At 40.1% G+C, this 138,868-nt stretch overlaps 14 protein-coding genes across 25 annotated transcripts; 7 read left to right on the top strand and 7 right to left on the bottom strand.

The window, feature by feature from the left end:
* Positions 1-6,954: 6,954 nt before the first annotated feature.
* Positions 6,955-11,102, top strand: LOC115797077 (uncharacterized). The gene is made up of 7 exons (XM_030753553.1): positions 6,955-6,960; positions 8,476-8,549; positions 9,337-9,429; positions 9,723-9,817; positions 10,026-10,126; positions 10,267-10,416; positions 10,508-11,102. The coding sequence occupies exons 1-7, from the start codon at positions 6,955-6,957 to the stop codon at positions 10,931-10,933; spliced, it is 945 nt and encodes a 314-aa protein (XP_030609413.1). The 3' UTR covers positions 10,934-11,102.
* A 3,264-nt stretch (positions 11,103-14,366) lies between these two features.
* LOC115797075 (probable E3 ubiquitin-protein ligase ARI5) lies at positions 14,367-18,226 on the top strand. The gene is made up of 6 exons (XM_030753552.1): positions 14,367-14,642; positions 15,891-16,045; positions 16,325-16,419; positions 16,658-16,758; positions 17,489-17,644; positions 17,732-18,226. Exons 2-6 carry the CDS (start codon positions 16,017-16,019, stop codon positions 18,224-18,226), a joined length of 876 nt encoding a protein of 291 aa, XP_030609412.1. The 5' UTR covers positions 14,367-14,642; positions 15,891-16,016.
* Positions 18,227-23,780: 5,554 nt separating this feature from the next.
* Positions 23,781-27,181, bottom strand: LOC115796854 (diamine acetyltransferase 2-like). The gene is made up of 6 exons (XM_030753320.1): positions 26,946-27,181; positions 26,629-26,680; positions 25,413-25,496; positions 24,815-24,916; positions 24,683-24,723; positions 23,781-24,504 (listed from the first exon to the last, which is right to left on the bottom strand). The coding sequence occupies exons 1-6, from the start codon at positions 27,006-27,008 to the stop codon at positions 24,337-24,339; spliced, it is 510 nt and encodes a 169-aa protein (XP_030609180.1). The 5' UTR covers positions 27,009-27,181; the 3' UTR covers positions 23,781-24,336.
* Positions 27,182-37,274: 10,093 nt separating this feature from the next.
* Positions 37,275-43,804, top strand: LOC115796851 (diamine acetyltransferase 2-like). 3 transcript variants are annotated; one of them, XM_030753315.1, is made up of 6 exons: positions 37,275-37,455; positions 38,123-38,174; positions 39,551-39,634; positions 41,997-42,098; positions 42,183-42,223; positions 42,407-42,574. In XM_030753315.1, the coding sequence occupies exons 1-6, from the start codon at positions 37,393-37,395 to the stop codon at positions 42,572-42,574; spliced, it is 510 nt and encodes a 169-aa protein (XP_030609175.1). In that variant the 5' UTR covers positions 37,275-37,392. The 3 variants fall into 3 exon arrangements, with proteins under 3 accessions (XP_030609175.1, XP_030609176.1, XP_030609174.1); XM_030753316.1 differs by lacking the exon at positions 39,551-39,634 and having other exon boundaries at positions 42,407-43,804; XM_030753314.1 differs by lacking the exons at positions 37,275-37,455; positions 38,123-38,174 and having other exon boundaries at positions 39,145-39,634; positions 42,407-43,804.
* Positions 43,805-46,305: 2,501 nt separating this feature from the next.
* On the top strand, positions 46,306-55,055 carry LOC115796855 (diamine acetyltransferase 2-like). The gene is made up of 6 exons (XM_030753321.1): positions 46,306-46,368; positions 47,977-48,028; positions 52,943-53,026; positions 54,448-54,549; positions 54,641-54,681; positions 54,797-55,055. The coding sequence occupies exons 1-6, from the start codon at positions 46,306-46,308 to the stop codon at positions 54,962-54,964; spliced, it is 510 nt and encodes a 169-aa protein (XP_030609181.1). The 3' UTR covers positions 54,965-55,055.
* A 7,603-nt stretch (positions 55,056-62,658) lies between these two features.
* LOC115796844 (probable E3 ubiquitin-protein ligase ARI8) lies at positions 62,659-67,026 on the bottom strand. 2 transcript variants are annotated; one of them, XM_030753306.1, is made up of 5 exons: positions 66,864-67,026; positions 66,239-66,342; positions 65,939-66,027; positions 64,096-64,266; positions 62,659-63,323 (listed from the first exon to the last, which is right to left on the bottom strand). In XM_030753306.1, exons 2-5 carry the CDS (start codon positions 66,333-66,335, stop codon positions 62,868-62,870), a joined length of 813 nt encoding a protein of 270 aa, XP_030609166.1. In that variant the 5' UTR covers positions 66,336-66,342; positions 66,864-67,026; the 3' UTR covers positions 62,659-62,867. The 2 variants fall into 2 exon arrangements, with proteins under 2 accessions (XP_030609166.1, XP_030609167.1); XM_030753307.1 differs by lacking the exon at positions 66,864-67,026 and adding an exon at positions 66,530-66,612.
* A 2,620-nt stretch (positions 67,027-69,646) lies between these two features.
* Positions 69,647-84,883, bottom strand: LOC115796843 (probable E3 ubiquitin-protein ligase ARI5). Of its 2 annotated transcripts, XM_030753305.1 has the most exons (5): positions 84,502-84,883; positions 84,207-84,304; positions 83,619-83,792; positions 70,694-71,157; positions 69,647-70,212 (listed from the first exon to the last, which is right to left on the bottom strand). In XM_030753305.1, the coding sequence occupies exons 1-4, from the start codon at positions 84,590-84,592 to the stop codon at positions 70,702-70,704; spliced, it is 819 nt and encodes a 272-aa protein (XP_030609165.1). In that variant the 5' UTR covers positions 84,593-84,883; the 3' UTR covers positions 69,647-70,212; positions 70,694-70,701. The 2 variants fall into 2 exon arrangements, with proteins under 2 accessions (XP_030609165.1, XP_030609164.1); XM_030753304.1 differs by having other exon boundaries at positions 69,647-71,157.
* LOC115796861 (polyubiquitin-like) lies at positions 84,756-85,992 on the top strand. The gene is made up of 2 exons (XM_030753326.1): positions 84,756-85,323; positions 85,697-85,992. Exons 1-2 carry the CDS (start codon positions 85,179-85,181, stop codon positions 85,828-85,830), a joined length of 279 nt encoding a protein of 92 aa, XP_030609186.1. The 5' UTR covers positions 84,756-85,178; the 3' UTR covers positions 85,831-85,992.
* Positions 85,993-87,848: 1,856 nt separating this feature from the next.
* LOC115796810 (probable ubiquitin carboxyl-terminal hydrolase creB) lies at positions 87,849-95,845 on the bottom strand. 4 transcript variants are annotated; one of them, XM_030753257.1, is made up of 13 exons: positions 95,589-95,845; positions 94,349-94,531; positions 94,014-94,100; positions 93,418-93,523; positions 93,204-93,325; positions 92,978-93,048; positions 92,763-92,888; positions 91,130-91,225; positions 90,922-91,053; positions 90,701-90,832; positions 90,532-90,569; positions 90,071-90,111; positions 87,849-89,966 (listed from the first exon to the last, which is right to left on the bottom strand). In XM_030753257.1, the coding sequence occupies exons 3-13, from the start codon at positions 94,060-94,062 to the stop codon at positions 88,294-88,296; spliced, it is 2,586 nt and encodes an 861-aa protein (XP_030609117.1). In that variant the 5' UTR covers positions 94,063-94,100; positions 94,349-94,531; positions 95,589-95,845; the 3' UTR covers positions 87,849-88,293. The 4 variants fall into 4 exon arrangements, with proteins under 4 accessions (XP_030609117.1, XP_030609118.1, XP_030609120.1 ...); XM_030753258.1 differs by lacking the exon at positions 94,349-94,531; XM_030753260.1 differs by lacking the exon at positions 94,349-94,531 and having other exon boundaries at positions 93,418-93,520.
* A 692-nt stretch (positions 95,846-96,537) lies between these two features.
* LOC115796832 (ubiquitin carboxyl-terminal hydrolase 47-like) lies at positions 96,538-101,475 on the bottom strand. The gene is made up of 11 exons (XM_030753289.1): positions 101,204-101,475; positions 100,759-100,910; positions 100,122-100,230; positions 99,907-100,028; positions 99,682-99,752; positions 99,468-99,593; positions 98,284-98,379; positions 98,073-98,204; positions 97,853-97,987; positions 97,721-97,752; positions 96,538-97,197 (listed from the first exon to the last, which is right to left on the bottom strand). The coding sequence occupies exons 2-11, from the start codon at positions 100,877-100,879 to the stop codon at positions 97,026-97,028; spliced, it is 1,116 nt and encodes a 371-aa protein (XP_030609149.1). The 5' UTR covers positions 100,880-100,910; positions 101,204-101,475; the 3' UTR covers positions 96,538-97,025.
* Positions 101,476-101,561: 86 nt separating this feature from the next.
* LOC115796839 (uncharacterized) lies at positions 101,562-105,497 on the bottom strand. The gene is made up of 7 exons (XM_030753300.1): positions 105,480-105,497; positions 105,198-105,270; positions 104,869-104,946; positions 102,996-103,099; positions 102,738-102,826; positions 102,294-102,464; positions 101,562-102,120 (listed from the first exon to the last, which is right to left on the bottom strand). The coding sequence occupies exons 2-7, from the start codon at positions 105,218-105,220 to the stop codon at positions 101,665-101,667; spliced, it is 921 nt and encodes a 306-aa protein (XP_030609160.1). The 5' UTR covers positions 105,221-105,270; positions 105,480-105,497; the 3' UTR covers positions 101,562-101,664.
* A 7,495-nt stretch (positions 105,498-112,992) lies between these two features.
* Positions 112,993-116,128, top strand: LOC115796862 (polyubiquitin-like). Its single transcript, XM_030753327.1, has 2 exons — positions 112,993-113,198; positions 114,886-116,128. Exons 1-2 carry the CDS (start codon positions 113,054-113,056, stop codon positions 115,017-115,019), a joined length of 279 nt encoding a protein of 92 aa, XP_030609187.1. The 5' UTR covers positions 112,993-113,053; the 3' UTR covers positions 115,020-116,128.
* Positions 116,129-116,262: 134 nt separating this feature from the next.
* LOC115796812 (ubiquitin carboxyl-terminal hydrolase 3-like) lies at positions 116,263-124,178 on the bottom strand. Of its 5 annotated transcripts, none has more exons than XM_030753263.1 (12): positions 124,081-124,178; positions 123,895-123,981; positions 123,075-123,180; positions 122,864-122,985; positions 122,611-122,681; positions 122,318-122,443; positions 120,741-120,836; positions 120,500-120,631; positions 120,278-120,409; positions 120,113-120,141; positions 118,725-118,765; positions 116,263-118,605 (listed from the first exon to the last, which is right to left on the bottom strand). In XM_030753263.1, the coding sequence occupies exons 2-12, from the start codon at positions 123,947-123,949 to the stop codon at positions 117,029-117,031; spliced, it is 2,487 nt and encodes an 828-aa protein (XP_030609123.1). In that variant the 5' UTR covers positions 123,950-123,981; positions 124,081-124,178; the 3' UTR covers positions 116,263-117,028. The 5 variants fall into 5 exon arrangements, with proteins under 5 accessions (XP_030609123.1, XP_030609125.1, XP_030609124.1 ...); XM_030753265.1 differs by having other exon boundaries at positions 123,075-123,177; XM_030753264.1 differs by having other exon boundaries at positions 123,895-123,978; positions 124,081-124,173.
* Positions 124,179-126,770: 2,592 nt separating this feature from the next.
* LOC115796847 (probable E3 ubiquitin-protein ligase ARI5) lies at positions 126,771-130,358 on the top strand. The gene is made up of 4 exons (XM_030753310.1): positions 126,771-126,975; positions 127,213-127,313; positions 128,315-128,488; positions 129,433-130,358. Exons 1-4 carry the CDS (start codon positions 126,897-126,899, stop codon positions 129,886-129,888), a joined length of 810 nt encoding a protein of 269 aa, XP_030609170.1. The 5' UTR covers positions 126,771-126,896; the 3' UTR covers positions 129,889-130,358.
* Positions 130,359-138,868: the final 8,510 nt, after the last annotated feature.

Here is a 138,868-nt window from a genome sequence, read left to right as displayed (position 1 = left end):
TTCACCACTTAAATCCAAGTCTTTAATGACTGGTGCACAATCTTCAGGGCAGAAGGCCTGCATGACTGCCTGTGAGTTAGAAACAAACTTATGCAGGCGCAGGTTGGATTCAGCGAGTGAGGCTTGTGTTCTCTGAAGCAAGTCTATAGCCTCGGCGGGAGAGGGAACGGAGATCAAGCCATCGTCAACGTAAAAGTGCCTCTCCACAAACTTGACAGTATCTGCTCCATAGTCCTTTGCACCTGCTCTGATGGCCCTGCGTAGTCCGTAAACAGCAACAGCAGGAGACGGTGAGTTGCCAAATACATGGACTTTCATGCGATAGTCGATAACTTCCTTATTTATATCATTGTCCCTGTGCCAGAGAAAACGGAGGAAGTTACGATGGTCCTCACGCACCACGAAGCAGTGAAACATTTGCTTTATATCTGCCATGATCGCAACACTTTCTGTCTGGAAGCGGAGAAGAACTCCAAGGAGTGTGTTATTTAGATCAGGGCCAGTAAGGAGGACGTTGTTAAGTGAGACACCAGAGTACTGGGCACTGGAGTCGAAAACAACCCTGATCTGATTGGGTTTCCTTGGGTGGTAAACTCCAAAGGTTGGAAGGTACCAGCACTCCTCTTCCTGTTTTAGTGGGGGTGCCACCTCAGCGTGACCATTAGAGAAAATCTCTCCCATGAAAGCCACATATTGCTCCTGCATTTTGGGCTTCCTGTTTAGGTTGCGTTTTAAGGACAAGAATCTCGTGATTGCCCGCTCTCTGTTGTTTGGCAGTTGCTGGCGAGGTTCTTTAAACGGAAGTGGGGCGACCCAACTGTTGTCCTCGTCTCTGAACATAGCACTGTCCATCATTTCGATAAAGAGAGCATCCTGTACTGAGGGAGCTGGTTTATTGTCATTTTCTGTCTGGTTAAAGACCGTTTGTCCTAGAGTTTGCTCGGGTGCTTTACTTGGCCTAATTGTGTGTGGCGTTTCCTTGAATCGCAGAAGGCTGTCACATGGTTTGAAAACTGTAGGGCGACCATTTTCCAGGACAACTGTTTTGAGAGTGCTGACTGTCGGCCTATGAACATTACCCAGACAAACCTCCCCAACTACAACCCACCCCAGGTCTAAGCACTGGGCGAAGGGCGCATTATGGGGGCCATTCACTCTCTGCCTGACCTTGTGCACCCGTAGAACATCTCGCCCTAGTAACAGGAGTATTTCAGCTTTAGGATCTAGTTCTGGGATGTACTTTGCTATGGATTGGAGGTGTGGCTGGTGTAGCACCGCACTAGGGGTTGGGATTTCACTCCTGTTGTTGGGAATGTCTTGACACTCAATGAGTGGGGGTAGGGGAATAACCACTGATCTATCTAGTGACTCAATTTCAAATCCTTCAGCTATTTTACCCCAGGTTTCAACCACACCAGAGCATGTTCTGAGATTGTAGGCGAGAGGTTCATTTTTAATGTTGAAAAGTTCAAAGAACTCAGGCCTGGCTAAGGAACGATTGCTCTGATCATCTAATATTACATAAGCTTTGATAGCTCTGTCTTTGTAACCCTTTGGGTACACCCATGCAAGACATATCTTGGAACATGAACGACCCCACTGACCTGGACTGCACACATCCGTGCAGGTTGTTGTGACATTGACTGCGTCTGGACCGCTTTCTCCCTCCCCGCCATCCTCCAGTGCTGGTGAGGGAGCCTTGTAGATCTGTGGTGGAGGACCTCGGTGCATGACTGTGTCGTGACTCGTGCTATTACATTCAGAACAAGTTACTGCAGATTTACAGCCCTTTGCAAGATGACTGTCTGAAGAGCAGCATCTGAAGCATATTCCTTTCTCTTTGAGGAAGGCCTTCCTTTCGTCGAGTGGTTTATTTCTAAACGTTCTGCATTTTTTGAGTGGATGTGGCTTATTATGCAGTGGGCAGTTCCTGTTAAAGTCCTTGATAGGCGGAAAGATATTGGTTTTGTGTACAGTAATCGGTTTCCTAGAGTCAAAGTTCTTTGCATAAGGTTTTTCTGGTTTTGAGTGTATCGGGCTGTTTTGTTGGTGGAAACTCGGATCATTGCGTTTCTTTGCCTCTTTGCATATGAATTTGCAGAAATACTCAAAAGGTGGGAAACAGCCTTGATTTTCCTCTTTGTATTGAGAGCCATGTGACATCCACCTCTCCTGAAGTCCATACGGGAGTTTTTCTATGATTGGGCCAATTGCACGAGAAGTGTCCAGATATTGTAGGCCAGGGAGATATCCGTCTTCTTTGGCGCTTTGAATCTCTTGTAGCAGGTCCCCTAATTCACGCAGCTTGATGTTATCTTTTACAGTTATTCTTGGAAAACTGTCCAGTCGTTGGAAGAGTGACTTTTCGATTATTTCGGGTGCTGCATAACATTCGTTTAGTCTCTCCCATGCCTTGTGAAGCGCCAATGTGGGGTTGTTGACGTGTACTGAGCGTATGCGTTTCACCTGATCGCTTGACTCTTTTCCTAACCACTTTGTCATGAGATCTAGCTCTTGAATGGGACTTAGTTGGACCTCACCTGTTGCACTGGTGAATGAAGAGTACCATGCTCTATAATTCTCTGGTTTGTCGTCGAACTGGTAAAGGCCTGAAGTGATTAGATCTCGTCGTGCCATGTATTGGGCAAATGGCTCAACTGGATGTGAGATGCTGGATGGGATGTTAGGGCGAGGCGTGAATGGTGAGCAGATCGGGTTGAGAGAGGTGTTTGGTTTCTCCAACTTAAATTTGGTTTCATCTCTGGGTTGATTGGGCATATTTAGGGCAGCAACATTATCTTTAGTAAGCTTTCGTTCACAGATGATGGGCTGTGGCTCTAAATTGCTATCGTCGGGTGGATGCCACGTTACAAATGTGTTAGGTGAGCTAACTTGTAGACGAGGGGTGTTTAGTAATTCTTGAGGATGTGGAGATTGAACGAGGTCCATCTGAGACTGTACGTATTCACTTGTACGTTCTAATTTAGCTTCTTCTGATGAAGGTTTTTTGCTCTCAGACTCCTCTTGCATTGCCTCAGCTTCCTCTAGTACTTGTGCTTCAGCTACCGCAGCATCGGCTTCTTTTTGTAATGTTAACACTTCTAACTTTGCCTCTATTTTAGCCTTTTCCAGTTCGCTTTGCGCTTTCTCAACTTTCAATTGTGCTTCCTTAGTTGCATAGGATGCTCTGACCTTAGCAGCCTCCGCTTTAGCTCGAGCATGGGCGGCACTTACCGCTGATCCAGATGAGCGACTGGTCCTAAGGCTGCGTGCCGACTTGCTGGTGGATGCCATTTTGACCGTGATGAATCGTCAGTTGGCGCCTTTTCACTCTAGTCTCTGGAGCTTGAAAAAGGCGACTGGACTTCTTTTTGTTTCTTGAAGACGTTTCACCTCTCATCCGAAAGGCTTCTTCAGTTCTCAACCAAATGGTGGAGAGACCCAGGTATTTAAACCCCTGTGGGCGTAGTCCCCTGGAGGTGGTTATGACCCTCTATTGATCATGTGCTTGAACACATGTGCCCAGGTGTGAAGGGGGCGTGGGTCATATTTAATCAGTGGTTTCAGTTGAAACCAATTTAGGACTCCGCTCCATTGTTTCCTGTGGCCTATTGAGGTCACTGGAACAAAGGTGTGAATGGGGGTTGAGACGTCTGGGAAGGGAGCTCAGGACAGCACTGTAAGCGGGGGAAAGTTGGTGACGTAATCCACCTCCTCTGTTCAATGATGGTTGTTCACAGTGGACATAGATGGCTTCTTTCACTCCTCTTTCAAACCATCTGTTTTCCCTGTCCAAAATGTGGACATTGGCATCCTCAAAAGAGTGCCCTTTTTCCTTCAGATGCAGATGTACTGCTGAATCTTGTCCTGTCGAAGTGGCTCTTCTATGTTGTGCCATTCGTTTGTGAAGAGGCTGTTTGGTTTCACCAATGTAGAGGTCCGAGCACTCTTCACTGCACTGAACAGCATACACTACATCGCTGATCTTGTGTTTGGCGGGTTTGTCCTTGGGATGAACCAGTTTTTGTCTTAGGGTGTGACTTGGTTTGAAGTATACTGAGATGTCATGCTTGGAGAAAATTCTTCTGAGTTTCTCTGACAAGCCTGACACATATGGGATGACAATGTTGTTCCTCTTGTCCTTCCCATTCTCTGTAGTTTGTGTTTGGCCTTCATTCCTGTGCATCTTAGCTGATTTGATGAAGGCCCAATTGGGGTAACCGCATGTTTTGAGGGCTTTCTTAATGTGTGTGTGTTCCTTATGCTTCCCTTCTGCCTTAGAGGGAACACTTTCCGCACGGTGTTGTAGGGTCCTGATCACCCCAAGTTTGTGTTCCAGAGGGTGGTGGGAGTCAAAGAGGAGATACTGGTCTGTGTGTGTGGGCTTCCGGTAAACTTCAATGTTGAGGCTTCCATCTTCCTCGATAAGCACCGCACAGTCCAGGAATGGTAACTTGTTATCTCTGGTGTCCTCCCTGGTAAAACGTATGTATTTATCCACTGAGTTAATGTGACGAGTGAAGGCTTCTACTTCTCGGGTTTTGATTTTGACCCAGGTGTCATCTACATATCTGTACCAGTGGCTAGGTGCCGTCCCTTTGAAAGAACCAAGAGCTTTACTTTCCACTTCCTCCATGTAAAGGTTGGCTACAATGGGAGACCCAGGTTTAAATACCTGGGTCTCTCCACCATTTGGTTGAGAACTGAAGAAGCCTTTCGGATGAGAGGTGAAACGTCTTCAAGAAACAAAAAAGAAGTCCAGTCGCCTTTTTCAAGCTCCAGAGGCCATTCAATCTCTGTACAACCACAGTGAGAGCTTGGTCCGTATAGCCGGTAATAAGTCGGATTTGTTTCCTGTGGGTGTTGGACTCTGTCAGGGCTGCCCTTTGTCACCGATTCTGTTCATAATTTTTATGGACAGAATTTCTAGGTGTAGCCAGGTGGCGGAAGGCTTCTTCCTTGGTGGCCTCAGAGTCTCATCTCTGCTCTTTGCAGATGATGTGGTCCTGCTGGCTTCATCAGGGGGTGGCCTCCAGCTCACAGTGGAATGGTTTGCAGCCGAGTGTGAAGCGGCCGGCATGAGAATCAGCACCTCTAAGTCTGAGGCCGTTGTCCTCAGCTGGAAAAGGGTGAAGTGCCATCTCCAGCTCAGGAACGAGTTCTTGCCCCAAGTGGAGGAGTTCAAGTATCTCGGGGTCTTGTTCACGAGTGATGGGAGAAGGGAGCGGGAGATCGACAGACGGATCGGGGCTGCTTCTGCAGTGATGCGGACGCTGCACCGGTCTGTCGTGGTGAAGAGGGAGCTTAGTGTAAAAGCGAAGCTCTCGATTTACCGGTCGATCTACGTTCCTACCCTCACCTATGGTCACGAGCTTTGGGTAGTGACTGAAAGAATAAGATCGCGAATACAAGCGGCAAAAATGAGCTTCCTTCGAAGGGTGGCTGGCCTCTCCCTTAGAGATAAGGTGAGGAGTGCAGCCATCCGGGAGGGGCTCAGAGTAGAGCCGCTGCGCCTCCACATTGAAAGGAGCCAGTTGAGGTGGCTCAGGCATCTGATTAGGATGCCTCCTGGCTGCCTCTTGGGTGAGGTGTTCCGGGCGTGTCCCACCGGGAGGAGGCCCCGTGGTAGACCCAGGACACGCTGGGGAGATTAAATCTCTCAGCTGGCCTGGGAACGCCTTGGGGTCCCTCCAGATGAGCTGGAGAAGGTGGCTGGGGAGAGGGAAGCCTGGGCTTCTCTGCTTAGGCTCCTGCCCCCGCGACCCGGCTCCGGATAAGCGGAAGAGAATGGATGGATGGATGGAAATGAAACCGAAAGTGATCTTTCTGATTTGTTTGTTGTTATTTTGCAGTGTGATTTTTTTTTCTCTATTCTAGCACATGTTCATGCCTCAGTCAAAGGTTGATTTTTGAAACATGTTTTTTTTCTGTTTGCATACTCAGCATTAAGAAGTATCTGGTAAATGAACTGGTTCTTATATAATACGTTTCTACTAGAGCACTTAAAGCACTTTATACAACATATTTCATTCACACAAGCAGTTTTTTCTATGTGCGAGTGCTTTTCTGTCTAACATTCACACTCTGATTAACACAGCAGAGAGCAGCTTGGAGTTCAGTATCCTGCCCAAGGATGCTTTAGTGTCCAGACTGGACCAGCCAGGAATCCAACCACCAACCTTCTGACTAGTAGGTGAGCTGCTCCACCCCAATCTATATGTTTCTATACAGTTAAAAGTGGACCTCAAAACTGTGTGTATACAATGTTTGATTTATAAGTTTTAATGTATGTGAGCATCAAAGTTTGTGATATAATTGTCAGTGACACATTAAGCTATGGGGAACTGGCAGAGTCATGATGTGCAACCTCACTTAATATGGAGGTGATGTTACAGATCTCTCTCTCTCTGACACATGCACATGCACACATACACACGCAAACACACACTAGCTAGCTAGATTTAGAAATAACCAGTGCTGCTCTTCTATCTGGTAAACGACCTGTTTCACCACCTCTGAGCACAGAGAGGGAGAAAATGAAGACAATGCTATAACTTTAAAATGCTGCCCTCTTGGATTTCAGGTAAGTTTTGATAAACTGGAAGTGTGTACACGGTCCAAATATGGGAATCTAACATTCACACTCTGATTAACACAGCAGAGAGCAGCTTGGAGTTCAGTATCCTGCCCAAGGATGCTTTAGTGTCCAGACTGGACCAGCCAGGAATCCAACCACCAACCTTCTGACTAGTAGGTGAGCTGCTCCACCCCAATCTATATGTTTCTATACAGTTAAAGGAGGACCTCAAAACTGTGTGTGTGTGTGTGTGTGTGTGTACGATGTTTGATTTATAAGTTTTAATGTATATAAACATCAGAGTGTGTGATATAATTGTCAGTGACACAATAAGCTATGGGGAACTGGCAGAGTCATGAAGTGCAACCTCACTTAATATGGAGGTGATGTTACAGATCTCTCTCTCTCTGACACACACACATGCACGCACCCGCGCGTGCACACACACACACACACACACACACAGAGGATTTGACTGAGTATTTTTGCTCTTTGAAATGAAACCCCCCGGGGTATCCTTTGGGAGGTCCTGCGGGAGTATGGGGTGTCTGGCCTGTTGTTGTGGGCCATTCAATCTCTGTACAACCACAGTGAGAGCTTGGTCCGTATAGCCGGTAATAAGTCGGATTTGTTTCCTGTGGGTGTTGGACTCTGTCAGGGCTGCCCTTTGTCACCGATTCTGTTCATAATTTTTATGGACAGAATTTCTAGGTGTAGCCAGGTGGCGGAAGGCTTCTTCCTTGGTGGCCTCAGAGTCTCATCTCTGCTCTTTGCAGATGATGTGGTCCTGCTGGCTTCATCAGGGGGTGGCCTCCAGCTCACAGTGGAATGGTTTGCAGCCGAGTGTGAAGCGGCCGGCATGAGAATCAGCACCTCTAAGTCTGAGGCCGTTGTCCTCAGCTGGAAAAGGGTGAAGTGCCATCTCCAGCTCAGGAACGAGTTCTTGCCCCAAGTGGAGGAGTTCAAGTATCTCGGGGTCTTGTTCACGAGTGATGGGAGAAGGGAGCGGGAGATCGACAGACGGATCGGGGCTGCTTCTGCAGTGATGCGGACGCTGCACCGGTCTGTCGTGGTGAAGAGGGAGCTTAGTGTAAAAGCGAAGCTCTCGATTTACCGGTCGATCTACGTTCCTACCCTCACCTATGGTCACGAGCTTTGGGTAGTGACTGAAAGAATAAGATCGCGAATACAAGCGGCAAAAATGAGCTTCCTTCGAAGGGTGGCTGGCCTCTCCCTTAGAGATAAGGTGAGGAGTGCAGCCATCTGGGAGGGGCTCAGAGTAGAGCCGCTGCGCCTCCACATTGAAAGGAGCCAGTTGAGGTGGCTCAGGCATCTGATTAGGATGCCTCCTGGCTGCCTCTTGGGTGAGGTGTTCCGGGCGTGTCCCACCGGGAGGAGGCCCCGTGGTAGACCCAGGACACGCTGGGGAGATTAAATCTCTCAGCTGGCCTGGGAACGCCTTGGGGTCCCTCCAGATGAGCTGGAGAAGGTGGCTGGGGAGAGGGAAGCCTGGGCTTCTCTGCTTAGGCTCCTGCCCCCGCGACCCGGCTCCGGATAAGCGGAAGAGAATGGATGGATGGATGGAAATGAAACCGAAAGTGATCTTTCTGATTTGTTTGTTGTTATTTTGCAGTGTGATTTTTTTTTCTCTATTCCAGCACATGTTCATGCCTCAGTCAAAGGTTGATTTTTGAAACATGTTTTTTCTGTTTGCATACTCAGCATTAGGAAGTATCTGGTAAATGAACTGGTTCTTATATAATACATTTCTACTAGAGCACTTAAAGCACTTTATACAACATATTTCATTCACACAAGCAGTTTTTTCTATGTGCGAGTGCTTTTCTGTCTAACATTCACACTCTGATTAACACAGCAGAGAGCAGCTTGGAGTTCAGTATCCTGCCCAAGGATGCTTTAGTGTCCAGACTGGACCAGCCAGGAATCCAACCACCAACCTTCTGACTAGTAGGTGAGCTGCTCCACCCCAATCTATATGTTTCTATACAGTTAAAAGTGGACCTCAAAACTGTGTGTATACAATGTTTGATTTATAAGTTTTAATGAATGTGAGCATCAAAGTTTGTGATATAATTGTCAGTGACACATTAAGCTATGGGGAACTGGCAGAGTCATGATGTGCAACCTCACTTAATATGGAGGTGATGTTACAGATCTCTCTCTCTCTCTGACACATGCACATGCACACACACACACGCAAACACACACTAGCTAGCTAGATTTAGAAATAACCAGTGCTGCTCTTCTATCTGGTAAACGACCTGTTTCACCACCTCTGAGCACAGAGAGGGAGAAAATGAAGACAATGCTATAACTTTAAAATGCTGCCCTCTTGGATTTCAGGTAAGTTTTGATAAACTGGAAGTGTGTACACGGTCCAAATATGGGAATACTGAAAGCAAAGTGCAGTTTCAGTGCTTACAACATATTCATATGATTGGAGTTGGTGCTGAAATGGGTCTCCAGATCCGCAGAGCTATCTCAAGACATAAAAATGCATCTGTACAACCAAATTTTTGTCTCGCCTCAGCATGATTTTGATCATTATTGAAACATGTTTTTTTTCTGTTTGCATACTCAGCATTAGGAAGTATCTGGTAAATGAACTGGTTCTTATATAGTGTGTTTCTACTAGAGCACTCAAAGCACTTTATACAACATATTTCATTCACACAAGCAGTTTTTTCTATGTGCGAGTGCTTTTCTGTCTAACATTCACACTCTGATTAACACATCAGAGAGCAGCTTGGAGTTCAGTATCCTGCCCAAGGATGCTTTAGTGTCCAGACTGGACCAGCCAGGAATCCAACCACCAACCTTCTGACTAGTAGGTGAGCTGCTCCACCCCAATCTATATGTTTCTATACAGTTAAAGGAGGACAGCAAAACTCTGTGTGTGTGTGTGTGTGTGTGTGTGTCTGTGTGTGTGTGTGTGTGTGTAGGTGTGTGTGTGTGTGTGTGTGTATATACAATATTTGATTTATAAGTTTTAAATGTGTGTGAGCATTAAAGTTTGTGATATAATTGTCAGTGACACATTAGGCTATGAGGAACTGGCAGAGTCATGATGTGCAACCTGACTTAATATGGAGGTGATGTTACAGATCTCTCTCTTGTTTTGCAGTGTGAAGGCTTCAAATACGACCACCAAACAGGAGAAATGTTACAAACCACAAGACAAAAGATTTAAATTTGTGGACAGAGACGATGATCTTGATTGTGAGTATCAGTTGTCCACTTTTCAAAATTACATATAAAATGCACTAATGTAGATAAATACTATAATACTTTTTAATAACAATAAAATAAAAAATAATAATAACAAAACTCAAAAATCAGCGTGTTCACATCAGCTAACATCAGAAAACATATTAGCATTTATTCTTGTTTTACATGTGTTTTTTTGCGTGTGTGTTTTTATTGCCAGTTTTGTATGAAGGCTTCAAATCTCCAAGAGCTCTGATGTCCTGCGGTCATGCTGTGACTCCAACCTCTCTCACCAACTGGTGTCTCAGGTTGTTGGAGCAGGTAGGTCATGATGGGCTGACTTCATTAAAATAAAATAAAACAAATTTTAATAAAATAAAAGTCATCAATAAATAACACGAGGTATTTGTTTCCAACCCGTGAGTCAAATGAATAATTTCTCTTTTCTTATTTTAATGAAGGGTGAAAGCAGGTTTACTTGTGGTGTTTGTGATGCTGAGTGGCCTTTTAAAGAGGTTCGTAAAATGGCTCTTCTGACCCATCAAGAAGTGAACAATTTTGAAAACACTTTGGCTTTCAATGCTGCCAGGCAGACGCTTACTATCAAATCAGTAAGTATATCAGCAAATTAATCTAAATAGAAATTCATTATTTCTTATAAAACTGTGCATTGAAGGGTGTCTCTCTTCTGTGTCCATGTAGTGTCCTGGGTGCAGATCCTTTGTGGAGGGAGAGAATGGATCAGATTTGAATGTCCTCTGCAAAGTGTGCACAGCACAGAAAGGACGGCCCTATGAATTCTGCTGGCAGTGTTTGAGGGAGTGGAAGGGTGCACGACCTCGCAAAGACCGCTGTGACAATGATGGCTGCTGCAACCACTCAGTAAAAACTCTAGAAACCTGCCCAGAGATCACTGTGGACGAATTCGATGTGTGCCCCTCCGTCCGTGCCTGTCCCACCTGTGGCTTACTGTTGGAACACACCACGAAGATGTGTAAATGTGTCGTTTGTCCTCGATGTAAGGTGGAGTTTTGTTTTGTGTGCCTGACGAGCATGTATGCTGGAGAATGTTGCTCCAGTGGTGTGGCCCCCAGACAGACCTCTATACCTGTTTGGAAGAAGAAATAATGGGAACACCACGAGGCTGAGCTGTGATAACACGCCATGCTGATATTATCATTCTCTGTCCTGATATCATCATAAATAAACCGTTTTGTGTTGTGTTGGTGAGAAATTTGCTACCTAATGTGATCTTTACAGCTGGATTACAGCTGAATCATAATGAAGACACATTTGAAATGGTGTGTACACGTTCTCAGCATTTAGTAAATTTATGATAACCTGTCATTGTCTGCTGCTTCTTTATTGTTACATATTTATCCCTTTTTTTGTAAAACCTGAGCCACTGTCACTTCTTGCACTGGCTGATGTTTGGAGTTCATGTTAATTGACTCCAACCGACCTTCAGGTGAGACAACAGAGAATAGATAATTACACATCGCCTTTACTTTGTGTACAAAATGAAGCTATGATGCTTACAGGTTGTCCATCTAAAGGTCATAAAAACTAAAACGCCTAAAACTCCAGCTCAGAGACAGGTTAGTCATTATATGCTCATCATCAACTATTACGGTTTTAAAATACAAAGTGAAAGCATTTGTCTTTGTTTTTTTCGTTTGTTTTGTCCAGACAAAAATAGTTTATCTGGAAATAAAGCCTGGGTAGTAGGTATAGGCCAAGAATGAAAGAAAGAAAGATTTGTGTTTAATTTTTTTATGCGTTAATAGGCTTTTATTTGAATTTGAACCCATGTATCAACCTGTGCTGACTATGATGAACCCCCTGCAGGTACATTTCATTCAGGTTTATAAAGGGTTGTGAGTCACAGTGGTTCAAGCTTCATTAACACCAAAAGCTCAAAAGTCACCAACAAACTCGAAGCACCACAAATAGGTTTCTTATGGCTACTTGAGTTGTCACACAGAGACACACACACACACACACACACACACACACACACACACACACACACACACACACACACACACACACACACACACACACACACACACACACACACACACACACATATATAAAAGCATTAGAAATATTAGAAATATCAGAATCATGCAACAATAAATGTAGGAAAAGTCCGGTCATTTCAAGGTTGTCAAGTAAACATGACAAAAGTGTTTGGCGTGCCAGGGGGTGTTTAATGCAGTTTCACTATTATTTTAGATGATGTCTCATTACATAATACTGTTTTCACACTGTGGGATCAGTAGGTTTTGGCAAGCAGTCAGAGAAGCGCATGGAGAGAAGCAGGAAGCAATACCTGGCTAGTGTGTGCCATTATTATTTGACTATCTATGTGTAACTTCTGTTGCATCATTCATGTTGTTTTATTGACTACTTAATTTTATTTGAATATTTTTATTTGAAAATGTTCAAATAAAGCTGAAACATGTAAAGAAGGCTCATGATATTCCCAACAATTAAGTGTAAAAATTCTTATCTACACATGACTTCCAACATTGTCACTGACATAAAACAGGAAAGTACCTAATATGGCCACACTGGAGTTTGGTATGTCACCACAACAAGGTTTGTTTTGATATTTTTTTTTTGCTGCTCCACATCCTGTTTGTTGTGCCAAATAATGGCCATGATTGAATTCAATCCTGTTGTAAAAAACATATTAACATTAAATATTTTAATATCCATTTGGATGTAAACACAGAACAGTGCAATGGCAAAAGTAACACAAGAATTCCCCAAAACTCCCCAAATAAGATTATAAATCCAGGTCAACCACGAGTCAGTAGGTCAGGTACTTTCCTCAACTTTGACTACATGCTGCAATGTTCCAAAAGTATTGTAATTAAACCCATAAATCATAAAATAGGGGAAGTAACCTGGACTTTCAGCAGCAGTAACACTGATAAAACATGAATATAGATAATAATCTCAACTCTTAATCTGTAGTCTAAAATCAAACTGTTGGAGACAAACTGAAAGTAAAGACATAGATTTTAGAAATCTTGGGGCATTCCCTGGTGTGTACCAAGGGCAGTTTCAGTATTTGCTGCCAAGAATAACAAGTGAGATCCATACAAACCGAGTGATGATAATCCTGGAAAAATGAAAGGACGGATGAAGGAGAGGGAAAAGAAAGGGAGTGGAAATCTGCTGACAGCCCAGTGAAGGGAGGTTGAGGGAGATGGAGCTGCTGTAGGTGTGGAGAAAGAGTGTGGCAGGCTGACCGCCTAATGCAACATGAGCAGAGCCGGGAGAAGGGATGTGACACCCATGCCAGCAAACATGGAAACTAAACTACAGACAGAAAAATGTGTGAAGGGAAAACTCATACAAGATTAAGGAGTCTGTTGAAGAGAACAGAACCGAAATAACTGCCCAGTGGCCAGAAATATGACCTTGAATTTTGAGATTATGTTGTTTCACTATGAAAGCCATAAAAATGTGATCTCCAAATCACACTAGGTTGCTCATATTTGTTCTTTATATTTGTGCAGGTAATGAATGGCTTTAGTGTGATGTGAGGCATGGATCAGTTACACAGTTTGACCAGTTAAAGAAAGCCCAGGAAGTTTAAGATCCTCCCACAGATTTCAGTTCTGTCACTTTATGTCTTTGAGTAGTTCATAGTGAAGTTTGATATCGACTTTGGGTCAGTGTTCGGTTGTAGACGTCATCCCAAACTCAGTTTTACTGTTACGGACTGCAAAACAACCCTAGAGCAAAAAAAGCTGGAAAATGTTCTTTCCTGAGGAGCTGCTTCATCTTTTCCCCATTCCTTTGACAACTGTGGTCAAATTTTAACTCTGTGCATTTGTTTTCATAACTTTTGTAAGGTAAGATTTCCCTTTAAGCTTCATTGTGCATCGGAGCTGCACATGAAGAGGTTTGTTCTACCCACACTGCTTTACCGGGCAGTGGAGGTTCTATTCATTATTTCACAGCTTCTTTTACTGTTCTGATTTAAAACATTTTAGGCTACAAGCTCTTCCCAAAGATCTACATTAGAAAAGCAATTTAACCTTGTTTTTAATTACTGTGTTTCTCTTTCTGATGGATATTCTTTTGAGGAACTTTTTTTTTTCTGTTTCTGACAATAAAAAGGGAGAGAGATGACTTAAAGTGCAACCTCTCTTATAATATCAATAACCAGCATTTATCCACCAGATAACAATTTAAAAACAATCAGTTAATGTGAAACTGGTCTCTGTTAGTGAGGAACCTGCAGCAGTCACAGGAATCTGCATTTTAAGTAATCATTGCTGAAATCTAAGCAGGAACTCTTCATAGGTACACGTGAGGTGAGTCTTAAAATGTAAAGCAGGTCTCTTCAACTCCAGGCCTTGAGGTCCGGTGTCCTGCAGGGTTTAGATGTGTCTCTGCTTCAACACACCTGAGTCAAATATAGAAGTCATTAACAGGACTCTGGAGAACTTGACTGCATACTGAGGAGGTAATTCAGCCATTTGATTCAGGTGTTTTGGATCAGGGACACCGGACCTCGAGGCCTGGAGTTGAAGAGCCCTGATGTAGAGGAAGTGTGAAGAAGAACCAGAGCCCAGAGATGACACAGTTCAACCACAGTTAGGAAGGGAATGATTTTTTTGTCCTTCAGGTGTTTCATGTTTCAGTCCTGCTGTGAGTTTCTGGGTGCAGTCAGCTGCATGATGATGGTCTCCGTCAGCCTCCGTGGACCATCACCACCATCTGCACAACAGACGAGGGTTTGAGTCCATATTCAGACAGCGATGGAGAGTCATCGTCCAGCAGCTTTCCTCCAACAATCAGCTGGACTTCAGCTGTAAGATATCCTACAAACACAACACAGGAGCGAGAGGACTCTTACTAAATATACACATATGTCATAACTAATTATAGCACGTTCCCTGAACACCATTAAAGTTTGTTGTTAAGTTGCACTCACACAACTTTGGCCACAGCTTCACTAAAACTAAGAGTGAAAAACATTTAATTCAACTGAAATAAAACAATAACTAGGCTTTAGAAACCAAACAAAAACCAACTAAACAAAAGAGTGCACTCACAAGTTGTGCAACTCACTAAAATAAAAGCACACAGGAAACGTGTTTGTCATTGTGGTCACATTTGTCAACACAGTCTGTTTGCTCAGACTGAGATGTGTACTTGAATGTGTGTTTGAAACTAAAGAAAAGAAAACATTTTAACAATTACAGTTAAACATTTGATATATTTTAAATATAATTTTGAAGATGAAAAAGCTCTGTTAGGACATGTGAATCTAGGCTTCTAACAGCATGCCTGGATGGCGTGTGAGGCTGAGGTGCTGCTTCAGGATCTGTGAAGGTCAGATGAGGTGAAGGTTCAATAATCTCAGTGATTATTGATGGGCTGTTCCAAAGTGACAGGCTTTATCAACAAACCAAACAAGTGCTTCAGGAAGGTTTGGGGAGTTCCATATTTAGATTGTTTTCCACTATCATTTTCTCAGACGAGGCTTAAAAGAAATCACATGGTTTATGTTCACACTGTCAGTTGGATAGTTGATGTCGGCCAATCAGACGTGGCCAGTATGTCATTATTATTCATCCACGTAAACTCTGTTCACCTTTTCATGTGTTACTGATTACTAAAGACTTTCATATTTGAGATTTAGGGCTGTCGCCATATCAAGCTTTCACTTTTTCTGATTCAAATAATTTACTTAATGATATCATTGGATGGATAATATAGAAAATCAAAAGTGGCGTGTTTTGTCTTTTTTTTTTTTTTTTTGACAAAAATACATGAATGATGAAGAAAGAAGGAAAGAGTCTGTAACATACCTTTACTAAACATATAAAAAAGAATTATTGAACTGTTTCTAGAATATCGTGTTAAAAGTAAATTTAATTTGTAATATCATGTCTATCTTTGATAACAGTAGTTATGGGTGACTCCTTTATTTTAAAGGAGAAATTTGTCTACAGCCGATCAGCCAATCAAAGCGCAGCAAAGACCGTCTGATTATAAACACAGGTGATGAGATGGGGTGAACTTTAAACTTTAAAAATAATGTTTCTTGATTTAGACATCAAACGAAAGGGGAGGGAGAGAGAGAGAGCGCGCTTGTGTTCACGTCATCCAGAGTCAGCAGTTGCTAGGCTCACCACCGCTGCAGACGTCTTGCGGCTACATCCAGCGCTAAACACCAACGATGACCTCATTCCCGGGTCTACTGCACAGGTAACACTCAGCGTGCTTCACTCTCTGATGTAGGTGTTACATTTGGTGTTCATTGATCTAATTTCATTAGTAACAAATTGTTTAATCGGACTAATTGTTACGGCACCGCAGAGCTCCACCTGCTCACTCCCACAGTCTGACATTACAGTGATACCGAAACACGACTGAACGCTGAAAGTGACGAAGAGACTCGAACCGTTTAGAAGTGTTGGTTTCTGCATTCTCCGCAACACTGAAACCGAAACTGATCTTTCTGATTTGTTTGTTGTTGTTCTGCAGCGCGATGGCTTCAAATGTGAGCACAAAACAGGAGAAATGTTACAACCCTCAAGACCCAACACTTAGATTTGTGGATGGAGACGATGATCTGGATTGTGAGTATCAGTTGGGCACAAACATATTAAACACTAATTTGGTTTGTAATTATAATAATAGTAATGATAATAATAATAAGAACAACAAAAAAGTCATTGTTGAAAGTCATTGTAATTATTTGTGGTCACATCAACCAACATAAGAAACAAAAAAGAAAACACATTAGCATTTATTCTTGTTTAACACTGGTGTGTGTGTGTGTGTGTGTGTGTGTGTGTGTGTGTGTGTGTGTTCTAGTTTTGTGTGAAGGCTTCAAGTCTTCAAGAGCTCTGATGTCCTGCGGTCATGCTGTGACTCCGACCTCTCTCACCAACTGGTGTCTCAGGTTGTTGGAGCAGGTAGGCCTCGTTGGCTTCATTTAAATAAATAAATGAATGAATAAATAAAAGCTGAGCCTTGTAATTACAGAAGTTAATGTTTTAATCCACTTCCATTTATTACAAGCAGGAACACAGGTATGAATAAATTAAGAAAATAATTCCTGATCTATCATCATGTTTGCTGTGGATTGTGAAGACCAACATAACAGGATATCTATTCACTTAAACACAGAGATCCACAATGTAGTTAAATATTATCCTATTTGAAAGCGACATATTAAAGATGAGAGTGAAACAGGCTGCTGGGTGAGCGACACTGACTGAGATCAACAAAGAGAGAGAGGCACTGTAACATAAAATAAATAAATCAGCCTCTGCCTTCTGTGAGACCTCAGTGCAGTTTTTAATGACACCTGTGCTCCTGCTGTGACCATTTGGATGTTTTCAGTGTAAATGACTTTTTTCATAAATGGCTTTCAGACAGAAATAAACAGCAAAAATAGTTTTAGTGTTGCATCAAATAATTTTGCAAAGCAGTTCTGAGATGTTTGATGGAATGTTTAGTTTAGGATATGATTGGTTTCATTAGCTGTCACAGTCAGTCTTACCCATAATGCAGTGTTTACAGTTTTAATAATGTAGTTTAACTTAAAAAAACAGGCAAAGCCACAATTCATCAGGTTGTTTTGTAGATTGCCTCCAAAAACTGAGTCTAATATTTCTCTCACCTCTCAATATTTCAATGAAGGGTGAGAGCAGGTTTGTTTGTGGCCAGTTTGGTTGTGATGTCGAGTGGCCTTTTGGAGAGGTTTGGAAAATGGCTCTTCTGACCCCTCAAGAAATGAAGTACTTTAAAAGAACCATCGCCTTCAATGCTGCCAGACAAACACTCAAGATCAAATTAGTAAGTGTCTCATTAATATGTTACCATATACTGTATTTAAACATTTAACTGTGCATTGAATGGTGTCTCTCTTCTGTGTCCATGTAGTGTCCTGGATGCAGATCCTCTGTGGAGAGAGAGAATGGATCAGATTTGAATGTCCTCTGCAAAGTGTGCACAGCACAGAAAGGACGGCCCTACGAATTCTGCTGGCAGTGTTTGAGGGAGTGGAAGGGTGCACGACCTCGCAAAGACCGCTGTGACAATGATGGCTGCTGCAACCAGTCACTAAAAGCTCTAGAAACCTGCCCAGAGATCACTTTTGAGTCTATGAAGGGTATCCACGGGTGCCCCTCCGTCCGCGCCTGTCCCACCTGTGGCTTACTGGTGGAGCACACCAAGAGGAATTGTAAATCTCTTGTTTGTCCTCAGTGTAAGGTGAAGTTTTGTTTTGTGTGCCTGAAGATCTTTACTGACTGTTTGAAAACAAGTGGCCCTTATGCACCATGCCCCAGTGGTGTGGCCCCCAGACAGAAATCTATACCTGTGTGGCAGAAGAAACCAGCTGCGTGTTTTACACTGCAATCAAAAGTTAATGTGTAAGTTAAAGTGTAAAACATGCACTCAGTTAAAGAAATCAAATCATTTTCAGGATTTTGAGTACAGTTACTATAAGCCTGTGGAATTTTCCTTCTTCCTGTCAGTTTAAATGATTTTCAAACAATAATTTATTTGCATGAAATTCCCAAATTGAATCTTTACATTGTATAATGAGCCTTTATGTGTAGTTGTACATAATGATATGCATGACAGTGTGACTCCTGTGAGAGAGTCTTCTCCTTTTATCAAAGTTTAAACAATACAGATCAGTTTTTTTAACCTCTTCTTTCCCTGATTGCTGCTCACTAAGTTGAATAAACTGATCTGGAATCCAACATTGTGTGTAATCCAAAAAGTTCAAAAAAACCTCAGAAAATGCTCACAATGCTTGGCAGCAAAGTGTAGGAACACATTTCATTAATCATGATTTTGAATGCTGTCATTGACATGAAAACACAAAACTTTGCAACACAGCTGTTTGGTGTGTGGCCGGAAGAATAGTATTTGTTTTTATTTATGTACATTATTAAAATGAATGCATTTTCTCAGTATTTTCTTTCTGGAGTTTCTCTGTGTGCCTTTACATTTAGTCTGATGTCTGAGCAGAGTGGTGGACGTCACACTGTGCTGTACTGAGCTGGTTTTGGATTTCAAAGTTTTGAGATTGCTTATGTGACCTATTGTTTCCTCTTAATTCAGGGTGCTATTAAATGGACTGGCACTTAAGTATAGCTCCTTTCTACTAAAGGTGAGGACTCAAAGTGTGTCCTACCATCAGCCTCATTCACCCACTCACACACACATTACAGCAGTTTTGTTTATGAATAAGCTCTTTCTAACATTCCTGCAGTGTGGGCAATATTTATTTGATCCCTGCTGAATTTGCAAGTTTGCTCACTTTGTCATTCATCACTTGATAACTCAGAACTTTTATGAATGTGTTTTTTCTGGATTTTTTGGGGGTGATATTGTGTCTCTCTCCATTAAAATGAAACAACCATAAAATTAGAGACAGTTCATTTCTTTGGAGGTGAGCAAAATAAATTCAGCAGGGATCAACTGTATATCTAACTTTTATGGACATGGGGAGTGCAGTGGGAGATTGACAGTTTGGTGCAAATGGTATACCGGTCTGCTGTGGTCAAAAGAGAGCTAAGTGTAAAAGTGAAGCTGTTGATTTACAGGTTGATCTACATTCCTGCCCTCCTCTATGGTCACAGGTGGGTAGTGACTGAAAGAATAAGACTGTGGATACAAGCAGTGGAAATGAGTTTCATCTTAAAGGGTGTGGGGCTCATCCTTAGTGTTTCTGTTGTTGTTTGTGCATGTTTAGAAATATCATCTCTTTAGAGTTCTGTTACAGTCGCACAACAATAATGTGGGAAAGTCCTGTTGTTTTGTTTAAGGGCACTAAAGGCTGTCAAATCAACATGACCAAGGTGTTTGGAGTGCCAGGGGAGTCCCACGTTCAATGCTTTCACTATCATTTTTTCATGAGAACGTAGAAGAAATCATGTGACTTATAAGATAAAAATGTGCAAAAACTGGTGAACATTATAGCCAGGATATGTCATTATTATTCAATTTATCCACATGTAAAGTCTGTTGCAACTTTTAATACTCAGTGGAGTTCCATGTGCCTGATTTACATATTGCTCAATTTCATGTTTAATAATGTTTGAGTGTTTGTTTAATCAAACATGCGGTTAATTTAAATAAAGTTTTTTTTTTTTTTATTTTAAATAAAATTTTTATCCCTGGAGCTGAACAAGTCAGTATCATCACATGTAACATGAGTCTGTGGACTTTTTTTTCCTTCCTGCCTCGTTATTGCTTAGAGAACGAGCAGTGTCACAGAGAAAAAATTATTAGTTTTAAAAAGGAATCCAAGCTCATCAGTGAACCAGAACATTCAACATTTTAAAGTTTAAAGATGGAACACACTTGGCAGCTCAGTAGAGAAATAATTTATTAAGCATAGTCTTAAATGTTGTCGCTGACAAACATGGGAACATTCAGTGGACTGTGATCAGAACAATATTTGATTTGTTTTTGTTCACGTACATAAAAGGACAATTTTGTGCAAAGTAGTAAAGTGAAAATAGATATTTCTCACTATTTACCTTGTGGATGTTTCTCTGTGTACTGTTACATTTGTACATTTTTTGCTATCTTCTATTGATATAAAAGAATGAATATTAGGCTACACACACACACACACACACACACACACACACACACACACACACACACACACACACACACACACACACACACACACTTACTTTAAAAAAGGCCAACAATTTTCCTTATCAGTCATATAAAGTATCAATGGTGGATGCTCTCTGTAACCATAGCTAAAGTTCCAAATTAAGAGGTTATGCTCAAGTGAACGCTGGATCAGACAGTAGGTTTGTATGACATCAGTGATAATAATAACGGTAATAATATCTCAGGCACACAGCTTGTTGTACCAAACCACTTGTAAGAAAAACAAGCACCCTAATTAATCATTCTTTACACCATGCGACAATGAATTAGCGCTGAGCTCTAAATACAAATACAAAAGCATGATAGGCGCTGTAAAATGTAAAGAAAGCACAGAGGAGAATAAAAGCCGAAGATTGCTTCAATTAAATGTGAACAATAATGAAAATAATTATTTTCTCTCCCTGTGTCAATTATTCAATCCGCCTTTGACTTCGTCGGATGCAGTCAGATGAATTCATGACGGTGTCCCTCATCCTCCGTTAACCTTCCTCACCATCTGCACTGCTGTCCCGGGGGTGATTTTGTAATCGGACAGTGGCGCAGAGTTATTCAGTGGCTTGTCTCCAATGATCAGCCGAATATTCTCTTTTGAGTATTCTGAAAACACGCAACACAGGGAAGAACGGACTTTACTTTGCAGCCTTTAGGCTAAAAAATAGCTACAAATAAATCATTTTTCCTCCCTGCATTAAAGTGAGCTGCGAGCTGCATATATTAAGTTGTAACTTAATATATCTTGTAACTTAATATATATATAATATACAGCGAGTTAGCCGTTGAACAGCTGTATTAATATTATACAGGTCTAGAACAACCGTACATGTATATGTTATTTACCTGAGAAGGCACAGAATACAACAAATAGTTTCAACAATTCCTCAATGAAGCACCCCACGGTAATTTTCAGTAGTTCCTGTGTCATCATCATCTTCATCTGATAACCTTCAGGCGAGGTAACAGCGACTTCACACATTATTTTGTATTTGATCAAAGCTGCGATCCTTTCAGGTTCTCTGAAGCTTATGCGAGGAGCTGGTGTGCTTCCGCTATTTATCTCATCCGCCTCACAGATGGGTGGTTCATATTAACAAGGAAATAAATAAATCTAATCATGAGAGTCATCATAATAGTCAGCTGTTTTCGATGAGAATATAATATCGCGGGTAACTCTTCAAAAATAAAAAGTTATTTTTGTGTTATTTCACATGAAGTTTCTTAAAAAATAAAGACATAAAGTTTCAGTTTCGGTTGTATACACGAACTTAAATTCATTAGATCGCCTCTCATAAAAACAAGAAAAAACAAAATATTTCAGAAATCTTTCCCTTTTTAAAAAAAAGTCCTTAATAAAAAGTGCTTTATTTTTTCTTTCTTTTTAAATTTGTAAAACAGTAAATTAAAAATTCTGAAAAAATACTGAAACCCGCATTGCTTCCAATTATCTACTTTCTGGATGCGGTGCACAACTTTTCTTTTCTGGCTCTTCATCTTCAGCCTTTCCAGCTTTGTCTTTTATTATTTTTCTCTTTGCATTTCTTATCTCTGTTTATATCAGCTTTCCTGTGCCGATACTCGGCGTCAACTTCAGCTGATTCTGACGCGTGCTCCACAGCTGTGTACTCACACACTTTGACGAAATCAAACATCTTTGTCTTCACTTTCCTTTTATTATTTGGTGACCGACAACAGGTAGCTCTCGTCTCTATCACTGAACAGCATATGCAGCCTAACTAAACAGTGAAAATGCCGGAATACCTGATTAACATGTTGCACGGTCAAAAACTGTTATACTTCCACCATTGACGCCCACCAAAAGAGAAATACAACTCATAAACTAAGTGCCCCCTAGTGTCCAAACACATAACACAAAACAAAAGAAAAAAATCTGAACAAACAAACACTGTTTGTTTGTTCAGATGATCACACGCTGCAGGGAATTCACTGATTTCAGGAGACTATCTGGTCTTCTCTTTCCCTTATGTATTTTAATTAACTTTGACACTTTAAATTTGTGATCTAGGTCATTATTTCCTGTTTTTCCTAAAATCTCCTCACTGTCCAGATAATCTACTTTACAACAGAGGTCAGGTGATACCTCCCCTCATACAGCCTCAGCAGTGTCATTGTTGACTTGTGCTGTCTGTGCAGAGCATCCAGATGGTAAACAATTACATTTTAAAATATGGGTGAACATCAGGGAGACAGAGAATATAGTAAATATTTGCATGGATTATGTTTTTTCTCATGTGTGACTTTTGACCTAAATATACTTCCATAGCATGTCTCTCATTAAACTTTATCTCTATCATGTTTTGACTTCAGCTGAGGGATTTACTGCTCCTCTGTGAGTGGAGGGAATTTATGCATCCCATGAAGCCCTTTTAAAAATCAGTGGATGAGGTCGAAAATGCACGGTGCTACTGAAACTTTTGAATTCACCAGGTTTCCAACCAACTTTATTTTTCAACCATTTCGCAGACATCAGAAATATGGAGACATTAAAGACACCAATCTGACCAGAAAAACTGAATATGAGCTCTTATGACACAGAACACACAGTGAGGTCCTTTCTGACAGTAAAATAGCAGCAGAGCAGTGGGAATGAATACACATCATGAAAACACATCACCTCTACTGTAAACAGTGTTGTAATTACATACACATCCAACAAAAACTGAGAAGGAAACAGTGAAAATAACCAACATTGTGCTTCACAGCAGCTTTACAGCAGCTTTACAGCAGCTTTACAGCAGCTTTACAGTGCTCCTCATCTGGGAAACAGTCAAAATGATACCTTTTTGCTGTTGCTTCTGCTGTTGTTATAGGCTACATTAAAAATAATAAAAAGAAGCATTTAAAAAATAATATGTATTAAAAGTTGAAAGTAAAGTAGCTCTCCAACCATTTTTATGCAGTGGCTGAACCTCCACCTGCCATATTAATATCATAACATAAAGTTAATACAAGGAAATAGAAACTACATTTCAACTTAAATTCAAATTCTGTCTCAGCCTGAACATCTGTTATGTAGAATCAGAGGAAAAACAAATTGCATTAAAAAAAGAACTGCTGCTCTTTTTTGCTGTTGCCTACAGTGTGTGTTGGTGACTTTGCCTCAACAGCTACACAGAAAAATGAGTAAAGTCAGAGGCTGAAGTGGGATTTGGCAGGTGGGGGAACCCTAAGATCAGTTGTGGTGATGCAGCGTTGAGGAAGAGAATCCCTTAGAAATAAATCACACCCTGCCTCTCGCTCGGTGTCAGCTGGGAAAGGCTCCAGCCCCCCTGCGACCCTGGACAGGATAAGTGGAAGAGAATGGATGAATGAAATTTCTATTGTGAGCTCCAGCAGACTTTCTGGGTGCAGGCTGTGATCAGCTGAGTTGTGCTGCTGCTGCTCTCAAGTAAAGATACCAGAAAATTTTACTCAAGTGCAATAATGAGGTTTTTGTCCTCTGACAGCTGCCTAATGTGGAAGACATTGTCTAAAATATGAATGATATTGAGAACTAAAGTAAAAATGCTTAGTAGGAATGCATATAATTAGCTGCTTTATTCTGTGGTGTTACACACTTTGTTTGAACAATCCTCCTCTCAGGATTGAAACATCCACTGAGAGCCAAAATTTTACTGTAACTAAATTAGAAAATCAAGTTTATGGCATTTTTGTATATATAATGGTTCAGCCTGTGTGCACAGACCTTCAGACAGCCAATGTAACAGTTGTCCCTCTGAAATGTAACGCTGTGGTAGGAGTGTCAAATTGTAAAGAGGCCGCTGAGTGGCGTCCATCCCTGCAGTGTCTCAGCTGATCTCATGGCTGCAAAGGTCACGAGGCTTGGGTTAAAGCTGAGCCAGGTGCTCTAGCGCCTCCCCCTCACAGCGCATGCAGTGGTAGCCCAGGCTGGAGGTGACATCGAAGCAGCCCTGGCTGAGGTAGAAGTCCATAGATGGTTTGTTCCAGTCCAGGACGGTGAAGTTGAGCTGGTGGCAGCCGGCAGCCAGAGCCAGCTACAGGAGAGAGGAACCAAGGAGGAAGACAGGAATGACTGCTGTGCTCAGATGTAGGATGGAAATTTCCACTGTATGCTACCTCTGAGACACTAATTAGCAGTTTTTTGCTAACAAATACTGAAAATAGGAAAAGCCTCGAGGTTTAACTTCTACAGTTTGTACCTGTTTTACTCACCTGAGCCACCTTGCTCATCAGTGCTTTACCAACGCCCTTTCCTGAAACACAGATCACGTACATTACTTGAGATTTACTGCAAATACAGATACACAGTGATGAGGTGAGATCTCCTGAGATGCTGTACTGTACCTCTGAACTCAGGCATCACGTACAAGTCCTCCATATAAATGGATCTGCCTTTCCATGAACTGTAAGAATAGAAGTAAAGTGCATAGCCGATCTTTGTGTGGCCTGAAAGGAAAAAATAAATCTGCTAGTAAAATATTTGAAAGCAGTCAAACAGTTTCAGTATTCATAAAACTGCTATATGTGCTTTGATGTTGTTTTCCACCAAGTTAATGAACATTTAGCACAATTAATAAAACATATTGTGCACACATAACTGCGTATCATTTCCTATACATCAATGAAAAGATTACTGCAGTTTTAGTGCTGCCCACACTTAATGGGCGATAATCTGTATAAATGTAACCTTGTATTTCCCAGTGTCTGGGCTGGTTGGGTCATTTTAAGCACTATTACGTCTCTTTTTTGGCTTTGGTCACTTGGAGGCAGCAGAATAAATTCCAAAAGAGAAGAAGCAGCACTGACATGTTAGTTTCTGTTAATTTTAGGATTTTGTAAAGCACAGGTTTATATTAAAGTAAATTTTATTTAACACTCACCCATTCGTTTCAAGTTTCTGTCTGTAACTGTAACTTGCATGAGTAAATATGAGCTCCCTCACCTTCTCTGGTCCTGTGCTGTTCTGGCACCTCAGCGATGATCCCATGAAAGAACGGGTTCTTGGAAAAGCCGTCTGTCTCCAAGTCTGAAAAGAAATTACAGACAGCTGAGCACGACAGATGTTACATGGTGTTTTCACAAAGGGGAAATGTTTGAACCTTTTCATCAAAAAATTTTAGCAAAGGAGAATGATTTAAAAACACACTTCTCAACCCTTATGTTGGAAACTACAGCGACAATGCCTTTTCTCACAGGCTCACGACTCTCTAATTTTTAAAGGAAGATCCCTGGGAAATACTGCTACCTGCTGGTAGAAAGAAATGGCTTCTACACAAATAGTTTATCATACTGTGGTGAATCTACTGAGCTTACACAGATGTAACTGAACACCAAACTATATTTAAAACAAATAGTTTTTTTTTTGGTTATAAGTGTTTTTCATCTGGACCTGCACTCTCCTGTCAGCTCTTCACAAAAACTCCAGCTGTGGATGAAATCTACATTACTATGAGAAGCACACAACTTTATGGACTGATGAATCCAAATTTGATCTTTTGGGTTCAAATCCCCATCAGTCTGTACAGAGGAGGTCATGGCAGCGGTACAGCAGTGAGTCTCTACAGCTATAAAGTCTCTGTGTGTTTGAGGCTGCATTTCAGCCAGTGGTGTTGAGGATCTTGTCAAAGTTGATGGAATTATAAACACAGAAAAGTATCATCAGATTTTGATCCACCATTCAGTACTATCTGGAAAGAGTCTGACTGACAACAGCATTACAATGATACCAAACACACTGCCAGTGCATTTGCTATCATGGATTGGCCTCCCCAGAGCTCAGACCTTAAGATTACTGAAGCAGTGTGGGATCATCTTGATAGAGAAGGGAACAAAAGGAAGCCAACATCCAAAGAAGAGCTTTGAATGTCCTTCAAGAAGCCTGGAGAACTATTCCTGAAGACTACTTAAAGAAATAACAAGAAAGCTGCCAAAGCACTGTGGTCTTTAAAAAAAAAAAAACTATTCATATCCACAGCTGAGTTTCCCTGAAGCAGCTGAAATCTGCATTTAACAAAATGTTAGTTTAATGTCTTTCTTAGCTCACAGGTTATTTTACAGCTTTTTGGATGTCACCACAGGCTTCATCTTGTTGTATTTATGTTATACAAAATAAATGTAAACTCAAGACAGAGAACCTGAGACACAAACACATACTCTACCTTTCTGGGTGACTTTTATATGATCCGTCACTTTCTCATATTCTGCCAGTTCCTGGAGAAAAATTAAAATAACATCAGCTGTCATCATTTATTAGGACTTCTCAAACATCATTATTGCTCAGCGACAGTAAACATGTCTTTAACGAGCACTTTATTAGCACTTTATTATTTATTAGGACAATAATATCTCACTAATCTAATAACAGTAACATGGTGTTTATGAGAAGTCGCGCTGATGTAAGCCTGCCGGTCGATACACGCTAATAAAGGTCTTACAAATATGGCTGGACTGCACGCGCGCGCACGTGTCCGCTCACCATGATCATCCGCGCGATGTCCTTGCAGTCGTCCAGGTTGGCCGCGCGGATGGAGAAGTCCATGTCGGGTGGATCTGATGAGGGGATGCTCACAGTGCTGCTCCGTGGGGGGAAGTAGGCGAGCTGCCGAGCGCTTCCTTGGGCCACTTCAGCTTCTTCTTCCTTGAGCTTTAAAAGCAGCTGCCACCCGTTTCTGCTGCATTACCGCCCCCTGTTACAGCAGCTCAGCAGCCCCAATAATAGTCTCAGAAACAGCCGAGTAGATTTCAGAAACCTGAACAATGATCTCTCCTCTGCAGCTCACACACCTCAGTACGCTAATACAACTCCCCCCAACCCCAGCTTTACATGCCTGTGATCATCTCTCTTCTTTCTTCCTCTCATCTCAACACATTTAGATGATTTAATGTCCTTTTACATATAACGATCTGATGTCAGGGAGTAGCCTCAGCCACTTCTGTCACCTCTGTTTGTCGATCTTTTGACCCATCTTTATAAATTTGCACATATTCCTTATATTTAAGGTCATTCTTTGATTGCTGTTATAGTTTTGATTATTGATCTTTATGTTTTCTTGAGTATGTTAAAGTGTTTTCAACACAAGTCTTATTATAATTTACTCTTCGATTTAGAGTTTAATTTATTCCCTCAGTGTTTCTCTTTAGCTTTTTGTTCAGCGTGGTACACACCATCACTGAGAAAAACGAATCTGTGGTGAAGTACATTTAACATAACTGAATCTGGAAAATCAATAATAAAAATTCAAGTTAGTATCTTTACACAAATATACATAGTATTGAGGTCAAAAACATTTGTTCAAGGTACAAGACATTGTAATTTTTTTTCAGAAAATAAATTCTTTAAGTACTAGGAGCCAATCTTTTTAAGTTCATCCACCCAACAAAAAATAATCTTGTTATCTTTACTGCGTTTCATCTGCGTTGTTCATTTCAGAAGTGCCACCTTTTAGTGTGATCTGAGCATGAGTGACTAACATAATATGTCTGAATGTCTACACAAGTTGAATATTATATGCATGTTGTGCTGTGATATTATGTGTGGGCCAAGGCATAACATCCAACGAGGCAACTGGGGCCCCAGGGCCCACAAGGTAGGAGGGGCCCAGTTAAAATGTCTGTCAAATGAGCCTCTCTGCATTACATGATGTGCATACAGTACATTAAAAAAATTGCATCTGGATGATGATAAAAGTTCCACTAATATTTTTAAGTCATGGTTCTATCTATATAAGTTTATTTGTATTTGTAATTTAATTTTAGCTCTTCAAATATTTACTCGATTATTTTAAACTCCACTGATTATAATGGACCTCCTTTCTATTTTGATGGCAGAGGGGCATGCTGAGAAATATTTTCCTTATATTTCCTGACCTGATGCACACAAACTTGTTGACATCAACTATGCAATAATTTGCTTTTTTGGAGTTCAAAATATTTGCCCCTGGGGGCCTATCACAGATTTTGTGCCTATATGTGTGTGGGACATCAGTAAAGGGTTTTTTTATGCCCACATCCTCGACTTTTAGCACAAATGGAGACAAACAGCACCTGCGGTACTCTTATGTTGTAACCTGCCCTCTTTGCCATGTCATGCCAAACATGGCGTGAAAAAGGAGTGAGACAGTGGAGTGTTACAGATCAGAGTGGCCTGCTATAGTGTAAAAAACACAGACAAGAAAATCCAGTTCTTCCCCAAACCTGAACACTTGCACACAGTGGAACTTTACAGAAGGGTGTGTTTGTCTGTTTGTCTGAAGTGTGTGGGTAGTTTGTCTTTTGTTGCGCTCAAGTCTGCGTGTTTAAAACAAAACCACCCTGGGAGCACTTTGCTTTTTGTCTGAGCTTTTTTTAGTTTGTCTTTTCAATCAACTATCCTGTGACTGAAGCTGGTCTTTTGTGACATTTTTTGACCACAGACAGAGATTATTTGAAAGCATAGCTTCAAGAATATAGCAGGTCTTCAAATCCTTTCTTGAGTAATTAGCTCGTCTATGACATAATTAATGACATTTTTATACTACTAAATGATGGGTTAACAATATCTAAATAAAGTACAAACACGCTACTTAAGAGCTGTTACTGATTAATGGTATCATTTAGAAAATCTAAGTAAATTATGAAAAAGGCATTTACATTATCACTATACATAAAATGATTAACTTATGAGCTATTTTTTGTTAGTGTGTCAATAAAGGTTTTATACATACTTCACAGTGTAATTTATGGTTAATTCAGGCAGTTACGTGTTGTTAGTCAAGTATTTTGTGTGACTTCATTTAACAGTGAGGTGTAAAATGTAACAGAGTTATAAATCCATCCATTTTAATTTGAAATTAATGTGTGAACATGTGTTAAATCTATTCTCAGAATCAGGATTTTAAATAAGCTAACATCTAAGTGTACAAAAAGGTAAATATGTGTCAGGCAGGAATTAAACAGCAGTTAAAGTCAGAACAGTCAGATTTCCTGCTGGTGACACTCTGAATAAACAAAGTACAATCAGAGCTGGACTGGAGTCAGCAGAACCAACTAAGAATCTCACTGAAGAAGGAAAACACAGCGAGGGGAGAGCGCACAGCAGAAGAGGAGCAACTGACAAGAAGACAGCAAAGATCAGACGAGGACTCAGACAATAAATACACACATGAGGAAATCAGGGAGATAAAGCACAGCAGGGGGCACAGGTGTAACTAATCACTGAGACGACACAAGGGAAGTAAACATGAATACAAAACACAAGAGTTTCCAAATCAAAGCTGTGAAAGCGTCATGATCATCATGAGGTATGAATGGGTATCTATGAAGGTCAGCTTTCTCTCCTCAACAGTGTCCACAGTCCTGTCTGTAACTTCCTTTCCTCGTGTAATGCTCCTCTGAGCATCACTGACAGTTGGATTAGGTGAGGAGCACATTTGGGAGTTGGTGAAACAGCCGTCACATCTTCATTTCCAAGAGCTGCTGTAACTTCTACTCCTACAGCTTTGTTACCAGTATCATCTGACATATTACAAAGCTCCAGTCAGTTTGCTCATTCTTCAGCATTTTTGAAGGCACTTTGTTGAGATGTTTTGTATAGGAGTTTAGATTGTGATGTGTTCTTGCAGCTGATCTGGCAACAAATAATTTGAAAGTCATTTGAACCTGATAAGGCACAAAAGGCTCTGAGATACTGAATAAGGTTCCTGACTTCTCCTCCAATTGTACGCTTACACTTCAGACTCACATACATGGTTTACTTATGACACAGCCTGGAGTTTGGAGCTGAGCTCAATAACTTTGGATCTTTTCTTACCAGAAATGGAGATCTCATAAATGTGCTCCAGAAAAGAGAAGAGAGACTGCAGTTGGATCAGGTGAAAAAGACTGCAAACCCCCCACATCACCCCTTCGTCTCCAAGTGGAAGAGCAATCTTCTCACTTCCTGCGATGATCACATACTGTTGGGTAGTTCCAGAGACAAATGATGAAAGGTTGGTGGGTCTTTGAATCAGGATTTTCAAGCAGAGAAGAGATGCTAGTTCCACTCTGTAACACAAAATGTTTGAAATATTAATTTCAAAACAAGCAAATAGAGACTACCATAACCCAAAACCAGGATGATGAATAAAATGATGCAATCAAAAAGCCAAAAACGGACTAAAACAAAAACAACATACTGGTACAGACTCCAGGAGGCAGGAGATGGCTGATGTCACACTGCAGCGACTCCGTCCTGAAGCAGTTGGCAGAAGATGTCATGTTTCCCAGTCCTCCTGTGCTGACTCGCCCTTTCTCTCTCTCTCTATTTCTCCCTCCCCCTCTTCTGTCAGTGTGTGTGTGTGTGTGTGTGTGTGTGTGTGTGTGTGTGTGTGTGTGTGTGTGTGTGTGTGTCTTTATGTATCTCCTCTCTCTCTCCAGAGGTGGAGCTGGATTGTAAAAAAAAATCAAATCCATCAGTTGCACGTGTGTGTGTGTGTGTGTGTGTAGAAGAAGAAAAGTAGGCTGCCAGGGAGACTGAGATGGAGGTAGCTTCATCACCTTGGATCTGGCTGATGTGTGACTGTCATTAATATCACCACAAGTGGTGTCAATTCTCAACACAGTAATGTGTGGAGAACATTTTGTGTTCTTTTTAAAACAGCTGCTGTGTTGACAGTTTTAACACAAAGTTTGCTTTTGTGCTCAGCTCCCTCTTCACCAAGGCAGGGTCGGCATCACTGCAGCCACAGCCCCAATCCATCTGTCAGTCTGCCGCTCCGCTCTCCCATCACTCGTAAACAAGGCCCCGAGACACTCCTCCAGCTAGGGCAGCAACTCGTCCCTGAGCCGGAGTGGGCACTCCAACCTTTTCCCACCGAGGCCTCAGACTTAGAGGTGCTAATTTACATCACTGAATAGAATTTTTATTTTTGTATTCATAAACCTGCAGATGTTATATCTACATGTCAGGATCTGGTTATTGTGGACATTTATCACCACAATATCAGCGTTACAATCATCGGTAGCTTTAAACACTCATAAAAACATTAGAAATACATACGCTGGTTTTGACATACGTGGACTATTTGACATTTATAACTATCAGAGAAAGCTTCCTTATTTTGGGTGCCTATCAGTTTCTCAGTATCTATAAGGACATGTGTGATTGTGTGAATGAGACGCATTAACCTTAAGAACTTTGTAGAAAGGCACTTTATGAAGTTCAGTCCCTTTACCTGCCACATCCAATATGGTGGACGAGCTGACGTATCATAGCAACGGGCCCACTCGCTCAATACGGCGTCTACGTCACTATTTCTGAAAAATAAATTATAATCAGTCAACTGGCCGCGATACCACTTTATTTTTAAAGGACGCTTCTCAGGTTTCTTTAGCCAGAGTGAAGAAATTTTCCAGAGCTTCTGGTCTCTACTTAAATATTAATAAATGTGAACTATTGGCCATAAAACATTGTAACACACCTTCCATCCATAACATACCTGTTAAAGACTCCATCACCTATCTCAGTATAATGATTAACAACGATCAAAATACTAGATGTACTCTGACCTTGAACCCTGTTATAGGAAAAGCATCTCTGCTCAAACAGCTATGATGCAGGTTTGAGCTTGAATGAGTTCATTAAAGTCAGGTTCAGTGACTGAATGTGAAGGACAGATGATCATCACTGAGGGAGGATCTGTGGTCAGCTGGATTTCCTAAATGTCATCACTGAGACGTTTACATATGAAAGGAGATCCAAAGAGACCCGACATCTTCACAGCATGCCTGCTCACAGATATTTGCTCACCCAACTCTACACTGAATGTTTAAGGGCCACAACTTTACTGCTAACGTCACTCTCCCTGCTTTCACCAACCCTGTTCCCAGCTGTAGCAGTAAGCGTTCGTGCCCAGCATCAAATGGCTGATGGTGACTATAGTGGAGGTTTTAGCAGCTAAAGAGGGAGAGACCAAATCAGAGCTCAAAGAAGGAGAAATGATTGGCTCACATTCACCAAGTGGACACTGAGATTACTCTAAAACAGACTCCATCGGGCTGTTGTATTTGCAGCTTGTATCCACTGTGTCACAGTGATGGAAAGGATCTCTAAACATCCGTCTCCACTGCAGTCATTCATTTACATCTTTAGAGTTAATAAACTTGAATGTGGTGATATGAAATTTTAATGCAGTACTTTCAGGAAATCACAGGAAAGCCTCAACACGAGAGTCCAGAGTTTTAAACTAACACTCACAGGTCCTCTGCATTTTGATGCCACTGCTGTTGCTGATACTGTAATACTCCCCACATTTTAAACTGTTACATACTTCAGCTTCTTGGTGAACACCACATGTTCTTCTAACATGCTCAGTGAAATAAAGTCAAACTTATAGTGTGTAAAATGACAGCTTGTAATCTAACTGAGTACAGGTTGAGTGGAAATTAAAGCCAAACTGTAATGATAGCAGCTTAGACACAGAGTGCAACTGAAGATTTGTTGCAGCTAAAAAGTCTCTGTGGGGTGTCACCTGAGCAAAAAATTCAAACTGAAGTCGTTTGAATGGAAACCTTATTGATGTCAGAGGAGAATGGCCAGACTGTATCAAGCTGATAGGAAGGCAACAGTAAGTCAAATAACTACTTGTTATAACCAAAGTATGCAGAAGAGCATCTCTGAACACATCAAACCTTGAAGTAGATGAGCTACAGCAGCAGAAGACCACAGTGGGTGCTGCTGCTGCTGATCATGTCCGTCCCTTCTTCCAGCAGGATAACACGCTGTCACAAAAGTCAGATCATCTCAGACTGGTTTCTTGAACTGCACTCAAATGTCCTCCACAGTCATCAGATCTCAATCCAATCGAGCACCTTTGGGATGTGCTGCAATGGGAGATTTACATCACTTCTGTTTGCGCTGTTGTTTACGGATGTGTTGTTACACACTTACCATTCGTTTAAACATTTTGAGACTGCAGTTTCTTTTACCTGGCGTAAACGGTACCACATCGGAGGTGGATACATTGCATTGCAAGGATGTTTTAAAAAGCAGTGAGGACAGTTCAGTAACAGTGCCTCAACCGTCACTTCCCACTGACTGGCTAGATGACATGAAACTATGGCCTGAAGTCAGCTACATCCATATTATCAATTACATTGTTTTTTCCTAAAGTGTTGATGGTGAGGAATCACGTAATTATAAGAGCACCTTCTTTAAAAAATGAGGAAACTGGACAAGTGTCAGGCCTAAAAAACAGTATCTGAAAGTCATATTTTTAAGAAATATTTATATTATATATTACTATATGATTCTTTACTGCTAGCTGACAATGGCTGTAGTGGAGGATTCTTTTAGAACCACTCACTACACAGAAAACTGCATTTTGGCAAATTGTACATAAATGACTAAAACTAAAAATAATGATTCCCCATCAGTGTTATATGCAATGTTCCCTCTAATTTTTCATGTGTATGGGTGTACACAAAAGCTCCCTGAGCACACTGAGGACCACTGTGAGCAACATCAGACCTGCACGCTGTGGCCACACACCAGTATTACACCTGTTATAAACCAGGGATCATAGCAAGTTACATGGCTTATTAAAAGAATCAGATTACAGCAGTTCCATTAGTTTGATTTTAATAGAAGTGCTTTAGCCCACTTAAAATGGTACTTAAAGAATTTTTATTGGTCTAATTAGTATGGCAGGAGTGTCAAACTCAATCATATGAAGGGCCAAAATTGAAGACACAGAATTAAAAATCATTTTAATCAGCAATATGATTTGAATGGTCAGAATACAGCAACTTTTTCCTCAACACATTAAATAAAATTTAAAATGAAATTTTTCTTCAAAAATGTCATCAGGAAAAATGAGAATATTTCAAGCTGATGAAAATTTGCTAATTTTTCAGGTAAAAATTGTGATGTGAATTTTTGTGCTTCACATGCGGAAAAACGCTGCATAAACTGCGCTGTGTGTCCAGTTTATCAGCAAAAAGTGCAGCTGCAAACACAGCGGTGGAGACCTGCTCTGATTTCATCCCTGAAGCTGCAGGACAAAGGTGTGAACTTTTACTGTAATAAACTCTATATTGGATGTGAAGCGCAATTTCTCAGCTTTCAGAAACTGAATTTACCGGAATTACGGTCATTCAAAATTCCTTTGATCATCAGTGGTGATACACTCAGTGTTAAACAGCTGTTCACGCCAGGTAAGGACACGTAACAGGTGCCTCAGCGACGATCGCCGGCAGTGTTTGCGTCACGGTGCTAATGACGTGTTGCGACCTTGAAACATCCACTTGAATCTTATTTGTATTTTCAGTTATTTAGTTGGCAGTAACAGATTTAAACAATAAGACAGTAAATATTTTATGTTTCTATTTTATTTTGCTGTTATGCCAAATATTACTATGATTAATGTTGTTACTACGGGGTCAGAGTTCAGGATGTGATGTCATCAACTATCGCGAGGTTGGTGAGTAGAGTGACCCCTGGTGGATGACTTGTTAGTTTTTCTCCTGCATATGTGCTCATGTCTGTACCTGCTTCGTGGAATAATTCAGAGAATCGGGAGCAATAAAGTTGCTGAACTGAAGACGGAATCCTGTTTTTTTAAGAGGGCAACAGACGCGTTGTGTCTTCGGGACTTTGCTGCACAGCTTCCTGCTGTGTGACGCAGTGATGCACTGTCAGCTCACCTGTGAAGGTCTCCCTCTGCATCTTCTCCCTTAACTGTCCTTTGCCCCGCACATTTTCCACTTTTCATTTGGCCATTTTTGGGGGTCAGGCTGGCTTATATGTCCCTGTAAAAAGTGCGGTCTGCTGATCACTGATCAATGTGTCATTGGCAACACAAATGGGTTAGCGCATAGGTCTTGGCCTGCAGCAACTGTTGCAGTGCATTGTGGGATTTGTAGTATAAGTCGTGGGGGCGCTGTTTACCGTTGGCCATTAATAACAGCTGTATGAAATCATCTCGCGGGCCGTATGAAATTACATCGCGGGCCAAATGCGGCCCACGGACCTTGAGTCTGACACGTGGTTTACGGTTTCCGAGATGATGACCTCACCTCCTAGCTCTGGTCTGGCTCTTGTGTTCTTCACATGGAGTGAATTCAGAGGGAAGGACTCCCTCCTCTCTGTCCTCACACAGATCCATGCTGCTGAATAAAATAATACTGATATTCAGTCAATTCCGCATATCTGAACAACATTTTCAAACATTTCAATTGATCCGTTATTCAAAGAGGATCAGCAGTGTTAAAAACTTCACACCTGCTTTTTTTTTTTTTTTTTTTTAAAAACAAAAAAATAAGAAATACAAACAAAGACAGATGTTTCACTCAGCTGATGGTTTCACAGCTGTGAAAAAGTTATGCACAGATTCCAAGACTCAGTCTGTCACAGTAACAGAAAGAGAATCAAGTGACTATCTAATTATTAATAGCTGTCAGTCAAATCTTAAAAACTCTGGAGGACAGCTGCACAGTGCAAACAGGTCTACATAAAGATGTGATCAGAAATAATTCTGATCTATACGCCCTGATGTCTCTGAGTATAAAGACCCCAGAGCTCAGAGACTCTCCATCCCACCTCAGGCTGCACTGAGCGGCTCAGTGAGCGTGAGACTAACCGTCCACAGACTCAATGTCAAAGTAAAATTACCTTCAGTTCTCAGCAAATGGATCCACAGAAGTAACGAGTCTGTGTTCAGCTGCTGACCATAAACTAACTCTGCTGCTGCTCTTACTCTCGGACTCTGATGGCACACACTGAAAGGCGGAAGAGCGTTTAATGATTGGCATCTTCGTCCGGCTGTGAGTCCATTAACCTGACCCGGGGGGCGGCAAATGTATCCTGTTTATGCCGGAACTAAGCTGCACACAGCTGATGTTGGCGAGGAGATCTTTACAGACTGCTGTCTTATCTTCACATGGGGCTTCACACAGAGACAGTCAGCATCATTTAGGAGTGGGGATGCAGCGCTCCACACTGACGTTTCAAGGCGGTGTTTGCTCCGAAGCGTGGATCCAAACACCCAGATCATGTGACCACGGAGTTTTCACAGGTGGCTTACCTGCTGCTTTCCTGCATTTCTGACGGACAGTTATTTGAGCTGCGCCTTTAAGTAATGTTTTTGATATAGTTTCTATTTATTACACAGATCCGCATGTATGAAACAATACCCGATCTGTCATTACTATTTTTTCAGTGGAATGTGAAGAACAATAAACACGAATCCAAATTGTAGTTAGATACATATCGTCGTATTCAGTGATTACTGTCATGTAGATGAGAGAGAGAAAAAGACTGTCGTCATCTGTGCAGCCAGAAACCGAAGGAGTGCTCATACTACAATAAAGAAAGAAATATATTAAATAAACCAAGAAAAACGCCTCCATTAATTAAAGGTGACCTAATTATTAACAAATAAACGTTCTTAACAAATGAGGGTTAGTTATTTTGCTGTTATGCCAAATATTACTGTGATTAATGCTAAATGTTCTAACTGCACACAGTGGCCTTGTTGCTGTGAAAAGCTGGGCACCACTGTCACGACTGTAACAGTTGTAAACAATATTAAGTTTGCTATTTCATAGTGTTGCCAGAGTCAGGCCAGTTATCTCCTCCTTTTCCCAGTCTCTATACCGAATTAAGCCAGAGCTCCTCCAAGGACAGGAAAGTATTGTTCAGGTTTCAGAAAACACAAAGTCTGCCGGACCTTTTCTGACAAATAGTTGGGATGCTGAGAAGAGTTTGACTTGCTAATGTAACAGGGGGCAGTAAAGCAAAGGAAACGGATGCCAACTGCCATCAAAAACCAGGGAAGAGGAAGAAGATAGTCTTGTCCGGGCTGGAGTCCGTAGTTCACCCGCTTCTCTCCAGCAGTCCTGTAACAAGACGCAGCAGCACCGCAGCGATCTGAGCGTCTCTTCATCAGATCCACCCTGACATACCCGACATGGACTTCTCCATCCGCGCAGCCAGCCTGGACGACTGCAAGGACATCATGCGGATGATCATGGTGAGCGGGCACGTGCGTGCAGCCCACAGCTGGACTGCACTGGCTATTAAATGTCTTATGACACAAGACATTTAGCGTTTAGACAATTAGTAGTTAATATGCTAAATTTACTGCTAAATGTTCAAACTGTACTTAGTACATTTAGTCAATTCAATACGTTTAATTCTAAATGTATTATACTACCATTTGTATAAGACATTTAGTCCCAAATGTACTAACTTTAGTACTAAATGTAATAAATGTCATTTAGTACATTTAGCACCAAATTTAGTATAAAAGCAAATGTTTTATTCTAAATTTAGTATAAAACATATGGTGCTAAATGCTAAATGTACTAAATGTGTAAAACCTTCAGGGCCTTACACTAAATGTCTTATACTAAGTGTCTTAAGACATTTAGTAGCCTGCGTGGGCTGTGCACAGTCCACAGTGCAGTCCAGTGGTGTATGATGCACAAGACATTTGGTGGCATGTAATGACTGACAGGCTTACATGCCACTGCACAACTTTTTATATGTGCCACGTTGCTGTTAATAGATCGTCCTGCTCATTAGTTTAAGCTCAAACAGGCTAATAAAGTGGTCTTAAAAGACATGTTTACTGTCGGCTGAGGAATAGTGATGCTTGAAAAGTCCTAGTAAATGATGACAGCTTTTTATTTCTCCAGGAACTGGCAGAATATGACAAACAGGCTGACCATGTGAAAATCACCCAGAAAGGTAGAGTATGTGGTTGTCTCAGGTTCTCTGGCTTGACTTTAAATTTATAGTTTTATAACACTGATAAAATAAGAAGATAGCCAATATAACACAGGTTCAAAGTTTATTCTTGACCTTGGAAAAAAATCTGTCATAAAATCTTCAGGGGAACTCAGCTGTGGATATCAATGGTCTTTAAAAGTACACAATACTGTGGAAAAGTTCATCATTGATAAGAAAAGGTGAAATAGGAAGAAATTTTGATCTGTTCTTTGTCAAGATGATCCCACACTGCTTCAGTAATGTTGAAGTCTGGGCTCTGGGGAGGCTAATCCATGACTGATAGTGTTTCATAGTGTGTTTTTCTATCATCTGTGCTTTTATTGTGTTGGCAGTTTGTTTAGGATCATTGTCATGATGGAAAAATGAACCCACTGCCAATCAGACGCTTCCTGATAGTATTGCATGGAGGATCAAAATCTGATGGTACTTTTCTCCATCCATCCATTAGGCAGTAGCCTAAGCAGAGAAGCCCAGACCTCCCTTTCTCCAGCTACCTCCACCAGCTCATCCGGAGGGCACCCCAAGGTGTTCCCAGGCCAGCTGAGAGATATAATTCTCCAGCATGTCCTGGGTCTGCCCTGGGCCTCCTCCCAGTAGGATAGGAACACTTCAACCACCTCAACTGGCTCCTTTTGATGAGGAAGAGCAGCAGCTCTACTTTGAGCTCCTCCTGTATGGCTGCACTCCTCACCCTATCGCTAAGGAAGATGCCAGCCACCATTTGGAGGAAGCTCATTTCTGCTGCTTGTATTCCCCATCTTATTCTTTCAGTCACTACCCAAAGCTCATGACCATAGGTGAGGGTAGGGATGCAGATAGACCAGTAAATTGACAGCTTTGCTTTAACATTCAGCTCCCTATTTACCATGACAGACCGGTGCAGTGTCTGCAGCACTGCCCCGATCCGTCTGTCAATCTCCCGCTCCCTTCTCCTGTCACTTGTGAACAAGACCGCGAGATAATTGAACTCTTTCACCTGGGGCAGCAACTCATCCCCAAGGTAGTTGAAAATCCGACTTGTATGACTTAGGAGAGGATTTTTACTGTAATTAATGTTAGGAACAATCAGGACCTGCAGAAGTCATCCGACTAGAGCAAAAATCCAATTTTTGTGACTTCAACTTAGGCGACGTTTAGTGTACTTCACAAGACCACTTTAAAAAAAGAAAGAAATATGGTCTGGCTCATTGGCTCATTAAATCTCTCTCCCGTGCAGAGATTATGTTTTAATGAAAGAGTTTTCTCTGTTAATCTAACATCTGTCCTTAGCTTCAGGAAAAAAACTGAAACTTTTGCATATCTGCTGTGTTTAATTGCCTGCAATTTCTTATCAGACTTGGAGCAAGATGGTTTTTCCAAGAACCCGTTCTTTCATGTGGTCATAGCTGAGGTGCCAGAACAGCACAGAACCAAAGAAGGTGAGGGAGCTCATCTTATACCTTTCACTTACATGGCTCCAAACTGATGGATGAGTGTTGAATTAAATCAACTTTAGTGTGAACCTGTGCTTTAAAAAAAAAATCCAAAAGTATCATAAACAAAGCAACACAATGAGCGAGCAGGAGAAACAAAAAGGGAAACCGAGGACAAAATTTTACCAAGACGATTTGCTCATAGCTCATCTGCGATTTGTATGAGAACTGAAAAGCCTGATGGCTGTGGGTACAAATCTCTCCATTTTACAGTGGCAAATGAGGAAGAAAGGAAATTTAAGTGACTGTGAATGTAGCATGGTTGTTGGTGCCAGACGGGCTGGCCTGAGTATTTCAGAAACTGCTGGTCTACTGGGATTTTCCCACAGAACCATCTTTGGGGTTTACAGAGAATGGTCTGAAAAGCAGCAGCAGTTCTCTGGGTGAAAATGCTTTGTTGATGCCAGAGGTCAGAGGAGAAGGCCCAGACAGCATCGAGCTGCTAGGAAGGCAACAGTAATTCAAGTAACTGCATTATAACCAAGGTATGCAGAAGAGCATCTCTGAATGCACAACATGTCAAACCTCAAAACAGAAAGACCACACTGGGTGCCACAACCTGGCTACAGTTTGTATGGACTCATCAAAACTATAATAGAAGATTGGAAAAATGTTGCCTGGTCTTATGAGTCTTGATTTCTGATGGTTGGGTCAGAATTTGATGTAAACAGGATGAAAGCATGGATCCATCCTGCCTTGTATCAACAGTTCAGGCTGCTGGTGGTGTAATGGTGTGGAAGACATTTTCTTGGCACATTTTGGGCCTCTTAGTACCAACTGAGCATCGTTTAAACATCACAGCCTACCTGATTATTGTTGTGTCTTCAAATGGCTGCTTACAGCAGGATGACATGCCATGTCATAAAGCTCAAATCATCTAAAATTGTTTAATAAGTTCTCTGTACAAAAATGGTCTCCACAGTCACCAGATCTCAATCTAATAGAGCAGTTTTGGGATGTAGTGGAACGGGAGATTCTCATCATGGACGAGCAGCTGACAAATCTGCAGCAACTGTGTGATCCTGTCATTTCAATATGGGCCAAAATCTCTGAGGAATGTTTTGTTTTTTATGAATCAGGTAGATATGAAGCATGTTGAAGGTGTGTTTTTGGTCTCGTGATGAATTTACATTCAATAGTCATGCTCTTTTAGCTTAGTTGTGGTCTCCACCAGCACTAATGTGCATAACAATAATGAACATGTTAGCATCTAAATGCTCCTTTCTGTTGACAAGCTTTTTAGTTCCAGGTCACAGGTGTTTAACAACAGAGCCCAAGTAAGCTGACTGTACACTCAGTAGCAGCACATTTTACATTTTCTATAGTTCTGTGTAAGTATTTCTATTGTAACTCTAAGCTACAGTTAAAAAAGTCATTAATTACTAACTAGTCAGTCTCTTCATTAAGCTACATATTTATTAGTTCTGCTACCTAATCTAACAGCACACAGCAGATGTGTCCTCCCTCTTTAAACACCTCTTACATAACCAGGCCGATGCAGAGCTTTTCCTCAGAATGTAGTAATTAGACCATTAATATACGCTCTGCTGCCCAGCTGTGCCTTTTCCTTCCATGACATGAGCCTTTTTCCATAGTCACCACTGTCCACTATCCCTTGCTATTTCAACGTGCCTGGAACTGGGACTCTCACCAAGGTGGAAGGACTCATGAAGAAAGAAGGATATGTGCAGATTTTGAAAGAAAACCTCAAGCAGTCAGCAGCAAATCTGGGTCATTGTTTTATCTTCCAATAACACACATTGCTCCTGGTGAAGAACTGCCTCCAGAAGACCAAAGTGAATGTTACTGGCTGGTCTGCACAAAGCTCTGATTTGAAGCCACTGAAAATCTGTGGGATGAACTGAAGACCAAGGTCCATGCCATAAGAACATCATATCGGGAGGAGCTTGAGAGATTCGCTGAAGAAGAATGGGCTGGGATTGCTCAGGAGACGTGTGTGAGACTTGCTGAAAACTATAGCAAACAACTCCAGGCTGTTATCTGGCAAAAAGGATACACAATATGAGATGTTCTTATCTGTATGCTTCCCAGCTCATCTGTTGATTGGCCCTTCAAGAGCATCAAAGCCATAGATTTCAATTCAGGACCAGTGTGAGCAGCACCAAAGCTGCAATAATTCATTCACTGATGTATAGGAAATGATATGCAGTTAAGAAAAGCATCGTGTTAATAATCATTGTGCTAAACGTTCAGTCATTAACTTAGTGGAAAGGAAAAACAAAGCACATACAACGGTTTTATATTTGGCTGCTTCTAAATATTTTACTAGCAGATGTTTTCCTTTCAGGTCACACAAAGATCGGCTACGCACTTTACTTCTATTCCTACAGTTCATGGAAAGGCAGATCCATTTATATGCTGGACTTATACGTGATGCCAGAGTTCAGAGGTACACTACAGCATCTCTGAAGACCTCATATCATCAAATCTGCATTTGCAGTAATTTGAAAGTAATTCACATGATCTGTTTCAGGGAAGGGCGTTGGTAAAGCACTAATGAGCAAGGTGGCGCAGGTGAGTAAAACAGGTACAAACTGTAGAAGTTAAATACTGATTATTTTCAGTATTTGTTAGCAAAAAAAAAAAAAAAAAAAATGCTAAACAGTGTCTCAGAGGTAGCATACAGTGGAAGTTTCCATCCTACATCTGAGCACAGCAGTCATTCCTGTCTTCCTCCTTGGTTCCTCTCTCCTGTAGCTGGCTCTGGCTGCCGGCTGCCACCAGCTCAACTTCACTGTTGCCGACTGGAACAAACCATCTATGGACTTCTACCTCAGCCAGGGCTGCTTCGATGTCACCGCTAGCCTGGGCTACCACTGCATGCGCTGCGAGGGGGAGGCGCTAGAGCACCTGGCTCAGCCTTAACCCAAGCCTCGTGACCTTATGACCTTTGCAGCCATGAGGTCAGCCGACACACTGCAGGGATGGACGCCACTCAGCGGCCTCTTTACAAAGCTTTTTTTTTTTTTCAGTAATGAGGGTCACATACATGCTGCAAACTTGTTTTCATTTTACTGACTTTTTAAAGTTGCAAGAAATATGCCCCCACCACAGCGTTATATTTTGGAGGAGCAACCTCCACTGGGGGTCTAAAGGTCTGTGCAGACAGGCTCAGAGTGCAACGGTCATTAAAGATGGATGTAATATAGATGTGTGTATATACAAAAATTGCATAAAATTGATTTGCTAATTTAGTTGCAGTAACAGACAGTGGATGCCCACTGAATCCCACTTTAAGCCCTGACTGTACTAATGTTTTCTGTTTAGGTGTTGAGGCAAAGTTAATTAAAAAGTATTGTCATGTTTTAATATAATTTTAGTACTACATTAATATAGCTTGAGGCTCTGCAACTTTGCTGGTAGAAATGTCCTTCAATGAGGTACTTTTTTACTTTGAGTTCATTTCCGAGCCTGTTATTTATTTACTCAAGTATCACTTTTACTTGAGTAAATAAGTTGAATCAGTACTTGAACTTTTACCAGAGTATTTCTTTAGCAAGTATCTGTACTTGTACTTAAGTAAAGAAAGTCTGTAAATTTTCAACCTCCAGACAGAGCAAACTACAAACTCATCCAGGTTGTTGGCTGTGCAGAGCAGCAGGGCAACTGTAGCTGAACTGAACAGAGAGTCCAGAGTGTGGAGAACTATATCGAGCAAACAAAGAGTGAAATCTGGAGCACAGCAACTGAATCAGACGGGTTTCAGGCCTGAAGAGCAGCACTGAGGATGTAACGAGCTGCAGACTGAACGGTGGATGAGAGAGGCTGCAAGATGATAAACTTTTCTACTTTTAATATAGTTTATTAAAATGTTTTCTTATTTTGTTGAAGCCAGCTGTGAGGTCAGTTTTAAATGCTGGCAGTGACTGGTTCAATCTTTCAAAGTGAGCGCTCTGTTTTTTTTATATTGTCTTTATTTTAACATATCTGATCCCACACTTTAACCAAAGCTCTTAAAACAAACTCTAACTGGTGCTAAACTAACAGTGCCAGTATCAATACATTTGCAAGTGATTTCTAATTTTGAAAAGAATATTTCCATATGCAGCTGTCTTCATCTTCATACTCAATCCTGTCTTCTTTCAGAATTAAATAAAGGACCTTATGAAACTGCTGAACACAAACTTTAAGTTGCATACTTGTGTCTCAGTTTGTCCCAGTTAATTTAGTTGGATAGTTAAAAATTAATCAATAAAGGATTATGATAACCTTTTTTGTTCTTATGCTGATACCAAACCTCTCTTTTTTTACAAGTAGGTAAACTTAAAGGTGTCCCCTCAAAGATACCACCTGCCCCTAAAGGTTGTTCTTCTGTACATGTTCTGAAGTTAATTCTAAGACTAAATGTTTGGTCTTGACCTACTTGCAGTATGTTATTTTCTGCTGTATCTAAGCTCTAACATGATAAATAAATACATTTTCTTATCTTCATATCCAGTTTAAGGTCTTGGGGACTGAAACCTATTCTAGCTGTCACACAGTGGACAGATTGCCAGTCTATCACATGGTCAGGATCAGTGATGTCAGTAATACGTTACTTATTATATGCAGTCCAGTAATCAGATTAAAGTTACTTATCCAAGTCACTGCGTTACTATTTTTGTCATTTTCTGGAGTGAAGCAGAGTTGCAACTAATACAGGAGGCCCCCCCCAGCACCCAACAAAAGCTGGACTTTGGTGCAAAACCAGTAAGTTGGGGAGAGCTCAAGAAGTTGGTGGGACAGTATGCAGTAGAGGAAATGCCCTTAAACAAGGTTGACTCGCCCTTGTTTCAAGGGTGCCATTTTAAAGGAAAACAATTTTCATTATTATTTTAGAACAGGCTATAGAACATAATAAACAAATACAGTATCTACTTCATCATCTACAAGAATTTTTCAGCCTGTAAAACTTTGGGTTGTGTTCCAATTAAATCCTAAAGGGAAGTCTACTATGAGAGAAGAACACATAATCAGAGTCCATGTTGTCTCCTACTTTCTGTGCCACGCAGGTCTGGATGTTTGTCTGGGGGCCACACCATCACTGCAGGTGATGAAGTAAGAGCTTGTCTTCAAGCACTCAGGAGTGAGTTTCAGACACGCAAAGCAGAACTTTCTTACAGTGAGGACAGAAGATGTTTTTGGATCTTTTTACTCTGAGACTTCAGGGCGTAGAAATTATTATTTCTGATCACACTTTATGTAATTTGTAGAGTGGAAAGTCTTTCCGTGTGCTGCATTCAATGACAACAGGGAATCATCTGTCTACTTGAGAAGACAGCTGTTCACCAGAGTTTTGAAGCAGTTCTGATCACTTTGAGGATTTGTTTGACAGCTTTTAATAATGAGTCTCTTTTTTGAGTCAGTACACAGATTTCGATTACAGGCTCAGAAACTCTCCATCCCACCTCAGGCTGCACTGAGTCAGTGAGCGTGAGAGTAACTGTCCACAGACGCGGGGAAGTTACCCTCAGTCCTCAGCAAATGGATCCACAGAAATAACTAGTCTGTGTTCAGCTGCTGACCATAAACTAACTCTGCTGCTGCTCTTACTCTCGGACTCTGATGGCACACACTGAAAGGCGGAAGAGCGTTTAATGATTGGCATCTTCGTCCGGCTGTGAGTCCATTAACCTGACCCGGGGGGCGGCAAATGTATCCTGTTTATGCCGGAACTAAGCTGCACACAGCTGATGTTGGCGAGGAGATCTTTACAGACTGCTGTCTTATCTTCACATGGGGCTTCACACAAAGACAGTGTCAAAACACTGCTCAGAAGCGTGGATCCAAACACCCAGGTCATGTGACCACGGAGTTTTCACAGGTGGCTTACCTGCTGCTTTCCTGCATTTCTGACGGACCAGTTATTTGAGCTGAGCCTTTACGTAACTTTTTTGATATTTTTTTTTTTTTACAGGCGCATGTATGAAACAATACCCGATCTGTCATTATTATTTTTTATTATTTTTCTCATATAGATGAGAGAGAAAAGACTGCTGGGTTATCGCCACTGACTTACATCAGCAGAGAGAGAGAGAGCAGCCCTGCGCTGTAAATGATCTCAATAGAAACCGTCTGTGCTTCCAACGAGAAAATAAATCAGGCAGACATTTTCAACTTCTATCTGTTCTCTGTTTTTTCTATTTTCAACAGCAATGTATTTACTGCATTAAATGGGTTCATCCTTCCTCTGAGCCGTAACCCGCATACTGTGCAGCCAGAAACCAAAGGAGTGCTCATACTACACTAAAGAAATAAATAAATTAAATAAAGCAAGAAAATCGCCTCCATTAATTACAGGTGACCTACTTATTAACAAACCAAAAAAATTAACAAATGAGATTTAGTTAGTTAGTTGGTTAGTTAGTACTGTATTGTTTAGGTCTTCTGGAGCTGGAATACTGAGAAGAGTTTGATTAGCTAATGTAACAGAGGGCAGCAATGGAACGGAAACGGATGTCAAATGCCATCAAAAACTAAGGAAGACGAAGGAGAGCAGCGGTGAGCAGCACCGCAGCGCTCTGTTACTGCGTTTCCACCACCGAGGTGCCGGTGCTCGTGCCAGTGCTGGTGTCGGTTTCAATGAACCGGCGAAACGCTTAAGATCCACCCCCGACATGGACTTCTCCGTCCGCGCAGCCAACCTGGAGGACTCCAAGGACATCGCGCGGATGATCATGGTGAGTGCACGAGACATTTAGTATTTAGAAAAAAAAATTGTATTTAGACACTTAGTATAAGACATTTGGTACTAAATGTATTAAATTTAGCACTAAATGTTCTAAGACATTTAGGTGCCGTTTACACGAGACCGTTTTCATTTTGAAACGGTGTCGTTTTGATGCGTTTCGGCCTTGCGTTTACACGACAACAGAGTGAAAACGATGTGTTTCAGAAACGGGGTCCAGAGTGGAGCGTTTCAGAAACGCACCGGCTTGCGTTTTCGTGTAAACACTTGAAACCGGGGTGATTTGAAAACGCTCGACTCGCACATGCGCACTATGGTTGCGACGGCCAGTTTTTCGCGCACGCGCAAACTGATAAACAGTACTCGCGGATTCACGAGTGCTTCTTATGCTTTTCCTGTGTTTTTACCGTTTTGTAATTCAGCGTTGTGTGCAGCAGCGATCCAACCTCATCATCGGTCCACACAAAACCTCTCACATTGGCCATTTTGTAAGTAATGAACAATTTGCCGCACTACCTACTGTGTCACTCCACGCATGCGCGTCTTGCGTAAACAAACTTTGCAAAGAGAAAACCAACGCCAACTTGTGGCCTGGCATGGGAACTACATCGTTTTCATCGTTTCACATGTCCTCGTGTAAATGCGGATCGTTTCTGAAACGCCATCGTGTAAACGAAAGGCTGAAACGCATCAAAACGACACCGTTTCCAGTGAAAACGGCTTCGTGTTAACGGCACCTTAGCCTGGAGCGTGGGCTGTGCACATTCCACAGTCCAGTTCAGCTGTGTGTGATTCACAGGACATTTAGAGGCGTGTAATGAGTGACAGGCTTCCAACCGCACAACTTTTCATAAGCACTGACAGGTAACAGGTTTAGTTTGTGAAGGAAGACACCTGAAAAACTTTAATTAAAAAAGTAAGACATTTAATATATTAAAGAATCAGAAGAAATCTCACATGCATATGTGGGGACTCAGAGGAAGAGACAGGCCTATGTGTGCGCTCTCTCTCTCTCTCTGAGCCCATCTAGCTCTCTAACCATAACATCTTTATACTGCCACTACATAACCACCAACAAACAAATTCTGCGGCCTTCCTCATTGAGTCTTGTCCAAGCTGGTTTTTCATGACCCAGATTCCTCTCATCAGCGGTGGAGTCATAAAGCATGTCTTCTTCGTGATGTTTTAATTAGTCATACAGAGCAATCTTGTCCACATTGATAACAGAAGATGGTGACATTGGTGATGTTTTAATCGTACGTACTGTGGCCAAACCTCCAAGATAAGATGAACTGAGAGAAGTTAGTCAGCACTTTCTGTCTGTTGCTCTCTGTCTGATGTACTGTATTAGTTAATTGTTTATTATTCGGCTCATCCACTGTTAATTAATAAATTTGCTGGAGTTTACTTTTAAACATTCGTCTTTTTATTCACAGAGTAAAAGCTAATCCCTAACAGCACCATGCTGCTGTAATTAAATTAGTGCGATATTATTGGGTAAACTGTGCTCATCCTGCTCATTAGTTTCAGTGCTAATAAAGTGCTCTTAAATGGTGTTTGTGAAGTCCTAATAAATGATGACAGCTTTTTATTTCTCCAGGAACTGGCAGAATATGAGAAACTGGCCGACCATGTGAAAATCACTCAGAAAGGTATGTGGTTGTCTCAAGTTCTCGGCCTTGACTTTAAATTTATAGTTTAATAAAGTTGATAAAATAAGGTGACAGCCAATATAATATCCAAAAACAAATTCAAAGTTTATTCTTAACCTCACTGTCAATGTCAATATTTGGTGTGACCACCTTCATTTGTCAACACAGCCTGAACTCTCTGAGGCAGCTTTCTTGTCATTTTTTTAAGTAGTCTTCAGGAATAGTTCTCCAGGCTTCTTGAAGGACATTCAAAGCTCTTCTTTGAATCTTGGCTGCCTCTTGTTTCGTTCTTTGTCAAAATGAACTCACACTGTATGGGGTGTCTGGACTGTTGCTGTGGGCCATTTAGTCCCTGTACAACTGCAGCGAGAGTTTGGTCCTTATTGTTGGCACTAAATCTGACTTGTTTCCCATGGGGGTTGGACTTCACCACGGCTGCCCTTTGTCACTGATTCTGTTCATAATTTTCATGCACACAATTTCTAGGCTTAGCCAGGTGGCGTAAGGCTTCTGCCTTGGTGGCCTCAGAATCTCATCTCTGTTCTTTGCAGATGATACGGTCAGTGGCGGTTTCTGATATGGGCGACATGGGCAGCCGCCCAGGGTGGCATTTCATCTAGGGTGGCATGACCGCCCCCCTCCCCCCAACGCATTGCGATCGCCGCAGCAGCGCCTACCGCACTACTCCACTTGTGGGGTAATGGGCGCCCTCTATGAGGGGCCGTTAGGGACATTATTGTCACAGCTGTGTGCGGGCAAGGCAGGGAGGACCCCAGTGCAGGACACGGCGAGAGTAGGTTCGGAGGAAAGTTTATTTGAAAACACAAATAATTACCAAACAGTACACTTGAAACTTGAAACTCGAAAGCAGGAAAAACTCGAAGGACAAAACACACAGGCAAAACTGACGAGGACCTGAACACTGAACTAAACAACACTGAGACTTAAATACACAAGGAAACGAGGGGTGAGGGGAAACAACTGCAAACAACAGGTGAAATGAATGAGACTAATGACAAAGGGGAAGCAAAACTAAACACAAAGCACAAGGAACACGAGACTGTCAAAATAAAACAGGAACTGACTAAACATAACAGATACTAACCTAAACACAGAAAACTTAAGGCAACATTACAAAACAAAACAACAAAGGAAACCAAACCGCACACTCAAATAACAAACAGAGAAACTAAAAGCAACACTAAGAAAACAACCTGAAAAGTACAACAAAAGAAAGCTACACAAAATAACTCAAAACGCTGGGCCACCAGACCAGGATCATGACAATTATTACTGAAACGCTCTCACACTACTGAAACGCCTTCCTGTTTACACGAAACGCCTTCCTGTTCATTCGAAATGACTTCCTGTTTACACGAAATGCCTTCTTGTTCATTCGAAACGCCTTCCTGTTTACACGAAATGCGCTCACACACACAACTGAAATGCTCTCACAAACACTACTGAAACGCTCTCACACACACTACTGAAACGCTCTCACACACACTACTGAAACGCTCTCACAAACACTACTGAAACGCTCTCACACACACTACTGAAACGCTCTCACAAACACTACTGAAACGCTCTCACACACACTACTGAAACGCTCTCACAAACACTACTGAAACGCTCTCACACACACTACTGAAACACTCTCACACACACTAATGAAATGCTCTCACAAACACTACTGAAACGCTCTCACAAACACTACTGAAACGCTCTCACACACACTACTGAAACACTCTCACACACACTAATGAAATGCTCTCACAAACACTACTGAAACGCTCTCACACACACTACTGAAAACCAGAGAATTTCGTGTGAACAGGAAGGTGTTTGGTGTGAACAGGAAGTCATCTGAAGGAACAAAAACAGCACTTCAAAACATGGCTAACACCACACTGATGTCTACTAACAGCCTACAAGCAGCCTAAGTGAACAAAATATTGGCCTTGTGACATCTAAACACTGTTGTGTGGCATCAACCTATTGTTGCGACCACAAATGTGAACATGCTTGACAGCTCCATCAGAAGAGAACTGTGTGTCTGACAATACCGCTACTACAATGAAATTTCATCTGATCCTCATCATTTTTCACATATATTTTTTGTTGTTTGAGGTGAGAGCTAATGAAGAGGATGTTGAAATTTTTTTCCTAGTGCTCTACAAGTTATTGAGTCTCTGCAAAGTGAAGATTCAGACCATTTCAGGCAAGAGAGGCTTTTTAGAGTTTTAGATGAACATACACGAACTCTATCTGTGTTTCTTGCTGCTGCGTCTAGATATGATCCTAATAATAGGGTTGTCATGAACCTACTGGGATCTTTGTATGCATGCTTTCGCAACTTGCTTCATGAATATGAGTCTAGACGGCAGTTGCATTTGACAGTGTTCTGATGGTCTCTGCTGAGGCCAATATATTGTTAAAAAATGTGGCTGCTTCACTTAGGTTGCTCGTATGCCGTTGAGTAGACATCAGTGTCGTGTTAGCCGTGTTTTGGAAATGCGCTACTTTTTTTTTTTGTCCTTCAGACGACTTCCTGTTCACATGGAATCCTATTGGTTTCCAGTAGTGTTTGTGAGAGCGTTTCAGTAGTGCGTGTGAGAGCATTTCAGTAGTGTGTGTGAGAGCGTTTCAGTAGTGTGTGTGAGAGCATTTCAGTAGTGTTTGTGAGAGCGTTTCAGTAGTGTGTGTGAGAGCATTTCAGTAGTGTTTGTGAGAGTGTTTCAGTAGTGTGTGTGAGAGCATTTCAGTAGTGTGTGTGAGAGCGTTTCAGTAGTGTGTGTGAGAGCGTTTCAGTAGTGTTTGTGAGAGCGTTTTAGTAATAATGTCCCTAACGGCCCCTCATTGCCCTCTGCCTGCTGTGTATTGCATGTAGCTTTCTGCAATGGTCAGACAGGTTGTAACAGAAGGAAAGGGGCAGACGGGGGATTCTCTCTCTGTCTCGCTGTCACTGCTTCACTCGATCGTCTCACACACACACAGTGCTGCCTCGCCCCCTTCTCCTCTCAGCCTGGGGTCCGAGTCGAGTGAAGCAGTGATGGCGTGAGAGTGAGACAGTCAGCTGGGTTCATTCATTCATGCCTGTACAGTTTTGGCCTGGTTACAGCCAACAGTAACCGCTGAATTATAAATAAAGGCGACTTTTGCTGGCAGTCTCTCGCCAAACCTTTCATCCTCACTGACACTGCCATATCAAGATTAACGCGAAGTGTATGTCCTAATATTAAAAAGTTTTGGGAGATATGCAAAACTGACTCTTTTTTTTTTTGTCCTCCCATGTTTTTTTCCCCATGTTCCACAGAATGAATCTGTGCATCTAATAAAATTAGATGCACACAACTGATAGCGCACAAAGCCCATTTCATTTATAATACTGTAATTATGGTCATTAATTCACAATATTTGTGTGAACCCGAATCCTGATGAAAAAAATAACACAAATACGAATCTAGACAGTTTGGACAAATGTTGGTGGATGGCGCAGTGTTGCCAGATTGGGCAGCTTGTGAACACATTGGGCTGGAAAATTATATAGATATATCTATATAAAATTGCAATATTATATAGATATATAATTTTACAATAAAAACTTCCTAAAAACCTACCAAATATGGTGAAAAGCAGCCAAAATTTTAGCAACTCACCCAAAGTTCTGTATATTTACCTCCGCCAAGGAGGTTATGTTTTCGGTCCCGTTGGTTTGTTTGTTTGTCTGTCTGTTTGTCAGCAGAAATTTTGTGGAGTGGTTGGAAATGACAAGAGGAAGAAGGGATTAAATTTTGGCTTTGATCCGAATCACGATCTGGATCCAGGAATTTTTTTAAGGATTCTTCAGTATTGCGGGATACAGGCAGAGCCTTCCCCTTTAAGAATGGAGCCTTATTAGGCTGAGAGACATCGCCCACTTTTCTCCGCCCCGTGTGTGTGTATGCGGGCTAGCGCGGGAGCCGAGCGCGAGTGGAAAAGTGTGTTCGGTGGCGGTGGAAAAAGAATAAAAGTTCTGTTGCTAAAATCCTTCGACTTGCTGCATTTCTCTGCCTTGCTGAAGCTGACCCACATGGATGAGCAAGTCCAGGGCGCCAAACAGGCTAGGACCGCCACTGGATACGGTCCTGTTGGCTTCATCAGGTCATGGCATCCAGCTCGCAGTGGAACAGTGTGCAGCCAAGTGTGAAGCGGCTGGCATGAGAATTAGCACCTCTAAGTCTGAGGCCATGGTCCTCAGCTGGAAAAGGGTGGAGTGCCCACTCTGGCTCAGGGATGAGTTGCTGCCCCAGGTGGAGGAGTTTAACTATCTTGGGGTCTTATTCAGTGATGGGAGAAGGGAACGGGAGATGACAGATGGATCCGCGCTGCATCTGCAGTGATGCGGACACTACACCAGTCTGTTGTGGTGAAGAGGGAGTAGAGCGTGTAAGCGAAGCTGTTGCTTTTTAATCTACCTCCCTACCCTCACCTATGGTCATGAGCCAAAGGAACTGGAATGATAATAAGTACAGAGTTGTATGCAAGTACAACTCTGTACAACTCTGTACTAATGCTGACTTTAATTCAGGAACTGAATCGAGTGCAGGTCCAGATGAAAAAGGCTCAATACATTTCCATCTATACTAAAATACTTGCACATTTCTTTCTACCACCAAAAGTTTTCCCATAAAGCTTAATTCTTTGGAACATATGTACCTTTGAGGAAAAGCATTGCCACTGTATTTTCCAACATAAGAGTCGAGAACTGGTTTTAAATCCCTCTCCTTTGCAAAGATTATGTTTTGATGAAAAGGTTCTCTTTGTTATCTAAACTAAGTTTCCCCTTTGTGAAAACCATGTAACATCTGTACTTAGTTTCAAGAAAAACTTTCACATGTCTGCCATGGTTAATTGCCAATAATTTCTTATCAGATTTGGAGCGAGACGGCTTTTCCAAGAACCCGTTCTTTCATGTGGTCATCACTGAGGTGCCAGAACAGCACAGAACCAAAGAAGGTGAGGAGATCATATGCACTGTTACAGATACTAATACAAACTCCAAACCACAAAATCCAAAAAGTAACAGAAACTAACACAACACAGTGAATGAGCAGGAGAAACAAAAAGGGAAACTCGGGACAGAACTTTACCACGATGTAGGAATTGGGCCTCAGTGAGGTAACCTCAGGTTTAACCTTGGATTTTGAGGGTTACAGAGGTGCTTCACAGCTAATCAGCTGCAGAGGAGGTCATGTTTGGGAAAAGTCATCATCGTGTAAAAAGGCTCCTCGTCATGAGAAATCAGTTCTCTGGAAAGTACATCTTGTTTTTCAGTGCACTGATACTAAGAGGATCTGCAGATGTTAGATTCAGTATGAAGTCTTTGTCTTTGCCCAGTGAGCATCAGTAAGAAATATAGAAAAGAGCCACTTTATCACTTGCCTTTTCCTATTGTTGCAAGCAATTTTACTGTTCTATTGTTCTGCTTTTTGAACTTTTTTGCAAGTAAGCCAGTTTACAGTTTGAATTGTGCTTTTGTTTGTTTCTTACTTGACCTCAAACCACCAAGGCTCCATCTCAGACCAAAGTGCTAAAACTGTACACATCAGGGAACAACTTTATTTATAGTCAGATATTGTCTGTTAACCTACACAGTCAGCTGCATAGTTTACACAGTTTGGCTGCAGCAACTGTGTTGCTTTCAGCCTGATATTTTTCTTTTTTTTGCAGCTCTGTTTCCAATAAACAGTCCATTTGTTATTGGTCATATGCTTCAAACACTGCTTCCTATATAAAAATGCTGTAGTTATTAGGAAAGCCTGAGTTGCTGATATTAGATTAAGCAAAGCCAGATAAGAAAAATACATCCTGTGTCTGTTCACTTGCGTCAAAGTAAAGATTACAGACACTGTACTTCTGTGGTCCCATCAGCCTGTTTGTTTGGTACACCTGTTCAACTACTCAGTAACACAAATATCTAATCAGCCAATCACATGGCATCAACTCAGTGCATTTAGGCATGTAGACACAGTCATTGCTTTGTCTTCTAACACAACAACAACCCAAATCATACATTGCTACTGGTGAAGCACTAGAAGACCAAAGTGAACATTACTGACTGGTCTGCACAAAGCCCTGACCTGAAGCCATTAAAAATTAATGGGATGAACTGAAGACTGTAGAGCCTTAGGTTTTGATTCAGGATTCACTGAGTGCTGGGAAATGTGAGGTTACATTTATAAAGATTTTCACCCTGTAATAATTTTTTCACTGATGTATAGCAAATGATATGCAGTTAAGAAAAGCGCTATGCTGTTAATAATCATTGTGCTAAATGTTCAGTCATTAACTTAGTGGAAAGGAATAACAAAGCACATAAAACGGTTTTATATTTGGCTGCTTCTAAATATTTTACTAGCAAATTTTTTTTCTTTCAGGTCACACAAAGATCGGCTATGCATTTTACTATTATTCCTACAGTTCATGGAAAGGCAGATCCATTTATATGCAGGACTTGTATGTGATGCCTGAGTTCAGAGGTACAGTACAGCATCTCTGAAGATCTCACCTCATCACTGAGCATTCATATTTGCAGGAAATCTTAAGTAATGTACGTGATCTGTGTTTCAGGGAAGGGCGTTGGTAAAACACTAATGAGCAAGGTGGCACAGGTGAGTAAAACAGGTACAAACTGAACTGTAGAAGTTAAAAAGTTTGGAAGTTTCCATCCTACATCTGAGCACAGCAGTCATTCCTGTCTTCCTTCTTGGTTCCTCTCTCCTGTAGCTGGCTCTGGCTGCCGGCTGCCACCAGCTTAACTTCACCGTTGCGGATCAGAACAAACCATCTATGGACTTTTACCTCAGCCAGGGCTGCTTCGATGTCACCGCTAGCCTGGGCTACCATTACATGTGCTGCGAGGGGAAGGCGCTAGAGCACCTGGCTCAGCCTTAACCCAAGCCCCATGAGGTCAGCCCACACACTGCAAAGGTCTGTGCAAACAGGCTCACAGTGCAGCACTCATTAAAGATGGATGCAATACAGATGTGTGTGTATATGTACAAAACAGGCATAAAATTGATTTTCTCATTTAGAGACAGTAGATGTTCAGTTTCCAAGATGAGGATTTTTCCTTTAAAGCATAATTATATGCATTCCTACTAAGAATGTTTTTTTTTGCTTTAGTTATCTATATTCAGATTTTAGACATCTTCCACATTTAGTGGCTGTCAGAGGTGGAAGAAAAAGAAGTACAAATACTTCATTATTGAACTTAAGTAAAATTTTAAGGTATCTGTTCTTTACTATTTTTCTGACATTTACTCCCTACATTTTAACACAAATAATTCACTTTCTATTCTTCACATGTTCGAGTTTAATGCATTTAAGCTATTTGACATCAGTGAGAACCTCCCAGACAACAAGCCAAATTAAACCTGAATGGCAGGAGCAATCATATCCTGTTGGTGTGTCTATTATCGGTTTTTGTTGCACACAACGAGATGAAAGAGGTGAAAGCATAATTTATGCATAATTTATAGCTGTCATATTGATGACTTGGATGGGCTGTGGCAGGCATGGTGGCACCAACATAGGAACTCTGTGGAAGAGGACAGACAGGGTAAATGATTGCTGGAATGGAAACCATGACTTGTGGAACTGATTGTGCAGGTGCTGTCATAAAACTAGAATATCATGGAAAAGTTGAGTTATTTCAGTAATTCCATTCAAAAAGTGAAACTTGTGTATTATATTCATTCATTACACAAAGACTGATATATTTCACATGTTTATTTCTTTTAATTTTGATGATTATAACTGACAACTACTGAAAACGCCAAATTCAGTATCTCAGAAAATTTGAATATTACTTAAGTCCAATACAAAAAAATGGATTTTTAGAAATGTTGGCCAACTGAAAAGTATGAACATGAAAAGTATGAGCATGAAAAGTATGAGCATGTACAGCACTCAGTACTTAGTTGGGGCTCCTTTTGCCTGGATTACTGCAGCAATGCGGCGTGGCATGGAGTCGATCAGTCTGTGGCACTGCTCAGGTGTTATGAGAGTCCAGGTTGCTCTGATAGTGGCCTTCAGCTCTTCTGAATTGTTGGTTCTGGTGTATCACATCTTCCTCTTCACAATAGCCCATAGATTTTCTATGGGGTTAAGGTCAGGTGAGTTTGCTGGCCAATTAACAACAGGGATATCATGGTCCATAAACCAGGTACTGGTAGCTTTGACACTGTGTGCAGGTGCCAAGTCCTGTTGGAAAATGAAATCTGCATCTCCATAAAGTTGGTCAGCAGCAGGAAGCATGAAGTGCTCTAAAACTTCCTGGTAGATGGCTGCGTTGATCTTGGAGCTCAGAAAACACAGTGGACCAACACCAGCAGATGACATGGCACCCCAAACCATCACTGACTGTGGAAACTTTACACTGGACCTCATAAACTAATATAAGTATATTAGCAGCAACCAACCAACCACCCAAACTGGAGATGCTACATTCTTTCCTGGCAGAAGATGGTGCTACACATGCTCTAAAACCTTGATCAGAAATCTAACACAGGGAATACTCTCATCTTTTACCCTCCCATTTTTACTACTTACTATTACAAAAGGTGTGTTATCTGGACTTAAGGGTTATTGTGTATGTGTCTTTGGCACTTTATAGTAAATGTATTATTGTTCACTATTGACTTAAGTTGTAATTTAACAAATCACCTCTGGATGATTGAAGGGCTGCATGGTTTCTGTAACATTTATAATACATAACTCTTGTGTTTATGGGGTCTGAATGTGCCATGTTTGCCATTTATTGAGAACATGAACTACAGTTAAATGCCTGAAAAACAACAACAAAATGAGACAAAACCAATAATTTACATGCTGATAAGAATGATGATATTCACCCAGGTGAACATTTATTGTGAAATACAATAAAACAGGTTCGAGTTCCAGCCTGTTGCCAATTTGCCCGTGTATCTTCCCCCATTTCCTGTCTCTCTCCACTGCTGATAAAAGCTGTTATGGGCAAAAAAAAAAAAAACTTGTCTTGTGCTTCTCTTGCTGTGTGTTTTTTTTTTTTTTTTTTTTACAATTTCCAAGATACCACGTATGAAATACAGACTACAAATGTACAATGGTATTCAAATTAAGCAGAACAAAACACAGATAGACTTTGAATAAACAGTGACATTGCTTTGAATCTAGTTCTGCAGTAAAAAAAACTCTAACTGGTGCTGCAGTAACAGTGCCAGTATGAACACATTTGCAAGTTATTTCTAGTTATGAAGAGAGTATTTCCACACGCAGCTACCTTCATCTTCATACTGGATCCTGTCTTCTTCCAGAATTAAAAAAAGGATCTTATGAAACTGCTGAACACAAATTTTAAGTTGCATACTTGTGTCTCACTTTGTCCCAATTAATTTAGTTGGACATTAGTTAGAAATCCACTGATAAAGGGTCAAGAAAAACTGTTTTTGTTCTTGTCTTGATACTAAACCTGTCTAGTTTATAAGTAGGTAAACTTAAAGGTGTCCCCTCAAAGATACCAATTGCCTTTAAAGGTTTTTCTTCTGTACATGTTTTGAAGTTAATTTGAAGACTAAATATTTGGTCTTAATCTAATATATCTTAATTTCTGTTGTATCTAAGTGGTATCATGATGAATAAATACATTTTCTTATCTTCTTATCCAGTTTAAGGTCATGGGGACTGAAACCTATTCCAGCTGTCACACAGTGGACAGATTGCCAGTCTATCACATGGTCAGGATGAATCAGAATCAGAATCTTTATTGTCATTGTACACAGAAGTTGCACAACGAAATTTAAAATGCATTCCTTTCTAGGTGCCTCAGACAATAAATAATAAAATAATAAAAATATGAGTGATAAAAATGATTACTAAAATACAGTGCACAATAGTAAATTAACAGACGAATCTAGCCCCAATACACACCAACGCACGCACACAGTCAGCACTACCACCCCACATCACTGTCCAAACCACACAGAGTTCAGTTCAATGATAGCCCTGGCATAAAAGCTGTTCCTCAGTCTGTTTGTTCTGGCCTTCATTGTCCTGAAACGTCTGCCTGATGGCAGTAGCTGAAACAAGGAGTGTCCATACAGTTAAGGAATAAAAGTATCAACACTCATTAATGGGACATTAGTATGAAACAGGACTTTGTGACAATGTTCAGAAAAAAGCTAAAAAAGTTTCCTGTTGTAGCTAAATCATGTAAAATGTCTCTCCTTAAAACATGTGGCTTGTACACTCATTATACAATGTTGCAGTTATGTTCCTTATATCATTGTTGTGTTTTTAGTTATAACAGCCTGAACAATCCAGGCTGCACAGCATTTCATAACCAAAGATTTCTGAAATAAAAATGGATACTACAGCTTTGTTTGTCCTGCGCTTATTCGGGGCTGGGGCACAGGGGCAGCAGCCTAAGCAGAGAAGCCCAGACCTCCCTCTCCCCAGCCACCTCCACCAGCTCATCAGGGGGGTCCCCAGGGGATTCCCAGGCCAGCCGAGAGATATAATCTCTCCAGCGTGCCCGGGGTCTGCCCCAGGGTCTCCTCCCTGTAGAACATGCCCAGCACACCTCACCCAACAGGCGCCCAGGAGGCATCCTAGTCAGATGTCTGACCCACCTCAACTGGCTCCTTTCAGTGGGGAGGAGCAGTGGCCAGAGACCCCATACTCCCGCAGCTCCTCCAACAGGATACACCGAGTGATGTGGTCGAATGCCTTTTCCAAGTCCACAAAACACATGGATGGGCAAACTCCCACACACACTCAAATATCCTCGAGAGGGTTCAGAAGACCCCCATTGAAGTGTCACCAAGGGAACTGTTTACCCTGCCCAGGATAGGGTTACTGGGGCCCCACCCTGGAGCCAGGCCTGGGGAGGGAGCTTGAGGGTGAGGCGAGGGTGAACGTCTGGTGGCTGGTCATTAGCCAATGGTGTCGGGCAGTGGCCAAGGGCGGAGGCCCTGGCGGACTGATCCCTGGCTACTGGGAAATGTTTCTCACTATATTTTTAATATAGGAAATGCTGAATCTTGTCAAGGATGTATGTGTGTGTATATATGCATTATCCAGATTTAAAAATTTTTTAAAATTATTTATTTACTTTCTATTGGCTGTTGATGTTTAAAGCACCATTCATGGTTGTGAATAAATACTTTGGTTATTCTGTGTTTTTTTTTCTAATAAAAGCAAATAAAAATAAAGCTTTTAAAAAAATAAAATGAAGCCTACTATAAAGAAATGTGGCAATGCTCTATCAGCAGTTTAGTGAGTGTATTAATGCAGGTCATTTCAAATGTGTGTAAGAAATAAAGTTAAAAAGCAAACAAAACCCAAACAAAGCAGATAACCTCCCACCTGCAGGGAGAGGAAAGACACAGTGATTGATTCAGTGTTTACAGGTGTGTCTGCTTCACAGGACCAGTTTCTACCTCCCACACAAAACCAGGAAGGAAATACAGAGAAGAAACAAGCTGAGTGGGGGAAGGTTCATCACAAAATGAAGTATGCTTATGGTCTTGTGACATACAAATATAAAATGTTTTTCACTTCTACAGTCTTTAGGTAATTTCATCAGTTACTGGTATTATTAGGAACAGTAAAGTTAAACATATATAGAAGGGTGAGAACTGAGGAGGCCATATCCGCTTTCAAAATGAATTTACTAAACTATAACTGGAAGAGTGTATATGAAGAAGGTGATGTAAACAAAGCATATGAATTGTTCATACATACTTTTAAAACCTTGTACAATAAACACTGTCCAATACAACAATATTGTCACAAAAACAAGTTCTCAAAATGTCCTTGGATGTCCAAAGGATTACAGAATGCTTGTAAAAAAAAAAATACTCTTTATAGGCAATTTATAAACTGTAGAACGAAACATAATGAACAAAGGTATAAAACATACAAGAATAGGTTAATCAGTATCATTAGGAAATCCAAAATTGAGTATTATAATAAGATATTTAATGAAAATAAGGACAATATTAAAGAAACATGGAATATATTAAATATTATTCGAAATAAATCAAGCAAAAATAATTATCCTGATTATTTTATAGAAAATAATATGACAATTACAAATAGGAATGTGGTGGTTAATAGATTTAATGATTTTTTTGTTAAGGTGGGTCCAAGACTGGCCAAGGAAATACAAAATATACCATCAGAGCAGAAAAGTGTAAGTGAGTTTTGTGGACTTAATAATTCAAATTCATTATTTTTGAAACCGGTAGAAGAAAGAGAGATTACTGAAATGGTAAATAAATGTAAAAATAAACTTTCCACAGACTGTGATGATATTGATATGATGGTAGTAAAAAAGGTAATTGATGGAATTGTGTCCCCTTTAACATATCTGTGTAATTTATCATTCAGAACAGGTACATTCCCTGAGAGAATGAAAATTGCTAAAGTTATTCCTTTACATAAAGTCGGTGATGTTCATGACTTTACTAACTATAGGCCAGTCTCTTTACTTTCACAGTTCTCTAAGATAATGGAGAAATTGTTTGTGGCAAGGCTTGACAATTTTAATGAAAAATGCAATGTATTAATGGAAAGTCAGTATGGTTTTAGGGCAGCCAGGTCAACAACATTGGCAATGATAGAGTTAGTGGAACATATAACGGAATATATACAAAACAGAAAATATGCAGTGGGGATATTTATTGACTTAAAAAAGGCCTTTGATACTATTGATCATAAAATATTAATATATAAAATGGAAAGATATGGAGTGAGAGGGGTAGCAAATAACTGGCTGAAAAGTTATCTTGACAACAGACAGCAATATGTACAAATTGGTCAGTCCAAATCTTTATGTTTGAATATTACATGTGGGGTTCCACAAGGCTCAGTATTGGGTCCCAAATTGTTTATTATGTATATTAATGATATATGTAGAGTGACTAATGTTTTGAATTTTGTTATATTTGCTGATGATACAACTATTTTTTATACTGGGGATGATCTAAAACAGGTTTTGGATGATGTTGGTAAAGAAATTGATAAACTTAAATATTGGTTTGACAGAAATAAATTATCTTTAAATTTAACTAAGACAAAATTTATGTTGTTTGGAAATAAAGAAATTAATACTATGGTAAAGTTAGAAATTAATAATGTAAGGATTGAGCAAGTTTTTCAACATAAGTTTCTAGGAGTAATATTGGACCACAAGTTATGTTGGAAACCCCATATCAAACATGTGTGTAATAAGATGGCAAAAAGTATAAGGATATTAGGGAAAAATAGGCATATCTTGAATATTAAAACTTTGCACACTTTAAACTGTACAATGTTACTACCATATTTGGAGTATTGTGTTGAAGTTTGGGGTAACACATATAAGAGTTCTCTACAAAAAATATGTATTATGCAAAAAAGAGCACTGAGAATGATATATAATGTTGGGTATAGGGAACACACAAATCCACTATTCTTTAAATCAAAACTTATGAAATTTATGGATTTAGTAAAATTTAAAACTGCTCAGATGATGTTTAAAGCAAAAAACAGTATGCTTCCAAAGAATATTCAAAATTTCTTTAAAAATAGAGAAGGAAGGTTTGATCTAAGAGGGAAATGTAACTTTGTTCAACCATGTGTTCGCTCAAATCTTAAAAGTATGTGTGTATCAGTTTGTGGAGTGCGTTTGTGGAATGGTCTAGATGATGAAATTAAGTAAAGTACAACTATTGCACAATTCAAGAAAAAATATAAGGAGCATATAAATAATGTGTATAAATACGAATGAGATGTTTTGTTATTTTTGTTATTGTTGGATTGTAGCTTCATGTACATTAAAATGATCTATAGAAGATTGGGTAGATTGTATCACAGGGCACTTTGGCATGGGTAGGTGTGTGTAGCCATGCATGCTGGTGTTAGAGTATGCATGTTTGGTTAAAATGTTTGGTTAATATTATAATTCAGTTTAATTATGAACTTGTAAAAGGCAATGGGGACAGGACTAGATAAGCTATTGCTTCTTCCTGCTCCCTTTTCGAACACCTTGAGATTGTTATAAAATACATTGCTGGTCATTTTATTTATTTATTTATTGATGTTTGATTTGCATTTGTTATATAGGTGAATATGTGTATATATGCATATATGGATATATGTAAGTTTTATTTTCCTACACGTTTATTTATTTTTCGTTGTTGTTTTTATTTTATTTTGATTGTTCGAAATAAATTGAATAAAAAAAAACAAAAAAAAAAAAACAAAAAAACAAACAGTATAAAAACTAAATTAAATAAAAGTGCATCAGTGCATCTGTGAACTGTAATTTCCCCATTGTGGGGTAATAAAGTTATTCATCCATTCATTCGTCAGGTTTTCTTCATGAAGGTTTTTCAGTTTTTCAGTCTCAATCTTTTCATTTGTGTGCCTACAGCGGTCAGACTGGCCTATTTTTGAGCTGTGATATAGCATACATGTGTTAGCATTTTACATTAAATATGGGCAATTATTACTGCTGTCATTTATCCTGCTCTGCGGGAGATTCATTCACATGCATCTGCTTATTTGGGTCAGGCATCAAAAACTTTTTATTTACTTAAAAGGAATCTTTACCTAGTCATACATTACAAATAACAATCACTGAGCAGAGATTGATTTAATGGAAAACAATTTTCAGAATTATTTTTAAAATAAGGCATTGAACATAATAACCCAAATGCAGGATAATAGTTTATATTGTAGAAGAAAATATCAGCCAGTAAAAGTTAGAGTTGTGTCCTAAAGGAAAGTCTAGTGTGAGAGCAAAACACATAATCAGAGTCCATGTTTCCTCCTACTTTCTGCACCACACAGGTATGGATGTTTGTCTGGGAGCCACACCATCACTGCAGGGACTGAAGTAAGAACTCGTCTTCAAGCACTCAGGAGTGAGTTTCAGACACACAAAGCAGAACTCTTTGTGACAGCGAGGACAGATGATGTTCTTGCAGCCTGTTTTATCGTGCTCCACTATCTCACCGCAGGTGGGACAGGCCCGGATGGAGGGACAGGCATTCACCCCCCGAACCTTAGGGAGGTCAGTCGTCTTGCAGTTCTTGAGAAGTTCGAGGTCGTGATTTACACAGCCGTCATTCCCGCAGCGATCAGATAGAAGGCCTGGACTCTTCCATTGTTTCCGACACTGCCAGCAGAACTGGTAGGTCTTCTTCTGATCAGCTGTGCATACGACACACTTGACACACAGGTTAGAGAGATCCTTCCTCTCCACGCTTGTGTTGCACTGTGGGCACTGATGTGAAAAGAAAAAAGAAAATCAGCCACAATATTGAAAAATCCATCCACTTGATTTTACTGTGAATTTTCATGTTGGGTTTGTAGTTCATGTTGCGTTACTGTGAGTATTTTAATTTAAAATAAAAAAACACAATGAATTATCAGCAGCGATTGTTTATACCTGAGTACCAAAATTCACTGAGATATGAATTTTAAAATGTCTCCAATGATGAGATCGAGGGGATTTTTTTAATTTTTGAAAATTTATGGTGACTCAGACATTTGACCTTGAAAAGGTAAACATAGGTCCTTGGGCCTCTAAGGAATATTTCCATAAAGTTTTATCAATTTTGGTTCAAAACACTTTGGTGATATTGCTAACAGACAAACAAATGAACAGGGGTTCAGTCCATTAAATGCACGTTATTAATAGTTATCAGAGCCATAGTTAAGGGCCAGGAGGGGCCATCTCCACCTCCCAGCCGGTTATCATCGTTCTAATTGAGGAACACTGTTCTGGCGTGACGTGGACTGGAGTGGATGTCTGGAGTGGATCTGGATGATAACAACCTTTTTGACTGGCTAGGAGGTGGAGATGGACCCTCCTGGCCCTTAACTATGGCTCTGATAACTATTAATAACGTGCATTTAATGGTTTGATATATTTCGAATCGCCTGGGTAAAAACATAACCTCCCTCCGTCTATCAGTGGGTGAGGTAAAACTCAGACCACTTTATTGTAAATGTTTAAATCAAGGAAGTATTAATAAAAATACTAGATCACTTACTTCCTGGACCTGACAGTATTCTTCGACAGCCAGGCGGGCCATGCTCTCTTCAAACTTCTGCATTTCCTCCACAGTCAGATCAGCCAGTCTGCGAATCTCCTGGTACGACCACTCTTTATTACACCGTTTGGTGCCGTCTACTAGAGCCGGACATCTGAATTTGTAATTACTCTTAAAACCAAAACAAAAAGAAGAGTTACCGTACAATTACAGGCAAGTCAATTTACTCAATTACAATTTTGTTAATGTTAAATATCCAATCAGCCGATCACATGGCAGCAACTCAGTGCATCTATGCATGTCGACATGGTCGAGACGACCTGCTGAAGATCTAACTGAACATCAGAATGGGGACGAAAGTGATTTGAGGGACTTTGAATGTGGCAGACGGGCTGGTCTGAGGATTTAAAAAATTGCTGATCTGCTGGGATTTTCCTGCACAACCATCTCTAAGCTTTACAGAGGACGGTCTGAAGAAGCGGAAATATTCACTGAGCAGCAGCTCTCAGGGTGAAAATTCCTTTTTTATGCCAGAGGTCAGAGCAGAATGGCCAGTCTGCTTCAAGGTGAGAGGAAAGCAACAGTAACTCAAATAACCACTTATTACAACCAGACGAGCATCGTTACAGTGCAGAAGAGCATCTCTGAACACACAACACATGAAACTGTGAAGCAGAAGACCGCAGCTGCCATTCCTTTCAGCTAAGAACAGGAAACTGAGGTTCATCACACGGTTCATCAAAACTGGACAGTAGAAGATTGGAAAAAAGACTGTTCTAATGAATCAATTTGACGTCTTCTTGCCACAAACACACAAAGTCAAGCCAAGTTTATTTATAAAGCACATTTAAAACAACGACGCTGACCAAAGTGCTGTACAAGATCTATAGCCCCAAGGACTACACTCAAATTAAAAAAGAAACACGTTAAGACGATAAATAACATAAAATAAATAAATACATTTAAAAACAAATACCATAAAAAGCAATTGTCTAAAAGGAGGCAGAACTGCAGCCAAATCCCAAGGAAAAGAAATGTGTTTTTAGTAAAGATTTAAATGTGTGTATTGTCTGAGCTGTGCGTATATGGAGAGGTAGATCGTTCCATAGCTTTGGTGCTGCTGCTGCAAAAGCTCGATCCCCTCTCTGTTTTAGTCTGGTTTTAGGCCTCTGTAAGAGCAGCTGTTTAGATGACCTCAAAGCTCTTGCAGGGGTGTGACTGTGAAGCAGCTCAGACAGATACAAAGGTGCCAGTCCATTTAAAGCTTTAAAAGTAAACAATAAAATCTTAAAATCGATTCTGAAACGGACAGGGAGCCAGTGAAGGGATGACAGGACCGGAATAATGTGTTCATGCTTTTTTATACCAGTTAAAAGACGAGCCACCACATTACCTGCAGGCGGCGCACGGATTGATCTACGCCAAAGTACAGGGAATTACAGTAGTCCGGTCGGGAAGTAATAAAAGCATGAATAACTCTTTTCCAGGTGCTGCTGCAGGAGATAAGGTTTAACTCGGCAATGACTCCGAGTTGATAAAAACTGATTTTGGTAACAGCACTTATTTGCTTCTCCATTTTAAAACTGCTCTCAAAAATAACACCCAGATTTGTCACAGCAGCACGACAGTGAGGAGCCAAATGACTCAGAGTGCCAGAGGAGTTGCTTGAGGGGTCAAATTTACCAAAGCATATGACCTAAAACTAACTAAAAAAAAAAATCAGAAACTTTTAGAACAAACTATATTTTAACTTTGTGCAACAGAACTTTGTTTTTTCGTTTTTCCTGTTATCCGATGGCTTTATTACTGTACACACAAACTCTGCTACAAAGCCATAAAATACCTGTTCCAGCTGTTTTTGACAAAAAAGTGTCAGAGATTCAGGAGTGACAGCGTGGCCGCAGGACATCTCTGCTTTGAGAGAGCCATCACCTGAGGATGGAGTGGACAATGACATATGAGTTACACATCGTAACATATGAACATAAAACTGTGCAGCTCATGAAAAAGAAAAAAACTCACAAAGGAGAAAGAAAAGACTGATAATCACTATAAATATTTTTCAGAAATATTTCTGATGGAAACAAACAACATTAGTTTGTTTGTTTCCATGTTTCTCAGTGAAAAAGAAAAAGCATCTTACTATATGGATCCAGATCGTCTGGCTTGTCGACAAACTTCAGGGTGGAATCTAGTGGGTCATATTTCTTCTCCACCTGTTCCTGTTCCTCAGTGCTCATTCTGATCCTGTGGAATGAATACTGTAAAATGAGATTTGCGTCTGTCTGTCTGTCGCTATAAAAGGTGAAAGAGTCTGAACACTTTCTGAAGAAAGTCACAGGCATCATGAGCTCCTTTTATTTCTTTATTAAACATTCCACATTCACCCATTTATACATTGTTTTTACTCCCAAGTGCTTTATATAACATTCACCTCTGACGAACGTATCAGGGAGCAGCTCGGGGTTCAGTATCTTGCCCAAGGATACTTTGGCACAGAGACTGCAGGGACCAGGGATCAAACCACCGACCTGCCAATTATTAAATGACCTGCTCTTCCTCCTCAGCCACTATTCTTTATATGGAATAATTTAGGGAATAATTAAAAAAAAATACCTGTGAGGACAGTGATCACACTATTAACAATGTAATTCAAACCATTTCATTGACACTATTCTAACTCACTGATTGTGTGAGGTTGACCAAGATTTAATTAAGGAGCAAAGATGGTAACTATTAGGTTTAAAAAGAGAAATGTTATATCTTACCTTATTAATGGGAAGCTCAGCAGTCACCTGAAACTGCACAGATTAACGTCTCACAAAATAAATACTTGAAACTTGTGAGAAAAGTCTCCAGGCTGTAGTTTCAGCTGTGACTCCTTGTTTATCTGTCTTCATCGGCCCTTTTCTCTCTCTGCTCACTCGGCCTGTTGCTGGGATCGAAAGTGAAAGATGCAGGAATCCTGTTATTCAGGAATCCTGTTATTCAGGAAGCAGATAGGCTGCACAGCGAGTACACTCATCTTTTACCCTCTGACTTGTACTACTTTACTGATTTTTACTGCTGTTACAAAATGTCGTCATGTGTGCTATCTGGAACTCACTAATTACCAAAAAGAGCAGAGTAATCACTCCTGGAAGCCACTGGTACAGAAATCTTTCCCAGAAGCACCAAGATAATATATATGTAGCACTAAAGTCTACAGTCAGTCCCAAAACACACACAACAGCAACACCGAGCTGTATGTCGCAATACTCTTTTTATTGTGGTCTTGTTTTGTAACTTTGACGTGCGTGGCAGGCGTTCACCTCCGCTCAGATCAAATTCCTCTCTCCTCCTGCCAGCTACTGCGTAAAAAGACAAAAACACACAATCATTGATTTCCCTCTCACAACCCACTGCCCCATCTCTCCCCCGCAGCCGTGCCCCAAAAGACACCCCGCCGCCACAGTACGTTATTCAGTGATTCATTGGGCAGAGCCAGGCCAGCTGACATGCAGAAGCAAGCAAACAGGACCTGGCCCCAGCTTTCTGTTTGAGTTTTGGCAGAAACTGATGACTAGACTAGGATACGAAATTGATGGAATAAACAGTGTTTTGGAAGTCATATTCAATTATCTGAATTTGCTTGTTGTAGACTTAATATTCATACATACTTTTCAATGTATCACAAATCAGAAAGTAAAGATTCAACAAACTTTGACCTCACAGAGCTTTTTACTGCTTTAGAGATTTAGATGACCAAAAACAGGTGAGCTGGCAGCTAAGCTGATCACAGGTTTTGAGATATCTCTCTGCTCATAAAGGAGTGTGTGTGTGTTGATATCCTGCAAACTAAATGAGACATTTTCTCAGAGTCATTCCATGTGTGTTATTAAAATTATCATGTAATTAGATATAATTTTCTCGTTTGTGAGCAATGTGATGCTGCTGAGTATTTTGAGAAAATAACAGAAACTTCTATAGTAACAAATATATTTCTTATATTTCATTACTTCCACAGCATGTCCTTTGTCCTGTCTCTGTCCCCTCAGTCCCAACCAGTCACAGCAGATGGCTGCCCCCCCTGAGCCTGGTTCTGCTGGAGGTTTCTTCCTGTTAAAAGGGAGTTTTTCCTTCCCACTGTCACCAAGTGCTGCTCATGGGGGTCATTTTGACTGTTGGGTTTTCTATGTAATTATTGTAGGGTCTTGACCTTACAATATAAAGCACCTTGAGGTGACTGTTGTGATTCTACATTATGTAAATAAAATTGAATTGAATTTGTTTGGGCATTTTCCTGCAAATCAATAATCAACACGGACAATTAGTAACATACTAAAAACAGTCCTAATCCAAAAAGAGCTGACAAGTGCTAAACAGATTTTGTGTATTGAAAGGTTTACATTAATAGAAAAAAAACTTTGGGACTTGTGGTACTTAATCTAAAGCAAAAAACAACACTGAATAAAATAATAATTATCATAATCATAAGTTAGAGCTAATAAAAAGTTGCATTTATCATGTGATTGTAAAGTATTTGTATTTAGATTATATATTGAGTTTGAAGTTCTAAATGCTGTATATAATGCTCCTCTGTGATAGACTGACTACCTGCCTGGGTGACACTTCACTCAAGAACAGCCTTTAACTCAATGCTGCAGCTCTTTTTATTGTTGGTTTTGATTGGGTTTTATTTTAACCATAATTTCACCTTATACACTTGACTTTCACTCCTAGTTGTGTTGTAATCCTGATGTGAAATTGGCTACTCAGTATATTTTTAATATAGGACATGCTGAAGCTTGTTGTGAACCTGCTTAGAGTTCAGACAGAAAAGGAGCTCACTCAGATAATTGTGAGGTTAAACAAACACAGGTGCTGGTCATAAAATTAGAATATCATGAAAAAGTTGATTTATTTCAGTAATTCCATTCAAAAAGTGACACTTGTATATTCATTCATTACACACAGACTGATATATTTCAAATGTTTGTTTCTTTTCATTTTGATGATTATAACTGACAACTAATGAAAACGCCAAATTCAGTATCTCAGAAAATTAGAATATTGTGAAAAGGTTAATATTGAAGACACCTGGTGCCACACTCTAATCAGCTAATTAACTCAAAACACCTGCAAAGGAAGTTTCACTATTTGAATGGAATTACTGAAATAAATCAACTTCTTCATGATATTCTAACTTTTTGACCAGCACCTGTATATTTAAGTTAAGCTCACTATAAAGAAATGTGGAAACACTGTATGAGCAGCTTGGTGTGTGTGTGTGTGTGTGTGTCAGTGTAGGTCATTTCAAATGTGTGTAAGGGATGAAGTTAAAAAGCAAACCAGATGACCTCCATCCTGCAGGGGAGAAGAAAGAGGAAGAGTTAGCATGCCAAACCCCTCACTTCAGTGTTTAATGTGTGTCTGCTTCTGTGGACCAGCTTCTACCACACTGCCTACCTCCTACACAATACAAGGAAGAAAACATATAGAAAGCACAAGCTGAGTAGGAGTATTGTTATGGTCTCATGTATACAAAGCTTTTATTATTTTCACTGTTTGGTATTTATTAGAACGAGTACAGTTAAATTAACAGTATAAAAAGTTTAAAAAACAAAAGCACATCAGTTTTTTTTTTTTTTTATGAAAGGCTTTTCAGGCTTTTATTTTTATACCCGCAGTGATCAGACTACTTTTACTGTTGCTGTGATGTTACAACTATATATAAAAAAACATCTATATTTGATTTTAAATGTGGATAAATGTTACTCCTGTCATTTATCCTGCTCTACTGGATCTTCATTCACAGGCATGTATCTATTTGCATCAGCCTTCGAAAACATTTTTTCTTTAGTTAAAAGACAAATTTTCTCATGCTGGGTTTCGGACCCTGTTTTGTTACTGTTAAATTTCTTCAGCTTGTTTCATAACTTGTTCATTAAGATTCTTCTCCTTTATACGTCTCCATTTAGGTTAGTCTTAACTCAGGTCCATTTTGTCTGCCTGTTTGTCTGATATTTTATCATCTGTCTCTGTATCCAGTTCACGAGTCTTACTCTGGGTGGCTGCGTTTTGTATTCTTTGGTGTACGTGTCCCTGTGTTGTGTCATGTTTGCTCACTTGTTCCATGTGCTTTGTGTTCAGTTTTGCTTCTCTTGTGTCATTAATCTCATTCTGTTCACCTGTTCTCCCTGCTGTCTCCACTCTTCCTAATTACCTTGTGTGTATTTAAACCCTTAGTCCCTTGTGTATTCCCCTCAGGCTTCTCTGTGGTTCTGTATGACTGACTCCAGTAATATCTCGGTCTGGTATTTTGTAATTTGTTAAAACTGCCCTGTTAAGTATAAATCTGTTTGCCTCTGTGTCCTGCACTTGGGTCTTACTCTGCCTGTCACACAGCCAACCCTTGACATATTTATTAAGTCATACAACTATTTACGAATAACGATGGCTGAGCAGAAATAAATTTTAAAGGAAAACAATTTTCAATTATTATACAGCATAAAACTTAATCATCTACAAGAAAAAGCCAGCCAGTAAAACTTTTGTGTTCTAATGAAATCCTAAAGGAGAGTCTACTATGAGAAAAGAAAGCACAATCAGAGTCCATGTTGCCTCTTAGTTTCTGTGCCACACAGGTATGGATGTTTGTCTGGGAGCCACACCATCACTGCAGGGGATGAAGTAAGAGCTCGTCCTCAAGCACTCAGGAGTGAGTTTCAGACACACAAAGCAGAACTCTTTCTGACAGCGAGGACAGATGACGTTCTTGCAGCCTGTTTGATCGTGCTCCACTATCTCACCACAGGTGGGACAGGCTCGGATGGAGGGACAGGCATCAACCCCCTGAACCTGAGGGAGGTCAGTAGTCTTGCAGTTCTTGAGAAGTTCGAGGTCGTGGTTCGCACAGCCGTCATTGTCGCAGCGATCAGAGCGTGGAGCTCTACCTTCCCATGGCCTCAAACACTGGCAGCAGAACTCGTACACTTCGTTGTTGTCTGTTGTGCAGATTGTGCACCTGACACTGAGGTTAGTCAGGTCCTCTCTCTCCACATAAGTCTTACAGCCAGGACACTGTTGTAGAAAAACAAAAGGAAAGCTCAAAATTTGTTTTTTACTTTCTTAGCAATATTGTGATGAGAAGACTGGTACTTCCCCCATATCAGTGCAGTAAATCTGACAGTGATACAAACACTTTATTATTTAATCTGTGCATAAAATGAAATCATCAGCCTGACCTGTGAAAAAGCTTTTTTTTTTTAAAGGAAGCTGTTATTCAGCCCTCACGTCTACACATCCACACTCAGAAACTGATTCAATGAGCTTCCATACAATACACTAGTCTAACCATCACAAACACTTTAGGGTTTAGAGCAGGGGTGGGCAATCCCAGGCCTCGAGGGCCGGTATCCTGCAGGTTTTAGATGTGTCCCTGATCCAACACACCAGAATCAAATGGCTGAATTACCTCCTCAGTATGCAGTCAAGTTCTCCAGAGTCCTGCTAATGACTTCTATATGTGATTCAGGTGTGTTAGCTCAGGAACACATCTAAAACCTGCAGGACACCGGCCCTCGAGGCCTGGAGTGGCCCACCCCTGGTTTAGAGTCATATCAAGCCTACTTTAATGTGTGTGTAGGTAAACCTGGAGATTGAGCCATCAATCCTATGAAAAATAATTTACCCAACTTCCTAAGCCCATTTTTAAGTAACAAATTCTCATTTCCAACACCTTTAAGACTCAGATACAAACTTGCTTTTTTTTTTTTTTTTTTAAGTTGTCAGACTGTGTAAATTTTAAGTTAAAAAAAATGTTAAATGATCTGCAAACTATGTTGTTGAAAATAGTACAATGATAAAAGGAAGAACACATAATTAGCAAAAGAAGCTCTAAAATCATGTTAAATATAAACCACTGAGAATATTGTCACTATCAGTGACTGCTGTTATTATGGTAAGAACTAAGTCATCTGAGATTTTTAGCAGATACATCTATGACATCAAATTGAAAATCTAGGTCAAACTCCTAGGACATCATTCTCGAGTTAACGCGTTCAGCAAATTTTCAGAAAACTTGACCTCTGACCTCTCTTAGATTTTAGGTCCATGCATTCATGGTATGAATTTGAACATCCTATGTAAGAGCCATATACAACTCAGTTGGTGTTATGGTGAATTTACGGTGTTGCATGTTTATGCCTGGGATTACGGCAGGCACGTAGGTCACGTGGGAGGTGTTTGGTTAATAGGTAGGAAATATAATCACCTGGTCACCGGTGTGTCAGCATGGAGTATCGGTGAGTAGGAAGAGTGTATTTTTGTTGACCGCTTTCTAAGCACTTTCTTCATGCTTTCTATGTGATGCCTCGCTTTGTATGGAGTGCCATGAAGTAGCCTGCATATGCTTGGGCTTGACTGCTGTGTGGAAGCTCGGAACATACAAATAAACATCTTGAAGTGCAATGTGGGAACTGAATTGTTTGTGATCAATTAAGAGCGAGTCAGCGGTGCAGTACTCCCTGCTCAAAGGTGTAGGGGCAAATGGTGGTGGAGTCGCTACACGACATTGTCAACAAAAATATGGACATTTTGATAGGCTGTACTTATGCTGTACCTGGACATTGAGAGTTTTTGAGGCGCAATAGAATCTCATCAATGTGAGTTGACTGGTCCTGCTCTGGGAACATAAAGCCAGGAATGTAACAAATGCCATTCTGTTTGCTGTGAAACGAGGAAAACGCTGAAATGGAGTTGTTGTTCGTGTTACGTCCATTGGGGGCGTAGTTTGCCCAGCCAAGGTCTGCTGAGCTGTGTCTGGCTTCTGAAGATGTCGTTTGATGTTCATTATGGAGTTGGAAGAGGGACATGCCAAATTGTGCTTGAATGGACTATGCTTTGATGTGTTTCCTGTAACATAACAGTGAAAGTAAGGAGTCTGACGCTGTGGTTGCAAAGAGAACAGTCAAACTCACTGCAAAAGCTCTGGGAAACAAAATTGAAACATTGCAAAAGGAGCGCAAGATACATGTGAATAAAATCAGAGAGTTGATACTTTCTATGAAAGAACTTATGAAACAAAATGAAAATGCTGCACAAGTGAACGTTCAGTTACAAACGCTCACTCAGTTATCAGAGATTGCTTCAAAGGTTCATGAAACACTCATTTCTTTATTGCCTGAGGATGAACAAACCAAACAGCATGACTGGTTTTCTAGTGTTGAAAGTCATAGTGAAGGCTTTAAAGAAGATGTGACTCAATGGTTGAATGAAATTAAAAGTTCTGTCAATCCAGAGCAATCTGACTTTGTTCCAAGGAGTAGTGAAGTGCCATTCTTTCAAATGGACAAATCGCCTCAAATACTAATTAAGTCCACCAGCTCTGTTGCATCGCAAGTGAGCCAAGAAGATGATGTGAATCCACATGATAGCATTTCTAATGTACCGAGTAGAAGGTCTGCAGAAAGTTCTGGAGAAAGGAAATCTTTAGCATCATCTACATCATCTATTCGTATTAAGGCAGAGGCTGAGTTGGCTGCACTTAAGGCAAGGCAGAAATTGTTGGTGGACAAGCATGCATTGGAGGAGCAGGAAGAACAGCTAAGGAAAAAAAAGGAAATGCTTCATCTTGAACAAGAAATTGCTGCAAATATGGCTAAGCTGAGTGTTCTAACTACTGCAAGTACCTCAGGTATCAGAAAAAGTATTACCCGACAGTCTAATGCCATGAACTCATATGTTGATAAGAGTAAAGGAAGGCTAATAAACTTGAATGCTGATGCTGCTGTGTTTATGCCCAAGTTTGAAGCACCTAAACATTGGCAAACGATGATTAGAAGTGATGAACCTGCTATAAGGCCTAAGGTTAAATCATTGCCTCACAATGTTCACGCTCAAGTTTCTAATACAGATCATCAATTTCAGCCCACCATCCAGGCCAGTGCTCAAGACCATGATTTGCATCATAGAAATGCCTGTAACATCAATACCTGCACAGGTGATGGCAGCAATGTATTCAGTGTTTTGAGGAAGCAAAATGAAATAACATTACTGATTCAACAACAGCAATCATCATCCTTGCCTAAAAGAGATATTAAGGTTTTTGATGGAGATCCATTGGAGTTCAATTCATTTATGAGAGCTTTTGAAAATAGTGTTGAAAGCAAAACTGACAGCCATAGTGACTGTTTGTATTTTCTTGAACAATTCACTAGAGGTCACCCAAAGGAGCTGGTGAAAAGTTGTCATCATATGGATCCTGTAAGAGGTTATGCCCAGGCAAAGTCTCTGTTGCAGGAGCATTTTGGAAATGAACAAAGGATTGCAGTTGCCTACAAAGAAAAGGCATTGTCATGGGCTTCAATTAAATCTGAGGATGTGAAGGCACTTCAAGATTACAGTTTATTTCTGAGAGGATGTTGCAATGTCATGAATGAAGTACAGTACTTGTATGATTTGGATACACCAGCTAATATGCAAAACATAATCATGAAGTTGCCATATAAGCTAAGGGATGAATGAATGAATGAAGTTTTATTGCCATGTGGGTGAACAAGTTCACACATTGGAAATTGCAGTTACAGAACACCATCCAAGAATACACAAAACACAACACACATGGGGGGATATGTGTCCTCGGGTCATGCAGCCGACTTGCAGCGCTACCTTTGGCAGGAGGAGAAAACAACACATCATGGGGAAGTTAGATTAAAAAAAAAGTCATCTGGTACAGTGCTCAAAAAGAGCACTATACCAGGGTCCAAAAAAACCACCTTAGCAAAGCATTTGCACATGTAAAGCTAGGACAGCGGCGGTAGGTGAGGTCAGGTCAGGAGGGGATGCAGACGGAGACGAGAGGTGGGGGCATTGTGGAGCCAGATGCCAGGTTCCAGCCAAAACAGTTCGCTGATAGTGGTGGAATTTCATCAGCGGCCGTGATACACCAGACCCAGCTTCACAAATCACAACGCGGAGTGGGGGGAAGAGCAGCCGCACACAGAGCCCTGGAGAGAGATATGGTTGCCAACCCAAGGCCGGCAGGGGAGCCGAATTCCTGATAACAAATGTTGTTTTGGAACAGGCTGCTTGTTTTTCCAACAGCCTTCAGTCTTACTGGGAAACCATTCGAAAATCCAATATTCCAAATTCGTTGATTGCCGTCCTCACTGTGCAGAACCGAACTATATCTCCTGATCTAACCCCTCTCGCTTGCGAGCTCGCTAATCTTGCGGCTCAGGTCCACCAGGCTTTGAGTCTGAGTTTGTACGGCTCTGCTCAGCCCTTCCACCTGGGTCGGCAGCCTCTGCAGATGTCGAACCGCCGTCCAGATTTTCTTAATTTGCCAGTAAAGCAGGTATCCACCGAGCCCAAACAGAGAAGATACCGCTACCAAAAAGCCGAATATATATGCGTCTTCCACGTCTTCCACTCCAAGGGCTGAGAAGCACACCGGTCTCCACGAGCTCCAAGAGTCGATGACGTATCCAACTGGGTCTGTTCCACTCGGACACGCAGGCTCCCCTGTCCCGGATCTCATAGTGGAAAAAATTCGATCAATGATGGAGAATGCCCAGTTTGCCAGATCCATGTTTCAATCTTGTTCTTATTCGGACAGTGTGTAAAAGACGCTCTCACAGCAAGCAGCAAGCGGAGAGATGGGGAGGGCAGGGAGAGAGAGATAGTGCGACCGTCTCCAACAAGAGCAGGAAGAGATGGAGGACAACAGTATGTGAAATACAAGAGAGGTTTAACCGAAGAGTTGTATTCAATGACATTGTTCAGTTTGTTGAGAGACAGGTGAAGATTTTAACTGATCCTGTGTTTGGAGATATCCAGGACTCAGTCTCAGCATCAAGTAAGGTTAAGAACCAAGTCAGCTCAAGACACAAAATAAGGTCCAAGGGAAGTAGTTTTGGTACGACTGTAAATGCTGTGGATAACAACATCAACTTTAAGACTAGGGGAAAGAAGCCAGAGGTCAAGAAAGTTTGTCTGTTTTGTGGAGGTGGACACGCTTTGGAGTTGTGTGCTCAATTGGAAAGGAGAGCTCATTGTGACAAACTTTCTTTCTTAAAGGAAACTGGAGTTTGCTTTGCTTGCTTGTGTACAGGGCATATTAGCAAGGATTGCAGGAAGCACCTCTCATGTAAAGTGTGTTGTTTAAAGCACCCCACAATGCTCCATATTTATTCAAAGGGAACAGCCGGAGGTGGAGCTACAGATGGAAACGTAGGACCAACCACTGCTGTGGACAGTACTTTATCCAGTGGGTTTACTGGGGCTGGCAATAATGGTTGTAAACTCCCTATAGTCCCAGTACAAGTTAAAGCAAGGAAAGGCAATAAGACAATTCTAACTTACGCCTTTTTAGATCAAGGTAGTACAGCTGTCTTTTGTACTGAAAATCTGATGCATAAGCTTAATCTTTCTGGAAAAATGACACGTATTCTCTTACGGACAATGGGTCAAGAGAAGGTGGTCAACAGCTACGTTGTTAATAGACTGGAAGTGGCAGGCTTGGATAGCCAGATGTTTTTTGATCTGCCAAGTACCTATACTCAGGAGACTATGCCTGTATGTAAGGAAAACATCCCAAGTCAGAAGGACATACAGAGATGGCCTCATTTAAGATGCATTCAACTTCCAGAAATTGATTCCGAGATAGAGTTGTTGATTGGAACAAATGTACCAAAGGTGCTGGAACCATTACAGGTGATCCAAAGTATAAATGATGGACCTTATGCTATTAGGACAACTCTTGGCTGGACTGTAAATGGACCATTGGGAGGAGAAAATGGAGATGAAATGGATGTTGCAACAGTCAATAGGATTTCAGTTTTGACCCTGGACGAGCTTTGGAAGCAGCAGTTTAAGAATGATTTCCCAGAATGTAAACATGATGAACAACTTGCTTTGTCTAGAGAATACCAAAAATTTATGAAAGTGGTGTCAGAATCAGCTACCCTTGTGGATGGCCATTATCAGATACCATTGCCACTGAAAGGGACTCAGTTGAATATGCCAAACAACAGAAAGATTGTTGAGCAACGTACTTTGAATTTAACAAGGAGGTTTAAGAAGGATCCCTTGTTTCAACAACACTACACCAACTTTATGAATGACATCATTTCAAAAGGGTTTGCAGAGCAAGTGTCTGAAGATGAACTGGCACGCAGTGATGGGAGATTATGGTATATCCCACATCATGGTGTGTATCACCCTCAGAAGGGTAAGATTCGTGTGGTGTTTGACTGTGGAGCTACCTTTCAGTCAGCTTCACTTAATGCTGAACTCATGCAGGGACCAGATCTCACTAGCTCTTTGATAGGAGTTGTAACTAGGTTCAGAAAGGAGCCAGTGGTGATTGCAGCAGACATTGAGTCCATGTACCATCAGGTCAGGGTGCCAGTTGAGGACATGGATTTGTTGCGTTTTTTGTGGTGGCCCAATGGAGACATCACGCAGGAGTTAGTCGACTTCAGAATGCGAGTGCATCTCTTTGGTGCAACTTCTTCACCAAGTGTTGCCAACTTTGCCTTGAGGAAATGTGCAGAAGACAATAAGGAGCAGTATGATCAACAGACTGTCGATAAACTTCTATGCTGTTTTTATGTGGATGATTGTCTTGTGTCAGTAGCAAGTGAAAGGGAGGCAGTCATGCTCTACCATGACCTTGTTTCCATTTGCTCTAAAGGCGGGTTTAGACTGACAAAATGGATGAGCAATCGGCGTGCAGTTGTGGCTGCCATACCAGAGGCACAAAGGGCACAAGGCATGCAGGATTTGGATTTGGAAAATGGTTTGTTGCCAGTGGAAAGGGTACTGGGTGTGCAATGGTGCATTCAGTCTGACACTTTTAAGTTCAAGATTATGGTGCAAGACAGACCTCTAACACGAAGGGGAATTCTTTCTGTCATCAGTTCAATTTACGATCCTCTGGGTATTCTGAGCCCCATTGTCCTGTCTGCAAAGATCATCTTGCAAAGGTTGTGTAGACGTGAGCTGGGTTGGGATGATCCCATACCACCATCAGCTGAACATGAGTGGAGGAATTGGCTGGACGAGCTTCGTCAGTTGGAACAGTTTCAGGTGGCTAGGTGTCTTAAACCGTCAGACTTTGGTGATGTCATTACAGCACAATTGCATCATTTTTCAGATGCAAGTGAAGATGGTTACGGTGCAGTGACTTACCTGCTGTTGCAAAGTATTCGTTCACAAGTGCATAGTGCCTTTATTATGGGAAAATCTAGGGTGGCACCTCTGAAGTCAGTGACAGTACCTCGCATGGAACTGACAGCTGCTACTTTAGCAAGTCGTATGGATTCTTTTTGGAAACAGGAGTTGCACATGGACCTTCAGCAGTCAGTGTTTTGGACAGATAGTACTACTGTTTTGAAGTACATTAACAATGAGACATTAAGGTTTCGTACCTTTGTTGCAAACAGGGTCTCAGAGATTCTAAAAGTGTCACACCCTTCTCAATGGAGGTATGTCAACACTTCAAGCAACCCAGCAGATGTAGCTTCTAGGGGTTTGAAGATAGATGTTTTCTTGAGGACGAAGACCTGGCTCTCAGGACCATCTTATCTTCTGCAGCCTGAACAGGAATGGCCTGTAAATCCAGATTGTCTGACTGAACCTTTGGTGAATGATCCAGAGATGAGAATCAGTATGGTAGCAAATGCCCTACATTGTTCTAATGCAATGGATGTAATTATGAGTTTAATGGAGTACTTCTCCTCATGGACTCGATTGAGAAGGGCAGTAGCTTGGATCTTGAGGTTTAAGACTTTGCTCTTGCAACTTTGTCGGAAAAGGAAGGAGTTGGATTTGGTTTCTGCCCAACCTGAGTCAGTAAATCAAGCTAAAGGTCAAGCTTTTGGAAGTCTGCTAACAGTAGATGAGCTGACAAATGCTGAGAATGAAATAATTACCGTATTTTCCGGAGTATAAGTCGCACTTTTTTTCATAGTTTGGCTGGGGGTGCGACCTATACTCCGGAGCGACGTATATGTGACATTTATAACACATGAACCAAAATACTCCAGCCACTTGACATCTCCGTGAACTGCAGCTTTAAGGCAGTCTTGCGTAACCTGTGGGCGCAGTGGATGATGGATGGAGAGCACAGCTTAACGGCAACTGGGAGAATGCGCCACCCAACTTTCCTGGAAGTCATTGGATGGATCAAGAAAACATGGGCTTCAGTGACAAACCATCCTGTTGGGATTCAGAAAGGCTGGAATAATTGGAACTGCAGCTGACGACGAGTCTGACTAACGCGACACAGAAGAGGAAGCGGCGCTTCGTCTACGGAGTGTACGGAATTGTTTAGAAGTGACACCGAGGATGAAGAATTCAATGGATTGATGTTTTGGTTAACTTGTTAGTATGTTCTTTATGCTATGGTTATCTGAATAACTTAATGTTACGTTAACATACCGAACACGTGTTCGTTGTGCGTCATGTAGCTGAATGTGCTACGTTAGCATAACGTAGGCGTAACCGTGTTCGTCCTGTTCTTTAATCCATTATTATTTTAAATTGCCGTTCAAGATGGAATTTCTGCTCTGGGTCTCGGATTCTATCACCCCCCCCCCCCCCCCCCCCCCCCCCCCCCCCCCCAAAAAAAAAAAGTGCGACTTATAGTCCAGTGCGACCTATATATGTTTTTTTCTTCTTTATTATGCATTTTTTGGCTGGTGCGACCTATACTCCGGAGCGACGTATAGTCCGAAAAATACGGTAAGTTCTGCCAGAAAACAGCATATTCTGATGAACTTGCATGTTTGCAGAGTGGTAGAAACGTCAAAAGGAAAAGTCATATGTTTAGGCTTTCTCCTGTGGTAAAGGATGGGATTCTCAGAGTTGGTGGACGGTTATCTAGGGCACTGATGCCAGAAGAGACAAAACATCCGATCATACTGGAGAAAGGATTGCATATAACAGATCTACTGTTGAGGCACATACATCATGAAGTGGGTCATGGCGGATGTAATTACATGTTGTCAAGATTACGCCAAAAATATTGGATTCCAGGTGCAAGTACAGCAATAAGAAAAATTCTTTCAAAATGTGTAATTTGTCGTCGGCTACAAGCAATTCCAGTGTGTCAAAAAATGGCAGATTTGCCTACAGACAGGGTATACCCTGATGAAGCTCCATTCTCTAGAGTTGGAGTAGATTATTTTGGACCATTTGAAGTCAAAAGCCGAAGGAACAGAGTGAAAAGGTATGGAGTGATCTTTACTTGTTTAGCTATAAGAGCTGTTCATATTGAGGTAGCAACATCATTGGACACTGATTCTTTCATCAATGCATTGCGACGATTCATAGCAAGACGGGGCCAGGTTCAAGAGATGAGGGCTGATAACGGTACCAATTTCATTGGAGGAGAACGAGAGTTGAGAGAAGCTTTGGAAGGATGGAATCATGGGCAGATCCATGATTACCTTCTTCAGAAGGGCATCAAGTGGCTTTTTAACCCTCCAACAGGATCACATCATGGAGGCTCTTGGGAAAGGTTGATAAGATCTATAAGGAAGGTTCTCAACTCCACATTTAAGCTGCAGACCCTGGATGAGGATGGATTCCACACTGCTCTTTGTGAGGTGGAAGCTATTTTGAATGGACGTCCGATTACTAAGGCATCTACGGATCCTAATGACTTGGAAGCATTAACTCCAAATCATCTTTTGCTATTGAAGACCTTTCCGGTATTACCACCTGGAGAGTTTCAAAGGGATGACATTTATGTTCGTCGTCGTTGGAGACAGGTTCAGTATATGGCTGACTTGTTTTGGAAGAGATGGTCTAAGGAGTATTTACTTCAGCTGCAGGAACGGCATAAATGGAGTGGCATCAAGCGCAACATGGTGGTGGGAGACGTTGTGCTTATCATTGATGAGACTTCTCCTCGCAATTCCTGGCTTATGGGGAGAATCATTCAGACTTTCACAGATGAGGGAGGATTTGTGCGACGCTTAAAAATCAAGACCAAGACTAACTGTTTGGACAGGCCTATAACGAAAGTCTGTTTGCTATTGGAGGCAGATGTATGACGTTCTATTGAAGAGACGATTGGACAGTGTGCTGACAACTTAGACTGACAGACTTGCAGAACATTGTTTAGTTTGGCCATAGGGTGGAACCCTTGGTTTAAACTTTGAACTTTACTTATTTTTATTTAGGTGTGATAAATTTTGAATCAGCATGTGTGGTATCTAGAATGTATAGTTTTATGGTTTATAATTATTACATTGTGTAATAATTAGGGGCTGGGATGTAAGAGCCATATACAACTCAGTTGGTGTTATGGTGAATTTACGGTGTTGCATGTTTATGCCTGGGATTACGGCAGGCACGTAGGTCACGTGGGAGGTGTTTGGTTAATGGGTAGGAAATATAATCACCTGGTCACCGGTGTGTCAGCACGGAGTATCGGTGAGTAGGAAGAGTGTATTTTTGTTGACCGCTTTCTAAGCACTTTCTTCATGCTTTCTATGTGATGCCTCGCTTTGTATGGAGTGCCATGAAGTAGCCTGCATATGCTTGGGCTTGACTGCTGTGTGGAAGCTCGGAACATACAAATAAACATCTTGAAGTGCAATGTGGGAACTGAATTGTTTGTGATCAATTAAGAGCGAGTCAGCGGTGCAGTACTCCCTGCTCAAAGGTGTAGGGGCAAATGGTGGTGGAGTCGCTACACAACATCCTAGGTGACATTGTTTTTGATTGACCAGGTTCACAAAATCGAAAGCTGCCCGCCTGCCGGAGTGACGACAACAGCCCATCTGCATTTTCAGGCTGAGTAAACACAGTTCATTGATTCATTTCATGGACAAATGCAAGCTAACATTTGCTCTGTGTAACAGTCACAAAGACGGGTGGCCAGAACTTGTTTGAGGTCAGCCAAGAGTCCTCCTCCAAAATCCTCCAACACCCAAGTTTTTCTTCTGCAACTGCTGGAGCCACAGCTCATTTAGCCCCCATTTGCTGCTTCAGGAGACCCCCCCAACTTCTCTCACCACCCATGTCCTCCAGCAGGTCTTTAAGCTGCCACCATGACAGCCACTGATGACCTTAGGATTTATTCACAGAAGGTTGTCCCAGACACACATTAACATCAATCTGTGGATAGGATCAGTTCAGACATCCTCTTGGCAAACGTTTTGTATGTATGTTTGAGTGTAAATGCAGTTTTCAATAAATTCCCTGCTCAAAAGTTTGTCTCTTGCACCAATTTCTTCTTTTAGCATTGTGAAGCTCTACTTAGAACCTTCTTAAGATCCAATAGTGCAAAATGCAAATTCTTGCAATTTTTTAACTGGTCTTAAGATTTTGATCAGGAGTGTATATGTCTGATCTGCTCCACCTGTACGTTCCTTCACTCAGGTCAGCTGATCTGGAACTGCTGGCTGTCCCAAAGACAAAGAGGAAGTCCAGAGGTGACCACACATTGTCAGTTGCTGCCCCCAAACTGTGGAACGATCTTCCCTTGCACATTAAGCAGGCTGACTCACTCTCTGCTTTTAAGTCCTCTTTTAAAACAAATTTTTTCTTGTTGGCTTTTAACTCAGTTTAAGATGTTGGTTTTCTTTATTTTCTTAGCTGTGGTTTTTATTTATTAATTCTTTCCTTATCATATGTCTGTGTTTTGCTTGTTTGTTCTTAGTTGTGCACAGCACTTTGGCCAACTGCATTTGATTTTAAAGTGCTTTATAAATAAAGTTGAGTTGAGATAAACTGTGTCAGGATAAATCAGCTAGTTTCTTGGCCCAGAAAAGCTTGCACAAGATAAGCATTGTGTGTGTGTGTGTTAGCTCACTAACTTCTATCTCTACTCAACGTTGTAGAGTCAAAATATTAAAGTGACCCACTGAAAGCTTCTGGAGGATTATAACATAGCACAGAAAAGGAGGCTCCAAACATACAAACAGTTAAAATCCTGTAACAAGCAACATTTTAAAGCTGCAGCACTTAGTCTCCTCATTACACAAATGCTTGCATTGTGTTGTTAAAGCAGGAATTGATGAGATACAGTGATACCATGACTGTGCCATTAACTTTTTAGAAACTTTTTTTTTTTTTTTTTACTGGTATACAATTTAAAATGAGCCTAAGTGGAAAAAATGCAATGTTTTGTATGTTTTTTTTTTTATACCAGTTTCTATTAAACATGGTGCTCAAAAGTTTTGTAAGTAATTATCTGTTATTTAAATTTGTCACAAACACAATTTTGCACATTTTGTTCCCCTTATTTATAAACATTAAGGTTGTTTACAAGCTGTTTGAACAGCTTAAAAGTAAAAAAATAAAATGGCAGCAATCTGACCTGGGTACAGAGAAGTTAAACATATCCTCTGTAAAAGACCAAATTGTCATTTCAAATTCTTATGTTTTATGGATAAACATCAACAGTATGAAATTTTAAGCTACCAATAGGTAAGTCGGGCCGTCTTGCCCTGTGTCTTCCTATCTTATGCCTGTGTGTTTATGGTTGCTGAATGAATTAGAAACCATCTCTGTAGAGCACTTACGGTTCTAAGGTCACAATATTCTCTGGCTGCCAGTTGGGCGATCCTCTCTTCAAAGTATGCCATCTCTTCAACTGTCAGTGCTGCCAGCCTGCGCACCTCTGGATAGGACCACACTGCATCACACTTTTCCAAGGTGTCATCATTTAAAGCGGGACACTTAAATCTGTACTGGCCCTGTGAGGACACAAAGAGTTAATTGGCCCTTAATGAGGCAGAGGTTTGTAGGGGTGGGGGTGCTGGTTATATGAGTGTGCTGTCAAAACATTCAACTCCTGCCAAAAATACGAGGGTAGTGAAAATGAACCAAAACAGCTGGGAGCAAAGAGCTTCATCTCGAAAAGTCCCATAAAGCCAAATCAGAATGAAAGGCTTTTGTTTTGTTTATAAGTGAAGAAGAGTGACCTATTTGGCATTTCCATTTGCTGTATTACAGTAAACATTTAGGAGCACATTACAAATTAAAAAACAAAATTAGCATCATGCTCCGATCAAAGATCATTTACAAAGATAAAATGTAGTGCTAGAAATGTGAGTATGGGCCACATTTTGAAAACAAAGAGAAAAAGAAGGAAGAAATGAAGAACAAACCTGATCCAGCAGACTGCGGCACCACCCGGTGAGCGATTCCGCTGTGACGGCATGACCGCAGGACATCTCTGCCACCAGACTGTCTTCGTCATCACCGGCTGCACAGAACAAAAACAATATCAGGGTCACTGCAGACTATGTGACCAATATGATAACTTACCAACAATATGTTAGGATTTCCGTTTATAGTCTAACACCAGCAGCAGCTTTAAATGGTAAACTAACAATGACAGATTCATCATACCCGCAGGTTAAAGTACAAACGGTGTATTGAAAAAAACATTTTAGTTCGTACATAATGGGTCCAGATCATCCTGCCTGTTGACAAATGTCAGCGTGCTGTCGTTGGGGTCGTATCTCTTCTCATCCTCATCTTGTGAAGTCATTCTGGTTCAGATGATGTAATCTGCCCTCTGAGGACAACTGTGTTCTTGGTCCACACGCTTTAAATGAAACGAGCTCCGAGGCTGTCGCTCTGTCTTCCTCATTTAAAGCTCCGACATTTAGCAGCTTATTTAACTTTCAGTTTCTTACAGGCACTTACAGCAAGTCACATGATGCGGAACCGCAGGTCTGAAACGTTTTAGTATGTTCGTATTTTGTGTATCGTCAATCCTGAGAACAGCTTTAAGGCTTTAAGGAGCTTTTTGAGTTTAACTTAGAAACATTTTTGCCTTACACCGGCTTTGAATGAGATATTTATTAATGCGGAACAGCTGGTAAACAAGCACTCCCTGATCACGTGACAAACACAGCTGTTAATCACCTGAAGTGGAATAATAAACATTTAATAACAGTTTGAAGCTGAAATAGAAGCAAAAATCCTGAGTTATCATTATTATTAATATTATTATGAAATGATGATGAAGAGGAAGAATGAAAGCGAAAGCATCCACATGTTCTCTGACGTCAAACAGCTGCTGTTCAGCGACACTTTAGGAGCGCAACAAGTCGCAGTCAAATCAGCGCAAAATGGGAAAAATCTACCAAGTTGTGGTTCATGGACTGAGGGGTCAGAAGATGACGCTCGACCTGTGCAACACTGAGGAGCAGTTTAAGAGCATGACAGTGCGGCAGCTGAAGGAAAAGCTGGCGCAGAAGCTTCCGGAGACCACAGGTAAGACCGGAGAAAACAAACAGTAAATATAATGAAGCACACAAATGATACTAAGCTGAGCCAAGAAGAAATAGCTCTAACTTAACATCAGGCTGCTCACGTAAATGTAGTTAGCTGTAGCTGAAGAGTTTCCTGGGCAAAAATGTCTGCATTAAAGCTGTTAGAGAAAAATAAAGAACAATAAAGAAAGTTTGGTCATTTAGCGTTTCCACCATCAGTGTTTTTAGTGACCATGAGGAGAAACAGTCTTTAGTAATAGAAGCAAAACTTTAAAATGTTGAACTTTTCAGTAAACATAAACTTACATTTCATATGCATTTAAATTGTGTGCGTGTGTGTGCGTGTGTGCGTGTGTGTGCGTGTGTGTGTGTAGGAGAGGAGGCCCTGCGGCTGATATTCACAGATCAGATGCTGGATGGAGATGATAGTCTTCTGTCTGATTATGGCATCCAGCACATGTCTGTGATTCACATGGTGATGAAGGTTCCTGGAGGACTGTCAGCATGACTGAGATCATCTCCCCTTACATCACCACCACTGCTGCTACTGTCTATGATGCTTCATGAAACCTCTTGATGCTATTTACATGTCATGTAAACGTTACACTGATTACATTGATATACTGTTTAATGACAAACCTTTACAGTGATTATGCTTTATTCCAAATGTCTGCAACATTGATCTCAATTATTCTATAAAATAAAACTTCTTTCCAAAGGTATTTTTGTTGCATTTTTAAATTTATTTTTATTTGTTATTAAATGTTAATGTAACTTTTACATTTTAGTTGTTTTTAAATGTTTAGTTTCTATCAGTCAGATTAGTCATGACACATTTAAGTAGCTCATAAAAGGTCTTACAACACAAACACAACACTCTCTGAAGGAAATTGTCTCAGAGTCATGGAGACGTCCATAAACTCTTCAAAGCTTCTTCATACTTGGTTTGACAAATTTGAGGAAATTGGCAACAACTAAAATGAAGGAGACTTTCAGTGTTTTTATTTTCTAGGTAGTTTTTGGTCTAAAATATTGTATAACTATTATCTAAAGTGTAGTTTTTATTTCAGTTAAGTAAAGTGGGTTTAGTGTCAGTTAATTATCAGTGCCATGCTTTGTTTTCATGTAGAGCAGGTACCATCAGGGGTCCCACGAACAGCTCTAACAATCTACCAGCAAACAGAAACTATTTTATCCATTCAGACTGACAAATCAGTTTTACTTTTATTCACATTAAAATTTAGTGTTATTGCACTAAGAGGCAACACAACATTACAAAGGTGTGATTCCTGTAGGATTTTGTGCTGCACTTCAGATTCAGATCTATTGTTAATGTATCTGAGTTCAGTTTCTCTTTAGGCTTTTATTCTGTATTCTAGTCTTTAAGGTTTCATTCTTATGATTTATTGAATTTTGATGATGCTTTTATCACAGTGATGCTGAGACTATTTTAGTTCTAGTTTGGGAATCTGCGTTTAGTTTCTTTAATGTTTCTTTTGTTCAGTGGAGTTTGTCGCTGTGTTTACTGTTTCTCCTTACTTCTTCTTTCTTCTTGTTTCTGTGGATAAACTCTCTTCTTTAGTTTCTGGCTCTGTGCCTGAGCTGGTTGCCTCAGTTCCTGTGTCATGGTCACCTTTGCTTCCTGGTGTTGTCCTGCTTTCCCTCTGTTCTCCTTTTTGTTCTGTCTTTGCCATGTCATACAGAAGAGTGTGTGTGACACATTAACCATGTTCTCGCCTCCAGAGTAGGTGTGGTTTCTTCTGGCTCCAGCTGACGCTCCTATGATTACAGTTTACCAGCAGTATCTTAACTATTTTCTCCACTCAGTACCAACTTGTTGATCAAAGTCAATGTGGAAACCTGTCAGTTTGTTTTCTGGTAGAAACACACCTGCAAACAGGGGAAATCTGTGAAAGTGAGTTCTGGAAAAACAAACTCTCAGACCTTCTAAGAATTTGGCTTTATTGTCTTTTAAAGATAAACATTCATTGTTCTCTGATACCTGTGTTTTCCACTTTTGGCTCTCTGGATCCCCTGTCTTGCTCAGATTCTTGAGTTCATGGCACCATGAACTGACTGTGAGTTACAAGGCTTGTTGGTACCCTACAGGGCAACACTAAGTTTGCACTTTCTCAAGTAGCTGCTGATTCTCTTTTGAAATGTTGTATTATTATTCAACATTTATATTTTAATTTATAGTTTATATATATTTTACTTGTCTGTATAGTATATCATTATTCTTTGCAAATAATAATTTGGATTTTGATCAGCAGCAGTACCAGTGTTGAATTTCTGGTTGTGTTCACGTGCAGCTGTAAATGGATAAAATCTGTTCATAGATGAAACTGTTACTTAAACAGTTCAAAACTGTCTCATATTATCTTTGAGGCCAGTCTGAAACATCCAAAGATGGTGCAAGGACAATATTAAACAGGAAACCACCCAAAATATTTAATAAAGTGAGATATTTAACAAACTACATCACAGTAAAATAAACACAACATTGAAAGCAAAATTAAAATAGGGCACATACACAAAATCAGTGTGTATTCACTGCTATCAATTCTAAAGTATTTTTAACAAGATAAAAATCATAAAAGTGAACACAATGTAATAGTTATATCAGTATTAAACAGTTTCTGTGAACACTTCAAGAGTGACAACCAACAAAAATGATTGACCCTTCAGTCTGAAAATGTGATATAATTGTGTTTCTGTTTGTTTATTAAAGTGAATTTTCAGAGTTATTCTCCACCTGAACACAAAGAGGAGCACAACAACCAAACTGCGTTCTCTAAGATCAGGAGAAACAAAGTTATTAAAGTGCTCTTCATTTGGCCTGAATGCTGCTGATGTCTGTTGGTGTGATATTTATAATAATATTCAATTAAAAACTAAAAATATCACCTGGATTATGACACTGATACACATAGATAATAATCTTTCAAATTTATTCAGCGTGGATTTCACCTTAATTAGAATCTGAATCCTGGATGAAGCATGAAGTTTGAGCACAAACAGGAGTTTTCTTTGGTTTTGATGATTTATGGCTTTGTTGTTTCTTTTTGCTTCTCAGTCGAGAGAACAACCCTCTTTTCTTGCCTTTATTTTTCACAGCAGGAGCTTCTATTTCTAAATTAGAGAGTCTGAGCAGTTCGGTGGTTTCTGGACTAATTCTCTCATCCTCCTCGTGTTTTCTTTTGTTGGTTCCTTGTTTCTGCTTCTCTGGTAAATTTGATTCATTCAGTGTTAAACTGTCGACACTTGAGGACAAAGTGTTCATTGAAACTTTTGTTGAAGATGATTTTTTTTCAGCTTTTCCTTTGATTTTCTCACTTCTCTTGGTGCTGTGCTCTGAGGCTTTCTCTGCAGTTTTTAATCTTCTGCTCTTTGTTTCACTGTTTTCATGAACAGCCGTCTCTCTGATTTCTTCATCAGTTTTTTGAGGTTGTGATTTCTGTGAATGATGTTCTCCTTCTGTGACTCCTTGATTTCCAGCTCTGACATCTGACTGAGAACTTCCTGCTCTTATATTTTTGTTTCTATCAGCTTCCTCGATCATTGTTTCTTGTCTTCTCCGAGAGGACTTCTCTCTGGTTTGAATTTTCTCAGGATCTCCTTCATTTTTCTGCTCTTTGGTCTGTTTCTGAACACCTTTGTGTGTTGTTGAGGTGCTGCTGAGCTTCTCTGCTGTGTTTTGCCCAAAATCACACAATCTGCTCATGTCTTTATGCTCCACACCTTGATTGTAAACCTGTTTTTCCATGGAAGCTTGAATATCCCTTCCTTCCTTTCCTCTCCTGTCCTCTGTCACATTCCTGTTTTGTCTCTCCACACAAACAGATTCATCAGCTGAATGTGTAACACTGATTTCCTGCATGTTTAGTGTATCATTGTGATCACTCTGTTGTTTTCTCTGTTTCTGACTCTGATCCTCTTTTATGTTTTCTTTGCTCTCATCAACTTCTTCTTTGTCCTGAAGTTTATTAAAGCTCATTTCTGTTGTTGGTTTATCAGAGTCAGTCTTTCCATTTGTGTCATGAACATGAGCAGGATTAACGCTGGAATCTTTTCCAGTCTTTTCTTCACCTCCCTGATGTTCATCTGTGGTCTGTCTGTAGTCGTCTGATTCTTCATCATGTGGATCTTCTTCATGGCATTTCTGTTCTGATTGTTTATCTTCATTATTTCCATCTTTACCTGTTTTTGCATCCCTCGTCTCATCTTTGTTTACATGATCACACACTGCAGGTCTGTCACTGACTTCAGGTTTAATATCATGGTTATTATCTGGTCTGCTCTGTCTAACATCATCCACTCCTTCTTTTTGATCCAACTCATTGACTCCAGTTCCTTCATTTCTCAAAGTCTCAACATGAACTTCACTTTCTGAATGATCTACATTCAAGCTGAGGGGAGGTGATACCTCTGCTGCTCCAAACTCAGGACTCATGACCTCTGTCTCATCTTTATCTTTGTCAGTACAAACAACATTTACAGGATCATTACAGAGTGCTGCTGTTGCCTCATCCTCGTCTCTCTTTCTCTTCTTTTCAGCTTGTCGATACTCATCATGGTGATCACTGGTAGTGAACTGGATGCTTTCACTGTTGGACACAACCCTGAAGTCTGGAGTACCAGTAACTGCAGCGTGAAGTAGAAGCAGGAACAAAATTAATTCAAGCAAAGTACTGAAGAGTTTCATTATGTATAACAGCAACAACAACAACAAAAACACTTCCTCTCACCTTCCTTCTTTCTGTAAAACAGAATATATGCAGTCTGGGATCTAATGGGAGAGTAATGGTAAGAAAGAAAGAAATATTAATTTCACATACAGTGAAAGTAACTGGCTTATGTTTTCTAAAGAGCACGTTTATTTTTATATGCACAATGAATTTCGAACTGTAGATTTCTATTTGTCTGTGTGCATTTACCATTTTCCAGGAGTATAAACATTTCAAGATACAGTGCATGTAACTGTATGCTTATGTTTATTTTTATGCATTATTTATTTCCTGGGGAGCAGGGTGGTGATGTACATGAGAATGTTTTGGGGACTGAGTTGAGGAATAAAACATACTGTAAATAAAACGTCCACTTTTCAGGATCAGTTTCACTAGAGGCTGTTACATTAGTATATTCAATCAACTTTCAAATTACACAGTTTGTATTTGTGGGAAAAAACTGAATAAAGAAGAATAAATACCTCTCAGTGTGATCTTTCTGGAACAGCTGTTCTGCAGCCTGTTGATGGAAAATCATAACCAAACATGTGACTAACCTCATTTTCCACTGAAATCCACAACTGCATTTGTGCAACAAAGCTATGATCAGGTGTGTTTCAGTAACAGTAAAGAAACCATCATCAGTCTTACTAATGTGACACTGGTGTCATCAAAGTTGAACCATCCGTCTTCATCCTCCTGGATCTTGATTGTTGCAGTGTAACGTCCACCTCTCAAATGACCAAAATGATCCACAACTGCATACAGTTCATATGTCTGACTCTGATCACCAAAGGAAAAATGACAGATATCAGAACAAAGAAGGAAAATAAAATAGATTATGATTAAACTAAATTATACTGTATATATACCTCTGGTATCTGCAGGGTGTAGGGAACCTCCACAGGACAGCTGATCTTGACATATGACATGTAATCATAGTCGAACTCAAACCTCTTCAGCAGCAGAATCAAAACATCTGGATGATGTTTTATTACATCTCTCTGAATAAAAAACATTTCTTGTTATTGTGCTTTCATAATTCTATTGTCAGAATCAGAAATGTTTTTTTTTACTCACTAAAGTAGCATCAACTTTGTCATCACACTCATCACAGTACATCTGGTTTTCTCCACATAAAACTGAAGGCTTGAAAAACTCCTCGATGCCGTTCACCTGAAAAAAAGCACTCAAATTATTTAAAATCAGGATTGATAAAGATGTGACAGCACAGTGGTTGTGACTGTCAGAAAGTACAGAAAGTTTTAAACATGACACATTAATTTTATTAAGCCAGACTCACAGACTAAGATCTATTTTTAAATAAACATTGTAGAATCAAATCAGTTCATTTCTTTGCTAGAGCTAGTACAGCTGCAGAGTTTATCATTTCTACAGTAAAATCTGCGTGATGTAAAAACAACCATTATTTATTTATTTAGTTATTTTTGCTCTTTACTGATATTGTTGAAGGGGTAAAAGGCAGATTTGAGGACAGACCCTAACATGAACCATAATAACATAAATCCCCTGCAGTTCAAGTTTTGGACTCTTTTCACAAAGTTTGACAGCCTCCTCCAGAGTAAATAGATGGGGATGTTTCATGAAGCAAACAGTGATCTTAGAGTCTGCACTCACTACAGAAACACCTCCCAGAACGTTTGAGGTCACTTGGGAGGAAAATTGTAAAAAAAAAAATCATTTTATACTTAATTAACACATATCAGTTTTTAATTCCTGATTTATTGCTAAGTGTTGATATTATTAAAATATGTCAAAATATAGTGTGTACAAAAATGCTTTTATACACAAACAGTAGTAGAAACACGAGCCAGCCACAGAGTACAGAGAGTTAAAAATAAATCTAAAATAATTTGGTGAAAATGGAAGAATTGAATTTTCAATTCTTTGGCTACTGTGATTCTTGCACCTGTTAGAATTTATTTAGCAGTAAGCTGCATTAATATGAATGAGTATATGAATCCTTGTGTTTGAGATACATGTCATTATTGTTAAATAAATGACTGGAAAGTGTCTGAGACCCACTGCATCATCTAACTTTATTTCCACAAACACATGAATGTGTTATGAAGATTTCCTCTGAGCCGACCTATTCAGTGCAGTTTTCATGTGAAACATTAAAGATCAGTTCAGCTCACAAGTCTCTGTTTAGCTCTTAATAAGTTATTTATTATTACTTCATTGTGATTGCTGTAAAGCTGAACTTGGGCTTTTAGACAGACTAAATCTAGCCCAATGAACACAACATCACCCAGTTTTTAGACACATCATATTTCACATTTCTGTTAAAATGCTTTGAGTGCTCATCTCCCACTGAAATATGACAGATTTAGTTTAACTGAGACAGCTGCACAACTAAATTTATCAGCTGTTTGTGGTTTCTGTATTTTTGCATGAATGTGACCTAAACCATAATCTGATTTGAACACAGGTCCTAAAAGTAAATAAAATCAAAAGTAAAACATTTATTTTTGAAGAAAATTATTATAATAATTATAATAATATGTAGCTAATTTATAGATTAGGTGTGCTCAGGGTGGTCTAGCATGTGGGCAGCCCACCCTGAGCACTCATCTGATCTCAGAAGCTAAGCAGGGTTGGACCATTTACTATATTATATATCTTCTGCTGACAGAAGTGAGTCCTGGCACGAGAAACATGCTGAGAAGTTTGCAGCATGTCAGATCCTTACCACACTGTAGACTTCACTGCAGGACTCCACCAATGAAAGAGGAAGATGCCAGAATGGTGCATCTCTGTCAGTCTCTGTATGACACCTATGACAGGTGGTCTTGTTTGCTAACAGGCCGTAAAAGGTCTGAAAAAAAAAAAACAAATGATCAAAAACCTGTTAACAAAGATACCTTCATCCAGTTTATATCCACCCTTTGATACGGAGGACCTCACCTTTGATGCCTCAGGGCTGGTCTTTCTTAAAACCCTCTCAAAATACTCTGCAGCATCACGCTCTTCATACACTGTGGAGCAGGGTAAATGTAGATTATTTACACAAAATAAGTGTTTATTTTTAAATTTTATCTTCAATTATGATATATAGCTGGATAATTAAATGACAGTAACACTTGGACAGTGCACAGAGTTTTCACTACTCAAAATATTTGTTGTTCTGTACCATTGTCGATGCCCAGCTTCTTTGTTATGTTATATGTGTACGTTGTATATTTCTGTAAGTCATCAAACAAGGCTTTGAGATGATGATCAATAAACTCAGTGTGAGGATTTTCATCAGAGAACCTAAACAAAGACAAAAGTCCATGAGTGATAAAAAGCTGCACTGTAGCATTTATTAGAATAATCATGCCTAAAGGTGAACAACAACAACAAACCTCGTTACAGCTTCTCTGAAGTCTTTGGTCATGAACAACACCTGCAGCACACTGTTCAGGTAATCTGTTGCTCCTTGGTTCATCAGTCCATGATATTTATTACCTGCTGGGAGGAGGTCCATGACACAAATTTCACAACTACTTGGTGTGGATCATAAACTGACAGAAAACACAGACAGAAAATATTCACAAAATGGTCAAAAACCTTTTATGCTGTCCACAGTTTTAGTTGTAGTGTTGATTTGTGTTTGGTGGAGGTGAACTGACATAAGTATTCAAACTGAACCATTAAATTTAAATATTTTCCTTCACATCGTGATAAAACGTTGGTGAACCATAGACTGATATTTTTAGCTTGAAGGACCAAAGTAGGTTCAGTAAAGTTATTCTTTGGTCAAAAGGACGAATTAAACAATCAAAACTGGTCAGGAGCCACTGTGTGTGAAAAGCACAGCCTAAACCAAGAGTACCCAACAGAGAAATGTTTCCCCCTGTGTCAGGATGGGTTATTGAATCTGGACTGAAATCTTAAATAGAAAAAGAGGAAAAGAAAAAAGAAATAGAAAAAGAGGCTTTCAATCGACTGTAAATCTTACCCAGAGAGGTGTTGTTGAAAAGCTGTCGTGCACTCTCCAACAAATACATTTTCAGTCTCTCCTGATGATCCCTTCACTTCTGCGTTGCTGCAAAGGAATTGCAAGTCAATGAATCAGCTGCACTTTTTCAAACAAATGGCTCTAAAACTGCAGAATAAAAATGAAATAAAGTAAAACTTTAAAAAGTGAGTTATTATCAACATACTCTGTCTCTCCTTCTCTTTCAATTGTTATTTTCTCTAAAACACTTTCTCTTTCACTTCTAGTTAGACCGGCTGAAATGCTGCCTGCATGTTGAATTTTGAATTTTAAATGGCAGCTAGAAGGTGCTTTACCTGTCAGGATGCTGGGGTATTGCTGCTGTGGCAGTCTCTTTCTCTCTCTCTCTCTTTCTGTCTCTCTCTCTCTCTTTCTCTCTCTCTTTCACCTGTCCGGGAGGCAGGTACTGTGGAGTTTCTCCGCCTCTCTGAGGCGGGACCGGAGGTTGGAGCTGGGCAGCCCTGCACACCTGATGATTCCTGTTATGTGGCAATCAGCTTTGTGTTTAAGACCCAGTTTAATGCTAAAACTCCCAAGATGGTCATTTTGATCTTTTCTAAGGTGATATCTTTGTTGCTATAAACCCAATGTCACTGTAGGACCCTGACACAAGAGAGTTATAAATGTTTCTACCTAGAACTCCCATAGGCAGTTATTCTGACTGCAATACATTATTTACATAAATTTATTATAAATAAATATGATATGTATAAATATAATTTGTAATTAGTAATTTTTTTTCCCTTGGGAGACCCTACAACAAAGTTCCTAGAATCACTGGGACACACAATAAGGTGGTGATTCACAGAACGGCTGTTATTCATGAATTTTCAAATTTACTTGACAAAAAAGTCGACAGAAATTTGTCAAACAGAATTTGTATTCCTACTGAATAAATTTGGGATTTAGTGGTTTCAATTCAATTCAAATTTATGTATAGCACAAAATCACACCAAGCAGTTGCCTCAAAGTGCTTTATATTGTAAGGTTTATATTGTACCCTCCAGTAATTACAGAGAAAACCCAACAAGCAAAACGGCCTCCTATGAGCAAGCACTTGGTGACAAAGGGAAGGAAAAAAAAATCCCTTTTCACAGGAAGAAACCTTTAGCAGAACAAGACTTTGCTTATATGTATCCAGATACTTAAATGTATCCAGATACTTATGAAGCCGGGATTAATAGAGCACACAGAACTTCAAATAAAAGGGGTTCTTTATTCTCAAAAAGGGTGATTTTCTCTGGAGTGAAAAATAAAAGAAAACAGTTCAAGATATGGAGCAAAAATAGTCTCCTATACTGTGAATGGTCGTATAATACTAGTATAAAACTCCCGAGAAGTAACTGCTTCCACAAAATGGCGCATAGATCGCACTGTTAGCACTCAACAGAGTTGTTGCAACGCAACTAAAACACTAAAAAAAACAGTACATAACAAACGGCGGTGGCACTTCTAAAAGAAGACAAACAGAAAACCATGTCAGCAACATCATTTCAGCTTTGTACATAAAAATAATACAGTTCAGACATTAATTACCAAAGATCTGGATTCTTCACTCAAGTGGCCATAAAGTCGTCTTCTTCAACCAGTTTTGGCTCAAAACAAAATGTCCTCCTCTTCTGTTTTTCTCAGTTACCACGCCAGGGTACGTAACTAAGAGGTTTTTTCCAACTTCCCGTACTTTTTGACCTCTGTTACAATAGCACCACTTACTGACAAAAGCAAGAATTACAACCAGTACATGAAATAAAAGCAAAACGGGGTTTACAAAACATATTTTACAGGTACCCATTTTTCACCTGGTTACACTTAAATCCAGAGTAAGCATCTAGGTGCTGAGTACAATAACTTCAGTTTCATTTGAATATAGAAGCAGGAAATTAGAGGTCATCCAGGTCTTTATGTCTTTAAGACATTCCTGCAGTTTAACTAACTGATGTGTATCATCTGGCTCCATGGATAGATAAAGCTGGGTATCAGCTGCATAACAGTGAAAAGAGGCCATAAGAAGATCATTTGTAACCTTCACTAATGCTGTTTCTGTACTGTGATGAATTCTGAAACCTGACTGAAACTCTTCTAATAAACCGTTCCTCTGCAGATGCTCAGTTAGCTGTTTTACAACTTTCAAGGATTTTAGAGAGAAAAGGAAGGTTGGAGACTGGCCTATAATTAACTAAGACAGTTGGGTCATGTGACGGCTTTTTAAGTAATGGAACAGATGAAGCAGTTTCCTAAAAAATGTTTATTTTAGTTTCAGGAAATAAATTCAAAGAAAATGTATTTTAGCCTCATCATACCATACCATACCATACCATCTTTATTTATAAAGCACTTTAAAACAACCACAGCTGACACAAAGTGCTGTACATTAAAACACAAATAAATAACAATTAAATGACTCTTTCAGTTTAAACAGTTTAAAACTATATCCCGCTGGAGTTAAAAGCCAAGGAAAAAAGATGGGTTTTAAGAAGAACTTTAAAAGTGGACAGTGAAGGGGCCGCTCTAACCTGCAAAGGCAAGTCATTCCATAACTTAGGACCAACAACAGAGAAAGCCCTGTCCCCTCTGAGCTTCCTTCTTGATCTTGGTACCTCCAAGAGCAGTTGGTCCGCTGACCTGAGAGCCCGGCAAGGTATGTAGGGGTGCAGAAGCTCAGAGAGGTAAGATGGGGCAAGATTGGGCAAAGATGAAGCATCATGAAGCATATAGCTGAACTTCTTTGCATACAAGCAAGCTGAGCTTGTTAGGGGGACGTAAACATCAGTGTCTGGATCATCTACTTTACAGCAGAGTTCAGATCCAGCACTAATTATCTCTGTAATTATGTTCCTTCATTGTTGTGTGTAAAATCAGTCACTGTGGTGTGATCATTGACTTTTGTTTTCTCCTGAGCCTCTTCTCCCTCTCTCTCAGTTTTCAGGTTATTGACACAGGTCATATTTGCCACTGGCAGCAGGTGGAAACCTTTCAGTGGGGCACACCTCTCAGTCTTTTTAAGTATTTACAGCATGAATAATAAAGTACAAAATAACATAAAATAAATACAGACAAAATAACAAACACACACAGTAACCATGAAGACATTTTCTGCTTCTTGCTTTTCTTCTTTCTGTAAAATAGAAGATATGCACTCTGGGACCTGGAGGAAGAAATGGAGGAAAGAGAGTTGGTTTTTTTATATACACCAATACTGTAACTATTAATAGGTCATTTTTTTTAAAAAGAGCAAAATGTATATTCTTACATAATGCACTTCTTTTTTTTATGTATACTGTAAATGTCTCTGCTGGTTATTTTGTCTTTGGCAGCACTGAATCATATATATCACTGGAGCTGCACATATACAGAACCAACTGAAGGTTTCATTCATACGAAAGTTTGTCCAAACTTTTGACTGTCACTGCATGAATGCTATGTTTATTTATGTTTATTTATATTGTGTTTTTTAATAGTCATTGGGGGATGGTGATTTATGTTGTAATGTTTTTGGGACTGGGATGAAGCACACAATCTGCTGTTGTGGTTATATTGTGATGTAATACAATTAACACGTGTGTTACTGTAAATTTAGCCACATTATGTAAATGTATAAATATACTTTGAATGCTGCTATATTTTCAAAATATTATACAGTGGGGACAAGAAGGACAACAAAAACTTACTTCTTATGCACCTGTAACGGCTGATAATCAAGCTGTTGATGAAAAGGTGACATGATGAATCTTTTTAAAAGTGTAATACACTGATCCTGGAACATGTTTCAGTAACAGTGAATAAAGGGAGGTCAGTCTTACCAGTGTGACCCTGGTATCATTAAACTGATACCATCTCTCTTCATGTTTCTCCTGAGTCTTGATTGTTGCAGTGTAATGGCCACTCCTTAGATCACCAAAATGATCCACAACTGCATACAGTTCATAGGTCATATTCTGATTGACAAAGGAAAAATTACAAAGTGAGAAACGAAAATGAAAAATCCTTTTGATCAAATCCTGAAATATGCTCTGTAAATACCTTTGGTATCTGCAGGGTTTCAGGAACGTCCACAGAACAGTTGATTTTGATGTATTTCATGTGATGGTAGTTGAACTCAAACCTCTTCAGTAGCAGAATCAAAACATCTGGATGATGAATTATTACATCTGTCTGAATGAAAAATGGTGTTACTGTAAAATCACCTAATGTACATTCATCAAAAACACATTTTTTTTTTTTCTTTACTTACAATAGTGGCATCAACTTTGTGGCCACAGCGGTCACAGTACATCTGGTTTTCTCCATTTAAATCTGTAGGTCTGAAAAACTCCTCAATGCCGTCCACCTGAAAAATGCACACATTCATAAGCAGCTTTGATGAGGATGTGGTGAATAAAATGTTCACAAATGTTTTCTCAAGATTTTAAACATTATACTCTAACAATTCAGAACCTCAGGTCAATATTTCCTTTGGAAGAGAGAGCTGACTAAAATAGTCAAGTCTGTGCCTCTGTATCAACCAGAAACAGGAAAATTTCACTCATATTCTTACATACAGCAATATACTAGATGTAATAAAGGAGAGATCACATCAAAACTACTCTCAGTTCATTTTATTTTCTCCACAATATTGGATTAAGGTTATTTTTCCTTATCACTGTTCACTTAAATCACTAAAAATCTAAAATACACTTTAAAAAACTGCTTCTTTGTCAGCAGGGGGCACAAGAAGCTATGACTCATCAGTGTAACAACAGAATAGATACAGATCTCTATTTTTAGGCTCTCAAAATGGGGAAATGTGTATAAAAATATCTGTAATTTCTTAAAAGTTAATGCAAAACATTTATTAAAGTTTTAAATTAAAGCTGAAAGTCTGCACATTAATCACATCATGATTGTTTCATTTAAAATCCAGTGCAGTGCGCAGAAGAAAAACTATAGAAATTGTGTATTGTTCCAAAAACTTATGGACCTAACTGTGTTGTGCTAAATTTATCCGCTCTGAATTTCCATTAAAATTTTAAATCTTTATATATTAACAATTAACTTTGACACAAAGTGTTTTTAATTCTGTGGGTTAACTTTGACTCTCAGTTGTGATTTGAGGTAACTAAAGTAAAATTAAAACTGGGTTTGGGTAACTGAAAAAAAGTAAATAAAAGGATTTAGTCTAAGATTTGGTCAAAACTGTCAGCAGGACTCATCTGATGAGACTCTATCAACTGTTATGTTTGTTTTAATGCAAACTAACAAAAAATAAAATAAAAATAAACAATTTAAAACAGTAAAAACTAAATTGCCTTAAAACTAATAATGAGAATGAATTAAAAATAATATGAATTCAGCTTTAAGAATTCTGCTTGGAATCATCAACTCTCCTTTCTGCTTCCTGTAAAAATCACTGCACATCGATGCCTAAAAGCTTCTTACCACACTGTAGTCTTTATTGCAAAAATCCACCAACGGGAGCGGAAGATGCCAAAATGGTGCAAGTCTGTCAGTCTCTGTATGACCGTTAGAACAGGTGATTTGGTTTGCTAAAGCACCATGAAAGACCTGCACACATAAAAGTACAAAAACCTGTTTTTCAGTATTATTTTCCAACAAAATTATAGATTCTCTTTAATACTGATGAAGATCATACCTGTGATGTCTCAGGACTGCTCATTCTTAAAATCCTCTCAACGTATTCAGGAGCATCACGCTGTTCGTTCACTGGGTGTGTACAACAAACTTACTCAGTAATAAAAACATATTTTTTGTATTATTATCCATTACAATGATACAATTTCTTGCATGATTAAATTTTTTTAAACTTCTTGTGCACTGGATACAGATCACATCTGTATCCAGTGCAATCATTCTGTACCTCTGATGATGCCCAGCTTCTCTGTTATTTTATGTGTGTCTGCTGTGTGTTTCTGTAAATCATCAAACAAGTCTTGAAGATGATGATCAATAAACTCAGTGTGAGGATTTTTACTGGAGAACCTAAACAAAGACAAAGTGCTCATGAGTAATAAAAATGCTCTGCAGACCCAATTAAATCTAAATACGTGACAGTAAAGGTGAACAACAACAAACCTTCTCACAGCGTCTCTGAAGTCTTTGGTCAAGAACAACACCTGCAGCACACTGTTCAGGTAACATGTTGCTCCCAGGTTTATCAGTCCATGGTACTTAATATTAGCTCCTGTAAATTGCAGAAGAAGAACACTAGAGTGCATCGTAAACTGACAGCACAGACAGACAATAGCCAGACTTTTTTGTTTGTTATAAAGTCAATTGAGTCCAAGATTATACATTAAATGAATAAAAAAAAAATCCATCTCAGCCCACTGATCTACAAGTGATAAGACGTATGGATAACAACATAAAATAATAAATATAAAATATAAATAAATATTGATCAAATAGTAATTATTAGAAATACAACATTAGAAATGAAATATTTAATTAGTAATGTTGTCTCTTTTTCAGATCGTGCTGTTTTATCTAGCAGGTTTTGGTCCCAAAATTCACGTGTTGTCAGGTCATTAGTAAAATCTTAATGATGGAGCAGCTCGATGCAAGAAGCTCTGAGTAAAGGAGCATTCCCCCTGCAAGATGAATTTAAAGGCCTCCGAAGAGCGCAGGAAAAAACTTTCTACAATGAACAAACACAAGAACAACAGCAAAAAAGAGGCCTCAGGACACTTTCTAAATTTGCTGCAAATCTTACCCAGAGAGGTCGAGGTGTTCTTGAAAATCCATCCGTACATCCATCTTCTTCCCCTTATCCAGGTCAGGATCGCGCGAGGGCTCAAGCCTATCCAAGCTGCTACAGATCGACAGAAACGCATTTCCACGCCCCTCTGTCGATCTACAGATGATCTGGTAGTGGGAAATAAACCAACCACGATTATTTTGAAATAGAAGAACAACCGCACAGAAGCAAAAGATACGAGCCTACACTCAGTGGTAACACAGTAACACAATTTTGAGACATCCCCTCAGATCTTTGGTAACGAAGAAGTTTAGTTTATCGACCATACGAGTAGTAGGATATCTGTATCGCAGTTTAAGACACTCAGAACAGCGCTTCCGCTTTCACTTCTGCCACTCGGGTTACTGTGCTGCATTCAAGGTGTGTCAGAATTTATGATTTTGAAAATATGGTATATTACTGTCATAGTCTCCCCGTTCTTCAGGTGCTGAGCCACCATCTTTCTTTCTCTTCCCTTGATGCTGCACCTGTTCTCGTGTAATTACTGTCCAAGCAAGATTATCCAAAACTAGCCAGATATAATCCAAAAAGGGAGATAAAGAAACCAAAGGACAAAAAAGGCTTATCATGCATTTTACTCATATACATTTTAAATATAAAAACTTTATTTTTTGTTGCATTTTGACATTCTCTTTTATAGCTTTTGTAAAATTGTTCATCAAATAAAGACAAGATATGGTCTTGTTTTCTTTTTTTTTTTTTTTTTTTTTTTTTTTTTAAAGCCTGTCATGTCTGGTAGATCTTGCAAGCAGAACTGTGATCTGAATGCGTTGTTGTGCCAAACATATTTGCTATTTCAAGATGAGCTCTATAGGTTCTCAATAGGCTCTTCTTGTTGATGTTTTAACCCTGGTCTTGTTTTCATGTTTTCCTCCATACAGGGATGGAGGTCTGCCTCGGAGCGACCCCACTGGGGCAGATTTCGTATGGTGAGCTGGTTTGTGAACATTCACTCTTTAGCTTCAGGCAGACAAAACAGAACTGCACTTTGCAGCGAGGACAGTAGATATTTTTGCAGTTTTTTCTGTTATGTCCCACTCTCAGGCCACATGTAGGACAGACTCTGACGGAGGGGCAGCTGGTGACGCCCTTCACTGCAGGCAGGCTGATGGTTCCACATGTTCGCAGGATTTTCAGGTCCTTGTTCTCACAGCCATCATTGTTGCAGCGGTCAGATCGAGGGCCCGGACCCTTCCACTGCTTCAGACACTGCCAGCAGAACTGGTAGGTCTTCTTCTGATCAGCTGTGCATACGACACACTGGACACACAGGTTAGAGAGATCCTTCCTCTCCACAGTTGTTTTGCACTGTGGGCACTGATGTGGGAAACAGTGAAGGGACATTTTAGAAATGAAAACAATCACAATACCGAGAAAAAACAAACAAACAAACAAACAAAAAATTCCACTTGATTTTATTGTAAATGTTTAAATCAATAAATGTTAGCATTAAAAAAAAAAAAAAACCTTTATACAACTAAATCACTTACTTGCTGAACCTCGCAGTATTTTTCAATAGCCAGGCGGGCCATGCTCTCTTCAAAGTGCTGCATTTCCTCCACAGTCAGATCAGCCAGTCTGCGCACTTCCTGGTACGACCACATTTTATTACACTGTTTGGTGCGGTCGACTAAAGCTGGACATCTGAATTTGTAATTCCCCTTAATAAAAAACAAAAAAGGTAAATTTACTCAATTACAATTTGAAAACTCGTGTGTTTTTACTTCCGTTCATCTAGATTTTCTGTATAGTTTGTTTGATCTCTCTGACACATTTAGCTACACATAAACAATATACTATAACAAAAATCTATAAACAAACACATTTCTTCCAACTACCTATTGGCACCCAGTAATTCCCTGTTGCACTAATCACCTCACCATCTCCATCCAGTTTAATTTACATTCATATTCTGCTACAAAAACACGACATACCTGCTCCAGCTGGGCGTGACACCAACGTGTTAGAGTTTCAGGAGTGACGGCGTGACCGCAGGACATCTCTGCTCTGAGAGAATCATCATCTGAGGATGGAGTGGATGTTGACAATTACATCAATGACACTATGTATACTGGGCAGCACCAAAATATAATAAAGAAGCTCATTAAAAAGGGACAAAAATGAAAGGTGAAGTTTGATAAGCTCAATCCTAATTTTTGCCAGAGAATTAATTTTGTGAAAAAGAATCTTACAAAATGGATCCAAATCATCCCGCCTGTTGACAAACTTCAGTGTCGTATCTAGTGGATCGTACTTCTTGTCCACCTGTTCCTGTCCTTGAATGCGCATTTGGATTCTGTGGGAAAAAAAATCTGAGACTATGAATACTGTCATCCTGTATTTTAAATCACATCTGCCATTATCACCTGACACAAGAACCATGTCGTTTTAAGACTGTATATTAAACAATAAAGTATTAAACATATCTTTTGAATTTTGCAGCTGCCCCCATACAGAAGCCAAATTTCTTCTGGAGGAAGGTTTTATGTTCAGATGAGACATGGATTGAGCTATTTAACCACAATTACTAGAGGTATGTTTGTAGGCGTAAAGATGAGCCTCCCAAACCTAAGAACACTGTACCAGTTATTCCGTGCTGGTAGCATCACACTCTGGGGCTGTTTTGCTGCCAGTGGCACTGATACATTGCACAAAGTGGCTGAGATAATGAAGGAGGACTACCTCCAAATTCTTAAACTTCACTTCAAATCAACAGCTAGCCAGTTGAAACTTGGACAGAACTGGGTGCTGCAACAGGACAGTGATCCCAAACACATCAAATTAACACATAAAATTCTTAATAAATTCAAACTTGTGCCCCGAATTCTTGTTTTGTTAAAGTTAAAATTGTATGCTGTACAGTCATTCCAGCCTGGAAGAAGAACAGCTCAAAGAAATCAAAATTACCATGACATTCATGCCAATGATGAGTGCGCTTCTGACTATAACTGTAGGTATGCATAGATATTTATAAATATAGGCTTTGGAGCAGTTTCTATAGACTGTGGCCCTGAAGAAATGGAGCTGTCACTTGGCTATGTGTGTCCATGCCACGCCACATTGCTGCAGTAATCCAGGCAAAAGGAGCCCTAAGTATTGAGTATTGAGTGCTGTACGTGCTCATACTTTTCATGTTCATACTTTTCAGTTGGCCAACATTTCTAAAAATCCTTTTTTTGTATTGTCTTAAGAAATATTCTAATTTTCTGAGATACTGAATTTGGGGTTTTCATTAGTTGTCAGTTACAATCATCTAAATTAAAAGAAGCAAACATTATCAGTCTGAATATAATATACAAGTTTCACTTTTTTACTAAAATAAATCAACTGGAAAAAGAGTTTGCTGCTCTGCAAACAGCCCCAGGTTTCTTTTCAGCACTTTTCTATTCTTCACTACTAAAGAAATTTCAAAGCTTTCACAGCAACCTACACTTAGTGACTCTTAATGAAGTCAAATCACATTTATAGTATTTGTGGTAAATTTATTACCTTCAGCAAATGAAATCTCTCCCTTACATTCACCTCCTCTGTTATTTCACCTCAGTCTGTAATCAGATGTGTCCTTTAATAATCTTTAAAGTGTTTCCATAACCTGATTTCACATGTGCAAAACAGACTGGAAGTTTGCAGACGTTTGTGAAAACTTGTATGATTAGGAGTTATATGGTGTTGACTGATGTCAGAGAATATCAGTTTTACATCAGTACAAATTGTGGAAAAAGCTTTAAGAGTTTGGGAGTTTTTGGAAGCGACTGTGTGTTCAAAAACCCTCGTGAACTTGTTTAAACAACACCCTCTGAACTGACTCATGCAGGGAATTTCCAGCTGGATCAAACGGACATGTCTGCACCGTGCACTAAGCACTTTCATTTTTGATGCCTTCTCTATTTTGGGAATAATTTTAGTAGAACAGTGATCACTTTATTAACCATGTTAGCACTACTATAAGTCACTGAGTGTATGAGAGGCCATCAGTGTGATCAGTGAGTTCCACAGAGATTTAATTAATGAGCAGAAATGGCAAATATTACGAGTAGGTTTAAAAAGAGAAATGTTATAACTTACCCTGTTGGCTCAGCTTGTGTCTCTGTACTTTCTAGTACTTCCCCTTTTGTTTTAATCCTCAATCGTAACAGGGATCCCCTAAATCAACAAGGATTCATCTCTAAAAAAATGAATACTTAAACCTTTTGAAAAAATGTGCACCATCACTGCAAATCGTAAGCTTCTAAAGTACATATAAATACACATAAACATATATAATAAAATGCAGTAACAATTTATAGTGATCATATAGTAACAATTTCCTTATGAACAAAATTCTGCAGTGGCAATTTATATTTCAACAATGACAAACAAATTTAAACGGCATAAAAATGAAAGAGTTCACATACTCGTTTAAAAAGAACTTCAACATGATGTTTCAACAGCTTTAACTTCACATCAGCCGGGCTTCTACATGCACACCTTTATAGGAGAGCGAAAAATGGACAGCATGAGAAAGTTCAGCAAGTTAGCCTGTTACAATAAAGTACTGCAAAATAGTTCACACTAAAAACATCTAAATAACACTATAAGGAGTTGTCTATGAGTCTAACTAGTAAGGTCTGAACCGCCTTTTAGCACTTTTCCTGCATTTAACCGCTCTATAAACTGCAGCCTCAGCGTAAACTCACCTCTCCACAGCAGGACCGCTACTGAGCTGAGGACCAGGAAGGAAACACACAGAGGGAACATGATGAGGGGGGGAGGGCTCTTCACAAAATGAAGCATTTGTATGGTCTCATGGGATATCAGTACGGAAATGTATTCATGTTTTTTTAATCATTAGGCAAATTCATCCGTCACCTCACTTTGGTATTTATTAGAACCAGTAAAGTTAAACGAACAGTATAAAAACTAATTAAAAGTATAAAGTTTTCTTTATGAAAGGTATTTCAGTCTCTCAGGCTCAAAGTTTTTAATTTTATACATACAGTACAGAGGTTGGTCTGTATTGATTTCTTTCTGTATTGATGAGGAGTTGTAAGTACAACTATTAAAAAATACTGTGAGCTCCTCCTCACCTTCCTGGTAGTATAACCTTTAAGTGGCACAAATCCCCTGGAAGCAGGTCCCAGTAGATCTTAATGAGGAACACGTGAGATTTAGTGACTTTATTCACCATATCAATTGAAAATCAAATTGCTAAAGACCGCTGTCACACTGACACAAAGGATCCTGTGCACTGCTGTGGACGAGTAAGCAAGCAATGCGTAGAAATTTTATTGTGGATGGGAAATGTAAATGTAAACAATCAATAGCATGCACTACACGTGCACGTGTCTTTTTATTTCAGTTAAGTAACATGGGTTTCATAATAGTTTAGTTTCAGTTTAATGCCATGCTTTGTTTTTTTCGTAGTGTAGCTACTGAGTCATGAGCAGGTACCATCATGGTTCCCACAAGCAGCTCTAACAACCTACCACCAAATGAAGAACAGAAACTATCTTATCCATGCAGACTGACAACTTAATTTTAGTTTTAGTCACATTAAAATAAAAATTTTAGTGTTATTCCAGCAAGAGGAAACACAATGTTACAAAGGTGTGATTCCTGCAGGATTTTGTGCTGCACTTGAGATTCAAATCCTTTGTTAATGTATCTGAGTTCAGTTTCTCTTTAGCTTTTATTCTGTATTCTAGTCTTTTAAGTTTGATTCTTATGATTTGTTGAATTTTCATTCATGTTTTGATGGATCCTTCTATCACAGTGATGCTGAGACTATTTTAGTTCTAGTTTGGGAGTCTCTGTTTAGTTTCTCCAGTGTTTCTTTTGTTCAGTGGAGTTTGTCTCTGTGTTTAGTAGTTATGTTTCTCCTTACTTCTTGTTTCTGTGGATAAACTCTTTGCCTTTGCTTCTTGGTGTTGTCCTGCCATCTCTCTGTTCTCCTTTTTGTTCTCTCTTTGCCGCCCTTTATCATATAAATGTGTGTGTGATACATTAACTTCATTCTTTCCTCCAGAGTAGGTGTGGTTTCTTCTGGCTTCATCTGGCGCTCCTGTGATTCATGACCAGTTATCAGAAATATCTTAACTCTGGCTCTTTTCTCCACTCAGTGCAAACTTGTAGATCAAACTCAGTGTGGAAACTTGTCAGTTTGCGTTCTGGTAGAAACACACCTGCCAAACAGGGAAAATCTGTGAAAGTGAGTTCTTGAAAAAACATAGCTGCTCTCAGACCTGTTGAGAATTGGACTTTATTGTCTTCTCTAAAAGAAAATCATTCATTGTTCATTCTCCGATGACTGTGGTTGCCACTTTTGGATCTCTGGATCCCTCCACAGATTCCCATGAACTACCATGAACTGACTGTGAGCTACAGGTTGTTGTTGGTACCCCACAGGGCAACAATGTTCAGGTTACATCTTTTTTACTTGTTATCCACCAACAGTGAAGCTGTTGTAGAGTGTTATATACTTTTATCACTAAAGGAACAAAAATGCATTAAGAATGGAATCAGGAATAGAAAGATAAATTGGTGTTATATATCTGTTGTCCATCCATCCATCCATCCATTTTCTTCCACTTAGCCAGTTCAAGGTCACTGGGGGGCTGGTTATGATCCCAGCTGTCATAGAGTGAGAGGGGGAGTTTGTTACTTTTCTGTAACGATGGTCGGTTCATCATTCATCAAAACTGATCAGCCTATAACATAAATTTGTTGAACAGTAAAATAACAACTGTTTCATTATAAAAATAAACAAACACAAAAATCAGGACGTAAACATTTTTATTTTCCTTCAATTGAATATCAAATATTAAATCATCATCTGTTGATTTAATATTTGAGGTGTTTTTTGTTATTTATTGCAAACAATAATATTGATTTCACTCAGCAGGAGTTCCAGTGTTGGATTTCTGGTTGCGATCACTTCAGCTGTTACTGAATAAGATCTGTTCATAAATGAAGCTGTTACTTTAACAGCTGAAAACTGTCGTCTGAGATTATCGTTGAGACCGGTCTGAAAAGTCCAAAGAGAGTGCAACAACAGTATTAAACAAGGAACCGCCCAAAAATATTTAAGAAAGTGAGGTAATTTGTTCAAAACTACATCAGAGTAAAATAAGCCCAAGAAAATAAACACAAATCCTTTTCCAGTCAATGTCCTTAACAAAGTAACTCCAGTAAAAAGATGGATGGAGGAACAGAGATCAGCAGATCTTGAAAGAAGGAATTTATTCTGTCATTCATGCTTTTGTAAGAAGAGAAAGAAGACATGTGACCTAAAGGAGACAGGTGAAGGGTGATGAGGGGCTGAGATGAGACGCATTAGAAACTCATTTGAGATTTTTGGTATATTGTATCTGTTTAGGAACTTTGAGTCATTGTATAAACCTTCAGTATTGAACAGCTGATTTACAAGGAGACTCTCTTTCTACCGCCGTGACTAGCTTGCTTTACTTTGCGTCTGCCGTGATTACGGGTCGGTCACTCTCTTATCCAAGCTTATACTGCTACTGACGAAAAAGAAACCACTAAAGTCATGTTTGAGGAAATGGGCTATTCATCATTAGGTACAAAAAGCTGGTTTAGCAACAAAATTCAGGGGGGGAATGTAGGGATTTCGAATATGAGTGATTGTTGGTGGGTATCTCCGGGGGGGAATGCCGCCCTTTGAAGTAGCTGGATTTCAGTGTTTACTTGGGAGATATAACAGGGGACATCACTGATCGGGTGCTACAGATTTGTGCTGGTTTCATTTCGGGAGGCATTTATTTTATGAAGTTTGTTGGAAAGTATGATACCCAGGCCAGGACTGCATTAGATTAGTGTTACAACAGTAACCTGCTGTGGTTACTTTGGGCCATTGAGGTCCATCAGGCTTGGTTAGAAGTCCTTTTAATCATTTTAGCTGTGCTGGATTTGAAATGGCTGGAGGATCACAGCTATAGTTGTTGCTGGATTTGTGGTGTGTCATTCTTAGCAGGTTGAGTGTGTCTGATTTATTTTAGTTGGATAGATGAGGTGACTTTGTAGATTATTTAAGGCAGTGTGACAGATGGATACCTGAGTGTGTTGTATTGGCTACTCTAGATTTAAAATATTCATTTTAATGGACTGGGAGCTTTTGATATAAATTCTTTTACATTGGCAGCAGATGCTGGTATCTGGGGTTAGTGGGACTTTTGATTCCTATAAGGAGTGCAGTATCCCTCGGATGTGAAGGATTTGAATAAGCAGAAATGCTGCTTTGAATATAGTTCTGCGTTGAAGGAATGCTTAGAAACTCTAACTGGTGCTAACAGTGCCAGTTCAATTCAATTTATAAATAATTTTTACTTTTAAAATGTATATTTCCCACACACAGTTACCTTCATCTTCATACTGGATCCAGTAAGCTTTGGAATTTAAAATAAAATGACCTATCAAGCGAGCGAACACGTGACCAACCAATCAACCACTCCCTTTAACCCTCTGGAGTCCACGGACTCGCCGGCGCGTCAAAATGACATCGCCAATTTGACATGACGTAGCATCGGGACGCTGAGTCTCCATTTCAACATGAATCGAAAGAGCAGACTTCAAACTACGTACCAGTTTTTAAATTTCGTTGATAGGCCAAGTAAAACCAGAGTTATGCCCAATGAATTACGCCATGCTTTTTCCTTTATAGTTTCCTCACCTTCGATGCGCGTTTTGTGCAGAAATAAACGGCGAAAACTGGAGTTTCGCTAACAGGAAGTGCCTGCTAATAAAAACAAAACAAAACAAAATAACTCCCGACAACACCTTTCCTATTGGTGGAAAAATGCACCAATTCAACCAATCAGAAAATTATGCGGTACCATGGTGCATTTGGGTGCATTTGGCTCCTGAGGAACAAGTGAAAAAGTGGTAAAAGAGACAATATTGATGGCAAGTTCTGCCTGTGATGGGCCCCTCAGTCTTGTGGAGGACAGAAACTGTTTTTTGAGGTGGCATAAATAATTTGTGTAGCATCTTAATGTGAGTCCTGATTGCTCTGCAAATAGTTGTACAGAAAAATGCCTGAGGCCTTTCCTGCATTTTAATGTGAATACCTGCATATAACTTTATTGTTTACTATATTTTCACACAAGTTTTGAAAATTTACAACTTATATTTGCATTTTAAGTTTTAAAAATAATTCGTTAAGCATGTTTGTGATTTTTACAGTAAAAAAATCAAATTTTTTTCTACTCGGATTTTATGTTTTTATGTGATTTTAAGTCCAGTGTGTTAATACAGTATGCCAAAATGAAAGAATAACTATACAGTCACACACATGAGGTGGTGCTGAAAAGAATGATACCAAACAAGGCAAGGTAAACAGTTTCTAAGGTCAACTATAAAGGTAAAAACAAAAGTAGTCAAAAACGGCCAAATATACCCCGGACCCCAGAGGGTTAAAGATAGCTTTACTGCATTTGATCTGAAGTTCATTCTGAGACCAAATGTTTGGTCTTGGCTTACTGGCAGGAGCCAATCAAATCCAACTTTATTTATAAAATGCTTTAAAATCACCCATAGGGTCCAAAGTCCTGTACAATAGAACAATAAAATATATAAAAAAAAAACTCAATAAATACATAAAAATACCTCAGAGATACACAATATATATGAAGTACACAAAAGATTTAAACACAGTTCACAGAAGTCAGCATTTTGCTTGGTGTTAAAAGCCAAAGAAAAGAGGTGAGATTTTAAAAATGATTTAAAATGAGTGGGTGAGAGCCCTGTCTAACATGCAGTGGCAGATCAGTTGCTGCCACAGCAAAAGCCCGGTACCCTCTGAGCTTAAACCTAGCTTTAGGCAGCGTCAGAAGCACATGGTCTGCTGACCTGAGAGAGCAAGTGTGAGTGTAGAAGTGTAGCAGGTCAAAGAGCTAAGGCGGGGGCAAGTCTATTTAGTGATTTAAAAACAAATAAAACAATTTTCAAAAGGCTCCAAAATAAACGGGCAGTCAGTGGAGTGAAGCTAAAACAGGTGAAATGTGCTCATGTTCGCAAGCACCAGTTAAAAGATGCCCAGCAGCATTCTGCACCAGCTGTAGGTGAACAATAGAGGAGCTGCTAAACCCCAAATAGAGTACATTACAGTAATCCAGCTGGGTGCTAACAAAGGTGTGGATTACTGATTCAAAATATCTTAACTTCTGCTTCTCATACATATCGGAGTTATACAATGTGGCAGTTATGTTGCTTATATTGTTGTGTTTTTAATAATAAAATGGTCTGAACAACCCTGAACAGCCTTCTTCAGGTGCATTTCATGACCAAAGATTTTGAAAGGGCTGTGAAAATTTTTTTTTTTTTTTTGCTATCACATTTTTAGAAAGTGTGTTCAGAAATATTGCTTGTTAGCTTTGTTGCAGTGACAAAGGCTAAAAGAAAGGGGACGAAAATACACCTGGGCAAGCTCACTAATTATCAAAAACAGCTGTGTAAACACGCAGGAAGTTACTGATAGAGTCAAGAAGTCTTTCCCAGAAGTGCCAAGATACAATATGTTATTTAATGAGTCACTGGGCAGAGCCAGGCCAGCTGATATGCAGAGCTAAGCAAACGTGACTTAGATTTAGCTTTCTGTTTTAGTTTTGGCAGAAACTGATGGGCTAGAATAAGATACAAAATTGGTGCAATAAACAAAGTTTTTGTAAGTCCTATTAAATTATCTGGATTTGCTTCCTTATTGCACATTTAGTAGTCATATACTTTTCACTGTATCACAGAAGATTCACCAACATTTGACCCACAGCTGTTGATTGCTTTAGAGACGGAGATGACACCAAAGCTTATCATAGATGATACATTCTGTGATTTCTCTCTGCTGATAAAGGAGGGTGTATCTTGCAGACCTAAAACAAAGTCGCAGAGTCATTCCTTGTGTGTTATGAATATATTATCTGGTAATTAGATATAACCCCCCCCCCATGACAAAATCATGTCTCTGACCAGCCTAGGAGCTGCCAAAGTAACAAATATATTGATTTGCTTGCAGAAGACTGTGCAATTTAATCAACACAGACATTTAGTAACATACTAAGAACATCATTTCTGCTGCCCTTTACATTAAATATGGACGATGTAAATGTGGACAGGAGCATCATTCACATTGTTTCACACCCAAAATGTGTGGCCACTTTTGTGTTAATCTCTCCATTTAATTTATTTAATTTGCTTATTGGTTATTATCAGCAACCACAAGGACTTAATATCATTTTGGAAACATGAGCAATATTTTTAATATATTATTGTATACGGTGGACTGTACAGAAGGACAGTAATGCGGAGCATCACCACAGGTGGACCTGTTCATTTCAGGGCCCACTACTCAGATGCAATCTGTAAAGGGAACCAAGTGTACTGGCTCCATTGCTCCTGAAGATTACCTGCATTTGCAGGGATTTAATCTTTGTTATGGTGGCACCATCCATTGGCCCTGTAATAACATACACGTACCTATGTGGGTCGGACATTAAAAAAATATTTTCTTTACTTATAATGAATATTTATTAAGACATGAAATTATTCATGAATAATAATCACTGAGCATAGATCATTTTAAATGAAAACAATTTGTAGTATTATTTTTAAAACATGGTATATAACATAATAAACAAATACAGCATAGTACTTTATAATGTATAAGACTTTTTCAGCCTGCAAAACTGAGGATTGTGTTCCAATGAAATCCTAAATTAGATAGATAAAAAAAAAAAAACTAAATAAAACTAAATGATAATGTAAAATCCAAAACTATTATAACCCTGGTTGTGTTTCATCAGTTTAGTACCTGCAAACACTTAGAACAAGTCACATGATGCGGAACCGCAGGTCTGAAACGTTTTAGTATGTTCGTATTTTGTGTATCGTCAATGCTGAGAACAGCTTTAAGGCTTTAAGGAGCTTATTGAGTTTAACTTATAAACATTTTTGCCTTACACCGGCTTTGAATGAGATATGTATTAGTGCGGAACAGATGGTAAACAAGCACTCCCTGATCACGTGACAAACACAGCTGTTAATCACCTGAAGTGGAATAATAAACATTTAATAATAGTGTGACACGGAAATAGAAGCTCCACGTGAACTGAGTTGCTATTATTAGTTGTTATTATGATAATGATGATGACGATGATGAAGAAGAATAATGAAAGCGAAAGCATCCACATGTTCTCTGACGTCAAACAGCTGCTGTTCAGCGACACTTTAGGAGCGCAACAAGTCGCAGTCAAATCAGCGCAAAATGGGAAAAATCTACCAAGTTGTGGTTCATGGACTGAGGGGTCAGAAGATGACGCTCGACCTGTGCAACACTGAGGAGCAGTTTAAGAGCATGACAGTGCGGCAGCTGAAGGAAAAGCTGGCGCAGAAGCTTCCGGAGACCACAGGTAAGACCGGAGAAAACAAACAGTCCGCTGACATAGTTCAGCTAAACGGTGTCATTATACGATACTTGGCAACGATGTAAGTTTTAATTTTTTTTTTAAATTTTCAATTCAATTCAATTCAATTTTATTTATTTAGCGCCAAATCACAACAAACTGTCGCCTCAAGGCGCTTTGTATTGTGGGTAAAGACCCTACAATAATACAGAGAAAACCCAACAGTCAAAACGACCCCCTATGAGCAAGCACTTGGCGACAGTGGGAAGGAAAAACTCCCTTTTAACAGGAAGAAACCTCCAGCAGAACCAGGCTCAGGGAGGGACAGTCATCTGCCACGACCGGTTGGGCTGAGGGGAGAGAAAGACATGCTGTGGAAGAGAGCCAGAGATTAATATCAATTAATGATTAAATGCAGAGTGGAGTATAAACAAAGTAAATAAGGTGAATGAGAAACAGTGCATTATGTGAACCCCCCAGCAGCCTAGGCCTATAGCAGCATAACTAAGGGATGGTTCAGGGTCACCTGATCCAGCCCTAACTATAAGCTTTATCATAAAGGAAAGTTTTAAGCCTAATCTTAAAAATAGAGAGGGTGTCTGTCTCCCGAATCCAAGCTGGAAGCTGGTTCCACAGAAGAGGCGCCTGAAAGCTGAAGGCTCTGCCTCCCATTCTACTCTTAAGTATCCTAGGAACCACAAGTAAGCCAGCAGTCTGAGAGCGAAGTGCTCTGTTGGGGTGATATGGTACTATGAGGTCTTTGAGATAAGATGGTGCCTGATTATTCAAGACCTTGTATGTGAGGAGAAGAATTTTAAATTCTATTCTAGATTTAACAGGGAGCCAATGAAGAGAAGCCAATATGGGAGAAATATGCTCTCTCTTTCTAGTCCCTGTCAGTACTCTAGCTGCAGCATTTTGGATCAGCTGAAGGCTTTTCAGGAAGCTTTTAGGACAGCCTGATAATAATGAATTACAATAATCCAGCCTAGAAGTAATAAATGCATGAATGAGCTTTTCAGCATCACTCTGAGAAAGGATGTTTCTAATTTTAGAAATATTGCGCAAATGCAAAAAAGCGGTCCTACATATTTGTTTAATATGTGCATTGAAGGACATATCCTGGTCAAAAATGACTCCAAGATTTCTCACAGTGTTACTGGAGGCCAAAGTAATGCCATCCAGAGTAAGTATCTGGTTAGACACCATGTTTCTAAGATTTGTGGGGCCGAGAACAAGAATTTCAGTTTTATCTGAATTTCGAAGCAGGAAATTAGAGGTCATCCAGGCCTTAATATCTTTAAGACATTCCTGCAGTTTAACTAATTGATGTGTGTCATCTGGCTTCATTGATAGGTAAAGCTGAGTATCATCTGCATAACAATGAAAATTGATGCAGTGCTTTCTAATAATACTGCCTAAGGGAAGCATGTATAATGTAAATAAAATTGGTCCTAGCACAGAACCCTGTGGAACTCCATAATTAACCTTAGTGTGTGAAGAAGACTCCCCATTTACATGAACAAATTGGAGTCTATGAGATAAATATGATTTAAGCGATCATGTACCTATGCGAGGAAAAACACAGTCCCAATCGTTGGTAGTAGTACCATTTTTTTCAGTAAACTTACATATGTGTTTGAATCTGACTGCTCGTTTCTCTGTGTGTGTGTGTGTGTGTGTGTGTGTGTAGGAGAGGAGGCCCTGCGGCTGATATTCACAGATCAGATGCTGGATGGAGATGATAGTCTTCTGTCTGATTATGGCATCCAGCACATGTCTGTGATTCACATGGTGATGAAGGTTCCTGGAGGACTGTCAGCATGACTGAGATCATCTTATGATTTGTTGAATTTTGATGTCCATCTATCACAGTAATGCTGAGACTATTTTAGTTCTAGTTTGGGAGCCTCTGTTTACTTTCTCCAGTGTTTCTTTTGTTGAGTGGAGTTTGTCTCTGTGTTTAGTAGTTATGTTCCTCTTTACTTCTTGTTTCTGTGGATAAACCCTCTTCTTTAGTTTCTGGCTCTGTGCCTGAGCTGTTGCCTCAGTTCCTTTCATGGTTGTCTTTGCTTCCTGGTGTTGTCCTGACTTCTCTCTGTTCTCCTTTTTGTTTTCTCTTTGCCGTCCTCTGTCATACAGAAGTATGGGTGTCACACATTAACTGTGTTCTTTCCTCCAGAGTAGGTGTGTTTTTCTTCTGGCTCTGGCTGGTGCTCCTGTGATTCATTACAGTTTAACACAAGTATCTTAACTATTTTCTCCACTCAGTGCCAACTTGTTGATCAAAGTCAGTGCGGAAACCTGTCTGTTTGCTTTCTGGAAGAAACACACCTGCAAAAACAGGGGAAAAATATACCTGCTCTCAGACCTTTAAAGATTTGGATTTTTCTTTTCTTGAAAATTCATTTTTCATTCTCTGATATCTGTGGTTTCCACTTTTGGCTGTCTGGATTCCCTGTACTGCTCAGCTTCCTGTGTCTGGCCCCATGAACTGTGAGCTACAAGGTGTTGTTGGTACCCTGCAGGGCAATGCTATGCTAGGTTACATGGTAGTACTAGCCACCTTATCAAGTAGTTGATGATCCTCTTATTGATGTAGATTCTTGGATCTATTTTAACCATCCCACAAGGCCCAAATGTTTGTAAGAGAAACACCTTTTTGATGTTATTTTTTCTGGGTGGGAATAAAATGAAAAAATTACTAGCATATTAGCTGTGTAGATGCACCTACGGTATCAGTCTCAAGATCCTACTTCACCTCATTCTCGAGGTATCATGTTCACAAAGTTGGGTGTTCGTGCCGCCTGATGCCTGCCAGCCTGCATGGTGTGGTGACAATACTTCAAGCTTTCAGGCTGAGGGGTGTGGATTCACTTTACTGTAACCATGTTCGGTTTATCAAGACTGATCAGCCTGTAACATATTCTGAACAATAAAGGGATTTCTTCTGTGTAAATTTGTTGAACAGTGAAATAATAACAGTTTAAAAATAAATATATAACAGAAATCAGGATGTAAGCATTTTCATTTGCCTTTAATCAGCTCTCAAATATGACATCATCTGTTGATTTAATATTTGAGCTGTTTTTTGTTATTCTTTGCAAAAATATTCACTCAGCAGCAGTTTCAGTGTTGAATTTGTGTTCACTTGAGCTGTGACTGAATAAGATCTGTTCATAAATGAAACTATTGTCTCAGATTATCTTTGAGACCAGTCTGAAACATCCAGAAACACTGCAAAAAAGCACAAACACACACTGGGGTCTCATATCTAAAACAATACAGGATAATATTAAACAGGAATTTCTCTGAAATATTTAATAAAGTGAGATCATTTAACAAACTACACCACAGTAAAATAAACACATTAAAAGCTAAATTAAAATAGGGTACATACACAATATCATTGTGCATTCACTGCTATCAATTTTACAGAATTTTTAACAAGACAAAAACCACAAAAGTGAACACAATATAGTAGTTGGCATCAGCATTAAACAGTTTCAGTGAACACTTGAAGAGCATCAACCAACAAAAATGATTGACCCTTCAGTCTGAAAATGTGATATAATTGTGTTTCTGTTTGTTTATTAAAGTGAATTTTCAGAGTTATTCTCCACCTGAACACAAAGAGGAGCACAACAACCAAACTGCGTTCTCTAAGATCAGGAGAAACAAAGTTATTAAAGTGCTCTTCATTTGGCCTGAATGCTGCTGATGTCTGTTGTGATATTTATAATAATATTCAATTAAAAACTAAAAACATCACCTGGATTATGACACTGATACACATATAGAATAATCTTTAAAATTTATTCAGCGTGGATTTCACCTTAATTAGAATCTGAAGCCTGGATGAAGCATGAAGTTAGAGCACACCCAGGAGTTTTCTTTGGTTTTGCTGATTTATGGCTTTTTTCTTTCTTTTTGCTTTTGAACCACCCTCTTTTCTTGCCTTTATTTTTCACAGCAGGAGCTTCTAATTCTAAATTAGGGAGTTCGGTGGTTTCTGGACTAATTCTCTCATCCTCCTTGTGTTTTCTTTTTTTGGTTCCTTGTTTCTGCTTCTCTGGTAAATTTGATTCATTCAGTGTTAAACTGTCGACACTTGAGGACAAAGTGTTCATTGAAACCTTTGATGAAGATGATTTTTTTTTAGCTTTTCTTTTGATTTTCTCACTTCTCTTGGTGCTGTGCTCTGAGGTTTTCTCTGCAGTTTCTAATCTTCTGCTCTTTGTTTCACTGTTTTCATGAACAGCCGTCTCTCTGATTTCTTCATCAGTTTTTTGAGGTTCTGATTTCTGTGAATGATGTTCTCCTTCTGTGACTCCTTGATTCCCAGCTCTGACATCTGACTGAGAACTTCCTGCTCTTATATTTTTGTTTCTTTCAGCTTCCTCGATCATTGTTTCTTGTCTTCTCTGAGAGGACTTCTCTCTGGTTTGAATTTTCTCAGGATCTCCTTTATTTTTCTGCTCTTTGGTCTGTTTCTGAACATCTTTGTGTGTTGTTGAGGTGCTGCTGAGCTTCTCTGCTGTGTTTTGCCCAAAATCACACAATCTGCTCATGTCTTTATGCTCCACACCTTGATTGTAAACCTGTTTTTCCATGGAAGCTTGAATATCCCTTCCTTCCTTTCCTCTCCTGTCCTCCGTCACATTCCTGTTTTGTCTCTCTACACAAACAGATTCATCAGCTGAATGTGTAACACTGATTTCCTGCATGTTTAGTGTATCATTGTGATCACTCTGTTGTTTTCTCTGTTTCTGACTCTGATCCTCTTTTATGTTTTCTTTGCTCTCATCAACTTCTTCTTTGTCCTGAAGTTTATTAAAGCTCACTTCTGTTGTTGGTTTATCAGAGTCAGTCTTTCCATTTGTGTCATGAACATGAGCAGGATTAACGCTGGAATCTTTTCCGGTCTTTTCTTCACCTCCCTGATGTTCATCTGTGGTCTGTCTGTAGTCGTCTAATTCTTCATCATGTGGATCGTCTTCATGGCTTTTCTTTTCTAATTGTTTATCTTCATTATTTCCATCTTTACCTGTTTTTGAATCCCTCGTCTCATCTTTGTTTACATGATCACACACTGCAGATCTGACTTCAGGTTTAATATCATGGTTATTATCTGGTCTGCTCTGTCTAACATCATCCACTCCTTCTTTATGATTCAGCTCATTGACTCCAGTTCCTTCATTTCCCAAAGTCTCAACATGAACTTCACTTTCTGAATGATCTACATTCAAGCTGAGGGGAGGTGATACCTCTGCTGCTCCAAACTCAGGACTCATGACCTCTGTCTCATCTTTATCTTTGTCAGTACAAACAACATTTACAGGATCATTACAGAGTGCTGCTGTTGCCTCATCCTCCGCTTTTCTTCTCTTTTTTTCAGGTGGTCCACACTCATCTGGAGTACCAGTAACAGCAGCATGAAGTAGAAGCAGGAACAAAATTAATTCAAGCAAAGTACTGAAGAGTTTCATTATGTACAACAACAACAACAACAACAACAACACTTCCTCTCACCTTCCTTCTTTCTGTAAAACAGAATGTATGCAGTCTGGGATCTAATGGGAGAAAATGACAAGAAAGAAAGAAATATTATTTTCACAAACAGTGAAAGTAACTGGTTTATGTTTTCTAAAGAGCACGTTTATTTTTATATGCACAATAAATTTAACTGTAGATTTATATGTGTCTGTGTGATATACCATTTTCTATGCGGGTTAGGGTTAAACATTTAAAGATGCATGTATCTGTATTTTTTTTTTTTTCTCTTTTTTGTGTTATTTTTTTCCTGGGGAGCAGGGTGACGATGTGCATGAAGAAAGTTTGGGTGACTGAGTTGAGAAATAAAACAAACTGCAGTTGTGATACAGTCCTTCTACATGTAGCTTAGTGTGACAAACTGTAACACACATTATGTGATTTTTTTTTTGTTTTTAGATTTTTTAAGTTTTTCATGTTTAATTTTGTTAAATATCAATAAAATTTTCAGATATTTGTTAAAGAGATCCCAGATGTAGTGAGATCATAAGTTACACCACAAAGGAGCACCTCCTCTCTCTGATGGCTTATTGTGACAAAGCGTTTTTGTTTTTTTGTCAGGTTAGTGGGTAATAAAATCACATATAATTGACATATCAAGTAAAGGTAAAACCTGAACAGCAGTTTGCTCTGATGGGATTTGTATTTGTGTTTGTTTAGTGCTTTAAAATATAAAGTAGAGCTGCTGAGACAGTAGACGAAGGAACTTAAGGCTCCTTTTTGTAATGATTGTATAGCACGGGTCCTACAGATTTGAGCTAATGAGTTCACAGAGACTCTTTAGTCTCCACAATAATATAATCTATAATTAGTGTAATATTAATTCTGTTAGCGCTGCCATGTTTGCATGGAGTTTTCCATGTTACTAATATGCACTTAGTATGGTGCAACTCAGTAATGTTTGTCCTGTCAACATGTGTGGAGAAAAAAATGTGTAATTATTAGCTCTGTGTAATAAATTGAATATGCTTGGCAATGTCTTTATATTTCCTTAATTTGCATACAAGCAGTAACACCAGATATGATTTTTTTTAGATTTTGTTTGTATTATTTGTGTTTATACTGGGTTATATTCCACTTAATCCTGATTTTGGTAATGTCAGGCATTAAGACTGAGATGCATTTGCATCTTTATAGTCTTTATTTATACACAAATGTATATAAATAAAGACTTGGCAGAAGTGAGAGAGGAAAACACACTACTTGTCGTTCATCTTGTTTCTTTCAGGACTAAATATAATCTGTTTTACTAGAGTTCTGTTACATTAGTATATTCAAGCAAAGTTCAAATTACACAGTATGTATTTGTGGAAAAAATAAGAAATGAATACAAAATCATGCACAGTGGGGAAAAGAAGAATAAATACCTCTCAGTGTGATCTTTCTGTTTAGCAGCCTGTTGATGGAAAATTATAACCAAACATGTGACTAACCTCCTTTTCCAATAAAATACACAACTGCAGTTGCAATTGTGCAACAAATCAATGATCAGGTGTGTTTCAGTAACAATAAAAAAACATGATCAGTCTTACCGATGTGACGCTGGTGTCATCAAAGTTAAACCATTGATCTTTCTCCTCCTGGATCTTGATCGTTGCTCTGTAGTGTCCACATCTCAAATTACCAAAATGATCCACAACTGCATACAGTTCATATGTCTGACTCTGATCACCAAAGGAAAAATGAAAAAATGTCAGAACAAAGAAGGAAAATAAAATGGACTATGATTAACCTAAATTATACTGTATATATACCTCTGGTATCTGCAGAGTGTAGGGAACCTCCACAGGACAGCTGATCTTGACGTATGACATGTAATCATAGTTGAACTCAAACCTCTTCAGCAGCAGAATCAAAACATCTGGATGATACTTTATTACATCTCTCTGAAAAAACAAACAAACAAAAACATTCCCCATATTTGTTATTGTGTTGTATTAATTCTGAGGTATTTCTATTGTTAGAATAAGAAACAAGTTTTTGTTCTTTACTCACTAAAGTAGCATCAACTTTCTCATCACATTCGTCACAGTACATCTGGTTTTCTCCACATAACACTGAAGGTTTGAAATACTCTTCAATGCCGTTCATCTGAAAAAAGCACTCAAGTTATTTAAGATCAGGTTTGACAAAGATGTGACAGCACAATGGTTGTGATTTTAGAACCAAATCAGTTCCTCTCATTGCTCGGGCTAGTATGCACTCAGGTTGCAGAGGTGGAGTTGATTTTTTTTTTATTTTTACAGTAAAGTCTGCTTGATGTAAAAAAAATAACCATTAGTTTCTTTTGTTGCTCTTTAGCAATATTATTGAAAGTGTAAATGGCAGGTTTGAAGACAGATCCTAACATGAGCCATAATAACATAAATCCACTGCAGTTCAACTTTTGGACCTATGACTAAGTTTCATTTTATCTTGGGTGAGTTGTAAAAAGTGACATACAGACATTAATGTCTAAATGCATTTTAACAGGACTTAACTGAGCCTGAGTCACATAAAGTTATAAATCACCAGCAAAACTGTGGACTGGCTGCTGTGTCTCTAAATAAAATCTCCCAGCAGTAAAAGAAAGATTAAATGAAGGGTCCTAAAACTGAACTTTGAGACACCCCACAGGTTATTTTATAGGGTTTGGATAAGTTAAGATCTCTTTATTGGAGTGTGTCTGAAACCTACTGCATCCGTCCAACTTTATTTCCACAAACACATGAGTGTGAATGATATGAAGATTTCCTCTGAGCCGCCCTATTCAGTTCAGTTTTCATGCAAAACATTAAAGATCAGTTCAACTCACAAGTCTCTGTTTAGCTCTTAATAAGTTATCTGTTGTTACTTAATTGTGAGTGCTGTAAAGCTGAACTTGGGCTTTTAGACAGACTAAATCTAGCCCAATGAACACAACATCACCCAGTTTTAAGATGCATCATATTTCATGTTCCTGTTAAAAGTGCCTCAGGTGCTCATCTCGGACTGAAATATGACAGATTTAGTTTACTGGAAATAGCTGCATAACAAAATTTTATTTCTGCATGAATATAACCTAAACCATCATCTGATTTTTGCACAGGTCCAAAATTAAATCAAAAGTAAAATATTTTATTATAATTATAATAATTACAATACATAGCTCATAAGGTGTGCTCAGGGTGGTCTAGCTTGCGACCAGACTGCTGTGAGCACAGGCAATCTCATCTGATCTCAGAAGCTTAGCAGGGTTGGACCTGATTAGTAATTGAATGAGAGACTGTCTGAGAATCCCATGAGCTACAAGCTTTGGGGTGTCTGTGGTTCAGGTGGTAGAATGGATTTTCTACTAACTGGATCAGTTCCTGGCTCCTTCAGCCTGGGTGCTAATGAATCCTTGTGCTAGACACTGAACACTGAGTTGCCCTGATCCACCCATATGTGTGTGACTGTTAGACACAGCACTTGGACATATATAAAAGCACTGTATGACTCTGTTGTGGAAAGCAGTCTGAGTGCTGAGTTTGATTAGAAAGGTGCTGTTTAAGTACCAGTCAATTTACTATATTATCTTTGACAGGCAAAAGTGTAGCATGTCAGATCCTTACCACACTGTAGACTTCACTGCAGGACTCCACCAATGAAAGAGGAAGATGCCAGAATGGTGCATCTCTGTCAGTCTCTGTATGACACCTATGACAGGTGGTCTTGTTTGCTAACTTACCGTGAAAGATCTGAAAAACAAATGAACAAAAATCTGTTCATTTCATTTCAATCCAGTTTCACTTCAAGCAACAGTTCACAACAAAAGTTGTTCAAGGCTCGTTACATTGTGAGGTAAAGAACCAACACTTAGCAAATTCATCAGTTTATATCCACCATTTGATACTGAGGACCTCACCTTTGATGCCTCATGGCTGGTCTTTCTTAAAACCCTCTCAAAGTACTCTGCAGCATCACGCTGTTCATTCACTGTGGAGCAGGGTAAATGTATATATTTTACACAAAATAAGTCATTAATAATGTGTTTATTTTTAAATTGTATCTTATATTTTTTTTATTATGGTGATAATTAAAGAGTTGAATAATTAAATGACAGTAGCACTTGGACAGTGCTCAGGAGTTTACGCTACTCAAGGTTTGTTGTTCTGTACCATTGTCGATGCCCAGCTTCTTTGTTATGTTATATGTGTACGTTGTATACTTCTGTAAGTCATCAAACAAGGCTTTGAGATGATGATCAATAAACTCAGTGTGAGGATTTTCATCAGAGAACCTAAACAAAGACAAAAGTTCATGAGTGATAAAAAGCTGCACTGTAGCATTTATTAGAATAATCATGCCTAAAGGTAAACAACAACAAACCTCGTTACAGCTTCTCTGAAGTCTTTGGTCATGAACAACACCTGCAGCACACTGTTCAGGTAACATGTTGCTCCTTGGTTCATCAGTCCATGATATTTATTACCTGCTGGGAGGAGACAAAAATATCTTTAAGACATTATTCTGGATCATAGAGTATGAAAGCATTCAGAAAAAAATCAGACACATTAATATTGTGTATAGCTTTTGTGTTGTAGATCAGATTTTAAATGGATAATATGGAATGCTTTTAGTTTTAATAGAAATCTAAAATTTCTAATTTTCCAATTGTGGTCAAATTCATCTTGCTTGCCTCATTTATTCCTGGCATGTATCCAGTCAATTTTTCTAAAATCCCAAAGTTCACAGTGCATGTCAGGACTAAAAGTAAGCCATGAAGTTTATTTTTAGACCTTCATGATAAAATTGTGTTTAAGCATAAATCAATATAAACCAGCCATTTAAGCTGGGAGCATTGCCAAGCTTAAATTGGAAAACTGAAGAAATTTGGAACCACAGGGACGCTGTCTGTCCAAATTAAATATTCAGTATTTCTTTGAGAGAAAAGAGCGCTTTTTGACCTTTTGAGCAAATCCAATAAAATGCATGCAATGCTGTAGATGGAAGCTGCTTAAAAAAAAATAAATCTGATCACCAACTTTAAATCTGAGAACTTTGCGAACATGAGTGATAAGAGATAAAATGAATAATTTTCCCCTGTGGTGGGTTATTAAATGTACATAATTGATTGATTACATATTCAGCATAAAGGCTGCAGAAAAGGATGGATCTGAACACTTTCTGAATCCACTGCAAATCTTACCCTGAGACGTGTTGTTGAAAAGTTGTCGAGCACTCTCCAACAAATACATATTCATTCGCTTTTGACGGTCACTTCATTGATAGGCTGCTGGCAGATGCAAGAAAATGCCAGCGAACAATGAATTAATCGATGTATTTTAAACGAATAAGGTGCATAATTGCAGAAAAAAAATATGTATGAGCCTACCTTCAATTTAATCAGCAATTTCAAGATATTTCCCGGGAAAACGGGTTGGTTTGTCGTCGACGTGGACGAGCTGCTGCGTATCTGAACGTCCAGTGAATTTAAAACCTTATGAATGCTTTCTCTTTCACTTCTCGCCAAGCCTGCTGGGGTGCTGCATTCAGGTTGTGTCGGAAATGCCGAAATTATTAAAAGACAGCATAATGACTGACAAAATTTCTCTTCAAAGCCCGATTCTTAAAAATATTAATGCAAAACATTCATTTTGAGGAAAGAATGCTTAAGCTGCATGTGTTCTGATTTGCAAATAAACGGAAAGTAACTCAGGAGGAATCAACATGCTTCTTGCACCGTGGCTCATGAATAATGTAGCGATTCTCTTAGTTAGAGAGCGTGTTGATGTTGTGGGATTTCGGACTGTTCGGGAGGTTCGTGAAGGCAGCATGGAGAGAGAGAAAAGACCGAGAGCTTGCCTGTGTGTGTGTGTTGCTGTTCCGTTGTTGTAGTTGTGGTTGGCGTGGCTGTGGCCTACAGCAGCCGTTTTTCTGCTAATAAAGACGACCTTTGTTGTGAACATCGCCGACTGTGGAAGTGTGTTTACAACGTTACAATAGTATGAAGTTTACATAAGACCTTGAAAGTAGCACATGAAGTATTTGAACGAAACCAAATTATTTTCTACGTTGAGAAACATCTTGCACAGCTATTTTTCTACACATTTATCCACTTATAAATTAAAAATTTTCACTCATCAATTTTATTATGCCTCCGTGTGAAGAGATGTGCTGCTGATTGCTGTAACACTGATTTATTCATCTTAATGTGAATTTGAACTTTAGTTTAAACTGAACTGTGTTTATCCATTAAATAATTTGCACAGTTACACTGTTTGGGGTAGACATTATGGTATTTGTACATGACTCAAAGAATCTGCTGCTCGACACACAGTGGGCTTTGTGAGAAAATATCAGAGACTTTGGCCTGTATTTGTTACATTATTATCATGGCTTCTGTTTTGTAAAGGCCTCCCAAATATGCAGACTTACTCAAAGATGATACACTTGAGAGAATGCAGCTTTATTTAATTTCATTTCACAGGTAAATATTTGAAAAAAAAAAAGGCTAAATTCATGTAAACAGTGACAGGAGTGTTCAGAGGCAGTAGCGGAAGCAGTAGCGGCAGTGGCAGCTGTAGGTGGAGCCAGTTTCAGTCAAGCTGTCAATCCTCCAGGAAGCCTCAGAACTACTTGGATGACTGACATGTGCTGGATTCCATATTCAGACAGCGGCTTCTTGTCTTCATCCAGATTCTTGTCTGTGAATATCAGCCGCAGATTCCCGTCTAACACACACACACACACACACACACACACACACAGAAAGTCTAGTGATACATCTATATGTTACATAAAATGTTTGATTACTCGATGTTCTGGCTTTATAACCATAGACTAAAGATGGCAACCTTAAACCTAATTGTAAAAACTTAAAGTGTGGAGTATTTGTTCTTCGGCTGAGTTTTTTTTTTTTTTTTTTTGGTCTACTTCACTCTATTTTCGCTCTCTTTCTCTATTAAAAAAATCTATACAAATGTATCTAAAATGCTGCTTGTAAAATGAAACAACTACAAGTTGATCAATTAGCAAAAACAGAATAATGTAGCTAGCTTACTTTTGCTTTAAATATCGCTGCCTCATTGCTTACTTTAAATGCAGGGTGTTGATGTCTGTTACTTTCTGCAAGGAAGAAATCTAAGGCTTCAGCAACTTAAAAATACTTTCAAGGGAAATCCTGGAAGAGTTTGTTGATGATAACAGCAACAACAACAACAAAAACCATGAAACAAAATTCCTAAGGCTACATTGAGCTCATTCGTCATCAGTCATCGTGTCATATAATGTAAGTTATGAGTGTTTTAAAGCTCTCAGAGTTTTTACCTGCGGTCTCCGGAAATTTCTGTCTTATTTTTTCCCTCAGCTGTTCCACGGTCATGCTCTTAAACTGCTCCTCAGTGTTGCTCAGGTCCACGGTCACCTTCCCACCCCTTACTCCAGAAACCACGACCTGGTAGAGTTTTCCCATTCTGTGCGGATTTGTGCTCCTAGCTGCGCTCCCTCCGCTTCTGATGATAATACAAATAATGTCACTTCAGTTTTATGTTTGGGCTCCTCAGCGGGTCTGACGTCAGAGGGCTAAGGATACTTTCACTTTCAGCTAAATGAACATCTGGCGTCTTTTAATCTTTTTCTTTTGCACAATCAGCACCAAAACTCTTTAAAAATGTGTCGTGTGTGTGTGTCAGTGTGTGTGTATGTGTGTATGTTGATGTGCACATGACTAAATCCTTCGCGTCTTATACAAGAATGCAAATTTCACTGACTTTATGCTAAGTTTATCTATGATAGCTGGAAATCACCTCACACTCCAGTTTATCAGTGTTTGTTTACCAGCTTAAAGGTCAGTACTGCAAAAAGCTATATACCAACGCCATTATAAAACTATATGAAAATTTGTTATAAAAATGAAATAATGCTCTTAAAAGTTTTACCTTAAAATCAAAACAGCAAAACGCCCTAAACAAATGTTGCCTTCTTCATCAGCGCTGAAGAGTAAATAAAGTGAATGACAAGAATCCAGACCTGCCACAGAGCGCTATTCACGTGATTTCTGCTAACTGCTGGAGGAAACTGAAAGTTAAGAACAGATCTTGGTGCTGTGGGTGAAGCTGACACAGCTGCCTCGGTGTTCACTTCATTTTCAGAGCGCAGTGCCACTGGTTGTTTATCCACGGAGAGCAGGGCGCGCCCATCCGAACTAAAATGACCGAAGAGAAACGCTACGACCCCAGAGACACGACGCTGAAATTTGTTAACAGGCCTGATGATCTGGATCCACTGCGTAAGAAATAAATAAATGTTTAGCAATATTTAGCAATGCCCCTTAATTCATGTCTTTTCTCTTAAATTTATTGATTTGGACTAATCATAATGAATGCACTGGTGATCCAAATCAAGCCAAAGTGATGCATTACAAATACGAATCACAGTTATAGGAGTGAGCATCCGGGGTCGGTTTTCTTTGACACAGCTGCATCATGCTGAGTTCAGTGTCTGCTGTTGTTGTTGTTTTTCTCAGCTCCAGAGGAAGGAGACCGGTGTCTCAGAGCAGAGATGTCCTGCGGGCATGCCGTCACCCCGGAGTCACTCACTGGGTGGTGTCGCAGCCTGTTGGATCAGGTACTTTCCGGATTCTGAAGAAGACCATTGTTTTTATGTAGTTTTACTTTTTGTTTTCTTGCCTAAGCTTCAGTTAGAAGATGCATGTCTACATTGCTGCAAAGCCTTGTTTTCTGTCTGCATCCAAATGCAAATTTCTTCTGAGTTTAAACTTTTGCTGATAGCCAAGATGCAATTTGCAGCGGAGAGGCTTCAGCTAAATTATTTTTATCCTTGGAGGGACTATCTCCTGCCTCAGTTTGAACTTCAGCAGATTGTCGTGACCATGTTTAAATACCTAAATGCACTGACTTGCTGTTATTTAATGGCTTAGATGTTTATGCTAATATTTTATTCTGCTAATATTGTTATTTGATCGACCCACAACAGCTCAAATTAGGCTCTATGAGTATGTGGTAGCTGAACATAAACAAGTTGACCAGTCCACAACTTTACTCTTGTGGTTCCCTTTCATATTTAAGTCAGTGCTTCTCAAATAGCGGGGCGCGCTCCCTTGGAGGGGAAGCGCGGTGCGCTGTCGAGGGGGCACGTCTGACCCCGGGGAACATGCTTTTTTTTTTGCCGTAGTAGTGCAAATTGCAATTGCACATCCACAACAGTAGGTGGCAGTGGCGCTCTCATTGTCAGAGTGTGTACAGTACGTAACACTTCTATGATGCACGTTTTTTTTTTTTTTTTTTTTTTTTGCCCACTCACAGCATAGAGCAAATGGTAAAATTCAATGCTCGGCTAGAAAAATGCAAAAGAACATCTGCAGAAAAATGAATACACAAAATTCCTTCATTTTAAAATGGTACGTTGCATTTTTATACACATTTACAGTTAAACAGGTAAATTTTTCCCTCAGGACATGGCAGTGACAAAAATTATAGTTGTGAAGACTAAATTTTCCACACTTCCAGAAGCTAAACAGAAACATTAAAGGTGAAGCTTATTCTGTGTCAGTGCCATCAGCCAGATTTGTTACTGACCACATCCTTGGCCATGTGCTTTACTTTCAGGGTCAGTACAAATTTAAATGCCCCGCTTTAAAGAATGGCACCTTGCAGAAGTGTGATGCAGTGTGGTCCTACACAGAGGTGCGCAGGCTGGCAGTACTGACAGCAGAAGAGATGCAGTACTTTGAAGAGAACATGGCCCGCCTTGCTGCCACAGAATACTGTGAATTTAAAACAGTAAGTATCCAAGTGAACCTGGCTTAGTAAAGAGTTTAGTAGAGAATGATTGCTTCTACAAAACTTTAAGAAAGTTTGGGGATGAGCTCTCATGTCAAGATGTAAATGAAAGTCTAAGATCCTCAAACTGGGTTTCTGAACTGGAGCTGGAGCTGGCTCAGTTAATAATTTTATACTTTGTTTAATCAAAACAAAACAAAACAACCTCTGTGAAGGTCTTAAAATGCAAGAGAAGCACATCCATTAATTACAGGTGATGTATTTATCAACAATTATGACAAATGAGTTTTGTGTAAATATTTCATGAACAACATGAGAAAGGCCCGCAGGCTCAGCAGAAACAAAACCCCAGACCTGGCTCAGTAACACATCATGCCCAAATCACAACATATGAGATCCACAGCAGTATGCAATGGGGAAAAAAATAACAATAAATCAATAAAATATGACATCAATGACATCAATCAGTTTTCAGGAACTTGGGTTTGATTCATTCATTTTGTCTTACTTTTCCATAAAGTACAGCATCTACACTATTTTTTGTTGTTTGAATCAAATTCAAACTGCACATTTTTAAAATTTATTTCTACTGTCTTAAAATAGTTGCATGATTTTGAAAATGTTATTTGTTCAAATTTACATTTTACATGTAATCCCTCTAATTGGGGAGTGAATCGTCCAGTGAGCATGTTTAAAACTCAACTTTTGAAGTGTTCTGGTTTAAGGTGCTATAAAAAGACAGCTGTAAATGCAGTGATTTACATTTGGTCAAAGCAGTGCTAGTAATATTCCACTCCTCTTATTCTGCATGATAAGATAAGCTAACCTGGTTCCACTGGTTTTCACTGCATTGACCAGGATAAACTCATTCTTCTCATCTGATTCACAACAAAAAAACAAAGTGTACATCCAAAAATATTGAAATTCTTTGTTTGTCACAACAGTGTCCAGGTTGCAAAACCTATGTGGAGAGAGAGGACCTGACTAACCTCAATGTTCAGTGCACAATCTGCACAGCAGACAACAAGAAAGTATCCCAGTTTTGCTGGCAGTGTTTGAAGGAGTGGAAAGGTAGAGCTCCACGCTCTGATCGCTGTGACAATGACGGCTGCATCAATCACGAACTCGAACTTCTCAAGAACTGCAAGACTACCGCCCTGCCTCAGGTTCAGGGGGTGGATGCCTGTCCCTCCATTCGGGCCTGCCCCACCTGTGGTCAGAGGGTGGAGCACGACAAAACTGGCTGCAAGAACATCATCTGTCCACGCTGTCAGATTGAGTTCTGCTTTGTGTGTCTGAAACTCACTCCTGAGTGCTTGAAGACAAGTTCTTACTTCATCCCCTGCAGTGACGGTGTGGCTCCCAGACAAACATCCATACCTGTGTGGCACAGAAACTAAGAGGCAGCACACACACACTAATTCATTTCACATTATGCTTCTCTCATAGTAGACTTTCTCTTTTATAGTTCATTCAGAGACTTCATTGAGAAAAGGCAAAAGTTTTATAGGTTCATGTGCATTAAACAATAGTACACTGTATTTGCTACATTTCTTTGTATGTTGTGTAACACCCTGATTTAAAAATAGTTTTCTTTGAATTAATCCCTGTTTCATGAGTTAATTATTCAATTAATCTAAATCAAATCACTCAATAAAGATTAATTTGAAATAAAAAGAATGTGCATTTAATGTTTGACACAAATAGCTACATATATGTGAACAAATCTCCAGCAGAACAGAATAAATGACAGTAAAGCCATAACATTTATTCAAATGAAATTACTTGGAATGCCATAACCAACTGGCCGGCATAGTATACAGGAAGATCTGTGCTGAGTATGACCTGGAAGTTTCAAGGTCAGTGGACTTTTGGAGGTTATCCTGTTACATATCGTGTTATAGTTCCAGTAGAAAGATTTTTTTTTTAATTAATGTGCAGCGAAATTAGTTTCATGTAACCATGGTAAGTTTATCTTGAATAATTTTCCTTCAGTTCAGCCCACATCACAAGCTCGTCTCTCTTTTTCTTTTTGTACATTTTCCAAATTTTGAAATAAAAAACTAAACTAATTAAATTTAATCTTGGTTGTGCCAATAAGTAAAGACACAATAACAACATATAGATAACATTTCAGACATGAATATAATCAGAACAATAGTTTAAAACAAGTATTTTTTTATTGCTTCACAGCCAAATGTAATCAAAAGAATATACAAGAGAAATGAACAACATCCACACAGCTGGATGAACTCAGTGGGCTGTGCTGTAGAAAACGATACGTTGCAATGCTGAAAAATGTATGAAACCAGTGACACTTTTCATTCAGTGGTATGTAATTTTTTTACACAAAATTTATGAAAGTAAAATAAAATCAGTGATACACTTAAAAACTGTACAAAGATGAAACTGAGAAGAGCAAAAAAAGACAAAAATAATCAGTGAATGTGAGTTCATAGAAATGTAATTCTGTGTTCATTAAAGTGAGTTTTCTTTAAGCTCCATCTTATGTGTCTTTGAACCTTGAAAAGAATCTTACACAAAAACAATCCTGCAGTCAATATTAACTGATGCATTTTACATCACTACAGTAACTCCACCATGTTTCCTTTATTTGGTTTTTTGCAGCCTCTTTTTTTTTTTGCAGAGTTGATTCCAGCAGCTTCTACTACTGCACCACACTTTTTTGTTGGCATTAAAAAGAGTAGTCCAAAGTGACCTTTGCATCTGTATAAATATTTAAACTTCTTCTAATATTTATTTGACTTTCTTGCCATTTTCTTGCATCTTGTACAGTTTCATCCACAGTTTTTTTTATTATGGTCTTTGACTTACTGCCATGTTTTGAAGTGCTAAGAATTTCTGTATGTTCTTCATCAATGACTTTAACAAGAGGACTTGGCTTCTTTGAATGACGTCCTCCTTCTGTAACTCCCTGAATTATACTTATTGTGTTTGGTTGAAAACTCTCCAGTCTTATATTTTCATTATTATCAGCTCCCTGCTTCTCTGTTAATCTTTCCTTTAATGTCCTGTTTCCCTCACTTTGATTGTGTTTACTGTCTCCTTCATTTTGCTGTTCTTTGCTCCATATCTCCACACCAGGAACACTTTGTGACGTATGGGTAACCCTGATGATTTTCTCTGTTGTTTTCTGCCCAGGTAACAGCCTTATTTCTCCTGTTGTTTGTTTATCAGCTTCTACACTTGCATATTTAAGGCTGTAATCTTTTCTAACGTTTTGTGTACCTCCCTCATATTCACCAGTATCCTGTCTAACATTGTCTGATCCTTCATCACCTTGATAATCTCTGTGACTCTTCCTGTGTTTTGTCAGGGCTTCCTCCTCCTTCTCATTCTGTTCATCCCTCTCTGGGATTAAGTCCATTTGTCCCTTCTGTCCATCAGTCCTCTCATCTTGACTGTTAAGATGACCCTGTGCAGCAGGCTTGTCAGTGAAATCATGATTTACCATAGCTTGACCCACATTTTCATGACCCCTGACATCTTCTTGAAGTGAAGTGTTTTTAAAAAGCAGTGTTTTATCTCCAGTTATTGTTTCTCCATTTTTGATGACAGAAAAATTCACTGCAGTATTTTTATGAACTTCTTCTTTACCAGCTTCTTGACACTGATCAGAGTTGTTGGTGTTAGATGGTGGAAAACTTTGATTAGTCTGCGTCTCCATGAGCTCTTCAGTAGCAGCATCTGCAGCATGAATGAGAAATTAAAGTCATTTCATGCACACTACCAAAACTGCTTTGATAAACATTACAAAAAGAATTGTTCTTACGTTTCTTTCTGTAAAAAAGAAGATATGCGCTCTCGGATCTGATGGAGAAAAGAAAGTAATTTAATTTTCAAATAAATCAAAATGTGTGGTTTGTGTTTTATATATAAAACACTCTCAAACAATATTGTAATGATCCATGATGGACGTTATTGCTAAATGTGTGTCACAGTTATTGTTCTCTTTAAGTTAGGTTGTTTTGGGGTTGAACCGGAAGGAGATGTGGGGGGTCGCTCTTGGGAGGGAGGTCTCTTTTTTTCTTGTGTGAGTTAGAGTTGGCTGTATCCGGCGAGAGCTGTTCTGTGTGTCCGGCCTGATTAAATGGTGTTAGTAACGAAACCTCTGCCTGGTGCTTGGGTGACATAACGGAACGTTACACTGGTGTCAGAAGCTTAAACTACGAACTACCACGCCTGGATCTATTACCAGCGGCTCTGCTCACGGCTCAGGGACACAACTCCCGATTATGCGGAGGAACACTGTTAAGAAGGAGGAGCAGGAGATGGATATCCGACCCGCTCGCAGCGTGAGGGAAGCGGCGCTCCAGCTGGCTGCTGAGGCTGGGTTCTCCCCAGGTTTGTCTCGGCTGGAGGGCCGTTCGCGCCATGATCGCCATTTCGGCGGGACGGAGCGGAGGTCATGTGATGTAAACAATGATGGCAGCGCCCATGCACAGCCGGCTACGGTAAACATAAAGACACCCAAGTTCAGCGGTAAGACGCCGTGGGAAGTGTTTATTGCTCAGTTTGAACTATTAGCTGCTGCAGCTGGCTGGTCTGTCGAACATAAAGCATTGCAATTAGCTCTGTGCCTGTGTGAGGATGCAGCAGCATGCCTGCTGCTGCTGAGTGAAAGAGAGAGGGGAGACTATACTGCTCTAGTTGGGGCACTCCAGAGACGGTTTGGGCAGTATAACCAGCCTGTGCTACTGAGGTCAGAGTTTCACAACAGACGGAGACTGCCTGGAGAACCGCTGCGTATCCTGGCCCATGACATTGAGTGCCTCTGCAGGCGGGCCTATGACAACATGCCCCTTGCAGTGCAGACAGAGCTCGCCCGTGATCAGTTCCTACAGGCCCTCAGTCCCAAAGAGCTCCGTATTCAGACACAGCTTGCTCGTCCAACCACACTCAGTGCAGCTCTGGAGTTGGCGTTGGAGAGGGAGATGCTGACAGGACCTCCTGGAGGGGCTGAGGATTCACCAGTGGTCAGAGCAACATCTGCACCTGCTGAGCGGACGGAGAGGCAGGGGGGACCACACAGCATGACCCAGGCGGCTGCTCTTCAGTCACCTTCTCCCCGTGCTGGCACACACCGCCGACCACAAAGCTGCTGGGGATGTGGACAAGCTGGACATCTCATCAGGCAGTGCCCCAGGTTTGCAGCGGCGCAGGGAAACGGTCAGGGGCCCGTGTAGGTGGGAGTACACGGGCCGTCGTGACCAACACCCCCACACCACCCACATTGTCACCTGGCATGGTCATTACTGTAGGCTGGACCCAAGTTGGTAACTTTTGCCACATTCCGGTAGTGGTTGATGGGGTATCCTGCACAGCACTCCTCGACACAGGGTCCAACACAACACTGGTCCGACCTGACATCATTCCAGCTGGGACTGCCATGCAAACAACCAATGTGCAGCTTAAGACAGTGACTGGTGACCTGGCCCCCATAAAAGGGAGGGGGATGTTTCAGTTTAAGGTTGGAGACCTAACCATGCCTTTTGCTGCCTGGGTGGCTGACGTCCAGGATGCCTGCATCCTGGGGCTGGACTTTTTACGAGCCATTGATGGTGTGCTGGACCTCGGGGAAGGCTGTCTATTACTCCCGGGAGGAGAGAGGGTGCAGCTTAAACCCCCACCTTTAAACCCATCCCCTGCTGTAATAGCGGCTTGCACCTCGGAGTCCCCTGTATTACCACTAGTTGAACAGCGAACTGATGAAGAGGAGAGGCTGTCAGCAGTGAGAAACGTCTGGTCCAGGAACTGTGAGGGCCTGACTCAGCAGCAGCAAGGAAGTCTATGGCAGGTGCTCTTGGACTTTAAAGACATTTTTGCCCTCACAGAGTGTGATGTAGGCCTGACACACTTGGTGGAACACGTTATTGACACTGGGGATGCTCGTCCTGTTAAAATGCGTCCTCGTCGCCTTCCTCTGGCTCATCAGGAGGCGGCTGACCAAGAACTGCGTGAGATGCTAAAGATGGGCATCATAGAGCCATCTGAAAGTCCCTGGGCATCTGCTGTGGTGATGGTGCCCAAGAAGAACAGTCCACGAATGCGCTTCTGCGTGGACTACAGGCCACTTAATAAAGTTACTAAAAAGGACTCTTATCCCCTTCCCAGAATCGATGAGTCTCTCGACCTGGTGGCAGGGTCTTCCTGGTTCTCCACCCTGGACCTGCGAAGTGGTTACTGGCAGGTGCCTCTGTCCCCAGATTCTAGACCAAAGACGGCCTTTTGCACGAACAGGGGACTGTGGCAGTTCAGAGTCCTGAGCTTTGGCCTGTGCAACGCCCCAGCCACCTTTGAGAGACTTATGGACGGTGTGCTGGCTGGTGTCCCAAGACAGCAGTGTCTGGTCTACCTGGACGACCTCCTGGTGCATGGGACCTCTTTTGAAACCACCATGGATACCCTGAGACAGGTAATGGAGAGAGTAAGGGCCGCAGGCCTTAAGCTGCACCCGGACAAGTGTCACTTCATGAGGAGGGAGGTGGAGTTCCTTGGTCACAAGTTGGGTCGGGAGGGCATCAGCACTTTGGAGGAAAAAGTGCAGACCATTAGGGACTGGCCCACTCCCGCAGACCAGGTGCAACTAAAAAGCTTCCTGGGACTGGCGTCATATTACAGGAGGTTTGTAAAAGGCTTCTCCTCCATAGCTGCACCACTCTTTCGCCTGCTGCAGAAGGATCACGACTTCAGCTGGACCCAAGACTGTCAGCAGGCATTCGACACCCTGCGCAGATCCCTGACGGAGTCTCCGATCCTTGCCCCACCTGACCCCGCACTACCATTTGTCCTGGACACAGATGCAAGTAGTGTGGGACTGGGAGCCGTGCTGTCGCAGGTCGGACCTGAAGGTGAGAAGGTGGTGGCATACTTCAGCCGGGTCCTGAATAAGAGTGAGCGACGCTATTGTGTCACACGGCGAGAGCTCCTGGCTGTGGTGATGGCAGTGAGACACTTTAAGTACTACCTATGTGGCACGCCTTTTATCATCAGGACTGATCATGCCGCCCTCCAGTGGCTTATGTCTTTCAGAGAACCAGAGGGGCAGGTGGCTCGTTGGCTGGAGGAGCTCCAGGCCTTTAATTTCACTGTGGAGCACAGAGCAGGGGCACACCACTCCAATGCGGATGCACTATCCCGCCGCCCATGTGCCGCGACAGGCTGCCGCTATTGTGGGAAGCGGGAGGAGAAGGAGAGGGAACTCACAGCAACAGATAATCCTGCACAGCTCTCCTGCAGGGCACTCCTAGTGGTGGACATGGCAGAATGGAGGGCCCAGCAGGAGCAAGACACCGACCTGCTACCAGTACTACGATGGCTTGAGAACGAGCAGCGACCTAACTGGGATGAGGTTACCGGGCTCTCTATCGCCACCAAAGGGCTGTGGGCCAAGTTCAATGCTCTAAGGTTGGACAAGGGAGTGCTGCAGCGCGGCTGGAAAGATCCTGCTACAGGTGAGGAAAGGTGGCAAGTTGTGGTACCCAAGTCGCTAAGGCCAGCGGTGCTGGAAGCCTGCCATGGGAGTAGAGGCGCTGGCCACTTTGGCGTGTCAAAGACCCTTCGCCGCCTGCGCCAGGGTTACTATTGGGGCCAGCAGCGTAGAGATGTGGAGGGCTTCTGCCGAAGCTGTGACTCCTGTGCCGCCCACAAAGGTCCGCTGGACCAGTCCCGTGCTCAACTTCAACAGCAACCGGCAGGTGCACCGATGGAGCGAGTGGCTGTGGACATCATGGGGCCATTTCCCCGGACTGATAGGGGAAACCGCTATGTGGTTGCTGCTATGGACTATTTTACCAAATGGCCGGAAGCATACGCCATCCCGGACCAGGAGGCGGAGACAGTGGCTGACACATTAGTGGAGGGAATGCTCAGCAGATTTGGAACGGCAGGGGTTCTTCACAGTGACCAAGGCCGTAACTTTGAGTCCAGGGTGTTTGCTGCCATGTGCGAACGCCTTGGAATTCAGAAGACCCGCACCACGCCACTCCACCCCCAGAGTGATGGCCTGGTGGAAAGGTTTAATAGGACACTGGCCCAGCAGTTAGCCATCATCACGTCAGAACACCAGCGTGACTGGGACACTCACCTCCCACTCATCCTAATGGCCTACAGGTCGGCCGTCCAGGACTCCACCCAGTGCACACCCGCCCTGCTCATGTTAGGGAGAGAACTAAGGACCCCTGCTGAACTGGCTTTTGGGAAACCTCCTGATGCTCCGGATGCGCCACCGGGTCAAAGCTATGCCAGGAAGCTGCAGGACCGACTGGAGTCGGCGCATTCCTATGCTCGGGACCAGCTGGCAAAGGCGGGACTGCGGCAAAAGAGAAACTACGACCTGACTACTAAAGGGAGGCACTTCCGTGCTGGAGAGCTGGTGTGGGTCTACAGCCCGAAGAGAAAAAAAGGACGGTGTCCTAAACTGGACAGCAACTGGGTTGGACCCTGCAGTGTCCTGGAACGAGTTGGGGAAGTGGTTTATAGAGTACAGTTACCACCTAGAGGCAGGAAAGTGGTCCTGCACAGAGACAGGATGGCCCCTTATAAGGGTCGTTCTCCTTCCCCTTTCTCTGAGGGATGCGTGCAAATCCCCCACACTCCAGCTCAGCTGGACTCCCAGCTGGACATGGCTCCCTCCCCATCCCCTTGTTCTCCCCCTCAGTTTCCTGTAGTTCATGCCACCCCTCGGAAGCCAAAGAGGCGACGTCAACTGCCTCCCCGATTCAGAGACTGTGTTTTTCCCTCGAGGACGAGGAACTTTTTGTTGGGGGAGCAGTGTAATGATCCATGATGGACGTTATTGCTAAATGTGTGTCACAGTTATTGTTCTCTTTAAGTTAGGTTGTTTTGGGGTTGAACCGGAAGGAGATGTGGGGGGTCGCTCTTGGGAGGGAGGTCTCTTTTTTTCTTGTGTGAGTTAGAGTTGGCTGTATCCGGCGAGAGCTGTTCTGTGTGTCCGGCCTGATTAAATGGTGTTAGTAACGAAACCTCTGCCTGGTGCTTGGGTGACATAACGGAACGTTACAATATTTTCTGGACAATTGAGAACAGTGTTTTGCAAATCAGCTAACTTCTTCTTCTACTCCACCATTACATTTGCTAAAATTATAATTTGTATTCTCCACAATTCAAATTAAAGCCTTCACTTATCATTTTACCTTCTAATCTTTGAATGTAGAGTGATTAGCATTGTATAATACAGTTCAGTTCTTCAGTATGTTCTACAGTGTATTTAAGTGAACACCTACATTCACCTACAGTGTGTGAACTACAGCATTTGTACAGTATGTATTCATACAAAAATCAAGAAATAATTGTAAAACGATGCATGTGGAGACAAGAAAAAAGCCAAACACTCACTTCTCAGTGTTATCCACCTGGAATGGCTGGTAATAAAGCTGTGATGGAAAGAATAGTAAAACATAATGACTCTGTCTGTTCTCCACTTTAACACAACACTGCTGATTTAGGAACGTGTTTCTGCAACAGTGAAAAAGGGAATAACAGTCTTACCCGTGTGCTGCTGGTATCATTGTAATGATACCATGTGTCCTCGTGTTCCTCCGGGATCCTGATTGTTGCAGTGTAATGTCCACCTCTCAGATCCCCCAAATGATCCACGACTGCATACAGCTCATAAGTCTGACTCTGATGACCAAAGAAAAAAATACAAAATGAGAAATGAAAATGAAAATGAAAAGCATTTGGATCAAATACTTAAGACACACTGTATAAATACCTCTGGAATCTGCAGGGTGTAGGGAACCTCCACAGAACATCTGGTTTTTACATATGACATGTAATGATAGTTGAATTCACAGCTCTTCAGGAGCAGAATCAAAACATCTGGATGATGTTTTATTACATCTGCCTGAAACAAAAATATGGGCCCCCGATATACATCACTATGTTTTCATTATAATATTATGATGCCTTAATGTTGTCATTACAAAATCATCTAATGTCCATAAATCAGAAACAAGCTTTATATTTACTCACAATAGTGGCATCAACTTTGTGGCCACAGTGGTCACAGTACATCTGATTTTCTCCATTTAATTCTGTAGGTCTGAAAAACTCCTTAATGCCGTCCACCTGGAAAATACACTCATGTTATTTAATTCTTAAATTTCCTCTGCCACACACCTGCTGACTCATTTTACAACTATAACATGTTCATAAATTATTTCTCAAGGAGAAATGAGCCTAACATGAGACCAACTTTAATTAATCAAACCTTCAGATCAAACTTCAGTTTGAAGGAGGGGTGAGAGAAAACAATACACATATATACATATTTTAGGAACATATTACACAACAGCACAACTGAAATCTGATCCAGCAGTCGGTAGTCCGATTGCT

The sequence above is a fragment of the Archocentrus centrarchus genome, chromosome 18, assembly GCF_007364275.1.
Source record: "Archocentrus centrarchus isolate MPI-CPG fArcCen1 chromosome 18, fArcCen1, whole genome shotgun sequence".
Lineage (NCBI taxonomy): Eukaryota > Metazoa > Chordata > Actinopteri > Cichliformes > Cichlidae > Archocentrus > Archocentrus centrarchus.
This window is presented reverse-complemented; position numbering and strand designations above follow the sequence as displayed.

Coding starts and splice junctions, on each gene's coding strand:
- LOC115797077 (XM_030753553.1), top strand. Junction 8,550..9,336: donor ACCAACCTTCTGACTAGTAG/GTGAGCTGCTCC, acceptor TTAACACATCAG/AGAGCAGCTTGGAGTTCAGT. Junction 9,818..10,025: donor CAGAGACGATGATCTTGATT/GTGAGTATCAGT, acceptor TTTTATTGCCAG/TTTTGTATGAAGGCTTCAAA.
- LOC115797075 (XM_030753552.1), top strand. CDS start 16,017: ATGACCTCATTCCCGGGTCTACTGCACAG. Junction 16,046..16,324: donor TTCCCGGGTCTACTGCACAG/GTAACACTCAGC, acceptor GTTGTTCTGCAG/CGCGATGGCTTCAAATGTGA. Junction 16,759..17,488: donor GTCTCAGGTTGTTGGAGCAG/GTAGGCCTCGTT, acceptor ATTTCAATGAAG/GGTGAGAGCAGGTTTGTTTG.
- LOC115796854 (XM_030753320.1), bottom strand. CDS start 27,008: ATGGACTTCTCCATCCGCGCGGCCAACCTGGACGACTGCAAGGACATC. Junction 24,917..25,412: donor ACAGCACAGGACCAGAGAAG/GTGAGGGAGCTC, acceptor TTTTCCTTTCAG/GCCACACAAAGATCGGCTAT. Junction 24,505..24,682: donor TGATGAGCAAGGTGGCTCAG/GTGAGTAAAACA, acceptor TCTCTCCTGTAG/CTGGCTCTGGCTGCCGGCTG.
- LOC115796851 (XM_030753314.1), top strand. CDS start 39,391: ATGGTCTGGCTCATTGGCTCATTAAATCTCTCTCCCGTGCAGAGATTA. Junction 42,099..42,182: donor CGTGATGCCAGAGTTCAGAG/GTACACTACAGC, acceptor GATCTGTTTCAG/GGAAGGGCGTTGGTAAAGCA. Junction 42,224..42,406: donor TAATGAGCAAGGTGGCGCAG/GTGAGTAAAACA, acceptor TCTCTCCTGTAG/CTGGCTCTGGCTGCCGGCTG.
- LOC115796855 (XM_030753321.1), top strand. CDS start 46,306: ATGGACTTCTCCGTCCGCGCAGCCAACCTGGAGGACTCCAAGGACATC. Junction 48,029..52,942: donor TGTGAAAATCACTCAGAAAG/GTATGTGGTTGT, acceptor ATTTCTTATCAG/ATTTGGAGCGAGACGGCTTT. Junction 54,550..54,640: donor TGTGATGCCTGAGTTCAGAG/GTACAGTACAGC, acceptor TCTGTGTTTCAG/GGAAGGGCGTTGGTAAAACA.
- LOC115796844 (XM_030753306.1), bottom strand. CDS start 66,335: ATGAGCACTGAGGAACAGGAACAGGTGGAGAAGAAATATGACCCACTA. Junction 66,028..66,238: donor AGACGATCTGGATCCATATA/GTAAGATGCTTT, acceptor CTCCATCCTCAG/GTGATGGCTCTCTCAAAGCA. Junction 64,267..65,938: donor GTCAAAAACAGCTGGAACAG/GTATTTTATGGC, acceptor TTTGGTTTTAAG/AGTAATTACAAATTCAGATG.
- LOC115796843 (XM_030753304.1), bottom strand. CDS start 84,592: ATGACTTCACAAGATGAGGATGAGAAGAGATACGACCCCAACGACAGC. Junction 84,305..84,501: donor GGATGATCTGGACCCATTAT/GTACGAACTAAA, acceptor TGTTCTGTGCAG/CCGGTGATGACGAAGACAGT. Junction 83,793..84,206: donor GCCGCAGTCTGCTGGATCAG/GTTTGTTCTTCA, acceptor GTGTCCTCACAG/GGCCAGTACAGATTTAAGTG.
- LOC115796861 (XM_030753326.1), top strand. CDS start 85,179: ATGGGAAAAATCTACCAAGTTGTGGTTCATGGACTGAGGGGTCAGAAG. Junction 85,324..85,696: donor GAAGCTTCCGGAGACCACAG/GTAAGACCGGAG, acceptor GTGTGTGTGTAG/GAGAGGAGGCCCTGCGGCTG.
- LOC115796810 (XM_030753257.1), bottom strand. CDS start 94,062: ATGTATTTGTTGGAGAGTGCACGACAGCTTTTCAACAACACCTCTCTG. Junction 93,326..93,417: donor TTCAGAGAAGCTGTAACGAG/GTTTGTTGTTGT, acceptor GTCTTTGTTTAG/GTTCTCTGATGAAAATCCTC. Junction 90,112..90,531: donor CAGAAAGATCACACTGAGAG/GTATTTATTCTT, acceptor CTCTCCCATTAG/ATCCCAGACTGCATATATTC.
- LOC115796832 (XM_030753289.1), bottom strand. CDS start 100,879: ATGCGTTTCTGTCGATCTGTAGCAGCTTGGATAGGCTTGAGCCCTCGC. Junction 99,594..99,681: donor GCAGTCCTGAGACATCACAG/GTATGATCTTCA, acceptor TTATGTGTGCAG/GTCTTTCATGGTGCTTTAGC. Junction 98,380..99,467: donor GCAATAAAGACTACAGTGTG/GTAAGAAGCTTT, acceptor TGCATTTTTCAG/GTGGACGGCATTGAGGAGTT.
- LOC115796839 (XM_030753300.1), bottom strand. CDS start 105,220: ATGTTGAAGTTCTTTTTAAACGA. Junction 102,827..102,995: donor GGATGATTTGGATCCATTTT/GTAAGATTCTTT, acceptor CTCCATCCTCAG/ATGATGATTCTCTCAGAGCA. Junction 102,465..102,737: donor GTCACGCCCAGCTGGAGCAG/GTATGTCGTGTT, acceptor TTTTTTATTAAG/GGGAATTACAAATTCAGATG.
- LOC115796862 (XM_030753327.1), top strand. CDS start 113,054: ATGGGAAAAATCTACCAAGTTGTGGTTCATGGACTGAGGGGTCAGAAG. Junction 113,199..114,885: donor GAAGCTTCCGGAGACCACAG/GTAAGACCGGAG, acceptor GTGTGTGTGTAG/GAGAGGAGGCCCTGCGGCTG.
- LOC115796812 (XM_030753263.1), bottom strand. CDS start 123,949: ATGAATATGTATTTGTTGGAGAGTGCTCGACAACTTTTCAACAACACG. Junction 123,181..123,894: donor TTTCAACAACACGTCTCAGG/GTAAGATTTGCA, acceptor GTCTCCTCCCAG/CAGGTAATAAATATCATGGA. Junction 120,837..122,317: donor GCAGTGAAGTCTACAGTGTG/GTAAGGATCTGA, acceptor TGCTTTTTTCAG/ATGAACGGCATTGAAGAGTA.
- LOC115796847 (XM_030753310.1), top strand. CDS start 126,897: ATGACCGAAGAGAAACGCTACGACCCCAGAGACACGACGCTGAAATTT. Junction 126,976..127,212: donor TGATGATCTGGATCCACTGC/GTAAGAAATAAA, acceptor TGTTTTTCTCAG/CTCCAGAGGAAGGAGACCGG. Junction 128,489..129,432: donor AATACTGTGAATTTAAAACA/GTAAGTATCCAA, acceptor TTGTCACAACAG/TGTCCAGGTTGCAAAACCTA.